At 33.2% G+C, this 144,179-nt stretch overlaps 1 protein-coding gene across 1 annotated transcript; it reads left to right on the top strand.

The window, feature by feature from the left end:
* Window positions 1-19,183: 19,183 nt before the first annotated feature.
* LOC129916479 (RAC serine/threonine-protein kinase) lies at window positions 19,184-120,548 on the top strand. Its single transcript, XM_055996469.1, has 8 exons — window positions 19,184-19,730; window positions 56,151-56,655; window positions 75,332-75,497; window positions 112,524-112,721; window positions 112,778-113,167; window positions 113,240-113,473; window positions 113,538-113,684; window positions 119,844-120,548. The coding sequence occupies exons 2-8, from the start codon at window positions 56,321-56,323 to the stop codon at window positions 119,922-119,924; spliced, it is 1,551 nt and encodes a 516-aa protein (XP_055852444.1). The 5' UTR covers window positions 19,184-19,730; window positions 56,151-56,320; the 3' UTR covers window positions 119,925-120,548.
* Window positions 120,549-144,179: the final 23,631 nt, after the last annotated feature.

The following is a 144,179-nucleotide window of genomic DNA, read 5'->3' on the forward strand; positions in this document are numbered from 1 at the left end:
ACTACAACACGTCTCAGATATCATATTGCGAAAGCTGGAAATTATACTAGGTTAGGGTAAGGTAGTAGTGGCTGTCATGCAAATTACCCGACACACTTAGACCCTTATGGATCCATTGTGATACCACAAAAGACTAGCAAGTTGGGACTCACTAGCCGAACCACTCGGTGCTTCTTATGAATGAAGATAGACTTTTAACGTCCGTTTTCACTATATCACTAGTGTAATCGTAGAAGAATTCTCCTAGATGGAGTTTTCTTCTATTAGAGAGAGCAGGGCAGGTGCACAGAAGATGTTGAACAGTTTCCTCTTCTTCTTCATCCATGCAACTTCTGCAGAAATCGTTAGAGAACACGCCCATTCTTTTTGCGTGTCTACCTATTAGACAGTGTCCTGTAAGGACACCTATGGTGGAGCTAATATGCATTCTGTTTAAATTTAACAAACCCTTTGAACGTTTCAAGTCTATACAAGGCCATATTTGTTTAGTAGCTAGGCAAGTATTACTCTGAGTCCATCTGAGGTTGGTTTTCTTTAAAGCGTCCTGCTTTAGCATAAGTTTGCATGTAGCGATAGGTGTTCCTATATTGTTCCTTTCTGGTTGAAGAGGAGTAATTGTTCCTAGTTTGGCAAGTTCGTCTGCCCTGCAGTTGCCTGGGATGTCTCTATGTCCCGGCACCCATACGAGGTGAATGTTAAACTGCTCAGACATCTCCCTTAGAGATGTTTGACAGTCGAGGACCGTGATTGAGTTTGTAGAGACAGAGGCAAGAGATTTAATGGCTGCTTGACTGTCCGAGAAGATCCGAATATCCGTGTTGGATATTACGTTTTCTCTGAGCCAAGAGAGAACCTCCTTAATCGCCAGAATTTCTGCTTGGAACACGCTACATTGGTCTGGTAAGCGGAAGAAAAGACTGAGATTCAGTTTTTCCGAAAATATGCCACTTCCTACACCTTCAGTGGTTTTTGAACCATCAGTATAGAAGTGTAAAGAGTCATTATCCAGACTACTAAGGTTCTCCCATTCAGTTCTGGAGGGAATGGAGTTCTGGAAATTATTATCGAACACCAGTTGAGGTGTGGTATAGTCTAGACGATCCGGAAGGAATCCGAAGTTGTTTAGAATGTTTGTGTGGCCAATATGATTACTGGTCCACTGAGAGGTTGCTTTTAGACGAGTAGCTGAGCTAGCTGCTACTTGTTTGCTGAAGATGTCTAGGGGTGTGAGATTTAGAAGTATGTCTAGGGCGTCAGAAGGGGTTGACCTTAGCGCACCGCTTATGCACATACTTGCTGACCTTTGGACTTTGATAAGCTTGTTTAAGTTTATCGTTTTGTCCAGTGCGGTCCACCAAACTACCATCCCATATGTAAGTATTGGTCTTATGACCGATGTGTACAGCCAGTGTGCAATGTTAGGAGAAAATCCCCATTTGCCACCAATGGCTTTTTTGCATGAAAAGAGTGCCACATTGGCTTTTTTAACTCTTTCTTCAATATTGAGCTTCCAGGTCAGTTTTTTATCAAAAATGAGTCCTAGGTATTTAGCTTGATCTGATAGAGTAAGTGTTACCTCTTTAATTGTAGGGAGTTTGAAGTCTGGAATCTTGTATTTCCTCGTGAAAAGGACAAGATCCGTTTTGTGGGGATTAATATCCAATCCACATCCTCTAGCCCAGTGAATTAGCTTGTTTAAAGCTGTTTGTAGAAGTTCTGCAAGTGTCTGTGGGTATTTGCCCGATACGGCAATTGCCACATCATCCGCGTAGGCGATAACCTTAAAACCTTCTCCCTCTAGGTCTAGCAGCAATTCGTTGACTACTAAGTTCCATAGGAGAGGCGATAAGACCCCTCCTTGAGGGGTCCCTCTGTTGGCTGCTCTACGGGTTTTGAAGTTTCCCAACTCTGAACTGATAATCCTGCTACTAAGCATGATTTCTATCATGTTCTTAAGCGGGTCTTCTATTTTGAGATTGTCAAGAGCATTCATGATTGCTGAGTTCCTGACATTATTGAAAGCACCCTCTATGTCTAAAAAGGCGACAAGAGTGTACTCTTTGTAGTGTAGAGAGTATTCAATGGTGCTAACCAGAGAATGGAGAGCAGTTTCCACCGATTTCCCTTTAGTGTAGGCATGTTGTGCCTTAGAGATCAGACATGGTTCAATTTCCTGTCTTAGATGGATATCTATCATTCTTTCTAGAGTTTTAAGCAGAAAGGATGATAGACTAATAGGTCTTAAATCTTTTGGAGTGACATGAGAGCATTTTCCCGCCTTTGGTATAAAAACCACCTTTGCTTCTCTCCAGGCCTTTGGAATATACGAGAAGCTTATGCAGCTTATCATTATAATTTCCAACTTTCGTAGTATGATATCTGAGACGTGTTGTAATTCAGCGGGTATGATACCATCTGGCCCAGGTGATTTGTATGGATGGAAGCTATTTATTGCCCATATTATTCTATCCTTGGAAATAAGATCTTTGCTAATTTGATAAAATTGGTTGGGTCGGTGACCAATGTCACTTATTGAGTTCGAGCTACCAGGGAAATGAGTGTCTAGTAGCAAGTTTAGCGATTCCTCATAGGAGCTAGTCCAATCGCCATTTGAGTCTTTTAGGGAGCTCGGCATGGTTGGATTAGTTGAAAGGATTTTTCTGAGTCTAGATGCCTCAGAAGAATCTTCAATTTTACTACAGAAGTTCCTCCAAGAGGATCTTTTACTTTTCCGTAGTTGTTTCTTGTAACTTTTTAGAGAAACTTTATACAGGTCCCAGTCTAATGGGTTCCTTGTTTGTTTAGCCCTATTGAAAGCCTTTCTACAGTCTTTCCTAAGCGGTTCTAGCTCTTTGTTCCACCAGTGCGGTTTTTTCTTTCCTCTTATTATGGTAAGGGGACAAGAGTTAGCCATGGAATTGTTTAGAGCTTTGGTGAGATCGTTGACTTTTAAGTCAAGATCATCTGTATTAGAAGGGAAAATATTGTCGTGATTATCGTAGCAGGTATTAAAAGTTTCCCTATATTTCACCCAATCCGTTTTCCTATAATTACGAAAACCGGTGGGTTTTGTGCATTCATCTTCGAGACTAAATTGGATATACCTATGATCTGAGAATGAGTGATCATTAGATACAGCCCAATTCCTTATCTTGTGGTGAATTGTTTGTGATACAAGGGTAATGTCCAATACCTCTTGTCGGTTCTTTGTAACAAAGGTAGGTTCATTACTAATATTACAAATAAGGAGACTAGTACTTAGAATAAAATCAAAAAGTGACTCACCTCTTTCATTTACGTCAGTTCTCCCCCACACTGTGTGATGAGCATTAGCATAATGCCAATGAGGAGATCTACTTTTGGCTCGGACGCTGGGTTTTGGTTCGTGTCATTTACTGACACTGGGGTTTGTTTTGTTCCCTCTTCGGGAACTTTCGAAGATGACCGCTGATCTGGAATGGAAGAGCTGCATGATGCATCCACTTCCATTGCTGAAAGTGCTTTACATATGCCCAATTCCTCCATTTCAGACTGCGCCGTATGGCCTGCAAGCCGTGCCATCTCCTCATCTTTTTTATAGATTTTTAGCACAAGGCTATCAAATCCATACTGGATAACTCCCCCGGTTGCAGCCAGAGGATCCAGTGATTCTTTGTTAATGATAACAAGAGCCGAACGATAGCGCCCCACCGGCTCTTTTTCGATGATTGGGACTTTCCAGTCGTGAGTGGGCATCGAAGGGTTACTGAATTGAATCAGTCGGAGAACCATCTCTGGTGACGTGTGTAAGGCCGGGACCAGAGTACGAGCTCTTGGCCTGCAGGGGATTTCTCCCTTGGCACAACCTCCAGCTTAGCACCTGGCCAGATCTCACCCAAATCACCCACAGCAAGCTTATAGAGATGTAACGATCTCTGATCATTCAATTAAAAAGTTAATAACTTTTTATTATTAAAAAGTTAAATTGACCTCAACTCCATATGCGTTTCGCCCCTAAAATATTAAAATTCACAGTCTATTCAGGTTGTGATTTTTATAAGTGTCTGTATTCATGGACCAAAATTTTGCGTCTTAGTAAGGGTATGACAGCATCTAACTGATGAGCCCACTGTCATACCTGGGCGAAACGCATATGGAGTTGAGGTCAATTTAACTTTTTAATAATAAAAAGTTATTAACTTTTTAATTGAATTATATTCAATCACTCCGCTTAAAAATAAAAATAATTTTTATTTTTATTATTTTTTTTCACTTTGTTTACTTATTAGCCTGACCACGGGCAATTGTTTTTAGGTGCAAGAATGTAACCATGTTCCCCTAAAATATTAAAATTCACAGTCTATTCAGGTTGTGATTTTTATAAGTGTCTGTATTCATGGAAAAAATTTTGCGTCTTAGTAAGGGTATGACAGCATCTAACTGATGAGCCCACTGTCATACCTGGGCGAAACGCATATGGAGTTGAGGTCAATTTAACTTTTTAATAATAAAAAGTTATTAACTATTTAATTGAATTATATTCAATCACTCCGCTTAAAAATAAAAATAATTTTTATTTTTATTATTTTTTTTCACTTTGTTTACTTATTAGCCTGACCACGGGCAATTGTTTTTAGGTGCAAGAATGTAACCATGTTCCCCTAAAATATTAAAATTCACAGTCTATTCAGGTTGTGATTTTTATAAGTGTCTGTATTCATGGACCAAAATTTTGCGTCTTAGTAAGGGTATGACAGCATCTAACTGATGAGCCCACTGTCATACCTGGGCGAAACGCATATGGAGTTGAGGTCAATTTAACTTTTTAATAATAAAAAGTTATTAACTTTTTAATTGAATTATATTCAATCACTCCGCTTAAAAATAAAAATAATTTTTATTTTTATTATTTTGATCTCTGATCATCGCAAACGATGAGTTTGAACCTATTTTGGTGCCATCCTCCGTCGCTTACCTTTGGAAGGGGGCCTGGGTTCGCCTCGAGAACAGGGATGAACCTGAACCCGAGGTGAGCCCTGACGTCCGCCCAATGATCAGGCGAGATGTTTCCATCTAAATTGCCTCTGTCGATGACCGCAACAGTAACCTTTTCTTTGACCACGTCACTAAAGGTATTCCAAATTCGAAGTGTCGGTGGCACCATCCAACACCCTTGCTTTTTTGGGTTGAGGATTTTCTTCCTCAAAGGACCTTTCTCGCTTAGACGTAGTGTCTTTGCTGATCCTCTCCATCACTTTCCTCGCCCACTTGAGCTTGCCGAGTTCAGAACGACTTCTCTCCCCCGGGGCTTTTTCAGCATCGAGTTCGGTGATCTTCATCGCTCGGCGACGCTCATTAGCGGGTCTGGATCTCGTTTTGCCCCCTTTCTTGGCCGAGCTGGAGTTCTTGTTCAGAACTGCAGCTCCACCAAGGGAAGGAGCAGCTGGATTCGAGGATGACTTATCGTGGCCAGCGGTTTTAGTATCACTAACCCCTCCCGCCACGATATTCTTCCCCGTCTCACTGGTATTACGGGCATTGGAGGTAGAGACAGAGTTGCTAATAGCATCCCTGCCTCCCCCCCCTTGGACATTGTTGTTTCCTGGTTTGGGTGCCCCGTCACCTTGGTCTGTGATACAGACCGGTGGCAGCAGTGACACCGTCCCCTTTCCACACATTTTCATACTTCCTTCCGGGAGAGACGTTCCGTCACCTTGGTTGGCGGTTTGGTCGTTCTTAACTACCTCGCCGCTAGCCGGTGGCAGCAGAGTTGGCAACTCCGGAAGTTTGTTTCTTTCCAGGAGAGACATTCCGCCACCTAGGTTTACGGTTTGGTTGTTTTTCACTTCCTCATCGCGAACCGGTGGCAGCAGAGGCGCCGTTCCCGGAAGATTGTTCGTACTACTAGCATTAGGATTTGACTCCGTCCTGCAAGTAGTAGACGTTGGCATGACTGCCGCATCACTCGCTTTTTTATAGCAAGTGGCCGGCAAGTCCTGCTTTCCGCCATGTTTTTTTGGTTTTGTTTGTTTGTTTGTTTGTTTGTTTTGTTTTTTTGTTTAAAGAGTTCATAGAAGGTCCCACGAGTAGAAACGGAAAGAAAAGGTCAGCCCCGGCAGAGCCGTGTACCGGGGTAAGGCTAGTCTATTTCGGACCTTGCCAGGCATCCGAAAGAGCTCGTAAGTGACTGGTTTACCCCCCAGTCTTGCATTCTTCGGCACGGTTTCTAAAAGCTCACACCACCACTGAAATTAGGGACCCCGAATCTATGGTGAAGTTGAATTTCTGAGGATTGTACTATTAAGAAGTAAGAACCACTCAGCGGTCCAACCTAACCTTGCTCTCATGTCACTCCAAAAGATTTAAGACCTATTAGTCTATCATCCTTTCTGCTTAAAACTCTAGAAAGAATGATAGATATCCATCTAAGACAGGAAATAGAACCATGTCTGATCTCTAAGGCACAACATGCCTACACTAAGGGGAAATCGGTGGAAACAGCTCTCCATTCTTTGGTCAGCACCATTGAATACTCCCTACACTACAAAGAGTACACTCTTGTCGCTTTTTTAGACATAGAGGGTGCGTTCAATAATGTCAGGAACTCAGCAATCATGAATGCTCAAACGAATCTCAAAATAGAAGACCCGCTTAATAACATGATAGACATCATGCTCAGCAGCAGGATTATCAGTTCAGAAATGGAGCCAACAGAGGGTCCCTCAGGGCCCTCCCTGAGTAACCTGGTAGTGAACGAACTGCTGCTAGACCTAGAAGGAGAAGATTTTAAGGTTATAGCCTACGCGGATGATGTGGCAATTGCCGTTTCGGGCAAATACCCACAGACACTTGCAGAACTGCTACAAACAGTTTTAAACAAGCTAATTCACTGGGCTAGAGGATGTGGATTGGATATTAATCCCCAAAAAACGGAACTTGCCCTCTTCACGAGGAAATACAAGATTCCAGACTTCAAACTCCCTACAATTAAAGATGAAACACTTACTCTATCCGATCAAGCTAAATATCTAGGACTCATTTTTGATAAAAAAAACTGACCTGGAAGCTCAATATTGAAGAAAAGGTGAAGAAAGCCAATGTCGCACTCTTTTTATGCAAAAAAGCCATTGGTGGTAAATGGGGCTTTTCTCCTAACATTGCACACTGGCTATACATATCGGTCATGTCATAAGACCAATACTTACATACGGGATGGTAGTTTGGTGGACTGCACTGGACAAAGCGATAAACTTAAACAAGCTTATCAAAGTCCAAAGGTCAGCTTCGGATTCATTCCGGATCGTTTAGACTATACCACACCTCAATTGGTGTTCGATAATAATTTCCAGAACTCTATTCCCTCCAGAACTGAATGGAAGGACCTTAGCACTCTGGACAATGACTCTTTACACTTCTATACTGATGGTTCAAAAACCAACGAAGGTGTAGGAAATGGTATATTCTCGGAAAAACTGAATCTCAGTCTTTTCTTCCGCCTACCAGACCAATGTAGCGTGTTCCAAGTAGAAATTCTGGCGATTAAGGAGGTTCTCTCTTGGCTCAGAGAAAACGTAATATCCAACACGGATATTCGGATCTGCTCGGACAGCCAAGCAGCTATTAAATCTCTTGCCTCTGTTACTACAAATTCAATCATGGTCCTCGACTGTCAAACATATCTAAGGGAGATGTCTGAACACTTTAACATTCACCTCGTATGGGTGCCGGGACATAGTGACATTCCAGGCAATTGCAGGGCAGACGAACTTGCCAAACAAGGAACAATCACTCCTCTACAACCAGAAAGGAACAATATAGGAACACCTATCGCTACATGTAAACTTATGCTAAAGCAGGACGCTTTAAAGAAAACCAAACTCAGATGGACTCAGAGTAATACTTGCCTAGCTAATAAACAAAGGGTTTGTTAAATTTAAACAGAATGCATATTAGCTCCACCATAGGTGTTCTTAAAGGACATTGTCTAATAGGTAGACACGCAAAAATAATAGGCGTATTCTCTAACGATTTCTGTAGAAGTTGCATGGACGAAGAAGAAGAGGAAACTGTTCAACATCTTCTGTGCACCTGCCCTGCTCTCTCCAGTAGAAGAAAACTTCAGCTAGGAGAATTCTTCTATGAATACACTAGCGATTTAGTGAAAATGGACGTTAAAAGTCTATCTTCATTCATAAGAAGCTCCGAGTGGTTCGGCTAGTGAGTTCCAACTTGCTAGTCTTTTGTGGTATCACAATGGATCCATAAGGGTCTAAGTGTGTCGGGTAACTTGCCTGACAACCACTGCTACCTAACCTAACCTAGTTAGTTGCTGCAAATATAGTTCTGTCTAACGCCCCATAATAACTGTAAGAAAATGAAATGATATGCTTTTAGAATTACTTACCTAGAAATTGAATTTAAAAAAAAAACTAACCTAAAAGCCGCTTTTTACTACTCAATCATTGGATGAGACATGAGATGCATTTAAAATTTGTTGGCACATTTCCACAGTATCTCCACTGATGACTGGTTCCCGCTCTATTTACAACGCACTTCGAGAAACTGTAAAACGATAATGCATGGTTGAAAATATTGCCAGATAAAAATGAAAAACAATTTTTTTTTTTTCAAGCGCATCCAACTTCGGGTAACTTGCCTGACAACCACTGCTACCTAAACTAACCTATTTAGTTGCTCCAAATATAGTTCTGTCGAACGCCCCATAATGCTTCAGGATGCAAAGTACCTGCCTCGGCATTAACTGAGATGGTATGTTATCAACTCCATGCAAATAGCTTCCACTGAAGATAGCCTCAAAGAATTGCATCATGAGCATGGGATTTATCCTGCATGGAGGTCAGCAAGAATTGAAACAACTTCTCCGCCCCATTGAAGAATCAACAATGGTGTCAATTTGACTTCCCATAATTGCATGAGTTTCTCCTTGTAGCGTTCGTTCGAGGAGAGTTCATCTGAGTCCACTACAGAAATTGGATTCACTGAGACATACGAATACATACTGGGATTGTCATTGGCTAATTTATCCTCGGAGTTGGAATCGCATCCGCCTCTTGCAAATAACACTGGTCAACAAGGTTTTTGCCACAAGAACCAAAATATACTTTTCTAGTAGTTTTTGGGGTGCTGAATCCGAATCTGAAGTCAGAAAAATTTGATTGGCCTTCGTTTTTGAAATATTACGGTTAGAAAATGTAAAAAAACGTAATTTTGGCTGTTTTCGAAGTTATGTTTTTATGTGGAGTAATAAATTGTGAATAAATTTGTAACGGTGCTAATAAGAGCTAGTTTTATTCATTCAAAAAATGTTTAAATCTTTCCGATATCTCTTTTATTGCCCGAGATATTTAAAATTTAAGTAGCGGTCTTTGAATCAGAAACAACACTGGCCAACCAAATTACACTTTTTTTGCCACAAGAATCAAAATATACTTTTCTGAAGGTTTTTGGGAATCCACAATCAGAAAAATTCTATTAGCCTTCGTTCTTAAAATATTACCGTTATAAAATGCAAAAAAGGGTTTTTTTTAAATTCCGTTGACCAGTGTAATTAAACAAGAAAAGAAAGACAAAATTGAATTTAATTTCATTTTGTTAGGCCGTGTGTGAATTGCTTTAAAATTTTGGTTAAAATTTGACGTTGGGTTAAGGCCATGTGCGCATTGCGTTAAAATGTTGGTTAAAATTTGACGTTTGGTTTTAATTTGACACTAGCGTGGTGAATAAAATGGGTTAAAATTTACCCAGCTGCGGAGCAGGGTAAAATTTGAAACTACTGGTTAAAATTGGACGTTTCTCAAGATAGAAAGATCAAGATAGATTTGAAATTATTATCGTTATAATGCGTTGATATGTTAAGAAATGTAAAAGTATTAATACAAAGTACTTCCTAAAATTATTTTCTATCTTGAAATATTGAAAATGTACGAATTTTTTGTTTGTTTTTTATTTATTACTAGCTGACCCGGTGGACTTCGTTACACCTCATCTGCTATTTACTTCCAATTTTGGAGTGTGTCAATCTTTAAAAAAAAAAAAAAAATCGGGTCACCACATCAAACATATGTAGGTCTTTATAAATAAAAGATCGCATCTACTGTTGTTGATGTTTGTAGACTTAAAGTTTCTGTATTTAGAATATGAAATATGTATTACGAATTTAGGCTATTCATATGAGTTTGAAAACTAGCTTTTTTGAACCCCTTGAAAACAATATACAGCCAGGACTTGAAAAAATCGTTCAAAAAAAATTGGAGTGGACCACCCTAACCATTTAGTGGTATGAAAATAGATGTTGGCAAATTCTTAGATTTACCCGATATACCCACAAAATTTCATAAAAATCGTTCCAAAAAATATAAAATTCGTTTTTTTTTCTTTTAAATAAAATACAATCTGAAATCAAATTGCCAAGTATGCAGTTTTGATTGATATATTAAGATGCATTTTTAGAAAAAAAAATTTCAAAATCGTTTGAGCCCTTTTTTTTAAACTAATTTTTTATAAATAATTTTTTTGCAAAAAAGTTTTAATAAAAAATAAAAAATAAAAAATAAAATTGGTATGCCATTTTGTAGAAATCAATAATCAACATCTAAAAACAAAATTTCAAAAAAATTCAATGTTCTATGGCAGATACCGTTAATAAATGATTTAAAAAAAAAAATTTCATTTAAAAGATAGACCTTAGCTTAAAACTAACATTTGAATTTTTTAAACAAAATCGTTTTTAAGTTTATTCGTTATATACTAACGTTATACATAGGTACATTTTCTTATAATTAAAATTACATATATAGGTATTATATTATTACAAAACTAAAAGAAAAACTTACATCTAATGTACATTATGGGTTATTTTGAATAAAGAATATTTTTTAAAGTTAAGTGATTTTATATTGTCAATGCTGGAGTTATTTATATTTGAATTTTTATTGTAAATATTAATTAAAAGATTTAAAGGGCTATTAGCACCGTAGTTCGATCTACTGTAAATGTTAGAAATTGGCAACTGCCTTCTCAAACTATACTGACTAGCAATGAAATTTAATCGACAGAGGATCGATGGAGCTGAAATCGATCCATTGATTATCCCGACAATAAAACAAAATTGTAGATACGCTCTGTGACTAGTTAGAAATGGAAGATTTATAAGTTTAATACGTTGAGCGTAAGGTGGCAAGTTAATTCGATTTGACCATGGTAGAAATCTTAAACAAAATCTCATAAATCTTCTTTGAACGGACTCCAATCTATTTATATGAACCGCATAATATGGCGTCCATATAACGCAACCATATTCTAAAATGGATCTTACGAATGAGACATAAAGAGTTTTTAAAACGTAAGGGTCACGAAATTCCCGAGCAAATCTTTTGATAAAACCAAGAGTCATGTTAGCTTTTTTAATAATGTAGTCAAAATGGTCAGTAAAAGTTAATTTTGAGTCCAATACTATCCCAAGGTCAGTGAAACTAGACAAATTAGTTAGTGGTGATAGATTAATCGCATAATTATACACAATCACATTTTTTTTGCGTGTAAAACACATTGTTTTACACTTGTCAATATTTAAAACTAAACCATTAATATTGCACCATTCCCAGAAACGTTGAAGATCTCTTTGTAAAAGATCACAGTCATTTGCAGAGTTGATTGTACGAAAAATTTTTACATCATCAGCATATATAAGAGACAAAGAATTTACTAGGACAGATGGAAGATCATTAATAAATAGTACAAATAATAACGGGCCAAGATGGCTACCCTGAGGTACACCAGAGTTAACAGTAAAACATTTAGAACGTTCACTTTTAAAAACAATACTATATAACCTATCTTTGAGATATGAAGATACCCATAAAACAAATCTGTCGTTAAGACCCATATTTTGCAGTTTTTTTTAAAGTATATTGTGGGTTAGTTTATCAACTGCTTTGCTGAAGTCAGTAAAAATACAGTCAACTTGTTGTTTTTTTTTTCAAACGCGTCAATACAGTATGTAGTAAACTGTAACAAATTTGTAATAGTGGATCTCTTTTTAACAAAGCCATGTTGGTTGTCACATAAAACGGAGGAACAGTCAAAAGACAAAACATCACAAATAATAGATTCAAACATTTTGGGTATAGCAGATAGTTTAGCTATTGGCCTATAATTTAGAATTAAATTTTTTTTGCCTTTCTTATGAGTTGGAATAAGGAATGCATTTTTCCAAAGAGTTGGGAGTTACAGTTAATTATAGATTGGTTAAAAAGTAAAAACAACGGATACGACATATATATTGCACATTTTTTTAACATAAAAGCGGGAAACCCATCAGGACCAGGATTTAAACAATCGTCCAATTTTTTAATATACTCTAATATAGTTGCCTCAGAAATAGAGAAGTTAATATTACTAAGATGTGAAAACTCATCAACAGTAGAGGTATTATAAGTATCACAAGAAGAAGATTTTTCAAAAACAGACTGGAAATATTCGGCAAACATATTTGCAATGTCCTCTGGGTAATGACTTTCGGCATTTTGGTAGCTCATATTAGTTGGGTAACCATCAGATTTTCTCTTACGATTTACATATTTCCAGAAATTTTGTTCTTCAGTTCTGAGTAGGCATGATTATCGTATTTATATCCCAGCAGCTTAAATGAAGAAAAGTTTTCGTAAAATAATAATTCGAATTAGCCTAGTGGACAAGGCAATTGCCTTTAACTCCACCGGCCTAGGTTCAAATCCGGATGTAGGTAGATAGGTAGAGATGGCGGCCAAAGCAAACCGTGCTTGATGACCCAATTAGCGCAGAATGCGCCGTTTTGATACCAAAAACTCATGAAACCTGTGAGTGATAAGTGGATTTATTTGAGATAATTTTTAACTTGGTTTTAAAAAGGGGAAAAACGAGTGTTAGGCAGTCTTAAATCCACCCTGTTGTGTTGAGGAACGAGATCAAGTCTTTGATCTTTGATTCTGAGATGTTATCTATGACATTAAAGAATTCTCTTCTTCTCTTCATTCCACCAAGGAGGAAATGTTTTGCGGTTATGTCTCACCGGACACGAGACTTTAAAGGCAATGATCATAGATCTTTCAAAGCTTCATCTTTAACCGTATCTGTACTCAGATTGGGTATATTGCGTAGTTTTGCACTAAGAACTTGACCGAAATTCTTCCAGTCAATTCTTTTGGGATTTCTATAAGAGGGTGGGGTTTTGGTTTCAAAATTGAGTTGGAAGAGAATCCAACTATGATCTGAAAAGGATTTTAAAGGGGATACTCTTCAGTTTTCTACTTGCAGATTGAAGTAGTTGCTTATAATGGTAATGTCTAGTACATCCTCCCATCCTTCATAAATTCCCGAACTCGGGAAAGTGAAGGTTGGAGTAGTACCTATATTGCAGAGAGAAAGGTTATTTTCAATGATATAATGAAATAAAGACTCACCTCGTCCATTGATCTCAGAACAACCCCACAGAGAATGACGTGCATTTGCGTCACACCCGATGAGTAGGCTTGTCTTCATGGTACTTGCTTGAGTTGTCAGCCTACGTACTTCCTCCGGCGGTGACTGCTGGTCGTGTGCCATGTACGCAGAGGCCAAGAGTAATCCCTCAGTATTTGAACCCTCCAATTTGACAACGGTCAAATCAGAGGTGCTAAGATTAGGACACAAAAAAGCTTTTAAGTGTTTTTTAGCTAAATTACAAGTTCTTGGCTTACCTTGGTTCGAACTGATGGGCTTGTAAAAAAGGTCGTATTGGCTCTCTTGGAGGCCCCTCACTCGGAGGCCAATAACCCAGGGCTCTTGAATAATGCCCACATCAAAGTTTTCCTCCCTCAGGAAAACTCTCCGGTTATCTGAAGCACATTTAGAGTGCTTCAGATTAACCTGAATGACGCGCAGCATGTTTTTAATTTGGAATAGATTCTACACAGTCAGTTACCAGCTCCTTGCCGGAGAACCCTGTCTCTTTGGGGACATCGTCATCCTCGACAGTATCCTCAACTAGGTTAGGGTCCGTTTCCTGACTCTGCAAATCTTTATCTTGTCATTCCTAATACTTGTCATTCCTAATAGCTTGAAATCGGCTTTTTCGAGAGCACCATGACTGACCTCGCAGATCCTCAGAAGGTAAGACGCGCTGTTCTTCTGCGGCTCTTCAGTCTTAATGACTACCCACACGGAGAAAAATGAATCTTGTATTTCATACTCCATATGACTAGTAAGGTAATTAAAGTAAAAAGCCCTAGATTTTAAGTAAAATTTACCTTAAGTATTGAACATTTCTTGGATCCGTAAAGAAATTTTTACAAGAAAATTATGGTGAACAAATTATAGTAGTATATACCTTACGAGTAGCAATATTTTCTTTACGGAGAGTCAAATATACCTTCAATCAAAAAAGTGCATGAATCTTTTCACTTTAAGATTCTAGTAAAACATATTTTACAAATTTAACTATTCTATGAACAAGTTTTACCTTACACTAAAGTAATAATAATACTGAATTCTAGGAATTTTCCCCAATAGAGATCAGTGCCCTCGAAAAAACTCTTAAAGCTGTCATTGAAAAGTGCGCCATTTGTTCTCCATTTGTGTTGGATTTTTATTTTTTGCCAAAGCTTTTAGGTGGCGAGTGCGGGATAATTACATTAATTCATAAAGAATTCGCAAACAATTGGATCAAATAAAGTCAATTTCATTTTTATTGATGATATTTGCCTAGATAAAATTGTATGCATTTATCTTACAAAAATTAATTAAAATAAAATAAAAAAAGGTGATTTTTGTAATTTATTGAAAAACATAACAGGGTCATACGTACTTACTCCTAAATGGCTTTGAGGATTAAGGCCGTGTGCGAATTGCGTTAAAATGTTGGTTAAAATTTCTACCACGATTAAAATTTGACGTTTGGTTAAAAAAGGGATCAAATTTATTTTTTTGCTGTGCGAATTGGGTTAAAATGTATTAAATGGGACTTTTTTCTTGGTACTACTTTGAATAAAATTCCCTCAAGATAAAACAAAATTACCCTCAAAAATGGTTTTTCTTATATTCAATTAACTATTTTTTTTAACAAAACCCAGTTGAAAATATATCAAGTTAAATATTCTAGTATAAAAATGTAAGAAATTCTTAATTTCATATACTTTTTTGTTTTATTTTATCGATAAATTCCCACTTCATTATGATCAAAAAGAAATTTATTAATTCAGTCTTCTAACACTAATTCGTAGTTCACCAGCTGCAAACAAAATAAAAATATAAAAAATAAAAAACAAACAAACAATTAGTAGATTTTCAATTTTTCAAGATGAATATTAATTTGAGGAAGTACTTTGTATTAATACTTTTAACATTTCTTAAAATATCAACGCATTATAACAAAAATAATTTCAAATCTATCTTGATCTTTCTATCTTGAGAAACGTCAAATTTAACCACTAGTGTCAAATTTTACCCTGCTCCGCAGCTGCGTAAATTTTAACCCATTTTATTCACCATGCTAGTGTCAAATTTTAACCAAACGTCATATTTGAACCAACATTTTAACGCAATTCGCACACGGCCTAAGTATGTTACCCAAATGTTTTTCAATAATTACAAACCTTTTTTTATTTTAATTAATTTTTGTAAGATAGATGTATACAATTTAGAAAAAATGTCATCAATAAAAATGAAATTGACTTTATTTGATCCAATCTGTAATTAAATTATATACCTTCCATAGAGAAGTTCAATTTACTTTAAAAACCAATGGTAAAATATGTACCTAACTTTCTAGTAATTTCTATTAGGAATGCATACAAAAAAGGCTTTACTGTAAAGTTAATCATAAGCTATAAATTTACTAGAAAAGTAAGGTAAATTTCATTTTATTGGGGAGTCATCCCTATTTTAACTTTACATTAAAGTTAAATGTACCAGAAATAAGGTGATTCACACCTTATTTTTTCTCCGTGTGCATTGTCATTTTTGTCCATTTTTAATTTGATTTTTTAAATTGAAGGCAGAGCCGATTACCGGGGCAAGGCAAAAATTATGACAGACCCTGCCAAGGCATCAAGAGCTCGTTCTCGACTGGCTTCCCAACTAACAATTTTGCTTCTATAAAGCTTTATAGAAGCAAAAGAAGCATGTATAAAGCTTTACAGAAGCAAAATTGTTAGTCGGATTATCCACCAGCCTTCCATTTTTTCGGCACGGATTATGACAGCGCTCCCCACCACTGAAAATTGGGAACCTTGTATCGATGGTAAAATTATTGCATTTCTGGTTGTTTAACTCATATCTCATAAACAAAAAATACCAAGACTGGAAACTTTCGTACGTCTTTCCCCCCAAAACCCTTTTGTGTACAGTGCTGTCTGTGAATATATGTGAAAGCCACCACGTTGGTAAATGACGTTAACACGCACACATTTATAGATTCACGAAATCACCACACATCGGACACGATCACAACGATAGGTTCACGACATTCACCACACCTTGCAGCTTGTAGCATAAACAAAAAATACCAAGACTGGAAACTCGGCGGTCAACTGACGTTTGCCTACAAGCTGCGAGGTGTGGTGAATGTCGTGAACTTATCGTTGTGTTCGTGTCCGATGTGTGGTGAATGTCGTGAATCTATAAATGTGTGCGTGTTAACGTCATTAACCAAAGTGGTGGCTTTCACATATATTCACAGACAGCACTGTACACAAAAGGGTTTTGGGGGGAAAGACGTACGAAAGTTTCCAGTCTTGGTATTTTTTGTTTATGGCTTGTAGGCAAACGTCAGTTGACCGCCGATTTTCCAGTCTTGGTATTTTTTGTTTATGGTTTCACTTTTCAGGTTTTGAGTGGTTTTATATAAAACTTGTGTTTTACAAATCTGCTGGGGCAAAAATGTATGGTAAAACCTGAGTTTTGGTGGTGGTTTTCGATTTTTTTTGCGAAAACCGCGTTTTAGCTCGGTGGGTACCTAAAAGCCACAGTCAGTGTTGCCAATAGTAGATAGTGCAGATATCTGCATTTTGCAGATTTTCAACACATTCCCAGACTTTTGAGAACCATAAATCTGAGGTGCAGATTTTATCTGCAACTGAAACTTAACGTTTCAATAACAAAAATAGATTTCATTTCAAAAAAATCCAGTAAAATGGTATTAACTTTAGTTTTCAAATCAGCTGGAATTTGTTCATAACGTTCTATATTTTTCCTTCTTGATTTCATTTTCTAAATTCAAATTGTAACAAAACTCAGTACGATTTTGATTTTATAGAGGAAAAAGCCTAACGATATAATTAGGTATTTATAAACAATTCCAGGGTTCCAGGGAATAAGCTATTAGCCGTTTTTTATTATCACTTGATCCATATAGATCATTAATTAAAATGTATTACAACAACTACATGAGATCTTGCTTTTCATCAGGATCACGAATCGTGATCTTGCTTTTCATCAGGATCACGAATCGTGATCTTGCAAGATCTCATGTAGTTGTTGTAATACATTTTAATCAATGATCTATATGGATCAAGTGATAATAAAAAACGGCTATTGATACAAATTTAACAATTTCAGCGAGAAAAATTATTCTCGAAATTAATTTTAGCTGACACCTGACTTGTTCGCAATTTTCTTCATTGCAGATTTTTTTTCATCGTTTTTGCAGATTTTTCAAAATATTTTAATGGCAACACTGGCAACAGTGTACCCTTCAAGCAAAAAAGTCCGACCTCGGTCCGGATCCGCTCCGCCTGCGGCGGAGCTGAGTCCGAATACGGATCAGAAACTGGTCCGAAGGCGGCTCAAATTAGTATGGAAATTATAATCACCGCGAAGTCGATTGCATATGTATTGGTGTGGTGAAAATCTCCATTCCGAGAAAACGGAGCCGAAGTCGGACCCGAGTCGGAGCAGCGAAAACCTACTAGAAAGAGGAACAAAAAAGGGATGACGTTTCGCATTTGCGACCAAAAAAGAACAAGATTTATTTTTTTTTTCACTGAAACTGTTTTTTTTTATTTAATTTTGGCAAACGAAATTTTCACAATATATACAATATAAAATACAATACATTTTTTTCATTTTATTTTATTTTTTGTTGCTGCTGTTGTTGGTGTTTCTTTAGATGCCCAATCGCATGTTTCACCTTCTGCCTTTTTCTTCATCATTAGAGATTACATCTACAACACAAACAGAAACACATCACTTTAATCCAAACACTTTGAGCGATATATACAACATACCTTTTTTTGTTTCTATATTGTTAATAGTTTGATATAATTGTTTATAATTATACTTATATTTTATTAACAACGACACGAGACACGACGCGACTAAACACTTCAACAAAAAATAACAAAATGACGCTTTTGCTCTTGTTGGCTATGTCTACTTTTTTTTCCTTTTCTCAGTTTTCACCACGATTCTCTTAGACTTTGTGTTCATACACAAAAAGTTGCAAGTGTGTGAGTGCAACCCCGCTTTTCTCGGTCAGAGGTCGGACTGTCTTTTCTGGACTCCGTTTTCTTGCTTGAAGGGACTGTGCCTAAAGGCTATAGGGAAGTTCGAACATTTGTCCTTGTCTTCTCTTTCTATTTACAGTTACCATTTTGACGTTTTAAACTCGGCGAAAATCAAAACAAACCAGCAAAAACAAACCAACAAAACAAAAAAGCAAAAAATACAACATAGAAATATATTTTAAATTCCGTAATTTTATCGATTTTTAGACACTAAATTAAGTTATAGTAGAACGTTACTACCAAAAAAACACTTGAAATCGATTTGTATGAGTTTTTTTTTACAAACAACAGTTCTTAAAAATTGCGCGCGTCCTTGAAAAATTTGGTTTGTTTTGATCTTCACCCAGTTTAGGAGATATTTTTTTCTATTTTCTTGTGTTCTTTTGGTACTGACAGATGAGCGAAATTCCGAATTAGAGAAAAATAATATCTCCTGTGGAGGCGGCCTGTAATGGAGACCGTTTCGAGGCCGAGTTTGGACTGACTTCGTAGCCGATTCGGATTCGGACTCGTTTGCTTGAAGGAAATGTTGGTCACAAATTTTATTTTCAGGTGGCAGCCGTGGCAGATCCAGAAATTTCCCTATATACTCAGTTCTACCAACATTACTAGCAACAGCAAAGAAAGAGATGTATAAAATGAAAATTCACCACATCACTCATTAAAAAATGGCGGATACATTCGTCTGCTATTCAAGATTTATTTTTGCATTATAAATTCTTAAAAAAAATCTATTTCAGTATATAGTATTTTCTAAAAAACATGTATTTTCATCTTTGTTGCTTTACGCGTTTTTAAAACTCGTTTTAAAACAATTGGATACATTCGTACGAAAAATAACTTCAAAGACGGACTGTTAATATAAAATTAATTAACCTACTGTTTATCTAAATATATTTCGTGAAATACTAAATGCGATATATCGTGAAATACTAAATTTTCATAGAAAAATTATGGTTTCTCTAATGGAAATTTGACCGTTTTGCAAAAATGGAAGAAAGTAAATTTCATATGGTTTTAAAGTGAACAAAAAAAAATATATGAAGTGATTGTGAATGTATGCTGTGTATAGTTTTTATTTTTACAATTTCATTTTCAAAATTTCATTAAAAAAAAAAAAACAAAGGAGGGTGGTGAGCTGCCAACGATCAAAAAAGACAACATAACAGCCGTCGGCCTGTCACAGCCCGGACAAAGAGGATAGGACGAAAGGTAAAATGTGGAACAAAATGAAAACTAGAATTTGCAAGTTATTAAAAATGCTTCAAAATATATATACACAGGCAGCTTGTGCCTCAATTTAATTATGCAACAAAATTAACATATGAAAATATCAATTTTCTATTAATTAAGATATAACATAATATCCGAAACAATAAATATGTTTTTGGTAGAACTTATCGCATTATGATTTTCCAAACATAAACATTCAGAAAATATAATGGTATTCCGAAAATCTAGATCAAAGAGGAAAGACACTAGACTTCGTCAAAATGCTGTCCACAGTTCCATTTAAGGTCTACTCTAATCGGCAGCATAATATTATGGTTTTTGTAGTATTCATGTAAGCTCCTACTGCATGTATTGTTATGCCAAACAACAACATTAATTAATTAATTTATTTTTTGACAGCAGCCGCAGCTCCAAGAATAGCATTAACCCCTGAAAACAATGGTGTAGCTGTAGCGGTAGCTTGTAGCGCAAGTTAAAGAATTATCAACCTTTACCTCAGCTGCAGCCTACTTTTGTAGGGTTTTCAAAGATTTTGACAATATTACAAGCTACAGCTACATTTTCACCATTATATTTAGCCAGTATCTATCAATGTTCAAAAGAAAGACGCAAATTAATGGAGTAGGTATTTCGAGAAAATTGAGCCAGGAACGTTTGGACCAAGATTTAAACTTATCTTGGCCATACTCGTATTTTGTCAAAAATTTCTTTGAAACCATTCGAGCATTTTTTGATTTTTTGTTCTCATTACTCACTCGAAATAAATTACTATGTTCAATAAATTTTGTTCAAAATACTTGAAAATTAATTTTACATCTGGATTTATAAAGTTAAACAGACCTCTAGAAAGCAGTTTGAATTTATTTAAATTCAACAAGATTGAATTTAAAGAAATTTATAAATCGGCAAGTCTGCTCAACTACGGTTCATAACTTTTCTGTTATTTTAGGGTTTCAAGAGAAACTTCTTCTTTTATATCCGCTTAAAAAATATAGAAAAGATTTAGGTCGGGGACTGACCAGGCCACTCCATGGACTCCAAACTTAATATTTTGAAACTATTGTGTGAGTGCTCTGTTTGAGTGTTTTAGGTTACTATCCCATTTAATTTGCATTTTGAAATCGGCGTATAGCAGAAAAATGTACGAATGCATTTTTATTTTAGTTCTTACCGACTTCCAAAAAGGAGGAGGTATTCAATTCGGCTTTGTTTTTTTGTTTGTTACCTCATAACTTTGGACTGAGTGAACCAATTTTGATAATTCTCTTTGTATTGGAACGCTGGTGCCTGTGGTCTGGTCCCATTTCAATTTCGTTGAGTTCTGGCTATATAAAATATGAGAAAAACCATAAAACATAGTTTTTGATCCATGGAAGTCGGTTTTGTTTTTTTGATAAAAATGATTATTATCCAATATTAATGGCCTCGCTCCATAGTAGGAGAAGTATCTTCATACTGTATCCGCTATATTCTCTGGATGAGATATAGAGTAAACTGGTTCAGTTCAAACTATGACCACCAATCACGATATAGGTACTTTAGTTTAGTTTCGTATAATTTACTAAGCATTCTTTTTATTTAAAACTTAAACATACATAGTGTATTAGTTATTTTCAACAAAATGTTTGATACAGCGCGCTTGAATCTTAACAAATGTTAATCTAATTTTAAATTATCAGGAAGATTATTAAAACATTTTAAACCCCTATAAAATAACATGTTTTGCGTTCTACAATTTCTGAAAAATGGTAAGTGTAAGTTGCTATTATTTCTTAGGCTATATGATCGTATTTCACTTCGTATAACAAGTCTCCTTTGCAAATAATTTGGCATTAAGTTATTTTTTACTTTAAATATAAATATTAAGGTATTCCAACAATTCTTTGTTTAACAGAAAGCTACTTGAAAGTAATGTAATGTAATGTAATACTTTATTTGGCTCTGATTATGCCATTTCATTTACATAATTAAACATTGTTAACATATTAATAATTAATACATTTCAAGATTAAAATAACACATAAATTAATACACAATACAGTTTAAAATAATTAAGTGATAAAAGAATTTTATATAACACACTCTCGAATATAGGATAATATAAGTCTTTTGAATTCGTTTATGTTGATTGAAGTTTTTATTTCATTCGGCAGGGCATTGAATGCTTGGTAACCATTATAGAACATGGATCGTTGCGCTCTTGATGTTCTCATTCGCTGAATCATCAGGTCTTCGTTACTTCGCAGATTATAAACAGGATTTGCGTTCATTGCTGCCTGGCTTGTCAGATACTCTGGACACATATTGTTTTTTATTTTAAAAATGAATGTCATTGTGAGCATGTATAACCGCTGGTTTATATTGAGCCAGTTTAATGCTTCATGCATTGTTCTTATGCTAGCATAGTGATCGCGCCTTAACAAGATATGCATTGCTTTATTCTGTAATATTTGCAATCGGCTTTTTTGAGACATATTACAAAAATATAGTATTGTAGGGCAATACTCAAAATGGGGTTTAATTATCACATTATATACTTTTATTGCATTGATCATTGTGAGGCTATTTCTACATTTTGCGCAATACACCTAGTTTTTTCGACACTTTATTACAAATTTAGTTTACGTGTTCATTCCATGAAAGTTTATTGTCTATTATAACACCGAGATATTTTATATGGGGTACAATTTCAAGGGGACGGTTTTCAACACATATAGAAATATGAGACGGTATTATTGGTACATTGAAGAGCATACATTTAGATTTTTCCATATTTAACAAAAGACGATTCATTTTCAACCAATCATTAATTGCACAAAGATCTTCATTAAGGTTGGAAACACAAGTTGTCAGATCACTTCCCGAGATACATAGCAGGCCATCATCAGCGAATAGTTTGAGCCACGATTGTTTCAGCACTTTTTCCATATCATCTATGTATATATATTAAAAACAATAGCACACCTAGTAGGGTCCCCTGTGGTATCCCTATGTTAACGGACACAGTGTCTGAAGTTTTTCCATTAACAATTGTTCTTTGAGTTCTACCTTCAATGTCTGTATGTCCCGGCACCCATACGAGGTGAATGTTAAACTGCTCAGACATCTCCCTTAGAGATTTTTGGCAGTCGAGAACCGTGGTTGAATTTGTAGTGACGGAGGCAAGAGATTTAATAGCTGCTTGGCTGTCCGAGAAGATCCGAATATCCGTATTGTATACAGGGTGTCCCAAAAGTAATGGATCAAACGAAGTTTGCTGATAGGGGATCTTAAGGGCTCTCAGAATTTGGTAAATTGTTTATCCCAAATCCTTACGGTTTTCGATTTAATGCAATTCTTGTGAAAAGTTTCCAAAGTTGCAGTTAGATCGCAAAATATTACAATTTGAGTTCAACAAAACATTGTTTATCAGAACAAAAAACAACCAAAAACAAACACATTTTCTCGAACTGTTATTTGTTTATTTTTCTTTGAACAAAAGTCTCTATTCTTGTTTGTAGTTTCTGAAAAACCCTGTTTTGTTGAAGTCAAATTGTAATATTTTGCGATCTAACTGCAACTTTGGAAACTTTTATACTTTTTTGAAAACTACAATCACAACAAAAACATTACTGTTAAAAAAAGAGCCAAGTTCACCTATGTTGAAATTATGCTGACACAAAAAGTACTGAGATGTAAAAGTGTACCAAGTTCTAAAGTTTGGGTTCAAATTCGTATCAATAAAATTTTGATTGTTTACTTGGCAATTTTTGAAATAACTTTAAAAATCGATAATTAAGAAAAATTGTCAAGAGAACAATCAAAATTTTATTGATACGAATTTGAACCCAAACTTTAGAACTTGGTACACTTTTAGGAATTAAAATTTAACGATTTTATGGTCTTTTTTTCAACGAATTTTTTTTTTGGAATGAAATAATTTTTTCAAACTAGTGCCATTTCTTTAAAAATTAATATTTCAAAAATTTTAATTTTAGTTCCGCCTTCACTGTTTTTTGCAGAAAATTAGCTCTAGCTTCCAAACAGAGGGGGTTATTTTTATATATTAAATTAAAGGTAGTGTTGTTACACATAACTCAGATGCTAAATTTGTTAAGTTTTACTAAAAAACAAAATATTGTCATCAATTTAAATTTTCAGTACTTGCTTCAAAAAGAGCTGAAGGGCAAACTCGATTTAAAATGAAACTTTTTTTTAACTGTTTTAACAAAAAAACGAAACATTTAACAGATTTATAAAAAAAAAAAAAAAATACTTAATATAGTCTTATGCCTATTTTCACGAGTCGATTTTAGCCGCACGATATGTCGTTCGACTAGGATTTTTCTATAGGGATTGTCACTTTAGTCGCTTGCGAATTACGTTCACACGAGTCGAAAAGCTTCGCCACACGGCAAAAATCGACTCGTGAAAAGTCCCCATTACATTTCTAATACATAACTAATGAAGTAATTACTAAAAGAAATGTGTCAAGAGATTTACTTAAAGTAGTTTTGGAAGCATCAGGATACAATTTTCGGCACTCACTGACTACTTGAAGTACATATTGTTGTTGTTCCTCGTCTTTAGTTAAAAGGTTATTAAAATTGGTTATTAATTTGACTCCTCTTTCTGCCATGTCATTAACGACTTTAAGTGATTGCACTTTTTTAAAGCAGTCTTTAAAATGCGGGTTTCCGGGCAAAAGATTTGGAGTTGCTTTGAGAAAACTTGTATTTTCAATCGGCTGAAAACACTTAAAATTGTTAAAACTTCTTTTAATATTAAAACAAAAACGCAACAGAATTAATACTCACATTTTATTTTAAGTTAATTTATTTTACAAAGTAAAATTAGCAAAAAGCGTGAGTTTATTTTAATAAAATTATTGAACTAACAACGAAACGACTCGTGAAGCTTAAACGTCATAAAAAAAACAAATAGGTATTTTACAACTGCATTTAATTTTTTTCTATAAAAAAAACATAGCAGGTTCACCCAATGGGTGCCCTTTTTGTTTTTTTTTTCAGTCAATTTTACTCTGTGCCTCTATTGTTGATAAAATTATTATACAGGGTGTCCCAAAAGTAATGGATCAAACGAAATATGCTGATAGGCCAACTTAAGGGCTCTCAGAATTTGGTAACTTGTTCATCCCAAATCCTTACGGTTTTCAATTTAATGCAGTTTTTGTGAAATTTCGAAAAATCTCGACTTTGCATCAGTATTTTGCTTCCTCCGGTCATAATTGATTTTTGTTTTTTACAATTCTTCCACTAAAACATTGCCTAATAATTGGAAATAATTAATTAATCAAAATATTTTTGATTTCATACGCCATTTTGCTGCAAATTAATTAACAGTTTCATGTTTTATAAAAACTCAATTTCTTACTTTTATTTCAGAGCAGCATCCCGTAAAAAATTTGTATGGTGTGATACTGGTTTATTATTTTAAAAACTTGCCGTGTTATTGCAGTTTTCAAAAATGTATAAAAATTTCCAAAGTTGAAATTAGAACGAAAGATATTACAATTTAAATGCAACGAAACAGGGCTTTTCAGAGAAAAATAACAAACAAAAATCGAGACTTTTATTCAGAAAGAAATAAACAAACAACAGTCGAGAAAATGTGTTTTTTTTTTCTTCCTAAAAGTGTACCAAGTTCTAAAGTTTGGGTTCAAATTCGTATCAATAAAATTTTGATTGTTCTCTTGACAATTTTTCTTAATTATCGATTTTTAAAGTTATTTCAAAAATTGCCAAGTAAACAATCAAAATTTTATTGATACGAATTTGAACCCAAACTTTAGAACTTGGTACACTTTTACATCTCAGTACTTTTTGTGCCAGCATAATTTCAACATAGGAGAACTTGGCTCTTTTTTAACAGTAATGTTTTTGTTGTGATTTCACTTCTTTTTGCAAGGTATGGCTGTAGAATTGAAAATCTCTATATTTGATGAAAATTCAGTGAAAATGGGCGGTTGCCACGCCCCTGGCTAAAATTCTCTTACTTTAATTTTTTTTCTATGTATTTACTACCTGCTCTACCATTCTACCAAATTTCAAGATTCTACGATAATCAGAAGAGTTGTAAAATAAATTATGTAAATTCAGCGGAAATGGGCGGTTGCCACGCCCCCCTGGCTAAAATTCTCAAATTTTAAATTTTTTTCTTTGTATAAACTACCAGCTCTACCATTCTACCAAATTTCAGGATTCTACGATAATCAGAAGTGCTCTATAATATTTAATGAAAATTCAGCGGAAATGGGCGGATGCCACGCCCCCTGAATTGAAAATCTCAAATTTTCGATTTTTCCCTTTGTATACACCACAAGTCCTATCACCGTGTAAAATTTCAAGCTTCTACGTTAACGGGAAGTTCTCCATAATTTTGATGATCTGTCAGTGAGTGAGTGAGTGAGTGAGTCAGTCAGTCAGTTACGGTTTTTGCGATTTTTGAAGCCCTATATCTCAGAAACTACTCATCGTAAGAGGCTGAAATTTTGTGAGGAGTTTGGTTTTGACCAGCTCAACAAATGTAGCGAGTTTGAAATTTCTAGCATCTTTGGTGTGGAAGTTAGAGGGGGGTCGAAAATGGCCTGAGTTGTTTCCTGTAAATAAGGGTGTAGTGCCAAAGTTGCTAGAGAACTTGGCTGGGCACTACCGTGCCCCTTGATTTGAGTGAAATTGGTTGAATGATTGAATGATGGAATTTGAACGAATGGAACATGAAACAGGTTGAATTGAATTGCAAAATGCAAGGTGCAAACACAATGCCCTTAAGTCGATTACACTTTGCATTTTCTTTTTCGATACTTTTTCTAAGTAGTTGAGCGTAGTTAAAATGTAGTTCAACAAGATCTAAATCAGGTTTAAAATATATCAAAAAGTAGGTATATTACATACTTATACTTATGTATTTTGTCTTCAAAAAGTGTAGTTAATCGCAAGAAAACAACAATAAATACTACAAAATATAAAGAAACTATTTTGGTATAATTGTGTTCAAAATTGTTGCAAATAAAAAAAAAATAAAGAAATTGGCACTCGAATTTCGAGGGCTGGGTCTGTTGAAAATAAAAGATAAATATATCCAATGTGAGTCTACTCACTATAATGTAAAACAATAGTCAGTCGTCTTAAACTACTGAAAGAGAACACAACTCATTTTAAATAAACTGAATTTACTTTATAGAAATATTAACCGAACTGTCTTTCATTTTGCTAATTCTCTTTTCATCAGGTTATGGGCCCAGTCCCAACAGTTACATGGTTAACAAAAAAGAATAGAGTAATTTTCGGTAAATTATATAAAGTGATTCACTAGGTATTCCACGCAACCACCATGAGTTCCATGTATGCGATCGAGAAGTTGGATGAAGGAAACTATGATTCCTGGAGCATCCAAATGCGCAGCGTGTTGGTGCATGCAGAGGTGTGGAAGGTGATAGATGGACAGGGACCAGAAAATGAGCCAGCGAGCTGGGATGCACTCGACCAAAAGGCCTTGGCAATGATTACATTGAGTGTGAAGCCATCACAGTTGTGTTATCTCAAGAACTGCCAGACTGCAGGGAGTGCTTGGCAAAAGCTCAAAGATGTACATCAGCCAAGTGGTCCGGTAAGAAAAGTGTCTCTCTATAAAAAGTTGCTTGGTTTGCGGATGGCTGAAGGTGATGTAATGTGCAATTATATCAATACGTTTTGCTCAACAGTTGACAAGCTTTCTGAGGTAGATATTAAGCTAGACGAGGAGCTGGCAGTGATAATACTACTATCGAGTTTACCTAAGCAATATGAGAATTTCGTCATCGCCACGGAAACTCGTGACGATTTACCGTCTCTAGAAATATTAAAGATTAAATTGTTAGAGGAGGGGGAGCGTAGAAGTAATGAAGTCAAACCGCTACATTGCAGTGAACAGCAAGCATTTCATGCACATGCGCATGCAAAACCAAATCGCAAGAGGAGAGAAGGTAAAAAAGACATTGAGTGTTACAAGTGCGGGCAAAAGGCACTATAAAAATCAGTGCAAAAGTAAAGGTAAAGAAGAAGCATCAAAAGCACAGCAAGAAAACCGCTCGTTTACTGTTCTGGCAGCAACAGATGTTTATGAACTTGACTCTTCGTGTTGGTGTCTGGATAGCGGGGCGACAATGCATATGTGCTGTGAGCGAAGTCTTTTTTCGAATTATGTTGAACAAGAAGAAGACGTTGTGTTAGCTGATAACAATGTCATAGGTGCAGTAGGTAGAGGTGACGTCATACTTCAAACTGATTTGGGCGAGTTGAAATTAGAGAGCGTTTTGTATATTCCTGGGATGAAAAGCAATTTCGTTTCAGTCAGTCGAGCCGTAGAACGTGGTTGCACAGTGCTTTTCAATAACAAGTGTGCGGTGGTAAGCCAGCAAGGTGCGCAGATATTTAAAGCACAGAAAATGAATAAGTTGTTTATTTTCAAAAGTAACAACAATGTGTGTTTCGCAGCGGCTGCGGGGCGGCGGCGGGCGTAGTGCAGAATTGTGGCACAACAGGTTTGGGCATTTAAATTATGCCAGTTTAATGAATATTGCAAAGAATGCATTGGTACTCGGTATTGAAAATGTAGATTTTTCCGATAAGGTTCAATGTAGAACGTGTATGAAAAAATCCACACACAACCTTTTCCAGTAGCATCGAAGAATAGAGCAGAACATCAGCTGGAGCTTGTACATACAGATGTATGTGGGCCGTTTGAGAAGCGATCACTTGGTGGCTCTACGTATTTTTTAACGTTCAACGATGATATGTCTCGGCGCATATTTACATATTTTTTAAAGTCCAAAGACGAGGTATTTGAAAAATTTGTGGGGTTTAAGAATATGACAGAGCGTCAGACTGGTCGTAAGATCAAAGCTATTCGCAGCGACAACGGTGGCGAGTATTTCAACAAGCGTTTCGACGATTTCCTGAAGCAGAATGTCATACAACGTCAACTAACGGTGCCATATAGCCCACAGCAGAACGGCGCACAGTGTGTAATTTTGCCAATCTAGCGGAACTTTAATCAAAAATAAATGTCTCTCAAATGCGACAAAATTGGTATCATATGAAAGGTAAAACCTCTGGCAATAGAGTGTTGAAAAAAAAAACAAGAAAACAACTGTATTTACCGTTCAACAGAATCACAAACATCAGCTTGGTTCAAGAGAAAAAAAAATTGAAGCTCATTGCTTTTCTTGTGTCAAGTTGATAACAGAGTGGTCACGTGGAAAATAAGTTGTGTAAATTAAATTTATTTTATTTATTTTTGGTAATATATTAGAACTTCTCAGGGTAAGTAATTTTTTTGTGCACTTACAAATAAAAAAAAAAAAGTCGTTTGTTTGAAGTCCTTAAAAGTGATGTTTTTTAATTGTGTTCTGTAACTTTGTGAAGCGTTTTAAAAATGTATCCTCTTGTATATTTCGTGTTATTGGGTTTAAAATCTCCGTTGGTATATTCTGTGTTAGAATTCGTTTACTTTCCATGCTTTAGACTGCTGACCCCATACAAATTTTTTTTTTTTGTTCAGGTACATAGGCCAAAAACCAATTTTTTGATCTTTTGAAAAATCGCACATCACATTTTTACAAATTGAAAATGACTTTTTTAGATTCTTGTTGGCAAAATAAGACAAAAAGATTAAATAAAATTTTTCGATATTTTGCTTCGTTTTCGAAATAGAGACAGTTTAAGAACCAACTCCCAAAATCGTTTGCTCGATGTCGGCTCTTCCCCACCCATTGTGGTACATTTTGTACTCGTATACCACATATTGGACATATAGTAAGATATATAATTTTGAAAATCAATAAAACCCTTGTAGAAATACAATACTAAACAAAATTAAGCTGGTTTGCATCAAAAAAATTAAGTTTACTTGGAATTAGAATTAAGTACTGCTAGATTGGCAAAATTGCACACTGTGCGGCGTAGCAGAGAGGGCAAACCGCACCCTGGTTGAGATGGCGAGGAGCTTGCTCGTGCACTCACATATGGCAGAGTTTCTATGGGCTGAGGCAGTACAGACAGCGTGCTATATACGTAACAGATCGCCAACTACAGCCTTGGTTGGCATGACACCGTTTGAAGCGTGGTGTGGCAAGAAACCCGATGTGCATAATATGCGTACGTTTAGATCAGTGGCTGTTGGCTTAGAAAAAACACGCCACAGTAAATTCCAAGCGAAAGGTAAGGACTATCGTTTAGTGGGATACTCATTGGTATCGAAAGCCTACAGACTGTACGATAAGGAAAAACAACAGGTTGTTGAAAAACGTGACGTTTTATTTGACGAGCCGTATGAAGCAGAACCAACGCACGACCAGATAACTTTTAATATACCAGCAGATAGTTCGTCAAAAAATTCATCAAGCAATGATGTCATCAAGCTTAGTCCATGCAGTGATGACGACGAGAAGAAAGATGGTGAGTTCAGTGACAGCAGTGTGGTGAGCGAATACTTTAAATGCTATGCATGCTGAGGAGCTATCGCTGCCGCAGTCTTTTAAGCAGGCGACTAGCAGGAAGGATTCTTCTTATTGGCAGGCAGCTATGAACACAGAGTATGAGGCGTTGGTGGCAAATGGTACGTGGACACTGGTGGATCTACCCAAAGGCCAACAGGCTATTGGTTGTTAGTGGGTATACACTATCAAGAGGGACAGCAATGGTAGCGTTGAGCGCTACAAGTCACGCTTGTTAGCCAAAGGTTGTTCGCAGAAGTTCGGCGTAAATTATTCCGAAACATTTTCGCCTGTGTGTCGCTTGATTTTAGCTTTGTCTGCTGAGCTGAAGCTATATCTACACCAAATGGACGTTTGTACAGCGTATCTTAACAGCGAGTTAAACGATGAAGTCTACATGAAGCAGCCAGAGGGGTACGAAGACAAGACGTGTAAGCAGAAGGTACTAAGGCTGAACAAAGCGATATACGGCCTCAAACAAGCAGGACGGGAGTGGAACTCTAAGCTGAGCGCTGCATTATGCGATATTGGGTTTACTCCGTGCCAGAACGAGCCATGCTTGTTTAAGCAAGACATAAAAGGTAATCTTTGTTTGATACTAATTTATGTAGACGATTTGCTTATAGCGTGCAAGAGAAAGACGGATCTGATGCAAATCAAATCAATGATAGCAACGAAGTTCGAGTGCGTCGATAAGGGTCCGTTGCAGACGTTTTTAGGCATGCAAATTGAGCGAGATGGTGACATAGGCGATGTGTTGATGAATCAGACGCTGTATATCAAAGACATGCTACAGAAGCATGACATGCAACAGTGCCGACGCCATTAGATGCTGGCTTTCAAGTGGCTTGCGATAAAAAGAGTTGTGCGTCTGAAGATCCAACGGCATATCAGTCCATCATTGGCGAGTTGATGTGGCTAGCGTTAACGTCGAGGCCTGATATTTATCATTCAGTTGTGAAACTGGCGCAAAAAACAACAACCCGCATAGTGAACATGTGGCAGGTGTGAAGCATGTATTGCGGTACCTTGCATCTACGATTGACAAGAAGCTAAATTATCGTGCGTGTGGTCAGGCACTTGAAGGCTACGTGGACGCTGACTGGGGTGGCGATTTAAGTAATCCCAGATCATACACCGGGTACGTGTTTTTCTTGGCTGGCGGACCGATCTCCTGGAAGTCAGAGAAGCAGAATTGTGTTGCCTTCAGTAGTACAGAGGCTGAGTACATGGATCTGTCGTCAGCTGCGAAAGAGGCCCTGTTCCTGAGACGTCTTATCATCGAAATCGGGTGTGGTGAAGTTGGTACACCGACAATCATGCATGGAGACAATCTCAGTGCTCAAAATTTGGCAAAGAATCCAGTCTACCATGCCAGGTCAAAACATATTGACATCAGACACCACTTCGTCCGTGAGGTTATCCAGAGCGGTGACATCGAGTTAAAATTTGTTTCAACTGATAATATGATAGCAGATGTGCTAACGAAAAATTTATCAAAACAAAAACATTGTCGTTTTGTGAAACTAATGAATTTAAATTAATCAACTTTTTTGATAGCAATGTATGCAGATTCACATTGAGGAAGGGTGTTGAAAATAAAAGATAAATATATCCAATGTGAGTCTACATTCATCCCTTCATCCGTACTTCTTTCATTCTAGTTTTCTTTGTGCTAATGTAAAACAATAGTCAGTCGTCTTAAACTACTGAAAGAGAACACAACTCATTTTAAATAAACTGAATTTACTTTATAGAAATATTAACCGAACTGTCTTTCATTTTGCTAATTCTCTTTTCATCAGGGTCGGGTAGTTCTAATTATTTTAAAATAACGACCACCCTATTGTCCACCTTGCAATACACATCATGATTTACCAATTTTTTTTTAGTTACGAAAAAGTAGCATAGATTCCGAAGTTTTGGTCACATTCAAAAAAAAAAAATAATACACCAATTTGTGGCTAAACATATATTCTTTCAGAATATAACCTAACTTTATTTTTTTGTTTGTTTTATTGTGCAATAAGAAATGAGTAAAGTTGAAAAAATTGAGGAAAAAATCTTTTTTTCAAGATTTATGTGATAAAAACATACACTTAATTAAATTGTTTAAACAATAGACTTCTATACATCATTAAAAAGGTCTGAGAACCCTCTTTCCAAAAACATATAACACATTGAGAATTGTTAAAACAATGACTGAGATATTGATAGATTACTTCGTAAAGTCAGTAAAAACGGTTTTTTGTAAATAAAAAAAAAATAATGGAGAGTTCCAAAAATATAACAAAAATATTTTTATGCATTATTCGACCATACGAACAGCCTACACTATATAATTTGTCGGGTGTATTTTCAGTGTCGCACCGTGTAATTTAATGTCAACTGGTGTTTTCCCTGAGCGGTGGAAATAAGAATAACGTTGAAAACTATCGAGGAATTTCGAAACTTTCATGCTTACCAAAATTATTTGAGAAAATAATCTGCAAACATATACAATTTTACTGCCAAGGATTAATTTCTCCCGGGTATAAATGTTCTGCTTGCAGAAGTCAACTTCAACAAACCTATTGGAGTTTGCTAACAACGTTAATCTGCAAAATGGTCTCCAAACTGATGTTTTCTACGCTGAGTATGCCACTCCATACTATTTATTAAATTGGCGAAATACAGTTTTCATAAGTGAATTCTTGACTGGATTAAATCTTATTTACAAGTACAATTTGTCATTTTTAAGAAAAGTATATATGTCTTATCTGGAGTTCCACAAGGTAGCCATATTGAACCACTTTTATTTATCCTTTTTCTCAATGATATTTCTAATAGAGCGGGGGCCACTGCAGAAACGCTCAACTCATCGAGCTAAAGAAAATTTCAAATGGGAAGTGAAAGAGGGCTATTAGTAGTTACGATATAAAAGACAATAGTGGTGTCAAATTAAATGTGATATTGTCAGCTATCAAAATTCAGAGGTCTTCCGGGTGAAAGTCTGGCAGTTTTGTCATGCAGCCCGTTTTAAGGTTAGAAGCGATGAAAGTGAGTTTTTTCATAAAGTCTTGTTTTTTTGGTATTTTGGTCGATGAGTTAAGGAGTTTTTTCACTATAAAATAAAAATAAGAGTTATTAGCATTTAAATATAAAACGATATTTTGGAAAAAGCTTGATAGATTATTAACAATGACCCAAAGTATATGCAAAACTACGAATAATTCAGGAAAAAGTCTCAAATAATACGCTGCGTCCCTTACAACTTACCGAATTAAAAGGCGAATTTAATTTCAAATTAAAGCTAATAATGTCTTTTTTTGAAAACCAGAGATCTTCCAAGCCACATCTTTATATTTCACCCCCCAGCCTGGGGGAACGTTATAAGTGAAAAACGCTCCTAACCTTAAAACAAGCTGCGTGATCTAACTTCCAATTTTTGGCTTGGAAGACCTCTGGTTTTCAAAATAATGTCCTATTCCAGGAGCAGGAAGCCCTTCTTTTTTTAATACTTTGTAGAAGAATACGTGGTCGAAATAGTTTAACATTTCAATGACTTAGGAGTCTTATTTGATACAAAGCTGTCGTTCATCAATCATATTGATACCATCACAAGCAAGGCAAGAAGTCGCCTCGGTTTTATAATGAGGTTCTCAAAAGAATTCAATGATCCTCATATTCTAAAGGTTCTTTATTGTGTTCTCGTCCGTCCCATCGTTGAATATTATTGCAGCGTGCAGTATCATAGCTACGATGTAGCCATAACTAGAATTGAAAGTGTTCAAAAACGATTTTTACTATTTGCTCTTCGACATCTCCCTTGGGACTCGAATCTAAATCTTCCGGCTTTTGGAAATCACTTGAAGCTTCTTGGACTATCGACACTCAAGAAACGGAGAGAAGTCACCAATGTTCTTTTTATCTACCAACTTACATCCGGATCAATCAATTCACCTTCTATCCTCAGTATGCTGAACATCAACAGTCGCCCAAGACTTACTCGCAACCCTTCTTTTTTTATACGGCTTCAACTCTATAACTATGGAACTAACTTTGGAATCAATGAGCCTCTTATTATTATGTGTATGGACTTTAATCAATACTATCAAAGCACTGATTTTAATTTATCAAAAAATATTTTAAAGACAAAACTATTGAATTGTTAATTACACAGGTCTACAAGGTTTTTTGTGCCGAAACTAAGATATATTTTCTATAGGTTTTCGGTGTGCTGAATCGAATCTGAAGTCAGAAATATTTTATCAGCTCCCGTTTTTGAAATATTACCGTTAGAAGATGTAAAAAAAACTACTTTTGAGCTTATGCTTTTATCTGAAGACATTTTTTTTTTTGAATAAAAATTATAACGGTTTCTATAAGAAATATTTTTCTTCTTTCAAGATCTTTTCGATATCTTTTTTATTGTTTTTTTGGCTTATTGTAATGTATCATCTTATTTTATATAAAAACACACTTACTTCATTTTAAGATATCTCGGGTAGTAAAAAAGATATTGCAAAGATTTAAACAGGTCTTGAAAGAAGGAAAATAGTTCTTATAAAAACCGTTATGATTTCGTCACGAGAGTTCTTATTTGTCCTACAGACCATTTTTAACGAAAATGAGTTATAGATGCCATCTTATATTTTCGACCACGCTCTTTCGATTGCTGCAATCAGAATCGTCCTATCTCTTCTAGTTTTCGAGATAAAAAAAATGATTTTGTCCTATAGCCCAAATTTTTTCGATGAATTTTATGCTTATTTGTCCTATATACGTTTTTGTATGCAGTAGGACAAATACTGGCTTTAAAATTATGCAAAATTTGTGCTTAAATGTCCTATATCCAATGAAGTTATATTTTTCCCACAAAATGACTTACGTCCCCATAATAGCTCCTCCTAGGAAGAGGCGAAATACTAAAATTTTGAAGTCATTGCATTGCCAATAGTATAGTTGCTTAATGCGAAGGTAACCATCTCTAATGAAAAAAAGAAGGACATCATCCTTATCGTCTCGTTTCTGCGTGAACCACGTATTTAAACAACAAATTTTGTTCATTTCTTAAAAGAAATATACATTTTTCTTGAAATTACAAATATGAATTGAACAAAAGGAAATCAAGTTATGTTTAGGACATATTGATTGAGTTGTCTCAAAACTAAAACCCTTGTATAATATTTTCGTTTAATTTTTTAAACTCAAATAAAGAATGTATTGAATTTCGATTTCAATAAAATTATTTGATTTCCTAATTTTTTTGTTTTTGTGTCCTATATCCAATACAAATTCCCCTGGAGAAAATTTGTTTAGCTTTTGTTTTTCTTGTGTCTGTAACTCTATGGACCTGTGTCCTATGTCCATTTTACTACTTTTTTTTTAAACTCAGTTAAATCAATATTGAAAAACCAAAACATGCAGATTGCTTTATGTATGGTTGGGAAAATATCTAATCTTTCAAAAAACATACAAATCACTGCGATTAGGCTCGAAAAAATAAGTAAACCACCGCTTTGAAGTTTAAAAACGCTCTGCGAAAAAGTTAAGTTTTTGGTTTATAGGACAAATAAGAACTCACGTGACGATTTGTATTTAAAACAATTTCTTCAAATTAAGGCATAACATCAAAAGTGGTGAAAAACGTTTTTTTGCATTTTCTATCGTTAATATTTCCAAAGCGGAAGCTGATAGGATATTTCTGACTTCAGATTCGAGTTCAGCACATCAAAAACCTGTAGAAAAGTATATTTAAGTGTCTGCACCAAAAAAAAAATTAAATTTTGTAGACCAGTGTTATGATTTCTTAAATTTTGTAAAATAACTACACTGTTTTTCGATTTATCAAAATTCGCACAAAATTTTTTTCGGAAGTTTTTTCAATAATTTTAAGCATTTTGCCCGGTTTAAAGTAATTTTTCTTGTTTATATTGCTTTTTTTCTGCTAAAACGTTATTTACTACCAGCATAAAAATAAATAAACAATTGTATGCAATTTATTTAACAATTTAGCAAGTTTTTGTTGAAAAAATTCAAGAAATTTTGATTTTTTTTAATTATGTTTTAGTGGAGTAACTAACGCAAATTACAGATCCAATTTTAATAATTTCTGTTCTTAACGTCGGCAATGAAAAATACTTTGATATCTAAATTGCCGGTGTTGCCGTTTAAAAAAAAAAATTGTTTTTTTAATAAAATGATGTATAAGGATTATTTAGATTTACAGAAAAAAATTGTATGGGAGTGATGGATAAGATTAAATCGTTTAGGCGGTAGAAGCAATTTTCTCACAAATCGGCTTCAAATGTAAAAAATATATATTAAAACAACGGCAACACATTCGATACTAATATATACATTTTCACAAAGCCAGTAGTTTATGCTGGTAGTAAATAACGTTTGAGCAGAAAAAATAGCAATATAAACAAGAAAAATTACCTTAAACCGGGCAAAATGCTTAAAATTATTGAAAAAACTTCCGAAAAAAATTTTGTTCGAAGTCATACCGATAAATCGAAAAACTAATGATGCCAGGTCCGAAATAGGGGGAAACAGTCAACAGCGCAGTTGTCAAAGATGCAAAGTGCAACAACTTAGACACTTAGTCTGTAGTTGAATAAATAAATAAATAAAAAAATTAATATTTCTCAGCTCGGATACAAAATCTGTACATCTGCAGTGTGATTTTTTTACTCAAGAAAGAAATTTCATTTTATTGGGACAAGGAAAGAAATGAAAAATTAATTTCTCTGTTCATAATAAAAGTAGAAATAAATTTTTATAAAAAATGTTATTCGTAGTAACTATGTTTGAAAAATTTTGATATCGTTTTTGGTTGCTCAGATATAAATTTTAATAAAAGAACAATAAAACTGTTTACAAAAAATATTTTCAAAACACAAAATATAGCTTAAAACGGTCTCCGAACTCTAAATAACGGTGAAAAAATGTTGTACTTTGAGATTCAGCCCATAAAATGTACACCCAATTTGGTGCTTCAGCATAATAAAAAAATATTTTCAAAAAGAACAAGTACTCCTCTGTTTAGAACTGTAAAAAAATCTGAAATTGACCGAAAAATGACTGAGTAAAATCTGAAAACATAGAAAAACGGTTTTTTGACGATAACTTGAAACTTTGAGGGTCTACGAAAAATTTCAAGTGCCGAAATATGATGTACTCAGTAATACCTACAACCTCTGATATGTCACTTCCAAAGTAATTGACATGATTTTTATTTTATAACACAGTCAGCCCTATGATGGTAGCCGATCGGAAGAGATTTGTATCCGATTTGTACGATTTTTTCAGTTTTCATATGATTTTAACCCTTCCGACTGTAAAATCGGACAGATTTACGAAAAAAATCTTAGGTGCGTTGAAAATTCAAAATACATGCGATGCTACGCAGTGAACTGTCAAAATATTTGCGACGGGTAGTGCTTTGTGCTTTTTTTCTTTCCGATTCCTTCCGATAGAAAATCAAACGTGAAATACTATCCGAAAAATATAAAAACCAAAAAAATTGGAATAATAAACAAATAAATTGTTCAAAAACACACAAATGAGTGCACAAAACAGTAATGAGCAAGTAATTTCTATTTTTGTATGTTTTTGTGTTTCTAGTGTTTTGTTAAATGTTATTTTCACGATAAAAAACTGGTAGATGTCAAGTGAGTGCGTTGTTTGACGTCAATTTTTCTCCTCAAATTCGGGTACCGTGAATACAAAAATCTTCCGATCGTAACTTTTCTCCGATCGGATATTTTTCCGATCGGCTACCATCATAGGGCTGAGTGTAACTAATGAAATTCTTGATGCTCCATTTTCTTTATCCGAAGTCAAATCAGCTATACAGAACTCTAAAGATGGCAAAGCTCCTGGGGAGGACAGAATACCTTTTAAGCATCTTACCCCAGAATTTCTACAACTTCTTACTGTATAATTCAACTGAATTTTTGAGACGGCTGATGCTCCCTTCAGTTTTCGATCAACAATCATCTTTCCCTTACATAAATTCTGACTGATTTTCAAGATGGTTTCAGAAAAAATCCCCCAACAGTTGATCAAATATTTTCCTTAGTAAATATAGCTGAAATCTACAAGGAGAATGGTAAAAAGCTTTATGCTTTCTTCGTCGACTTTCGCGCAGCTTTAGACTCCATTCCTCTTTAAGCTCTACAATTATGGAATCTCTACGAAAATAATAGCAGTCATTAGAGCAATGTATAAACAAAACGTGGCACTAGTGTCGTGGGATGGAAAACAACTTTCCGATGATTTTCAGACATCAATGGGAGTAAAGCAAGGTTGCGTTTTAAGTGCTCTACTCTTCAGTCTATCTCTTTACATAAACGACATTACTAACGCAGTGAAAGGTGGTATAGAGCTTAATGTGAAATCCATTCCATGTCTCATGTATGCTGACGATATAGTCTTCCTGGCCGAATCTATATCGATATCTAGACGGAATGCAGTAATGATGAATAGACTGTAGCGCTATTGCAATGTCTGGAACCTATCAGTTAACCTCTCTAAGTCTAAAATAATGATATTTAGAAGCGGTGGAGGGAGATACTCCAGAATGGAAAAATGGACATTTCAAGAGGAAACAGTCGATATAGTCAAGGAGCGCAAGAATCTGGGTGTCGTGATTACCTCTAATTTGAATCTCGAAAGACACCTCCGAGGAAAAGTAGGGGAAGCTAAGCGTGCAATGTGCACCGTGTGGAGAAGCTGCTTTTGTAGAAATAACGTTTCTCACATTGCTAAATATAAAGTTTTTTCGAGCAACCGCAACTGAAATTCTTTTTTATGGAGCGGAAGTCTGGGAATACATTCCGGTCGATGCAGTGGAAAAGCTCCTCCGTTTTTTCATCAAAAGCACTTTTAAACTGTCAAGTATGACCCCCAACTATATGCTACACATAGAAACAGGAACAGGCCCGCTTTTCTTGGATACTCTCAGACTACACTTTAATTATGTAAAAAGAGTTATGGTGAGAGGAGAAAACAGGATCCCGAGGCTTGTGCTAAGTCATATCATTAGTTGTAGAGGAGCATGCGTAGGTGAGTGGTATAAGCTGGCAAATGATTGCTCAATAACCTTTTCAATATCAGCTGAAGATAACCCTTATTCGCTTATAACGAAATTTGATGAGTTATTGATGTAATTAGGTAAGAAGATGTACGACAATTTTATTGAGAAAGCGGATTCATCACTAGGTCTGTTTGGGTTCTTTTTGTACAAAAATATGAAACCTGTCAAATTTTAAGGAGTGGGGATGAAATCCTCTCAGAGAAAGAAAAATTGTGTAAAAGTACCCAAACGCTTTTAGACAAAGATTTCTGCTTCTTTTTTCAACGTCAAAAAAAAAAAAGTAAACAAAGAAAAAAATAAACAAACGAAAAATATAAAAACATGCTGCATGTGTATTTATTTTCACAAAAAAAGTTTCAAATATTTTTTGTATAACAATAAATTGTCTGCAGAATATTTTAATAACATTTACTAAATTAACAAATATGTATTTAAACAACAAATGAATGGATGAAGGATGAATGGAATGATCATGGCGAAAGAATTGTTCTCAAATTTCCATTTGCATTCATGTTTTTCTTTTTTTTATTTTTCTTTTTCAGGCACTTTTTTCACTTATTTTTTTCATTAAATATTTATTTATTTCTAAAGTTTGATTTCTTAAGTTGATTTTTCACTATGAAAAACTCAATCACAACCAATAAAACTGAAAACACAAACATAAGACACCGACGCCATTAAAATAACACTGCGGTGTGACAAGAACAAACAACGAAAAACAGAGAAAGCACTACCTTTTGACAGATTTCAGATTTTTGTCCGAAGAAATTTTTTGGCCAGAAAATCGCAAGAAGGGGAAATTTTTTTTCTCTCTCGCGGCCATCTTTTTTGTGAAAAAATGCACAATTTCAGAGTACCCAAACAGGAATTGGGTTAAAAAAGTTGAAAAAAGTAGAAATATTTCTGTTTTAGGCAGTACCCAAAAAGACCTACTATATAGAGCTTACTACAGTAAAGTTAACCATTTTTTAGAGCAACAGACCTACTTCTTGACGGATAACACCATACACAAAATCAGTATGATCCTTAAAGTTAGAGGTTAACTCCTCAACTTAAATTTCATCCCTCACCGCCCCGATCTTCCTATATTGTGTGATTTATGCTATCGAAGAGAACGTGAAGACGTGTTCCATTTTCTGGGAGTTCGTCCAATTCTTAAAGAATTGCGCAAGAGATACTGATAAATGGAGAACGCGGTTGGAATCTGTTATACCATTATTGTCTGAATGCTTTGTGATACAGAACATGTATATGGGTGGCAACCCTGGGACAAAGGTACAAACTACCACTGAGGCAGCCAAAAGTAGACACGAGAGACACACACAGTTGAGTTAAGCAACGACCGGCACTGTGCACTAACCGATTTCTTTTCTTTCTTTTAATTAATTATTGTTATTCATTTACTTTTTTTTTCATTAAAATTGAATTATACCTATTAAAGGAATATCTTTTATTTAATTTTCTGGGAATAATATTCTACATGGTGTCAGAAGTTCCCTCACTTACATATTATTTTTATATAATCAGCCTGCACAGTGCCTTTAAACGATAAGCCATAAGTTTTTTTTGTCATTGTTTTTTTCTTCATGCTGATCGGACGTGATTTAAAAAGTCTTACGGTAAAAGAATTACAAGCAATTTTGAGATAAAACCGCTTATCGATCCGCTATAATAAAAAAACGGAATTAGTAGCGCGTGTCCGAAATCTTTTGGAACGGAGAACTAGACAAGACGAAGAAACGAGCGAAGAGCAAAGCGAGGTGGAGTTTGAAGGCGAAACAAACTCAACCACAAGCAAAGGACAAGACGAAAGCGAAGATAGTGAAGCACTTTTTTTTTTCAAGAAAACGTCAAAGAATTGCCTTCTAACCACGAAAACAAATAACTGAGCAAAAACCTGAGGTCCATAATTCCTTTCAATTTAAAGACGTTGAAGAGGCTCTAGGAAAATATAGTGGTGAAAATGGAAAAAGCATCGAATCATGGATCTCTGACTTTGAGAGTGTGTCTTTGGTTTGCGCATGGGGAGACGTACAAAAATTCTTGTACTGCAGGCGATTGTTATTCGGTGCGGCCAAACTTGCTTTGGAGTCAGAGAAGACGATTAGCAGTTGGAACAGTAACTCCGACTTCGCTAGTCCCATTGTATTAGCACGCAAAAAAGATGGTTCGCGGCGACTGTGTGTTGATTTTCGACAGCTAAATCGGCATGTTTTGAAAGATCGTTACCCTTCACCAATTATAGAGGAGGTGCTGGAGCAATTATACAATGCGAAAGTTTTTTCTATTCTGGACTTGAAGAATGGGTTCTTGCACGTCGACATAGAAGAAAGCAGCAAGAAATACACGGCCTTTGTGACACCGGACGATCATTTTGAACTTAATAAGGTCCCTTTTGGTTTGTGCAAATCTACTGCTGTGTTCCAGAGGTATGTAAACGTCGTTCTTCAAGATCTGAAACGCCGAGGAGTAGTGTTGGCCTACATTGACGATTTGATTATCCCTGCCAGATCCAAAGAAGAAGGCATACAAAAATTAAAAGAAGTTTTGGAGGTATCTGAAGAAAATGGTCTTATAATTAACTGGGGTAAATGTGCCTTTCTCCAAATGGAAGTAAAATTCCTTGGCCATATTATCAGGAACGGCAGCATAAGACCATCGGAAGAGAAAACATTTGCTGTTAAGCATTTTCCTGTGCTAAAAAACATCAAGTCAGTAATGCAGTTTCTCGGGCTCACGGGATACTTCAGAAAATTAATCCCAGGGTACGCTACAATCGCAAAGCCATTAACCGACCTAACAAAACAAGATGCCACGTTTATATGGGGACCCTCCAAAGAAAATGCCTACATAAAATTGAAGGAGTTGCTTTGCCAAGAGCCGGTGTTGAAACTTTTCAATCCTGATTTACAAAGTCAGCTGCATACAGACGCCTCTAAGGAAGGACTCGGGGCTGTACTCGTCCAAAAACACGATAACGGTCAGTACCATCCAGTCTTTTTTTTAGCTTTAAAACAACTGACTCGGAGAAAAAATTTACAAGCTATGAACTAGAGGTTCTCGCGATAGTCAAAGCTCTTAAACGATTGAGAATCTACTTGCTGGGTTTAAGATTTGATATTTTCACCGACTGCAAAGCGTTTAAAGACACTATGGCGAAAAAGAATCTAAACAGTCGCATTGCAAATTGGGCGCTTCAGTTAGAGGAGTTTTATTGCCAAGTTCATCACCGATCCGGGACAGCTATGCGCCACGTGGACGCCCTAAGCCGTCATCCATCAAATATTTTCGCAATAGAGGACGGGTCTGTGAAAGCAGTCAAGAATGCTCAACTGAAGGATGAATTTTGCCGTGCTATTAAAGAAATTCTTGCCAAGTTTGGTACCTACGAAGACTACGATCTTAGAAAAGATGTGCTGTATAAATTCGTGAATGGTGTTTACGTTTTGGTAGTTCCAAAGAGTCTGCAGAAGCAAATCATTAAAATGTTTCACGAAAGGGTACATTTTGGTCTCGGTAAGGTTTCTAAACTTATTAGAAATGATTTTTTTATTCCACAGGTGGACCGCAAGATTGCTGAAGTCATCAGTAATTGCATCCCCTGTATACTCTGCCAAAAAGAATGGTAAGAAGGAGTCGTTTTTTCATCCCATTGCCAAGATGGACCAGCCATTACACACTTTCCATCTTGATCATCTCGGGCCGCTTCCATCCACAGCAAAAAATTATCGTTACATCTTGGTCATCGAAGTAATCAACCGTTATCTCACAAGTTTTTGGTCACCCTCGACGAATTGTTTCTGATAAAGGAGCTGCATTCACGTCTAACGACTTTGAAGCATTTTGCTTGGAGAAAAATATCGAGCATCATCTAGTGACAACTGGTGTCCCTAGAGGCAATGGACAAGCAGAAAGGATGAACAAAACCATCATTCAAGTATTAACGCGGCTTTCCATTGAAAACCCACTGAAATGGTACCAATTCATTCCCAAAGTACAGTGCGTTATAAATTCAACTGTTTCACGAAGCACGGGTAGAACCCCTTTCGAGTTGATGTTTGGTGTACAAATGACTTTGGATGACGACGTAGATTTCAGACAGCTTCTTGAAAATGAGATCATGGTTGCGTTCGAGGAGGACCGTCAGCAGTTAAGAGCGAAAATACAAATACACAAAATACAAGAAGAAAACAGAAAAACATACAATCAAAAAAGAAAAAAAGCACCTTCATATGATTTAGGCGAGCTAGTTGCAACTCAAAAGACGCAGTTTGCGACAGGACAAAAGCTCTTTCCTAAGTATCTTGGGCCCTATGAAATAATTAAGGTCGGTCGTAACGATCGCTACGTGGTTAAAAAAGTCGGAGAACATGAGGGACCCAACCAAACTTCGACGGCAGCAGATTACATGAAACGATGGCGCATGTTTGATTCCGATTCTGAGGAAGATGATGATCAATACGCTGAAGATGTTATTCCTTCGAATCTCAGGATGGCCGTATGGGTGGCAACCCTGGCACAAAGGTACAAACTACCACTGAGGCAGCCAAAAGTAGACACGAGAGAGACACACAGTTGAGTTAAGCAACGACCGGCACTGTGCACTAACCGATTTCTTTTCTTTCTTTTAATTAATAATTGTTATTCATTTACTTTTTTTTAATTAAAATTGAATTATACCTATTAAAGGAATATCTTTTATTTAATTTTCTGGGAATAATATTCTACATGTATAATTAATGAAAGTTTTTAACGTATACAAAATTGTTTAAATAATTGTAAAATTATATTTTTGAAACCATTATATTAGTTTTTTTTTTTTTTCTTTAGTAAGATATTTCTGTAAAAATTAAAATGTAAATGTCAGTCTGGTAGACGGCCATCGGCCAAACCAATTTAAGACTTAAGATAAACTTAAAAATGAAATTGTGAATAGAATTAAAATTTTGAAGTCAATAAAACTAAAACTAAACTAAAACTATTCGCTACTGTATGCTCTGTTCTGATTCCTGTTTGCACAATTAACTTTATGAAATCTTGTCCACAATACTCCAGGCCCTTGTCAGTTCGTAATGTATTTATATTAAGGTCGGTTTGGTTTTCGATTAAATTTTTATACTTTAAAAAAAAGTCTTTAACATCTCTTTTTGCTTTCAAAAAATATACATCCACATATCTGAATTTGTCATCAATAAATGTTGCGAAGAAAGAAGCGCCGCCAATATTTTTCGTTCTCATTGGCCACAAACTTCGGAATGGACTATCTCCAGTAAATTTGTTGTTTTTGTCAACGACTCTTTGGGAAATGGTTCCGCACTCTGCTTACCTCGTATGCACACTTCGCATATTAATAAATGCTGAGAAGCCAAAGTCGGGATTCCATTAACCATTCTTTCTGAGACAACCTTCTTGTGATCATTTTCGTTGAGATGTCCATAACGCTGATGCGATTCTTGCAATTGATTTAGTTTATCGCTTGCAGCTGATGTTGATTCTGTACTGGCTTGGAGAAAGTAAAGGTCTCCTTTCCTTGATGCGATTAAACTCAGTTCGTTTTTATTATTTTTAAAAATCATTGTTTATATTAAATTCGAGACTGCTTTTGGACCGGGCGCTAGAGGTAGTTGAGTATGCAAAATATGAGGACCGAGTTTCACCAATGGATGAGAGTTCAGTGATAAATAATTTTTTTTTTTTTTTTTTTTTTTTTTATCCGTGGGTAGGTGTTGAAATCTTCAAAAGATTCTATGAGGACCGGAAAACGCGTGCTCATAGATATGTGGGACTCTTAACCACTAAAACCACCTCCTCCTCCCGATTGCAACTAAGTTCAGATGGAACTTATCTAGCAATTTATCTTTCTCGAAGTTAATTTACGTGTTGTAGGTAACTTTCCGATGAAAGTTCCTACTGATGATATTTAAAAATAAATAAATAACATTTGTTTTAAATTAAATCATTTGAGAAATGGTTTAAATTTTGTTATCGGGAAAATATTTTAAAGGAAGTTAAACAAATAAAATCTCTAAAACATTTAAATTAATATTAATCAATGCCGATATTTCGTAATAAAGGAATTAAATTGAAAAATTTCACTGTACCAAATCGGAAGGTTTAGTCCTTCGCAAACGTCGTACTAAGTTTGTCTCGTCGAGAATTTCTAGTATTGTTCTATTAGTATGTTCGACTAACCGTTTTCGATGTTTTTGGGCAAACGTTTTTATTTCTTCGCGAACCGTGGGGATTCCAAGATCCCTGTGAAGATCTTCGTTTCTTATATACCACGGCGCATTTACAAATGATCTTAATAATTTATTTTCAAAAGTTTGTAATCTATTTAAATTTGTATCGCGGGTACAACCCCAGAGTTGAATACCGTATGTCCAGACAGGCTTAAGTACCTGCTTGTAAACTAATAATTTGTTTTCGATACTTAGTCTAGAATGTTGTCCTAGCAACCAGTACATTTCTCTCAATTTCATATTTAATTGATCACATTTATTTTTAACATGCGGTTTCCATTTCAATTTCGCGTCGAGAGTCATCCCGAGATATTTTGCCTCATTTGCAAATGGGACTTGAGTAGTATTAATAAAAACAGGTAGTCTATTTGTTTTCTTATATGTAAAGTCCACGTGAACTGACTTAAATTCATTAAGCGCTATTCGCCATGTTTGTGTCCATTCATTGACATTGTTAAGAGCATTTTGCAATTTACTTGTCGATTCGTTAATTGTTTTGCCTACTGCAAGTATTGCGGTATCATCAGCAAAAGTAGCTACAATTGTGTTTTCTGTTTGAGGTATATCGCGTGTGAATAGAAGGTAGAGAATGGGACCTAAAACACTACCTTGTGGTACCCCAGCCACTATTTCCCTAAAGTCTGAGTAATCATTTCCGTGCCTAACGCGGAAAATTCTGTTCTCTAGATATTCTCTAAGAATGGTAAAGAGTCCTTCAGGTAGGACTTGTCTTAACTTGAATTTGAGGCCCTCGTGCCATACTTTGTCAAAAGCTTGAGACACATCTAAAAAGACCGCTGAACAAATTTTCTTTTCTTCTAGAGCTCTCTCAATGACATCGCTGATTCTATGCACTTGATCAATCGTCGAGTGCTTGTTTCTAAAACCGAACTGGTGTTCAGGTATAAGACCTTTTTCTTCTATTATTGGCTGAAGTCGCTGCAAAAATATTCTCTCAAAAACCTTCGATACTACAGGAAGCAGTGAAATGGGTCTGTATGATTTCTTTTCGTGTGATGGTTTGCCAGGTTTCAAGACCATTATTACTTCTGCGACTTTCCATTGATTTGGAATGTATTCTAATCTTAAAGTGGCATTCATTATATAGAGGAGGTTTATTAAACCTTTCCGTGGGAGCATTTTAAGAATTTCCGCTGTAATTAAGTCGTACCCTGGGGCTTTTTTTGACTTTAGCTTCTTAATTTCTTTGTTTAATTCGGCGAGTGTAACATTTCTTGTGATAAAGCTTTCACTTGATGTTAAATTCATATTAATACTATCATTCAATGCTTGCCCATTGAATGGTTTGAATGTGTCCTCTAGGTAATCAGCGAAAACGTTTGCTTTTTCTTTGTCGCTTCTTGCCCATTCATTTTGGTTTTTCATAATCGGAGGTGCTGGAAGCTTAGGTTTTTTCGTGGCTTTTATAGCTTTCCATAGAGAGTAGTTAGATTCTTTACCTGCCGTCAAATTTTCAAGGTAATTTTTAGCTTCGCGGTTCTTGAAATCTGATATCATCTTTTTAAGCAAATTACTTAAGCGATTTAAATTAGATTTGTGTTGAGGAGCACGAGTTTGTTGCCATTTTTTGCGCGCTTTTCGCTTTTCTTTAAGTACGTCTTTTATCTCTTGGGGATATTTAGCATCTTTGTACCCAGAAATTTCTCTTTGGCAAGGGGTATTGTTCCATGCGGCTTTTTGGATAATATTCACAAAATTATCTACCGCTGCTTCAAGCTCAAGAGGTGTTTGTAGTGATAATCTTAATTCAACATTATCCTCAATATCTTTCTTAAAGCCTTCCCAGTTAGTTTTACCGTTTGTTAGTCTAGGTGGCATTTCAACTTTAACGAGACTTTCGTTGATTGTGAGAATAACGGGCGAGTGGTCTGAAGAAAGATCAAAGCATTCCGTTACTTTAATTCGATTTGACGGTATTCCTCTGACTATAAAGTAATCAATCAGGTCAGGTATTTTCGAGGTATCTGCCGGCCAATAAGTTGGTTTCCCAGTAGAATGAAAGTCGCAATTATTCTCCATACCGGCTTCGTATAACGCTCGGCCTTTTTGAGATATACATCTAGAACCCCAAAACGTATGCTTTGCATTAAAGTCGCCGCCGATAATTAAAGTTGGTCTAAGTAATTTTAACAAGTTTGAAAATTCATTTTTATCAATTTTGTACCGCGGAGGGCAGTATATAGATGAGATATTAAGTACATCGTGCTTAGTTTCAACTTGCACACTTATAAGTTGCATCGATTCAAGCTCAAGCTTAAGACCTGTCGAGTGTTTAACACAATCTTTTATATATAATGATGCTCCGCCTCTTGCTTTGTTCGACGGATGAATTGCGTGGTAATCAAGAAAACCGTTGATATTGAAGTTTGATTCTTTTTTTGCATGGGTTTCTGATATCAGACAAATGTCAATATCTTTTTCCCGCATAACCATTTCTAGTTCTCCAAGTCTTTGCCATAATCCGTTGGCGTTCCATGTTATAATTTTAAGCTTTTCCATCATTTATATTTTGTATAGTGTTGGATAAAATAAAATCTTCGAGCTTAGAAAGCCTTTCAGACATAAATTTGTTAAGTTTTAACTGATCCTCAAATTTTGACAAAATTATAGCCAAGCATTGAGAAAACGCGACAGGTTCGGAACTATTTTTGATTTCGGGTGAAGCCGCCATTTCAGCGTATGATTTTCCATTACGTTTCTTTGGAGACGTGTTTGATGTTGTTGGCGTTTGATTTTCTTTACCAGTGGCGGGTTTTGTTGTATTTACCCTTTTAGGGGTCTTAGAAGTTTCGTTCTTTTAGGCTATTGATTATGTAGTTTTGAAAGGAACTAAGACGTTCACGAGTTTTTATTGCAGGAATCGTTCAATGGGTTATAAAAGAAGATAAAACCGCGGAGTGCTATTAAATGAGAGGGTGGAAACTGAAGATAGGGGTGCAAAAGCCCCCTTTTTGGTTTTTTTCAATATACCTCGTAAACCAAGCAAAATTTTGATATATTGTCTATACAACTTTTTGTAGAGAATTAAATTTCCAATTGGAATAATGTTTTTTAAAAATTGAATAAAAAAATTTCCATACCAAAATAGTCGAAACAATCATAAAAAAAATATCAAAAAAATCGATTTTTTGAGTTTTTTTGCTCTTTTAGTTGTACATTTTTTTTTGGGTTGAGATAGACATAAACATTGTTCTAAAGAAAAAAATAAGATTAAATTTCCTTCAAAATGCTGTACTCACTAAATTTTTTCATTGAAAATTGACCGAAGTATGGCCATTTTAATCTATCTTTTTTTCGAATTTTTAGTTTTACTTAAGTAAAACAGAAACATTTGAGGGGAAAGTACGATTACTTAAGCACTAAGAACTGATAATGAGATTTTGTAGAGGGGTTAAATACAATCATTGTTTACTATGGGAGGGAGGGTCAATGTCCCACCGTTTTGGAGGGAGGGGCAATTTTCTAAAAAAAATACTTAAAATTAAAAAAAATTATTAAAAAACAACGGCAACATTTACAGTTTTGATTAATACTTTCTTCAAAAGCTAGAATTATAAACTTAATATTAATTTTAAAATGAAGTTATTTTAATCAATTCTTTTTGAAATACCCGATTTCAAAGTCAAAACTTGTAAAAAAAATGTTTAAAAAGCACATTGAGTACAATTTTCACAAAGACTGTGGACTTCAATACGACAAAGTAAACTGCCTTAATTGATTTCTTATCAAATCATGAAAATCATAATGTTCCTATGCCTTCTACTTTCTGAGAAAATTGAAAAATAGACAAAATACTTTCTTTATCGGAATCACTCGTTTATTTCAAAAAGAATTGATTAAAATAACTTAATTTTAAAATTAATATTAAGATTATAATTCTAGCTTTTGAAAAAAGTATCAATCAAAACTGTAAGTGTTGCCGTTGTTTTTTAATAATTTTTTTTAATTTTAAGTATTTTTTTTAGAAAATTGCCCCTCCCTCCAAAACGGGGGGACATTGACCCTCCCTCCCATAGTAAACAATGATAGTATTTAACCCCTCTACAAAGTCTCATTATCAGTTCTTGGTGCTTAAGTAATCGTACTTTCCCCTCAAATGTTTCTGTTTTACTTAAGTAAAACTAAAAATGCGAAAAAAGATATATTAAAATGGCCATACTTCGGTCAATTTCAATGAAAAAATTTAGTAAGTACAGCATTTTGAAGGAAATTTAATCTTCTTTTTTTCTTTGGAGCAATGTTTATGTCTATCTCAACCCAAAAAAAATGTACAACTAAAAAAGCAAAAAAACTCAAAAAAGCGATTTTTTTGATATTTTTTTTATGATTGTTTCGACTATTTTGGTATGGAATTTTTTTTTTTTTCAATTTTTAAAAAACATTATTCCAATTTGAAATTTAATTCTCTACTAAAAGTTGTATAGACAATATATCAAAATTTTGCTCGGTTTACGAGGTATATTGAAAAAACCAAAAAGGGGGCTTTTGCACCCCTATCTTCAATTTCCACCCTCTCATTTAATAGCACTCCACGGTTTTATCTTCTTTTATAACCCATTGAACGATTCCTGCAATAAAAACCCGTGAACGTCTTAGTTCCTTATTACCCTGTTTTTTTCGACATAATCAATAGCCTATTTGTGGGTTTTCTTTGGGCAAAAATTTTTTCTCGGCGTTTTTGTAGCTCTTTAGCTACTTCACAGCCTCTATAACTTGCCGGGTGACTTCCGTTGCAATTTATGCACTTTGCTGGACTCTTGTTATTTCCGGTGCAATCTGCGGTTAAGTGTTTTCCCGCGCATTTCACACACCTAGGTTCTTTTTTACAATAGGTTTGTGTGTGGTTGAACCCTTGACAGCGCCTACACTGAGGGACTTGTTTTGTATGTTTTTTTAGGGGTTCGATCTTAACTACGAGGCTAAGTATTCTCTTGATTTTGTAGATTTCCTCTAGTTTTTCTGTTTTATCGAACGTGAGTATAAATAGTGGGAGACTACGTTGTACCACGACTGTTTCTTTATCTTTTTGTTGTCTTTCTTTCTTTATTATATTTTCCGCATCTAAGATCTTGTAATTCTTTTCTTTAAGATCATTAATGATGTCGTTTTTTTGACATGAAGAGTGTAAGCCCCTTACCACGACGCGTAGGGGTCTTTCCGACTTGTTTTCGTATGTGTACCACTCTACTTTTTCTTCATTTAGTCTTCGCGAAAGGAGCCGATAATTATCGGAGTCTTTTACACAAACTTTCCACTTGTTGTTATTAAGCGAGATAACTTTGAAATTCGTTGGCGGTAACGCCTTTAAAATGATTTGTAATTTATTGAACTCCGCAACTCCGACAACATTAATCGGTGGCGGTGGCCTTATTTTAACCGGTTTTTCTTTGATATTGGTATCTTTTGGTGCATTTACTTCTTTTACTTCTTCTGTCTCGGAAGAAGAAGCACCCTCTGGTGAAGAGAAAACTTTACGTTTTTTGGTACGTCTCTTTGAATTTTTGGAGGATCTTTCCGTTTCATGTTCTAGCTCTTCTTCGTCTGTTTTATATTCGTGAATAACCACTTGCTGTGGAGTTGTTTTTGTTTCTTTAAGTGTTTGAGCTTTTTTTAACATATCATTTTCCTTGCGGAGAAGATCGATTTCTTGATGGGCTTTCTTTAAGGCCTCATTTTCAATTCTTAGAAAATTGATTTCTTCTTTCAACTCTTGATAAAGTTTCAGTGTTTCGTCGAGTCTTTGACGAAGATCGTTATTGTCTTTTTCAAGACTATCTTTTTTCTCTGAGTCTTCTTTTGCACGCTCTGGCAGTTTAGGCAGACTCTTTTGCCCGGTTGCACTCGATGTTGGTGGTGGTGATCGCGTTATCATGGGTTTTTTTGAAAACGGATTTATCAAGTGTTCGAATTGGAATAATTGGCTCTCCCCAGAATCCTTAGAGCCGACCTCCGAAGAGGGTGGATTTTCCAGAAAATCTGAATTGCCACCTGGGGTACTATATCTTTCTGTTTTACTCATTCCATATTTTTGTATACGTCATTCTCAGTATACGGAGGGTGGATTTTAGTCGCCTCTTACGACAGGCATGCCTACCTCGGGTATATTCTTCTTTTCCCCTACCCGAAGGGGGCAATGATAAATAATGTGGATCTTGCCGGTCAATTTTGTGGTCCATTTTTTTTACGCCCCTACTCTTATTTGTATGGGAAATATGCCGTTTATTATGTTTTAAAAATCATAGCAATAAGGAATAATTAAGACTTTCAGGAGGAATCGTTTAATGGGTTATAAAAGAAGATAAAACCGTGGAGTGCTATTTAATGAGAGGGTGTAAACGAAGCAAAATTGGGATACCCCTCCAAATTGTTACTTGGGTTGCCGTATGGGTGAAGAGGGGTGTCTAGGGAGTGGGAAGGGACCATCAAACTTAACGGCAAGATGTGTTTTGTAATTATTCGGTCATTTTTGCCGGTCCTCACATTCTGTACACTCAACTGCCTCTATTAAATAGCACTAACGTGTTTTTAAATTTTTTTTTGCAAATTTTGAGTTTGAAATCATTTATTTCGAAAAGAATTAATTGAAATATCTTGATTTATGAATTTGAAATTAAGTGTACAATTCTAGCTTTTGAAATAAGTAACATTCATAATTGTAAGTTTTTTTTTTATCGTTTTTAGGCATTGTAGACTGCACGGTGGACAGGAAGCATCGATAGGTTGCACAAAAATGTCGACAAAAACTGCAAGTTGGGTTGTATTTGTTGATGATTATACGTGCAAAATCCGTTGGAATTGAAATCCTAGCTGCTCCTTTTCAAAAGTTATTCATATTTTTGTATTTCTAATCGGGACAATTTAGAATAAAAATCAAAAGTTCTTGGGGAGAGTACGATAACTTAAGCGACAAGAATTGATAACGGTATTTTGTAGAGGAGTTTAATACAATAATTTTTTACTATGGGAGGGGGGGGGGGGGTCCATCTCCCCCCGTTTAGGCGGGAGGGGCAATTTTCTAAAATATCACGTTAAATACAAAAAAAATATTTAAAAAACAACGGCAACACTTACAGTTATAAATGATACCTTTTTCAAAAGCCAGAACTGTAAACTTGATTTAAATTTTTAAATCAAATTATTACAATTAATTGTTCTCGAAATAATCAACCTCAAAGTCAAAATTTGGGAAAAAAGTTGAAATAAAAAAACACATTAAATACCTACTATTTTAACCAATAATGTGAATTTAAATACGAAATAAATCAGTAAAATAAACTGCCTCAATTATTTTATAATCAAATTCTGAAAATTATATGCTTCCATGCCTTCTAGTTTTTGAGAAAATTGAAAATTAAAAAACTACCTTTTTATCAGATTTGTATTTTTTAGCTGTTTTCGTTTTTACATAAACATTATGCTTGCAAGCAGTATGCCCCCTTGCAACCCCCTGCTTGGGCTCACTTTTATAGGATTTGGGGTGGGTGCGAGTTTGGGTGAAGGCAAATTTTCTTCAGAATTTATAGTCCAGTAATTTTAGGTTTTATCTGCGGAAAAATTCCTACTGGGATGAATTTTGGTATACAGCTTAATGACGGCTTTGTTATGAAGATGTGAAAAATCGACATTGATATCGTGTCCGCGTTAAGAGTTATATAGGTCAAAAGGTCACAAAAACTGGTTTTTCACGATTTTCAGCAAAACGGTAAGTCTTATCAAAAAATTTTCAATGCAAGAATTGTAGACCAGATTATTATATATAAAAAGTGTCATGACACTTTTTTTCCTAAGATCCACCGTTTCTTAGGTATAACGATTCAAAAAGTTGAAGTTTAGTTGTAATCGTCATAATCCTATTCCTGAAAAAAAAACTCCTAACTGAAAAGTTCCTAAATTTTCATTATTTTTTTAGCTTGAATTTCGTTCCTCAACTGTTAAGAATACGAGGAAACCAAAAAAAAATGGAAATTTTCGCCATTTTTCCGATTGGGGCCCTTCTCCCGAAACCATTTCCCTGGGAATTTTTGTTTAGAATATGTCTGAAAATATACAGGGTGTGCAATAGAGAATGGACAACCCTAAAACGGCTTAAAGCTACACTTATGATTGTTCTAAAAACAGATAGAAAAAAGTTCTATCGCAACTAGTTCATAAAATATGGACTTTTTTTCGTTCAGTGTATTTTAAATTTTATCATCTTATGTTTTCGTTCACTACAACCACGAATTAATGAATTTTATTCATTTCTTTTTTTTTATAATTTTCTACAATAATTGGATGAGTACATAAACACTTTAAAAATTTCATAGCTATTGCACATTTTCGTAAAAAAAATTTTGAAATCTGTTTTTTGATGCAAAATGTAAAAAAAGTATTTTATGAAAAATTTTAAACACCTGTGGTATAAAATAAATCTACAGAAACCTAGGTGGCCAACTTTCTTAAAAATATTCTGGTATAAGGAGAATATTTTTAAGAAAGATGGCCACCTAGGTTTCTATAGATTTATTTTATACCACAGGTGTTTAAAATTTTTCATAAAATACTTTTTTTACATTTTGCATCAAAAAACAGATTTCAAAATTTTTTTTACGAAAATGTGCAATAGCTATGAAATTTTTAAAGTGTTTATGTACTCATCCAATTATTGTAGAAAATTATAAAAAAAAAGAAATAAATAAAATTCATTCATTCGTGGTTGTAGTGAACGAAAACATAAGATGATAAAATTTAAAATACACTGAACGAAAAAAAGTTCATATTTTATGAACTAGTTGCGATAGAACTTTTTTCTATCTGTTTTTAGAACAATCATAAGTGTAGCTTTAAGCCGTTTTAGGGTTGTCCATACTCTATTGCACACCCTGTATATTTTCAGACATATTCTAAACAAAAATTCCCAGGGAAATGGTTTCGGGAGAAGGGCCCCAATCGGAAAAATGGCGAAAATTTCCATTTTTTTTGGTTTCCTCGTATTCTTAACAGTTGAGGAACGAAATTCAAGCTAAAAAAATAATGAAAATTTAGGAACTTTTCAGTTAGGAGTTTTTTTTCAGGAATAGGATTATGACGATTACAACTAAACTTCAACTTTTTGAATCGTTATACCTAAGAAACGGTGGATCTTAGGAAAAAAAGTGTCATGACACTTTTTATATATAATAATCTGGTCTACAATTCTTGCATTGAAAATTTTTTGATAAGACTTACCGTTTTGCTGAAAATCGTGAAAAACCAGTTTGTGTGACCTTTTGACCTATATAACTCTTAACGCGGACACGATATCAATGTCGATTTTTCACATCTTCATAACAAAGCCGTCATTAAGCTGTATACCAAAATTCAGCCCAGTAGGAATTTTTCCGCAGATTGGGCTTAAAAATGACTAAAATGACTGGGCTATTAAAAGTTTTTTTCGAATTCAAAAGAAACTTTGCAGTTTGTACATACCTAACCTTGACCCCACCCCAAATCCTATAGTGTGCCCAAGCGGGGGGTTACATAGCCATCTCACTTTGATATGCCTTGAACTTCATATCTTTACCATTTTTATAAAAAAAAAATCGCGAGATTCTTTGGACCATTTTCAAATGGCCTAAGCGAAGCAACGAAGTTGTCTGAGCGGGACAGAGGACCCAAAAAGAGAATTTAAATCCGTAGAACCCGCGAAGCGCGAAGCGGGCCAGGCATGATACTTTTAAGTTAAAAAACTGTTCATATTGGCGAAAATAGTTAAGAAAACGAAAATCTGATAAAAAAGGTAATTTCCTTATTTTACATTTTCTCGGAAACTATAAGGCATAGAAGCATAATATGCTTTTCAGTCTTGATTGAGGCAGTTTATTTCATAATTAAATTTACAGTCTTGGTAAAAATAGTATTTGATGCGTTTTTTTCCCAAATTTTGACTTTGAAGTTTGGAAAATGTTAAAAAGCGCTCGCTTTTTAACATTTTCCAATCCCTTTTTTAATTTTTTGCAGAATTTTGAAAAACAGAATTATGAAAAGCAGAATTTTGAAAAATAGAATTTTGAAAAGCAGAATTTTGAAAGCAGAATTTTGTAAAGCAGAATTTTGAAAGCAGAATTTTGATCCCGGCAGAATTTTGACCCCAACCCGTAAAAATGTTTTAATACTTATGCTATGATTATGCAATAAAGCAAGTGCAACTCAGAAAAACTCTTGTATCTATCCTTCCGGATGGAATACAAGGTGGCCCAATATCTCAAAATAACTCTTATATTAAGTACTACCAATGATGTACATTTCATGCTTTTATCACAGAGTGCACGATTTTGTTTCTAAGCCGCCCTACAGTATTTATTTACATCATTCTCAAAAACTTGAATTTAATAAAAAAAACATTACCTAATACAGTAAAATTTTGCAAAATTTTGTGTTTGAATTTTTTTTTCCAAAAACCATTCATTAAAAAAGATGAAGTTAAAAATCAGATAGTTGTATAAATCTTTAGCTATAAATAAAGCAAATACCTTCAACTTATGGTCGCTGGCTCTCAGTCCATAACAATATGCTCATTTTTTATAAATTATATTTATTCTTTATATATTTCATTTTAGCAACATACAAATTGTAAAAAACGAAAACAACCAAAACAAAAATATCGCTGAGCAACTACGATCCATGAATTTGAAGTTTCAATAATTCTGCCCGAATGCTCAATTTATCATAACCGCTTTCTGCACTGCCTGTAAACATCAACAGTACTAACTTAATTATTGTAGTGACAATGTCTTCGACTTTTGAGACTTATGGTTCAGCACAAGCCGCCATTGTGAAAGAAGGTTGGCTATATAAACGCGGTGAACACATTAAAACATGGCGCGCCCGATACTTTGTCCTACGAGATGATGGCACTTTAATGGGTTATCGGAACAAACCGGAAAACACAACACCGTCAGAAAGATTGAATAACTTCACAGTAAAAGGATGCCAAATAATGACAGTTGATAGACCAAAGCCATACACGTTCATTATACGTGGTCTGCAATGGACCACTGTGATTGAGAGAACTTTCCATGTGGAAAAAGAGAGTGACCGCCAGGAGTGGACGGATGCAATCAGGTGAGTTGTAGTTTTTTCTTCAACCTTGTTTCTGTGTGGTTCGACAGAAGTTTTCAAATCACATGAAAGTCTTTTTTTGAATAAATCGGAAATAAAAAAGTTATACCTGCATATATGTACATATTATGTATGTACCATAGGGTGGGTAAAAAAAATTTAAATTCGTTTCTTCGATTTTGTACTCCGAAAAATCGATTGCTAGACACCTCTAGAATATACACACCAAATATGTGCTCTTTATATTAATGGGAAGGTCCTCCGCTTCGCAATTTTCCATTTTTACATCAAGCTTCTTCTAAAAAAAATCAGTTTTTTATTAATTGACTTGTTAGCTAATTTTTTTACATATTCTTGTAGAAAATTGAACGCTCTACAAAAAAGGCCTTATATACTTTTTCAATTATCTAACCGTTTAGTAGATATTGGAGGTCCAAAAATCGAGAAAATCTTTAAAAATTCGTTTTTTTGTTGTTAATTTTGTAACAAATTGAAAAATTATAATAATCAAACGCGCAGGACATATTCTTGTAGGAAACAGATTGCTCCACAAAAAAGGTCGTGTTAACTTTTTTCATTAATCTAACCATTCTAAAGATATTCGAGGTCAAAGTTAAAAAAAAATTTTAAAACAATTTTTACTTTTAAAAATTTTCCAATTCACTGAAACCTCATTTTTTTCAAATAATTGAAATGTTACATTAACCTTGCATTTTGAGTAGGACAAGATTTTTTTGTTTTGATGTGTAGGGGAGGTTAATGTAAGTATACAATCCAGATTTCGGGGTTAAGGTTGTTAAGGTTGTTCTTCTTCTTCCTTTTTCTCGGCGCTGTTATGATCTCGATGTCGAGGGGATCATAACTATCCCACGTATCTGCTTCACACTAGTGATCTGCCTGTGGGGTTCGTCGGGTTGACCTCAGAAATCTGCGGCAAGCGTCCCGGTTTTGTATTGTTCCATTTCTAAGGCCAACTGAATGCTGGTGTTTTTGCATTTGCTTGTACCAGGAGTTTTTAGGCCTACCTTTCTTCTTATTTCGTGTTGGAACGTTGTATGATTATGCTTTTTTGACGGGGTTCTCAGGATCTCTCCTTTCAACATGGCAATACCAACTGCGTTAAGGTTGTTACATGCTCAAAAGACACGGATACAACACAGTGCCTCTCTTAGTTTAGAATTGTAAAATCAACTGAATTTTTTCGTCCATTTACTAACTGAAACTTATATGGTCGAAGAGTTAAAATTTTGACTGCACAAAGCTGCATAATTTGTTTTCTTCTTTATACACAAAAAAATACCTTAAATCAAAAAACTTAAATACATACAAAATTTGCTTGGATTTCTCCTAAACGTAGCCTAGGGTAGACAAATGACGATTTTTGGTGTATATAAAAACCTCGAAGTGGAAAAACTATAGAAAAGAAATTTATTGGAATAACCAATATTTATACTTAAAAATGAAAACAAATTTTGATTTTTAAGAGGTTGATAATTAAAAAAAAGTTGTTTGTAATAATTTTTGAACTAAGGGTGGGCTAACAAGAAAAAGTAATGGAATTTGTTGGAATTACCATGGTTAGTTGACAAATGGTTTAAAAAGTACTATTAGTGTACTAAAAAAAAAAAATCATCTTACATACCATTTTATATTTGTCGCTACTCGGGGAAAAAAATGTCACCTTGAAATAAAATGATGCGCACATTAAATTTCATCACCGTAAAATAAAGTGATATCCGCTTAAAATAATGTCTCTCAAGTTAGTAGAGCAAGGTCAGCAGAACATATGTTTTGTTATTGGATCTTTTAGTTTATATTAAGTGCTAATTAAGTGCCCCAAAATTAAATTAAGTGCTCCACAACTTTTGGAGAAAATTAATGTTCTGCTAACTTGATTTAAAGATAGTGGAGCAATTACCAGAAAATGCCATAAACTGCTCGTAGAAAAATTTTTTGAAAAAAAATTATTTTTTTCTGTGATTTTCGAAAAAAATGTTTTTTTTTTCAAACTGTCTCAAATAATTAAGTGCTTAACTAATATAAGTTAAGTACTCCATTTTCCGAGATTTTCCATTAAAAAAAATATTTTCATTTTCCATACAAATTCATTTTCTGCTAACTTGAATTTGGATTTTTTCAAAAAACTCCACTTTTTTCGACAAAATTCGAATTGAATAATTAAGTGCTCGACTAATTTGAATTAAGTACCCCATTTTCCGAAGAATTTTCCGAGATTAAAAAAAAAAAATGTCATATTCCATACAAATTCGTGTTCTGCTACCTTGAATTTTGATTTTCTCAAAAAATAAATTTTGTTTTGACAAAATTCAAATGGAGTAATTAAGTGCTCGACTAATTTGAATTAAGCACCCCATTTTCCGAGATTTTCCATTAAAAAAAAATATTTTCATTTTCCATTTTTCGACAAAATTCGAATTGAATAATTAAGAGTGGGTGTCCCCGAATGACGAACTCAGACTTCATGTAAATGAGTTTGTGTGTATTAGTGACCTTTCTTCACCATACATCTCTCACGTTCAACGTCATCTCAACTCAGTTCTCTCTCGGTATCTTTATTTGCATTCTCTTTCCCTTTCTAGAGAACCAAAGTCATAAAATTAAAGTCTATTTAGGTAGAAAAAACAAATCAGCATCAAGGAAATAACAAAAAAAAGGGTTGCAAGCCTTGCAAGTGTATATTGCGGTTTTGCTTTGCGCAACCGAATTCACTTGTGTTTTCGTTTTCCGTTGGTTTTACTCTATGTGCAAGAGTCATGGTAGGTATATTTATGAAGAAAAAAGTGGTATGATATTCATTTTCATTTGTTGAATTTTTCTATCTTTCTGCGCATCTATGTACCTACATCACTTGGTATTCTATATAACTTTTGCAAGTATTCGTAGGCGCAGGAATCTGATCGACTTTTTTTTTTCTTTGTTATAGTATTCAGTGATGATATTTATTTTAGTAGTTTAAAAACAAATTTTTTCAACATTTTTTTTTGGCAAATAAAACGTTTATTTTTTAAAACTATTAGGTACATATGTATTTGTTTATTTATTGGAATGTTTTTAACTTCTTCTTTCGAATTTGTACATAGATTTATATATTATATTATTAATTGATATTATTGTTATTCATATATATATGTATATTTTTCTCTTCAATTAAGTTAGATAAAATAAATAAATAAATATTTTTTGTTTTTACATATGTACGAAATTATAATAATAGTTTTTTGGATTTTAATTAGTTTTGGTATAAAAACAATACATTTTATTTCATTATTAAAAGTTGGTACAAGATACTCAATAGTTTAGGTATTTAGAAAGGTGATAAACATAACAAATTCCTTATAACTAAAAAAACAAAAAACAATTTAAATGTTAGACTGCTTAAGATATAATATTACTGAATATTGAAAATTAATTTGAAGGTTTGCACAGTGGGTCCCGCCATAGGTCAAAAATAAAAAAACTAAATGTCAATTTTTTAAAATCCAATGATTAAACAACGTTCTTTAATCTCCCATCGAACCAAAACCAAAAAAAAATTTGACGGTTACCCTTTTTTTCATTTCTTAATAGCCATTCAAAGTCGGTATATAAAAAAAGGTACAGTTTTTTAATCGCTGCAGTTATAAGGTGTGAACTTGCGATAGTGATAGCGGGTGTTTAAAATTGTGAACAGTATTAAATTGTTATGGATATTAAACGAAAAGGTTAATACTTTCTAAAAACATAAATTATATTGTTAAATAACATTAAGGCTAATTGTAATGGGGCTCGTTAGCGAAGCAATTTTAACCATTTTTATTTAGCTCAATTTTCATTAAATTAGAGATTTAGTTTGTTTGCCTTCGAGTGCCCTCTACAATTTAAGTTCTCAAATGAAGAATACCGTCGTTTTTTCCCCTTTTCGAGTAATACGAGTTTAAATGACGATACACGGAGAAAAAAAAATTACAACGTAAAACTAAAAAAAATCCTTTTTGGCACTATTATTTTTATAAAAGACTGAACTAGAGGGTAAGGGTAAAGTGCTCGACTGACAGGCAGGTCCATTTCCGGCATTAACCATTTTTTTTTATATTTTCAAAAAAAAAATTTTTTTACCTATTTTTATTTTTCTTGAAAATAACCAAAATTTTAAAAAACTGACTTGATGCATTTTTTTGCAATAATAAATCATATAAAATGATAATACAGGTGTATGGTCATTGGTCATTATATTTTTGACCGCACTTTGTATGGGAGGTGACCCATTGTGGTATGGAACGAAAAAAGAAAATAGTGTTACAGATTTAGAAAAATACGCATAGTTTTGAAAAGTAATAATATTCTAATAGAAAGTAGATCGTAAATTTATGAAAGAGATAAATAAACCAGTTTAAAAAAAAAACAAGAATACAAAAAAAAACTCGTTTATCCTATTCCATATATGTACCTACCACGCAACACCAGATACCATACATTGCGAACGTGCGAGAGATCCATTTCCTGTATCCTCTCATTTTCGCGAAAAAAATACAACAACACTTTGCATGCGCGATGAGCTTGCCTGGCGTTGTAACTTTGAAAAAATCTAGTAATTCCTAAAGAAAAAAACTAGTTTTTATGCATACGGAATAAAGTATTTACTGAAAAGGTTCATCCAAAAAAGTAGTTACTATGACTGATAGTAAATACTTAATTTTCAGCATTTACTTGATTTTTATGCATATCAAAAATAGTAAATACTTGAAAATTCTCTAGTAAAAGCATTTACTATTTTTTATGCATATCACCCAATGTCTTGATTTTTAGAAGAAATGCTATTTTTTGTAATTGCATTTAAAAAATGTTAATATCTTTTTTATTGCTCAGATATTAATTTTCAAACGGAATTATTTTTTTCTTACCCATGATAATTTTTGATTTTGGGGTCGATTTTCTTCGATGAATGTGTGATAAACATGGTGTTTTATAAATTTATTCTTACGAAGAAAACAATAATGAACAAAAAAGTCATTTACAAGTTTGCCAGAAAACTCATAGATTTTATGATATTTAGGAAAACTTGCACCAGGCAAAATCTTTAAAAAATGTGTTTTTTTTTTTGCTTTAGTCAAAAATGGGTAAGAATTAGAAATTTATTTTTGTAGTTTTAGTTTATTTCTGTTTAAGATCTAGTTACAACTATTATTTAAAAAGTTCTTCTTGATTTTGTGTGCTTGATAGAGCCCGTTTTTTTTTTTTTGATTTTATTGCTAATATTAACTGATGGAGGTCTAATATGATCCAATCCAGGATATTTCACTGATTCAACTATCATATTACGAACAATATGACGCTCCAGACCACTAAGAACACGAATTTTAAAACTGGCTGATGAAGAGTACGGTAATCATTGGATGGGAAGAAATGGAACTGCTCAATAAGTTGCAAGATCTCAAAAATGCAAAATATTGGCTTCTTTTATAAATAGGAGTGAAAAACGTTACATATTTGACATCAATAGCATTTTTGTAGAACAAGAAGAATGTATTCTCTGCAGTGCCTAGGGGCCCCACTTCAGCTAGGGGCCCCTCGCCCTGACTACGAAACAACAAAAAGTTGGACCTTCAATAAAAAACAGCATTACATTTGTATTTGTAAAAATAAGAAAAAAGAAGAATAAAAAAGTTTGCAAATCATTAAACATTAGACCCGTTCCATTGGAGGTGGTGTCATGAGTAGATCTAGTACTATATTTACCACATGATCTTCTACTCGAGGAGATAGGAATGTGTAGTTGTGTACTAGATTTCTACTCACGAGTAAACTATCACCTTCAATATAACAGGGCTATTGTACCTATATATGTGTTTATAATGAATTATGACTCCCATCCCATCCTGCAGGGCCCAACCCAGCGATGCCAGATTGAGGGATTTTTTCCTGTTTTTTTTTCGGTATTTTTAATTAGGGAAAAATGGAAAATCAACCCCAGAAAAACAGTTAACTCAAAATATATCACGTTTAAATACCAAAAGTTCTTTTTACAACATTTAAAACCAAATTCATCATATTTATATAACAAATTAAAAAAACTACTTCTTCCCATGTGCTTCAACCTTAATATTTAAACTGTAAATCTCTTCTTAAAAAAAAAAACATTATTATTACCTACTGATCTATTCGAATATTATTCCAACGACATCGAACCAGAGTTTAGGAGTTTAGCAACGAGATGGTGCCATTCAAGCTCTTCATGTTGCAATCAGAGGATATGTCAGAAAAATCTGAGATTGTTCATGCAGAGAAGTTACTCAAAATAATATCAGATAAAATTGTCCAATAAACGTTCCCAACTTGTATTGTAGCTTAAGAATCTACAGAAGTTTGATGATTTCTAACGTCTGCTTCTACACGAAGATTTTGGAAAAGAAATTGGTATCGTTTCTATTGAATAGCTCTATTGTTGTTAATTTTAACAAAAAATGACAAAGCTAAGATTTATTAACAGTAAAATTATCTAAAAAATAATATAAAAACCAATTCCGTGAGTTAATTAAATAAAATTTTATAGTTGGTCAAAGTGCGGGTTTGTCTCGCAAGGTAGGAGCAAAATGGAATATTTTCATATATCTGACGAAGTTTGTTGGGGTAGTATGAAAATTATAAAATTTTATTTAATCAACTCACGTAATTGGTTTGTATATCATTTTTTAGGATATTTTATATTTAATAAATCTTACATTTGTCATTTTTTGTTTATTTGAACAACAATGGAGCTCCTATCAGCCATACAAATTAATTTTTATGATAAGGACAACCAGCGAAACACATTCCATGAAAAAAAATTTGAAAAATGTGATTTCATGCCCATATTTTGAGTAATTTTCCTTGGCTATAATAATAAAATCAAAATTGAAACTTTTTTGATTGATGATTTCTCTTTCCAGTTTTATAATGAAACCGTAATGCCGACTTATAACGAGTCGATTTTCGCCGTGCGGCGAAGCTTTTCGGCGTCAGTCGAGTCGTGTGAACGTAAGCCGTACGCGACTAAAGTGAAAATTCCCATACTAGAGTCCGAGTCGACTTTAGCCGTGAGGCATATCGACTCGTGAAAAGTCGGCATAGGTATACCTACTTAAAGTAAAAAAAAAACGGATTTCTTAAGAAAAAAAAATGTATCTCGGTTATTTATGGAATATTCTCAACAATGTTATACCAGAGAATTGAACACACAAACTTTTTAGGTAACTTGCACAAACATCGAAGTGCATTTTTTTTACACTACGGTTCATTGAATTAGAGTCATGTAAAAAATTTCAGTACTTAGTTGGGCAAAAAAGTAATATTTGCTTTAAAACAGATGCAGCTGAGTTAAAATTTTTGAATGCATTTGGTAGCAGGGTTATTCAATGTTCCGTATCAAAAGAAAAAAATGAGAAAAATTAAGATTTATAGTCACGGCACATGAAAAACCGTCACAGATGGACCATTTTTTCAATTTTTTTCTTATGCCCATAACTCACAAAATATATGGCTGCGATTTGTTTTTATTATTTTTCTGATAACTGTCATCACCTACCCTATCCACCGTTTTCGTTTCGACGTTAACTTTTGGATACCCTGTATAAAGGCTGTGATTGTTCGTACCTACTTACATTGTAGGTAAATTAGGTTTATAGAAAAATAAACTAAAAAGTATGAAGCAACTTCTAGTGGAGTAACTAAAGCAAATTATTAGGGAACCCGGCCGAACAGCTCTGATTTTGACGATTTTTTTTTTCAACCGTAGGTAATTAAAAATACTTTAAAGTCTACAGATTAAAAATTGCCGATGTTGCCGTATTGTTTTTTAAAACTAAAATTAAATTTTTTTTTAACAAAACAATTTTTTTGCTTAAATTTCATAAAACAAATGATGCCAAAAGATTCTCTAGGTAATTTAAGGAAAAAAATATATGGGATAAAGGGCCAATATTCCATCGTTTAAGGGATAAATGCAATTTTCTCACAAACTGACTTCTACATCAATTTCATACATGATTCTCCATAAAATAGTGAGACCGAAACAAGTTCTAGCGCCATGAAAAAGTATAAACCAAAAGAGGTATGATTCTCCATAAAATAGTGAGACCGAAAAAAGTTCTAGCGCCATGAAAAAGTATAAACCAAATTCGAAAAAAAGAGGTGTGCCTACAGAGGGTTAAGCATCAAGAAGTTATTTTTTAGTTATTTTCATTCAAAATCTGTTAAAAAAGTTCTGAGCGCTAAAGAAAAAGGGAAAAATGACGCGTTGGATTCCAAAGGTTTTCCAAGAAGCACCATTAAAAAATAACTTCTTGATGCAAATTTAATCAAATCAGCGCAATAGATCTCGCCAAAACAGACGTAGATTACTTCCGTTATTTAGAAAATTGCCCACAAATAACATTTAATAATATGAATTCAAATTGATACTTGTAAAGTATCCCATTTTCTTTCATTACTACATGAAGATTATTCTGTCGGACCAGACGGTATTCCTGCAGCAGTTTTGAAAAACTGAAGGTCAATTTTATCTCTTCCACTTAAACTTATTTTTGAATTATCTCTCAAGTTAGGTAAATTTCCTAGCATTTTGAAACAAGCGTTTATTACTCCTGTTTTTAAAAAAGGAGATAAATCCAATATAGTCACTTACAGACCAGAGATTCAAATGAGTATGTTCGAACCTGTTCGAACAATTTAAATTTTTTAAAATGATCTTTCGTGCTCGATCGTTTTCTCTCTATACTCGTAAATCATCTTACTCATAAACAAAAATACTCACAAACAAAGCCATACAAATTGTTTGAACTCATGAGTATACTCGATCCTCAATACCCACGAAAAAAATTACTCGTAAACAGATCGACTGTTAATAAACACTAGGCTTTACTCGAAATGATCGAAAGTGATTGAAGTGTTCGAACGTGATCGAAAAATCATGAACAGTTTGAACAATGAAAACAAGCACTTCCAATTTCTACGTCCTATAGGTACCTGTTACATATTTTTTTTTTTATTTAGGTTTTGAGGGTTGGTTGTTTGCGGTACAACTGCAATTAAAGCAGGTTATTTTAATTTTACAATTGTGGTTTTAGAAAGGGATTTTCAGTGACTGAGTAAATAAAAAAGTAATTAGTCGTTAGGTAACAATACAAATAGTGGGGAATGCCCAGTTAATTTGTGCAGGTAGGTGCGTAGTAGAAACATATCCCTAAAAAATATGCAATAATGTGATTTGGGATGAATGTTTTTAAAACAAATTACTATTTTTTCGGGTAGGTATATTGGGGAAATTACAAATCAGCATGAAAGGGTTAAAGGGAAAGTTATGAATGAAATGTTTTAGTTCAAAAGCTGATTTCTTGCGAGAACAATATTTAAGTAGTAATCTTCTGAGTTCATTTAAAAAAGTAATAGTTTTATAAAAAACAATGGAAGAACAAAGTATTAGCTTAAATCTTAAAAATAATATATTTTCTATTTGCGACAAAAGAAACTGCCGAAGTAAGGTATGGGGGACTTTTGGCGAAACAAAAAATCAAAATGGTGATACTATACAAAATTTTGTGGCATGCAGATCTTGCAAAAAAGTGATGAAAAATTAACGACGAACCTTTCGAGGCACAGATGTTTTAAAGAAACCTTGCCAAATATAAACAAAGAAGTGATTGTGTCGATGGCCGATAAGAAAGCAGTTTTGATGTGTCCGTGAAGCTGTGTACTGAAGATATTAGACCGTTTTCTACTGTAGAAGGCTCTGGAATGCAGGCATTTGTTAAAGAGTGTATAAAAATCGGTGCTAAATATAGAGAACATGTTAACGTGAAAGACATGCTTCCCACTGGAACAACCATAAGCAACAATGTAAAAAAATATTAAAGACAAATTAGTGGAAATAGTCAAAACAGAACTCGGTTTTATTAAAAACTTTTCGGAAACAACAGATTTGTGGACTGAAATTTTGGAAAATTCAGATAATTTAAGTGATTTAAAATATAAATTAAAACATTATTTAGTGAATTTGTTTTATCCCGAAATTAAAATGTCATTCAAAAGTACGACATTTTTATATCCCCCGTGCAATAAAATGCAATTATTGTCCCCAACTGAAAAGACTGAAATATATTATTACATAAAGTCAATAGTTCCTGCTACTGCTGCGGCATCTGAAGATATTTTGGACGAACAACCAACAACTAGTTCCAGGGCCAGTTATATTTTCTCGGATTTTATGAATGAAAATACAACAACGAGCGCGAACTCTATTGATATTGAAATCGAAAGATACATTCAGTTTAATTCGAAAGGCCCCGTGGATATTCTTCAATGGTGGTGTGAAAATGCATTTTCACAGGCTGGAAATATAATTACAGAAAAACGATCGAGGTTGAACCCAGAAACTGTAAATAATTTGATGATTGCGAATTCAAACTTAAAGATAAATCCAATTTAAATATTTTTTTTTTATAATCAATAAATATAAATTTTTGTATCTAGCAATTAAGTTTAATTTAATTTTTCTTTTTTTTCTGTATATAATTTAATTTTATTCTAATATGTTTTTCTTCATTTCATTATCTTGTCAAATTAATTAATTTAAATAAAACAAATGTAACTTGCTTTTGTGTACCAAACTGATTCTCTTTTATTAATGCTAAAAGAAAAACCACCCTCGAACACTATGAACATTTCCTTTCCAGTTCGAGTAATTTCGATCACATTGATCATAAACATTTTGTTCACGATCATTTTACTCGATTTTACTCGAACAGAAAAATGATCGTTTGAACTCGTTTGAAATGTAGGATTACTTACGAGTCATCATACTCCTAAACAGGAAAGCTCGAACATATTTGAGTTGTGTTGATTCTGTTTGTTCGAGATCGTTTTTTTCGAGTAAGTACTCGATGTTCGTAAACAATACTCGACTCGTTTGGTTCTCTGTTACAGACCCATATCTAAGCTGTCTTGTATTCCAAAGCTTTTGACATTATCAAATTTAAATTAAAAACTCTAGGTTTCCCTTTAGACTTCGTTAATTGGATTTCTTCTTATCTTGAAAATAGATCTTATCAAGTGAAGTTCAGAGACGCTCTCTCAAAATCGTTCATCGCGAAATCAGGTGTTCCGCAAGGAAGTATTTAGGACCTCTTCTTTTTATTCTAGCTATAAATGATACCCCATTATGTATTCACCATAGCGAAATTCTCATTTTTGCAGATGACATGAAAATTTATAAAAGTATCAAATCGGTTAATGATCGGAGGCTTCTGCAAGAGGACATTAATCATTTTTCTATATGGTGTAGTAAGAATAGCTTAGTTTTAAATCCAATAAAATGTCAGACAATGACTTTTTCAAAAAAACGTGCTCCTAGTTTGTATGAATATAAAATATCCCAACACACATTACAGCGTGTTCAGAGCTTTAAAGACCTAGGGGTTAATTTTAGTTATAATCTTGATTTTTCCGACCATATCAACGTCATCGTGAATAAGGCCTTCTCTATGCAAGGTATTGTGAAGCGTTGGTCAAAAAAATTTCAAGATCCTTATGTGACTCTTTCCCTCTACAATTGTTTAGTACGCCCCCACCTTGAGTACGCATCGCAAGTCCATCTCCTTTTTACGAGACCCATAATATAAGGCTGGAATCAGTACAAAATAATTTCATTCGTTTCGCCTTAAAAGGACTGCCATGGTCTGATCCTTATAATCTTCCTCCTTATGAACATCGGATTAATCTCCTTCAGATTCAAACTTTGGCTCAAAGGAGGGTTAACAATGACATATCTTCATTCACCAGTTAATCACAGGCGTAATTGATGCACCAAATTTACTCAATTCTGTTGGTTTTAACTATCGAGGGGGTACTTATAGCCTCCGATTTAATGAATATTCCACCACACCGAACAAATTATGGCTTGCATGAACCTTTAACGCGCATGTGCAAACTTTTAAATTTAAATTTAAACCTTTTTGATTTAAACTTTAGTAAAAATAAATTAAAAACTGTCTTAAAAACCAGTGTCACACGCTCATAAATGTTTGTGTTTATTTTTATGTCTTTTTTGTGCTCAAGTAATTATTTTGTTTGTATTTCTTTAATGTTTTTAATATTGAATTCAATGTTTTTTTCTTAGTTGTCGTTTTTTGTAGCTATTATTTGCTTACTTACTAACTACTAACACTGCACTAAGTGATGAGCCGGATAACCCTTTTTTGTGTTGGCAAATGGTCGCAAGACGGTGCTTGCTATAAGCGCTATTCGGCTATGAACTGACAAAAAGGTGCGCGTCTAATCATGTGAACCTAAAAAAACCGCTTTTTCTTACATCAGTGACAAGAATGAGTAAAAATTACCGTTAACTTCCACACACCCACTATTTCTTTTTGTTTTTCTATTAAGAACTAAATAACCATTCTAAAAAATACAATTTTTTGGTTGTTTTTGCACACAACTACAAAAAAACGAAATTGGTGTAAACGAAAATTGGGTGCGTCTAACCAAATAAGAACTTTAAACTTTTGCTATTTAACTTTCAACAATAAGGGCTATTGAATGAATAAAAAATAACTTTATATTTAAATGTTGAACTTTAAAAAAAAAATAAGTTACATTTTTTTCAAACTTCTATTAAAAAAAGTTCTTCGAAAATGAAATACTATTTAATTTTTTTCATTAACCGTAATACATATTGACATTTCCCTTTATAATTTCAAATCATAATAAATGTGGCCAACAAAATTTAAAAAATAAATGTATTGTATATTACGAAAAAGTTTTAAAAACGATATGTTAAACTTCTTTCAATAATTTTTTTTTTTAAATCTGAGTTCAATTACCATTCTTTCACAAGCCCTTTATTCAATTTAATTAATTTTAATTTTACAAATAAGAATAAGCTTCTAGCTTTTTAAAAATGTATGTTTTAATATTGTGTTCAAATATTTTTTTTTGTGTTTGAATAAGAAAATTGCATCTATCGCTTAAACGATGGAAGATTGTCCCTCACTCCCGTATATTTGTTTTTCTTAAATTTCTTAGACAATCTTTTGGCATCAATTAATTTATGAAAGGAGAATGAGCATTTGGGATGTTGAGCGGCCATTAATAAAATTGGTTTCAAATGAAAGAACTATAACCTAGTAAAATTACACTGGTCAACAAGGTTTTTGCCACAAGAACCAAAATATACTTTTCTAGTAGTTTTCGGGGTGCTGAATCCGAATCTGAAGTCAGAAAAATTTGATTGGCCTTCGTTTTTGAAATATTACCGTTAGAAAATGTCAAAAAACGTAATTTTGGCTGTTTTCGAGGTTATGTTTTTATGTGGAGTAATTAATTGTGAATAAATTTGTAACGGTGCCAATAAGAGCTAGTTTTATTCATTCAAAAAATGTTTAAATCTTTCCGATATCTCTTTTATTGCCCGAGATATTTAAAATTTAATTAGCGGTCTTTGATTCAGAAACAACACTGGCCAACCAAATTACACTTTTTTTGCCACAAGAATCAAAATATACTTTTCTGAAGGTTTTTGGGTTGCCGAACTCGAATCCACAATCAGAAAAATTCTATTAGCCTTCGTTCTTAAAATATTACCGTTATAAAGTGCAAAAAAAGGGTTTTTTTATAACGGTTATATTTCAAGAACGGAGGCTAATAGAATTTTTCCGATTGCGGATTTGAGTTCAGCAACTCAAAAGCCTTCAGAAAAGTATATTTTGGTTCTTGTGGCAAAAATTCTGTGACCAGTGACTTAAACTTTAGATTAAGTTTAGTTTCTCTTTGACTTATTAAATGAAGCTAAAGATATCTCGAGCAATAAAAGAGATATGGGGAAAATTTAAACAGTTTTTGAAAGAAGAATATCTGTTCTTATAATAACCATTACAAATTTGTTTATAATGAATTACCCCACATAAAAACAGAACCTCGAAAACAGCCAAAATTACGTTTTTTGACATTTTTAACGGTAATATTTCAAAAACGAAGGCCAATCAAATTTTTCTGACTTCAGATTCGGATTCAGCACCCCAAAAACTACTAGAAAAGTATATTTGGGTTCTTGTGGCAAAAAAAAAGTTAAATTTTGTTGACCAGTGTTATTTATATATATATATATATATATATATATATATATATATATATATATATATTTTTTTTTTTTATTTCGAATACAAACAATGATACTCTGTCATTTTCCCTGATCCTGAAGACGTTAATCTTGAAAATCCGACCAATAGAAACCATAATATTGGATTTTCAAGTCAACCACTTCAAGATTTTGTTCGAGAGTTTTCAAAAAATTCAAACAAACAAAAAATTGAACAATAAAATTCTTGAAATTGTTGTTTTACAAAGCTTATAGTTTGGGTTCTAGTGGTTGAATATTCAAGTTAAAGGTCTTCATACTCAGGGAAAATGACGGAGTATCATATTTTGCACTTTAAATACGCATTAAAGTTACAACATTGAGACAATTTATAAAAAGTGTTAAATGAAAAAATTCCATTTTAAACCTTTGTGAAGTACATCATAGGGATACAACTTTTGCTGGCCGCGTAACGTCCACGTTCCATACAAATTTGCCCATTCTCCTTTAAGCAAAATTTTTGAAAATTTCAATTAAATTTAAAAAATCAAAACGGCAACACCGGCAATTTTTAATCTATGGACTTTAAAGTATTTTTAATAACTGACGTTTAAAAAAAAGAGCTTGTCTGTAAAGCCGGTTTACGGACGATGATTTTACGTGATAACGTCGTCAGAAAACAGGTTGTGTGCTTTTGTTTAAAATGAGTCAATTGAAACATTTACTTTTTTCAAACAATTATAATTTACAAGAAAAAGCTAAAAAAAATTACATTTTTTATTTTCTCATTATATTAAATTTTGTATTTTAAAAGCTTACAAAAAAAATATGCATTTTAAAAGCCAAGTATTTCTTCTTAAGAATTAAACCATTTTTCAATTTTTACAATGCGCAAAAAGTATAAAAATAATTTATTGAAAACAATCATTTTCATCAAAAAAAGCAAAGAAAACATGAATTTTTATCTTCTCACGTCATTAATTCCATTTTTTTCCCTAACAACCTATACAAAATTTTATACCATCTGAAAGCTTATTGTCTAAGCTCATATATATATATCGATCACGTCTATGAGACATCTACAAAAAGAGCTATACTCTGTCCGATAAAAATTGGCAGTACAGGCCTTATGGGAGAGCTTTTTCAAAATCAGTGGGACCTAACGACTGCCAAAAAGCAATTCACGAAAAATATGCCCCTGAAACACACAAGAAAACCACAGACGCGCCATGGCATTGTTGTTGTAATTTCTTTACTAAGCGAAGTACACCCTCCTATGACCGATCTGCCACACGATCTGTGGCAGAATGAAACTCAATGATAAAACTTTTTTATTAAAAGTATTTACAACACATAAAAGTTACCATTGGTAAACTTCCTTCATAAACTACTCCTTTTTCTATTATTTTTCTGAAAGAGCTTTCAGGATTAATGCTTTTTCAAGCTTTTAAAATGAAAAAAAAGCATTATGTGTTGTCGTGGTGTTGGTGGCTGTTTGTTTTTTATTTTATGTATGAAGGAAAACAGTTAATGTCAACATTTTGACATGCATTTTAACATTTCAACAGGAAAAATAGTTTACCCTTGCTTGGGGTCGGGCTGTGTTTTAAATGAGTGAATTTTTTGTTTTGTTATTTTGGTTTTAAACGAAAAATTAATTTTTTTTTTCGTTTTTGTGAAATTTTACCGATAAAATGGTAACGCTGGTACCTTTTCGAAACATTTTTTTCGAATAATACGGCATCGCTGTGAGAGCTTTTTTATGTGATAGACATATCCAGAAGGCGTGAAGCAGAGTGAGATGCAAATGCCCTATCTTCCCTGTACTGCCAATTTTTATCGGACAGAGTATAGAATGTTTTTAACTCGATCAAATTTCATTAAAAAAAGTAAAAAAAACATTTATTTTTATGTTCTCACGCTATGGAATCAATTTTTTTGTTTGACAACCTATAAAAAGTATATACCAAGCTTATTATTTCACCTTTCATATGACGTATCAATCTCATTTCAAAGATGCCTACAAGAGAAGTTAGAATTTTTTAAAGTCAACCATGTCGAATTTCCAGACTAAGATTACGGTACTTCCCACGCTGGTGGCTGTTAGGGGGGCAACAGATCTCCACTGGTGTTTTGAGGTTTTTCGCAAGTTTCTTGATTTAACATTGTGTAGCTTGTAGTTAGTCTACCGTTATGTGTGATATACCAAATGAAAGGTAATTGTATCAGGATGCTCATAAAAGTTTTATACAATTTCTATCTGCTCTTGGTCAAAAGTTATAACCTGTTGAATTCTAAAATTTTATTTTACCGTTATCTCAAAATTGTGTTTACGAAAATGATTGCAACTTCGCACACATATAGTCGTAGTCATGGTCTATCATTACTCCATAACTTTATTCCTGTATCTTTTAAAGATAAAAATAAAAAACGATGAAAATCGGTTAAAAACGGTCAAAAAACGTGTTTTTTAAAAACTTGTTTCTTCCGTTATTCAGTCAAAACTCACTAAATGATTCCAAGTTTTTGCACATGTATGCATAAGTTTGTTTTATAAGTTTGAGATTTTTTGAACGCTCAAAAAAAAGGTAAAAATCAAAAATTACCCAAAAATACCCCTAAAAAACAAGGTGTTTTTCAAAAATTCATATTTCGAAACGCAGAGTGTTGGAAAAAAATCCGTATCAGACACCTTAGTTATTTTTCCCTCATCTTTCACCTCGCATCTTTAGAATTGTCAAAAAAAAAATTCCTTTAACCAAAATCATCATTTTGTCATAGCCCCTACACGTGTACAACGTTCAAACAAAACGTTATAGCTTAGTTTAAATTTTTTTTTAGAATTTTTCCTTAAATGCAGTTATTCTTATATTATTCTCATCTATCTATAGCAAAACAAATCAATTCTCTACAACTTCGCGCTTAGATTTTAGTCCAAATTTCATCTTTCCGTTTTACCCCTGTTTACCCTATTAAATGACGGAATTTTTAAAAATCCTTCATTTGGATTAAGCATTAGGTTAATATCTTTCAAATAAGATATAGAAGATTTTTGTATCTCTAATAAGTTATTTTTAATTTTGAATTGAAATTTTTTGCCGCACTGCGAAAGTGCGAGAGTGTAACGTTAGAAAATGGCGTCACTTTTTTGTGGTGGCTGCCATGGTTCATCGATTTATAAGACGTTATCACGTCAAAAGATCATCAAAATCTAAGCTGTTCGGCCGGGTTCCCTAATATTGCCATTTTTTGAGCTTTAGTTACTCTACTGTTCTCCAGAATTAGTTTATATAAACCTAGCGAAACGAATCAAATTGCAAAAATAATAGAGCAACAAATTTTAAAATTTCGCACCTAATTTGCAACAAAATAGTAACAAAAAATATAAACCTAGATTGAATTCGCTAAGTTGACATAACTAAGCGAAACAATAAAAATACAAAAACAAAAACAAAAACTATCGGAGCAACAAAATCTAAATTGACGTTACTATCCAGGAACAAAATAGCAACAAAATATAAACTAATTTTAGATTCGCTAAGTTCATTTAAACTGAGAGAAATAACCAAAACACAAAAACTACTGGAGCAAAAAAATCAAAATTGCCGTAACTAATTAGCAATAGCATATAGAAGACCTAGTTTGGATTCGATCGATGAGCGAAGAGAGTAGGCTTTATGAGTTTGTATTTGTTTCTTTTTCTGGTGAAGGCGACTATGGTACTTTAGGGTTGACGTTAAGTCCAACTTTTAAGCACCATTTTGCGACTAGATTGAGTGCTCTTTGTAGAAGATTCGAGATCGTGTCTTCGAATTTTCCTTTAATAAGAATCACAATGTCGTCAGCATAGCCCTGGGCATTGCTAAGGATGACAATCAGTTCATTAACTACAATGCACCACAGAAGTGGGGAGAGAACCCCGCCTTAAGCTGTGATTCTGATCGTCATTGCCCAGTATGGCATTAATTTTCCTGTGACTAAGCATATGTTGAATCCATCTGCATGTGGTAGGATCTACCCCTGTGCTGAGAATGCAGCGTTGTATTTGTGCATAATCAGTGTTATCGAAAGCACCCTCAATGTCCAGAAAGCAACCTATCGCAGTCTCTTTGTTGTTAATGGATTTATCAATCAGCATTGTTAATTCCTGAAGATCAATCGTGGTTGATTTCCCTGGCTGGTAGAAACAAAATATGGACTTAGTTTGGACTCGATCCAGGGGGAAGCTTCGCTTAGTTCACACCAACTGAGCGAAAAATTTCAATAACTCCAAAACTAACATAGAAACAAAATTAAAATTGCCGTAACTAATTAGCAACAAAATATCCATTCGATCCAGGGGGTGTGCTTCGCTAAGTTCATATGAAGGAGTTTTATTAACAGATGTTTTTGTTTTTCTTTTTTTTTTTTGTTGTCTTATGAAATTTTTTGAAAGGCATTTCAAATTTATACCACTATGAACGGCAGGCTTTTTGACGAAAAACTTTATTTTCTTGATTCTTGTAACTCTATTATAAACCTTTACACATAAAGAAACAAAATATTTACTCACTATTAAAAGTTTTTTTTTTACAGAACGGTGGCTAGTCGCTTGAGTGAAATGGGTGAAACTGCGATGTCTCCATCTACTTCTGAAGATATGACAGATGTTGATATGGCTTCCATAGCCGAAGTAGAATTGTCAGAGAAATTTTCTGTTCAAGGCACATCTACAGGAAAAATAAGTGGGAAAAAAAAAGTTGTAAGTGTTTTTTTTTGTGCTCTGCTTGAAATCAAGGAATATTTGGAGCAGCGATTAATTATATATCTCTCTGTACCTCTTTCATTTTTAACATTCCCTCCTTCCCACCCTCAGATTTTATACTAGATACATTCACAATAGGGGTTTTTCTTTTTTAGTTTTGAACAAAGTCTGAACTGTCAAAAAACAAAATCGTGTGTCGAGGGTTCGCAAGCGCAAGTTATACATATAGGCAGTACTCACACGACTAGCTGTTCTTGTATAGTATGTCAATGGTTCAGAGCCTCAAAATTCGTGTATCTTTTTTGTTCAGAAATCGTTCAGAGCTTGTTCAGAGCCCGAACTACGAGCTTTAGGTCAATGAAAAAAATAAATGCACAGTCGAAATTAAAATGGCAGCTGAAGCTGTCGGTCCGGCGCAGTTAGTAAGTTTTAATAATAAATTAATTGAAACTATAGCCCTGTTCCATTGGAGGTGGTAGTCTACTAATAGTAGATGATTTGGTTAAAGTAGAACTATCATCTACTCATGTTCTTCTTCCCGAGTAAATACGATTTGTTGAAAGTGCGTTCCATTGAAAATCGCTAGTAAACTACTAGTAGCAGTTTACCACCTCCCAAAGGAACAGGGCTTATGTATGTTATTTTTAATGATTAAAACATATTTTCTTTTTCCTTTGTTGGGTTTCATACCTATGAATTGACAAATGTCATTTGGTGACAGTTGGTTCTTAAATCTGTTTCAATAATAATTCAGAGCGCTCAGAACACGTTCAGTTCAGAGAATGTTCAGAGCTTGCTGAGAATGTTCAAACATTGTTCAGAGCTTTCTTCTGAACTAAAAAAGAAAAACGCCTAATCAAGAAAAGTGCGCGTTCGTACAAGTTTGACTTAATTTTCCCTCACTGCGTGCAAAAAAGGTGTACACTGTATACTAGGGTGGGTCAAAAAAATGGAAATTCATTTTTTTGATTTGGTACTTCGAAAACTCGATTGCTAGAGACCTCTAGAATATACTCACCAAATATGAGCTCTTTATCTTAATGGGAAGGTCCTCCGCTTTTCAATTTTCCATTTTTACATCAAGCTTCTACTAAAAAAAATATTTTTTTTTATTAATTGAATTTTTAGCCAACTTTTTTACATATTCTTGTAGAAAATTGAACGCTCTACAAAAAAGGTTAAATACACTTTTTTGAATTATCTAACCGTTTAGTAGATATTTGAGGTCCAAAAATCGAGAAAATCTTTAAAAATTCGTTTTTTGTTCTTAATTTTGTAACAAATTGAAAAATTATAATAATCAAACGCGCATGACATATTCTTGTAGAAAACAGATTGCTCCACAAAAAAGGTCTTATTACCTTTTTTTATTTATCTAACCATTTGAAAGATATTCGAGGTCAAAGTTTTTTTTACTTTTCAAAATTTTCTAATTCACTGAAAAGTCATTATTATTAAATTAGTAAGATGGATTATTGTAAGGGCTTAAATGTTCTACAAAAAAGTCCTTGGCCTCAAATTGGTTGCTTTAACCGTTTAGAAGATATTCGCATCCAAGTCGCAATGCATAGAAACCATAAGAAAACTATTGAAATCAGTGGGCATAGTTTGGATGCGAATTTCTGATAGAAGATAAATATACCTTTTCAACGATGTATAAAACATGTAACTCGGTTAAACCACTTATAAGCTGTCAAAGTTCAAAAATTCCATTTTTTTCGTCATTTGCCCAACTTCGGCATCAATTTAAAGTACATATATGTTTTCAAAACAACATGCTATTTAAAAAATATATTCTGAAACTATATCTATTTCTCAATCAATCGAGGTATTTTTTATGAAAATCACTTCAAAACTGGCTCAGAAAAAAAATTTTTTCGATTTCAACCCAGATACAGAAATTCGTACTTTTAGGTATAGAACAAAAATGTTGTTTCGGCACGTAGTAGGATAACTTGGGCGAAAGGATTTGATAACGGGTTTTTGTAGAGGAGCTCAATACAAACATTTTTTTCTTTGGGAGGGGGTCTATCTCCCCCAGTTTAGGTGGGAGGGGAATTTTTCTAAAAAAAAATTATCAAAATAAAAAAAAAATTATTAAAAAACAACGGCAACACTTACAGTAATTAATTATACCATTTCCGGAAGGAAAAATTGTACATTTGATTCTAATTTTTAAATCAATATACAGTCAAACTTCTTTATAACGAACCTTCAAGGGAACAAAAAATTGCTTCGTTATAAAGAAGTTTTATAAAAAATTCGTTATATAGAAAATTTATTTTTTAATACTGCATGTGTTCTTTTAAAATAATATGGTACAAAAAAGAACTCATCTTAAGGAAATTTATTCATTTATATTTTTTAGTTAAAACATATCAACTTTGAAATTGAACATGCACATGAATCATAACTTTAAAATTTTTAGTTAATTCTTTAACATTGTTGATAGTGTACTAAACGACACATCAAATTTTTCAGCCACATACTTTTCTTTTCTCCACTTTTAATTTATCTCAATATTCTCTCATAGCCTTGTGATTGGCTAACTTAAAATGTAAACTCAAACGAACGATTCACCTGTCTATATGCGTACAATTTCTAAAACACATGTACCCTTTTTCATGCATCCAAACATACATACATACAATAACTTTAAGAAAATTCTTGCCAAAACGGGGAGTTCCCTTTTAAAACTCGGTATACAAATCTAGTGAGCTTTTTTTCAAATTTGAAAATTAACATTTCGTTATAAAGAAACGAATTTGCTCTTGGGTCAAAAAAAATTAGTTCTTTATAAAGAGAATTTCGTTATAGGGAACTTCGTTATAAAGAAACTAATTCGTATGGAATGTTTTTTAAGGGGAAGGGGAAGGGGAACGAAATGAAATTCGCTATAGAGAAAATTACGTTATAAAGAATTTCGTTATAAAGAAGTTTGACTGTAGTTCTAAAACAGAATAACCTATTTACTCTATCACTTTAAACTATCTTATTGGTTGAAAACGCCCATCAACTAGGTTCTTATCTTCTTTTTTTGATTAAAGTAGCCCATTTACTGGGTTAGAGTAGCCTATCTACTCGGTTAGACTAACCCGTTGCTCGGTTAGAGTAACCAATCTAGTCGGTTCAATTAGCCAACCTACTCGGTTAGTGTAGCCTATCTACTCGGTTGGAGTAGCCAATCTATTCGGTTAAATAGCCAATAATCTTTTTCGGATTTACATACTTACTCGGTTGAAGAAGCCAATTTTGTTCGGTTAGAGTAACCCACTACTCGGTTGTAATAACGAATCTTTGCGTCCAAAATATTCTCAATAAATGATCAAATAAATGAATTATTTTCAATCATATATATGCTTAGAATAAATATATTTCATTGATAGTTAAATGGTTCATTTACTTTAATTAAAACAAACTAATTATTCAAAATTATCTTTAAAATAAAGTGACTTAACAAAAATTTTTTTTTGTTGTTTGTACCTACATAATAACCTTAATAAATGCTTAATGACTCACCGGTCGCGATTATTAGAAGCTGCAAGGTGAGATAAAAATCTTCTAGTTTTTTTAAAACTTGATGAGATCGTCACAATAACATCTGCGTCCGTTAGAAGATCAAATATGAATGCTTCACGAACTTCCACCTTTGATGGTCTCCAACATTTTTGTTGGACCCTCAGTCGAAGTGTTGTTACGGTGAGAAGTGAAGGAATCAAAAGTAGAGCGGCAAGGTTGCTATCATCCTATGAATCTGGAAGGGAAATAAATATTTTAATAAAGATGAAAAATATCTTTTTCCTTAGGTGCCGAAATGCATTAATGATTATAAAAATATTTTTTTTTGTCATAACTAATTTATAAAATGTAAAAACTATGATTAAAACAAAATCATGTTATTTTACTTACATTTTTCCAAAGACAGCAAGTTTTCCATAAATTTTTCCTTTCCATAATGGTTAGCAGCTGATTTTTAGATGTGTTAAACCAATTTTTAAGTCCATTGGTGTTGTCAGGAAAGAGAGAAAATTAAAAAAGATTGAAAAAATACAATATAAATATAGGAGTAAAACAATTCCGTTAATTGAAAAGTAAAAAAATATCTTACCAAGAGATAGCCGGTTTATTGTTTGAAAGCTGGGAATTCTTGTAAGTAGTCGTCAATGGTAACTTCTTTGAACTGCAGCAAACGAACTCTTTTTTTTTTGTTCAAAACAATTACACTGTACTACAAAATAAAAAAAAAAAAATACACCCGAGAAATAACATAGTGTTGGCTGTTCGTATGGTCGAATAATGCATAAAAATATTTTTGTTATATTTTTGGAACCCTCCATTTTTTTTTATTTACAAAAAACCATTTTTACAGACTTTACGATGTAATCTATCAATATTTCAGTCATTTTTCTAACAACTCTCAATATGTTATATGTTTTTGGAAAGAGGATTTGTGCAAAAAATTAAAAAACATACATTTTTAAATTTTTAAAGTTTTAAATTTTTTGAACGAATGGTTTGGCTGGAATTTAAAATTGATGGAACAAGGTCCAAGAAACCTCATGTTATTCCCATAAGAAACTTAGAGACTTGAAACTTGGGGAATATTTTTTTTAGTTTATTTCCAACCATATAAGATCATAGGAGCATAGAAATTGTTATTATTTTAAAATAACGAACACCCTATTGTGCACCTTGCAATTCACATCATGAAAAACCACATTTTCTATTTACGAAAATATAGCATAGATTCCGCAGTTTTGGTCAAATTCAATAAAAAAAATACGCCAATTTGTGCCTAAATGTATATTCTTTCAGAATATAACCTTACTTTATTTTTTTGTTTGTTTTATTTTGCAAAAAAAATTGGGTAAAGTTGAAAAAATTGTGAAAAAAATCACTTTTTCAAGATTTGTGGGATAAAAACCTACACTTAATTTGTTTAAACAATAGACTTCTATACATCATTCAAAAGGTCTGGAAATCCTCTTTCCAAAAACATATAACATATTGAGAGTTATTAAAAAATGACTGAAATATTGATAGATTACATCGTAAAGTCTGTAAAAATGGTTTTTTGTAAATAAAAAAAAAATGGAGGGTTCCAAAAATATAACAAAAATATTTTTATGCATTATTCGACCATACGAACAGCCTACACTATGTTATTTCTCGGGTGTATTTTCATTATTGAACTAACTATAACTTTTATATTATTATTCATTTTACTTTGACTAATATATGAAAATATATTGACAAAAAAAGAGACCACGACACGACCGAACACTTGAAATAACATTCACAGACTGAGCTCTGAACTGAAAAATGAATAAAGCTTAGCTCCTTAAATTGATGTTAAAAGCAAACAAAAAAAAAATCATCAAAAACATGTCCTACCGTGGCAAATATAATTGAGAAAGAAATTTTCACTAACTAATATCCTAAACAGGATAATTCATACTTGAGCACAACTGCAGAACAATGTTCGGTGCTATAAATAGCGGTAACTGGCAGCAGCGCGTGGAAATTGTTTCTCATTGACCACCAGCTGCACCTCGAACCGAGACGAGAACAGCAATAAAACCTAAACACCACACTCTTGTCTCGTATTTAACTTATAAACACCAAATTCAAAAAAATGTGGGTAACCCTTTTTCTATCTTCGTTCTTGACGCCATAGTTGCGACAAGGAAAACAAAACAACAACAAACACATCAGCAACCTTTTTTCGTCTACTCAATGCAATCCATCCAAATGTGCAGCATAAAAACCGCAGAGCAAATTCAGGGAAAAGTAGCGGTTGTTGCGACCGAGAAATAGAAGACACTGTAAGTCTGTTCAGCGAGGATTTTTCTAGATCAGAACAGGACAGGACAGCACAGTTTCGTGAGAAACGTCAGATCAAGTTAGAACAGCCATTTAAACGTCAGTTGTCAAAATAAAAAATAAAAAAACAAATTGTAAATTATATGAGTTTTTTGCTTATCGGTTCTCGTTATAGTTTTATCTATTTTTTGAGTTTTTACTGCGGAAAATATAATTAAAAATTGTTTTTAGTTAGAAGAACCACGAGCACCCGAGAAATATTCGCACAATTAAATCAAAACAAAAACAAAAAATGACAGCTTTACTTTTGACACTTCTCACGCATCTGTTCTAACCTGATCTGACTCAAAAGCAAGAACAGAAAATCCTGTTCTAAACTGTTCTAGTTTTGTCAATGAACAGGAAACTAGAACAGTTCAGCACAGAAAAAATCTCAATGAACAGCAAAAAGCTGTACTTTTCTGCCTAGAACAGTCCAGCACAGCGTCAGTGAACAGACTTTGTATCATCATTTTTTATGACAATTTGTTGCGTTATTTTATTACGAGTTTGTTTTTTTTTTAATCCTGGTGAGCAACTGAAGTGAAAAGAATATTTTTTATGTATGCAAATCGACAACAATATACTTTCAAAAGCACGAACGAAGAATGAAATTTGTAGTATGGAAATAAAAAAAATAATAAATAAATGAAATCGCAGGATAAAAACTTCGCTTACCAAGAAGGAATGGTGGGAGACTTCTCCGATTAATTTCTAGCCTGAACAGCATCTTACAGGTTACATCTTGCTTGATGCAATGAACATAACTTAAAAAAGAAATGAGACATTTTCTAAAAATTGCAAAATCATTATTTTAACCTCAATACTCGGTAAATTTAAACAAGTTTTAAAACTTCAAAATTCAAACGAGAAGGTTGTTTAATATTAAATAACTGATTAGGCCTGTCATTATGTCGGAAAAAACGGCTTAGAAATGCAAAATGACCGAGAAAGGAGCTTTTTTGTAGCTTTTAACGAGTTCTACAATTCATGCATATAATACAGTAAAATAAGGAGAAAAAAGGGGTAAATCTCGGAATGAATGTTAGTAGAAATTTTTTTTGCTCAATATCTTCCTTTTGCCATTCTATAACATATCTCAAAAGTCTAGAAAAATCTCATGTCCGCTTTTCGCGATTTCAAGGTCAAATCGCGAAATGGAGATTTTCAAAATTAGCAAAAATAGGCTATGGTATTATATACACATATGATACATGATTTCAAGGTATTTTTTAATGCTGATTTCAAAAAATCTAAAATCAAGACAATCTGACGTCTCTGAAAAAAGTTATACCTGTTTTTCATCTGTCAACCCATATTATTTTAACATATTATTATAACAGTTGCTAACTTACTACCGAAAAACCCTTAAAAGTTATGGTAGCGGAACCAAATTTTGCATGAAGGTTTTAAGATACATTATCATTCAGAATCAAAACAATGCAATGCAAAAAACATTCATATCTATGACAAAATGGTATTTTTTGAGAAAAGGGGAACCATCCCTGAAAAGTAATGTATCTTATTCATGTTGATCTGACACAAATATCTGAAGAGTAGTTTTTCAATTTTTTCAAATCTGCACCTTATCTTCAAACCAAGAAAATTAGGACTTGCGGACATGAGATTTTTTTAGATTTTTGAGGGTAGTTAAAGAATATCCAAACAAAGATTAAAATGCAAAAATTAGCCTATTAGCACTTATTCCTAAGATGAACAAGAATCTTCTTTAGTGCATATCCTAAAATTTGCCGCTCCATCAAATACCATTATTTCGTGGGTATATATATTTTTTGTAATGGATTGTTTTGATTTTTAATAATGATGGATTCTAAAATCTTCATGCAAAATTTGGTTCATCTACCATAACTTTTAAGGGTTTTTCGGCAGTAAGTTTGCAACTGTTATAATAATATGAGTTGACAAATGAACAACAGGTATAACTTTTTCCAGAGACGTCAGATTGTCTTGGTTTTAGATTTTTTGGAATCAGCATTAAAAAATACCTTGAAATCATGTATCACATGTGTATATAATACCATAGCCTATTTTTGCTAATTTTGAAAATCTCCATTTCGCGATTTGACCTTGAAATCGCGACAAGCGGACATGAGATTTTTCTAGACTTTTGAAATATGTTATAGAATGGCTAAAGGAAGATATTGAGCAAAAAAAAATTCTACTAACATTCATTCCGAGGTTAAACCCTTATTTGACTGGATTAATACACATTTTTTGTGTATCATGAAACGTTTTCGAGATCAATTTCAAAAATCAATCAGTCAAAAATTTAGGACATGCGATTTGTTTGTTGACATAATCTATTTTTGGGTGATGAATATCGAAAAAATTATTAAAATAAAATTTGTAGACCAAATTCAGACCTACAATATCGTATTTTTATATTTTTTTTTGGACAAAAATTACGACTTCCAGCCGGCCGCAAAGTCGTTTAGTCCGCGCCCACTGCCCAGCAAGCCGTCCGTTCGGTTGTAAAAAAAAACAATCATTCATGTTTTTTTTAATGTTTATATTATTATATCAGTAACACATACATACAAATGTATGTACTTATTTAATAAATAATGAGAAGAAGATGGTAATGGTTTTTTTGTTACCCCAATTTTATTAACCCAAATTTTGTAAATACAGTATACCGGCTTTTTGTGTTGATAGTGCATTTTGTAATTTGCTTCAATCTCTATAGTTCATCAAAATTGCAATTAGAGCAGTGCCAATAATTTTTAAAAATAAAAAAAAATTTAGCAGCATATGGGCTTTGTATATAAAAACTATAGTACTCTCATCGATTGACATTTTGTGTTTGTTTTCCAAACCGGCGGCGTCGCTGCGTTCGCCTAGATTTCGTGTGGATTTGCAGAAAAAAAAGGGGAAAACAAAAATTTGTCTACTTTTTTTCTTGCTTTTTTTTAGGGGAGCGGGAAAAATTTGTTTACTTTTTTATTGCTTCATTTTTTTTTAGTTTTCTTTTTATTCTTCGTTTGATTACTTTTTTTGTTATCTGTTAATGATAACGCATGTGTGCTTATGACCTTGTGTCTTTATAGAGTTTTGGGTGTAGGTGTGTGTTTCCTTAAAATTTAATTTTGAAACTTTTTAGTATTTTTTGATATTGAGGAAAATCGTTCAAGTAGGTACTTCTTTTTCAATATGTGGAAGTTTTAAGGACATTTTATATAAGTATAAAAAAATGATAGACCTCTCATTTGAAAGGTACAATCCTAAAAATGAAAACAAGGAAAGTGATTTTTAAAAATTCGACCATTTGATAGGGTAAATAGGGTAAAACGACATGCTACAAAAAAATGCATTTCTTAAACGGAAAGTCCTAGTCGATAGACAAATTTGTTGCAAGAATGGCACAAGTTTTGAAAAAATTCTAAAAAATTTCAATACAGAGTTATAAACGGTTTTTTAAAACCTAAGCATGAGGTAGACCTTTGAAAAAGTGGTTATTATGGGTTAGGAAAATTTTTTATAGAAATTTTAGCTATACCATTGGAAAGTTTAAGAAAAAAAAATTAGGCGTCTTAAAGGAATTTTTTTCTTAAGCCCTAATTTTCAAGATATGAATTTTCGAAAAACACCTGTTTAAGGGTATTTTTGAGTGGTTTTATATTTTTTTAAATTTTCTAAAGCTTTCCAAAAATCTCAAACTTAAAGGACTTCTAGGTATTACTAATGTGCATGCATGTAAAAAAAATTGGATTTCTAAAATGATTTTTGAGTGAATTACGGGAAAAACAATTTTTTTATCTGAACATTTTTGATAGTTTTTAGCCCTTTTTTAATGCAAATCTTTTTTATTTTCATACATAGATGGATGAAATCCCTGAATTTCAATTTTAATCATTTTCATAGTCAAAATTCAGAGATAACCGTAAAAAGATATCGTAATCTCAGTTTTACATTTCGACATGGTTCGCTTTAAAAATAGCGAATACAGATATGATTGGGACATACAATTAAAGCTGATGATAACCTTTACAATGGTATAAAATTTATTGTAGGTATAGTTATGAAAAAAATTAAAAAAAGTGTTGACCTTGTTTTCGCAAAAAAAAAATGATTATTACTTTTCCACGATGCACGCTACAGATAATGATAACACCGGCACACAAAAAAAAAAAGTGTCATGTACCAGGAACCAGACCTATCTTCCTATATGTTTTTGGACCCGCTGAATCCGAATTTCTAAAATGATTTTTGAGTGAATTACGGGAAAAACAATTTTTTTATCTGAACATTTTTGATAGTTTTTAGCCCTTTTTTAATGCAAATCTTTTTTATTTTCATACATAGATGGATGAAATCCCTGAATTTCAATTTTAATCATTTTCATAGTCAAAATTCAGAGATAACCGTAAAAAGATATCGTAATCTCAGTTTTACATTTCGACATGGTTCGCTTTAAAAATAGCGAATACAGATATGATTGGGACATACAATTAAAGCTGAAATGATAACCTTTACAATGGTATAAAATTTATTGTAGGTATAGTTATGAAAAAAATTAAAAAAAGTGTTCACCTTGTTTTCGCAAAAAAAAAATGATTATTACTTTTCCACGATGCACGCTACAGATAATGATAACACCGGCACACAAAAAAAAAAGTGTCATGTACCAGGAACCAGACCTATCTTCCTATATGTTTTTGGACCCGCTGAATCCGAATTTCAAGTCCGTGTCACCCTCCGGTTTTGAGTAATATGCAAAAAACTAAAAAAAAAAGAATTTTTTTTGGGGTCTTTTTTACACTTTTCTCAAAACTGGAGGGTGACCGGGCAAAACGGACTTAAAATTCGGATTCAGCGGTCCCAAAAACATATAGAAAGATAGGTCTGGTTCCTGGTTCATACAACTTTTTTTTTTGTGTGCTAGCGCTGTCGCGACATGTCGCTGTCATCCCCGGCACACAAAAAAAAAAGTTTCATGTACCAGGAAGCAGACCTATCTTTCTATATGTTTTTGGGATCGCTGAATTCGAATTTCGAGTCCGTTTTGCCCGGTCACCCTTCAGTTTTGAGAAAAATGCAAAAAACTCCAAAAAAGTCATAAAAATTCAAACAAAATGCACTCACAGCTCAAAACTGGAGGGTGATGGGGCCAAACGGACTTCAAATTCGGATTTAGCGTGCCCAAAAACATATAGAAAGATAGGTCTGGTTCTTGGTACATGACACTTTTTTTTTTGTGTGCCGGTGTAATTAAAGTCTTAATCTTAAGCTTAAATATCATACAATGAGATGGTTTTATCATTTCCACAGAAAAAAACCGTTACAAAGTGCGCTTTTTGATATATAATTACCACATTGGAAATTTGTTTAAGGTTTGATAATTAAATAGTTTGGTAACAATTTTTAATATATGATAAATTCGGTTTTTTTAAACGAAGAATATACATAATAAAGCTGTACAGATAAACTTTTAAAAAGTTATAAACTTTGAACGTTCTTATGCACAATAATTCATAATTTATTAATCATTTTCCTCTGAAAATTGAAAATAAAATAGAATAAAACCATTTATTACAATTAAAATAGAACCATGTCCTTTAATTTTTTAAATGAAGACAATAACAACATGAATTTGAAAATTTTATTTCATACATCAATATACAAAACTTTATTTTTACATCAGCGGCAATCATGGCGTTAGATTTTTATTTTTCAATCCCTTGCTACATTTGTTGCTTCAAAAGGCATAAAATTTAAAAATTCGCACACATTTACAAAACCAAAATTTTTTATATTCATTTATTATTTTATATTTTTTTTATAAATCAGCTGGTAATGTCAAACCAGTTTTTTTTTCTTTCATTATTTTGTATCCCCCCTACTTTTGAATTTTGTTCTATTCCTTCATTGCCTCCGTACCCTCCCCTTTTTTGTGGAATCCATTCTGCTAAATGAGCACTTGTGTCTAAACCGTACTGCGGCGCTAGTGTATTTTTTCCCCGTGAGAGTACTATAGTTTTTATATACAAAGATATGGGTGGTTGGAAAATTAATGATAAATGGTGTATGAAAGCGGAAAAATAAATTGCCCACAAAGTAAATTTTTCTAATGATTTTTTGTATGCTGAGCTCGAATCTTTAATCAGAAAAATTCTTTCACATCATATATGTAGCATATCTCAATATTACCATGCCAATACATCACAAAAATAGTGTTTTGAACGTTCAAAATTCAATATCTCAAAAACTTTGCACGTTAGAGCTATTCTAATGCTAGATTGAAATTAAGAAGGTCAAAGGCCATTAGAAAAGTATAGTTTAGTTTCTATGGAAAATTATTTCTCGCCAATATTACTGTCATTTACGGAAAATCGATCATAAAATCGTTTTTTTGTTTTTTTTTTCAATTTTTCTCAATATTTTCTAAATCAAAAGTATAGTTTTTCCATACAATCTTAAATAAAAGGTTTTAATCTAATATCTGCATTCCAAGCTTTTCAAAAATCAAAAACTTTTTGGATTGAAAAATAAGCTATTTTTTCAAATTAAATTCATCAAAAACCAAACATTAACTTTTTGCTCAAAAAATATTTAAAATACATAGATAGAAAACATAACAAAGTAATTTTTAACCAAGATTTGTTAAAATCAAACCATTTTGGTAAAACATAAAAATATCGTATTTTTTTTCATTTTTTCAATATTTTTGAGATTACCTATATAAAAAAAAATGATTTGAGTAAAAGTTATTATGACACTTTTATTACCTATCCACAACTTTTGCATTTAACTTTTTACGATAGGAGGTCTACTTATGACACAAATTGTAAAAAACCACGATTATTGACACCAACCCCACTTTTTCGCCCATCCACCCTTTTCCACCAATTACTTTGTGGGCAATTTATTTTTCCCCTTTCATATACCATTTATCCTTAATTTTCCAACCACCCATATGCTGCTTATATTTATTTTTATTTTAAAAAATTATTGGCACTGATGTAATTGCAATTTTGATGAACTAAATAATATAGAGATTGAAGCAAATTACAAAATGCACAATCAACACAAAAAGCCGGTATACTGTATTTACAAAATTTGGGTTAATAAAATTGGGGTAACAAAAAAACCATTACCATCTTCTTCTCATTATTTATTAAATAAGTACATACATTTGTATGTATGTGTTACTGATATAATAATATAAACATTAAAAAAACATGAATGATTGTTTTTTTTTACAACCGAACGGGCGGCTTGCTTGGCGTTGGGCGCGGACTAAACGACTTTGCGGCCGGATCTCAAAAATTTCGAACTATAACCGAGTTTCTCGATCAGTATAAACAAGTTGATGGGTTATAATAACCTTCTTAGAAGGTAATTTTAAACAATTAGATTTAACCGAGGCAACTACGTTGATTTTAGCAACAACAACTACGTAGTTTTTAATCAAGACTACGTTATTTTTAACACATTTTTTTTAACCCACCGAAAAAAGTGAGTCTTAACTAATAATTTTTTTTAAACCTTCATAAAAAAATTAATAATTTTATTATTATACATTTCAAAGAGCTTATATTGATATAAGTTTTCGTATATTGAAAAGTCGTATTAGTCTAGAAAACAAGGACGTTGCCTTTTACTCCTACTGGGTTAGGTTCGAATACCGGTAAAGATTGAAATTTGTTTTCTTTTATTTTTGCGGAGATTCTTTTTGACAAATTTAATTAATTTTTATTCTAGTAATGTAAAAAAAGAAAAACAATCTCAATTTCCCCTCAGATTCGAACCTAGGCAGGTAAACTTACCAGACATTCACCTTATCCTCTAGGCTAACTCCACTTTTTGAAATAGGTAAACTTTTATCTATATGTATAATTGGTTTAGGATTTGATTTTGGGTTGCTGGATTTGCTTTTGGATTGTTGGATTTTCTTTTGGATTGTTGGATTTGCTTTTTTAATTCAACTCACGATACTAGCGCCGACAATTTTACAGCGGAAGTTTCCCTGGGTGTCCACTTCTATTTGTAATTATTCAATGGTATTACATTAAATTTCTACTAAGCCCAGTCAAATAATGGTTTAACATCGGAATGAATGCTAATAGAATTTTTTTTTTGCTCAAAATCTTCGTTTTGGCATTCTATAACTTCCTCAAAAGTCTAGAAAAATCTCATGTCTGCAAGTCGCGATTTTCAAGGTCAACTTATATGTCAAAAATCTCATGTCCGCAAGTCCTAATTTTTGTGGTTTGAAGATAAGGTGCAGATTTAAAAAAAATTGAAAAACAACAGTTCAGATTTTTGTGTCAGATCAAGATGCTTGCCTAAAAGCACGTAAATATTCCTATTATGGCTTTTGTCTTTTTTTTTTAATTTTAATTTTATCTAAAGCACATATACTGTTTTTTGAGTTGGTTAAAAAGTTTTGTTCTTAATTGTAAGTATTTATTTATTAATTGTTATTGACGAAGAGGATATATACAGGGTGTCCGGTAGAAAATGGATAAGCCGGAAATGGCAGATATGTGCACTTTTTACTGTTCTGAAACCGAAAAGAAAAAGTCTATCGCAACCAGTTTAGCTTTTTTTTCGTTCAGTGTACTTTAAATTTCATCAACTTACGTTTTTTTTAACCACTACCACGAATTAATGAATTTTATAAATTTCTTAGTTTTATAATTTTCTACAAAAAATGGCTCACTACATAAGAAGTTAAAAGTTTTTATAACTGTTACATCTTTTCTTTAAAAAAAAATTTGAAATTGGTTTTTCGATGCAAAATGTGAAAAAAAAAAAATTTTATGAAAATTTTCAAACACATGTGGTATAAAAAAATCCATAGGAACGTAGGTGGCCAACTTTTTTAAAAAGATTGCAGAATGGTAAAAGTTTTTATAAAATCTAGAGTTACTAGGAAGATATTGGTACCAAAGTGCAAAAAAAGCCTATTAATTTAATAAACTATTTTAACTGTGAAATTTTAAGTTTTTCACATTGCTGCCACAAATGCATGGATTCCATCAGTTTTTTTAATCAGTCATATTTTACAATAATTAAACAATGGCTATACAAAAAATAAATTAACTTTTTTTTAATGGAAAGTAGAAGAAAATATATAAAACGTTCCTATGGATTTTTTTATACCACAGGTGTTCGAAAATTTTCATTAAATATTTTTTTTTACATTTTGCATCGAAAAACAAATTTCAAAATTTTTTTAGAAAAGATGGCAACAGTTATAAAAACTGAGAATTTTCATAAAATATTTTTTTTTACATTTTGCATCGAAAAACAAATTTCAAAATTTTTTTAAGAAAAAGATGCAACAGTTATAAAAACTTTTAACTTCTTATGCAGTGAGCATAAAAATAAGAAATTTATAAAATTCATTCATTCGTGGTTGTGGTTATAGTCCAAGATCCCAGGGCCGCCAGACATTACTTATTTTCTCAAGAAAAAAATGTATGGAATTACGTAGTGCTAGGACATACTATTAGTGAATGGATACTGGCTATCTTGTGCCGACGGCCATTTTACCACTAACAGGTGCTAAAGGTACGAAAAATACGTAGTTAGATTTCTTATTTTCTCAAGGCTGATTTTTATATATGATACTCAGGGAACTAATACATTAATTTTTGTAAGCTGCCAGACCCGTCGGATGGGCCTAACACCTTGCCAGACACGCATAATAGGAATCAGGAAAGTTAGATTTTATTATATGGGGGTCTGGGAAAAAATTTATAAAATATTTTGACTTCAGGACTCGAAAGAGTATCAAGACACGCGTCGAAGACCACATTTTGCACAATCGCATCCAGAGTCATTTGGCCGCCATTTTGTTTTTTTAATAAAAATTGCAATTTTTCACATAACTCACGTATTTTTGAATCTACAGAAAAAAAATGTATTGCAAACTTGAAGATAATTTAATTTACTACAATATATGTTAAATTACTTTTTTCGATTATACCTTCGGTTTAAGAGTTAGGGTGGTTTTTTTTTGAAACCATATTTTCGTCATATCACATTTATTTGAGCTTTTTTGAAAATTAACTTGAAGTAAAAGTTGTAGATCTTTTTATTACCTTCAATTATTACATTAACGGTTTTTCGATTTGACAGTCCGTTTTTGATCTGCAGGAAAAAAACTTCAAAAAGCTTCCAATTTTTTAATATAGGAAAAATGTTCTAGTACAGGGTAATTTGCATTAGATATAACAACAACCTAGGCGTGTAGGTTGCACTCAGACAAGAAAAAATCGTATAACTAACACTGCCAGACCCATTCCGACAGCCATTTTTTTTGCCAGACACCTTAAAGCTTTAAAAAAAAAATTTTTTACTTTACTTATTTTCTCAAGCTTCATTTTTATACATGATACCCATGGAACTAATTCGTTATGAGTTTAAAGGTAGGTATATATTTTTAATAATGTAGTAATTATTGGTATTATTAAGCGTAAACATTTTACTTCAATACTACGGAAGACCCATTAGATTTTATTAATAACAAATCTACCAGTGCGTGTCTGGTAAGGTGTCAGGCCTATCCCATGGTCTGGCAGCTAACAAAATAATTTTATTGAATCAGTTCCCTGAGTATCATGTATAAAAATGAAGCTTGAGAAAATAAGTAAAGTTAAACTATTTTTTTCAAAGCTTTAAGGTGTCTGGCAAAAAAAATGGCTGTCGGAATGGGTCTGGCAGTGTTAGTTATACGATTTTTTCTTGTCTGAGTGCAACCTACACGCCTAGGTTGTTGTTATATCTAATGCAAATTACCCTGTACTAGAACATTTTTCCTATATTAAAAAATTGGAAGCTTTTTGAAGTTTTTTTCCTGCAGATCAAAAACGGACTGTCAAATCGAAAAACCGTTAATGTAATAATTGAAGGTAATAAAAAGATCTACAACTTTTACTTCAAGTTAATTTTCAAAAAAGCTCAAATAAATGTGATATGACGAAAATATGGTTTCAAAAAAAAACCACCCTAACTCTTAAACCGAAGGTATAATCGAAAAAAGTAATTTAACATATATTGTAGTAAATTAAATTATCTTCAAGTTTGCAATACATTTTTTTTCTGTAGATTCAAAAATACGTGAGTTATGTGAAAAATTGCAATTTTTATTAAAAAAACAAAATGGCGGCCAAATGACTCTGGATGCGATTGTGCAAAATGTGGTCTTCGACGCGTGTCTTGATACTCTTTCGAGTCCTGAAGTCAAAATATTTTATAAATTTTTTCCCAGACCCCCATATAATAAAATCTAACTTTCCTGATTCCTATTATGCGTGTCTGGCAAGGTGTTAGGCCCATCCGACGGGTCTGGCAGCTTACAAAAATTAATGTATTAGTTCCCTGAGTATCATATATAAAAATCAGCCTTGAGAAAATAAGAAATCTAACTACGTATTTTTCGTACCTTTAGCACCTGTTAGTGGTAAAATGGCCGTCGGCACAAGATAGCCAGTATCCATTCACTAATAGTATGTCCTAGCACTACGTAATTCCATACATTTTTTTCTTGAGAAAATAAGTAATGTCTGGCGGCCCTGGGATCTTGCTCTATTAAAGAAAATGTAAGATGATGAAATTTAAAGTACACTGAACGAAAAAAAGCTAATATTTTGGTTGCGATAGAAACTTTTTCTATTCGGTTTCAGAACAGTCAAAAGGCACCTATCAGCCATTTCAGGCTTATCCATTTTCTACCGGACACCCTGTATATATTTCTATTCCTTCTAACCAGAGCCGTACAGTATGCATTTAAAAGACCTCAAGTCTTACAGGAATATAGTTATATATATTATTTATTATATATTATATATTATATATTATATATTATATATTATATATTATATATTATATATTATATATTATATATTATATATTATATATTATATATTATATATTATATATTATGTATTATATATTATATATTATATATTATATATTATATATTATATATTATATATTATATATTATATATTATATATTATATATTATATATTATATATTATATATTATATATTATATATTATATATTATATATTATATATTATATATTATATATTATATATTATATATTATATATTATATATTATATATTATATATTATATATTATTTATTATTTATTATTTATTATTTATTATTTATTATTTATTATTTATTATTTATTATTTATTATTTATTATTTATTATTATTATTTATTATTTACTATTTACTATTTACTATTTATTATTTATTATTTGAGTAATTCCATGTGAAAAGAATATAGGAAAAATACCTATTTCATAAAATCTTTTTGTGTCATTTTTTACTGGTTCCTTAGCTCAAAATATTAACTTCTCCATATAAATAATAAACGGCGAACGTGGTTTTTGTGGTACAAAATACCGGGCCCACAAAACCCGAAGGGCCATAAATTATACACCGAACTAAAGCGAATGACTTCTTGACGTGCACAATCAATTTTTTTTTTACTTTTTTTCAACCGAAATACTGAAATTTGTTTAATTAAAAATTCGATATAAAAAAAAACAAACAAAAACAACTGGAATATCTCTCTTTTGAAAGAACATAAGAATTTGACAGTTTCTCTACCATTTTACTAAGTTTTCAATTTTAGACGTTTACATTTTTGCATAAAAGGCACTAATATTTTATCATCGCATGGCAAAGCGTTTTTCTTATGAGGGAAAACTAACAAAAACGTCTTTTTTTTCCTTATCTACAATAACCTAAAAAGTGATAAAAAGGGAAATTTACAAAATTAAATTTTTTTTATTTCTTTCAAGCGCTATTTGTTTTTGTTTATTAAAGCAAAAATTAAGCTTTCTGCATCATTATTTTTGATTTTAAGGTAAGAAAAACTGTCAAAAAATGAGTTTGAAAATGTTCACTTTTTTTTCTCGCTAGCGTAATTTTTTTGTAAAAAAGAGTTAACAAATTGTTTTTATACAAAAAAAAAATATGCTTTCCGCATTTTATGTTTTAATTTTCTAGCCCGAAAAACCATACAAAACTGCGTTTGAAAATTTTCACTTTTGTACTTTTTCACATTTTGAGCCAATAAGTTAAAGGTATATAACTACAACGGCCACTTTTTGCAAAAAGTCAAAAAGTGAAAATTTTCAAACTCATTTTGTGATAGTTTTTTCGACCAAAAAATTAAAAATAATGATGCAGAATGCTTATTTTTTGGTTTGAAAAACAATTTTTGTAAATTTTTCCAAAAACAAATATAGCTCAGTAATACAGTAAAATAAGGAGAAAAAAGGGGTAAATCTCGGAATGAATGTTAGTAGAAATTTTTTTTGCTCAATATCTTCCTTTTGCCATTCTATAACATATCTCAAAAGTCTAGAAAAAACTCATGTCCGCTTGTCGCGATTTCAAGGTCAAATCGCGAAATGGAGATTTTCAAAATTAGCAAAAATAGGCTATGGTATTATATGCACATATGATACATGATTTCAAGGTATTTTTTAATGCTGATTCCAAAAAATCTAAAATCAAGACAATCTGACGTCTCTGGAAAAAGTTATACCTGTTTTTCATCTGTCAACTCATATTATTATAACAGTTGCAAACTTACTGCCGAAAAACCCTTAAAAGTTATGGTAGATGAACCAAATTTTGCATGAAGATTTTAGAATCCATCATTATTAAAAATCAAAACAATCCATTACAAAAAATATATATACCTACGAAATAATGGTATTTTTTGATGGAGGGGCAAATTTTAGGATATGCACTACAGAAGATTCTTGTTCATCATAGGAATAAGTGCTAATAGGCTAATTTTTGCATTTTAATCTTTGTTTGGATGTTCTTTAACTACCCTAAAAAATCTAAAAAAATCTCATGTCCGCAAGTCCTAATTTTCTTGGTTTGAAAATAAGGTGCAGATTTTAAAAAAATGAAAAACTACACTTCAGATATTTGTGTCAGATCAACATGAATAAGGTGCATTACTTTTCAGGGATGGTCAGGTTGACTTGTTTGTGAGTTTTGTTGGAATAAGTGTTAAAAAATACCTTGAAATCATGTCGCCTATGTTGTTATACATATAAAAATTTAAACTTTTCTTATTAATTTTTTAAAATCTGCACCTTATTTTCAAACCAAGAAAATTAGGACTTGCGGACATGAGATTTTTTTAGATTTTTTAGGGTAGTTAAAGAACGTCCAAACAAAGATTAAAATGCAAAAATTAGCCTATTAGCACTTATTCCTATGATGAACAAGAATCTTCTTTAGTGCATATCCTAAAATTTGCCCCTCCATCAAAAAATACCATTATTTCGTAGGTATATATATTTTTTGTAATGGATTGTTTTGATTTTTAATAATGATGGATTCTAAAATCTTCATGCAAAATTTGGTTCATCTACCATAACTTTTAAGGGTTTTTCGGCAGTAAGTTTGCAACTGTTATAATAATATGAGTTGACAGATGAAAAACAGGTATAACTTTTTCCAGAGACGTTAGATTGTCTTGATTTTAGATTTTTTGGAATCAGCATTAAAAAATACCTTGAAATCATGTATCATATGTGTATATAATACCATAGCCTATTTTTGCTAATTTTGAAAATCTCCATTTCGCGATTTGACCTTGAAATCGCGACAAGCGGACATGAGATTTTTCTAGACTTTTGAGATATGTTATAGAATGGCAAAAGGAAGATATTGAGCAAAAAAAATTTCTACTAACATTCATTCCGAGGTTAAACCCTTATTTGACTGGATTACAGGGAAATTAGTCAAAATATAGGCATGAAATCGCATTTTTCGCGGGACAAAATTTTTTTCATGGAATGTGTTCGGGTGGTTGTCCTTATCATAAAAGTCAATTTGTTGGGATAATTGGAGGTTGGGAACAGCCGCCATCTTGGAAAAGAGATTGGTATCGTTTTTATTGAATAGCTCCATTGTTATTCATTTAAACAAAAATTGACAAAGGTAAGACTTATTAACAATATAATTATCTAAAAAATGATATACAAAACAATTCCGTGAGTTGATTAAATAAAATTTTATAGTTGTTCAAAGTGCGGGTTTGTATCGCAAGGTTGGGGCAAAATGATATTTGTTCATATATCTGGCAAACTTTTGATTTGTTTGGGATAATTCTTCAAGAATGAATTACAGTACTTATAATTATCTATAAAATGAGCCCACAATCGTTATTGTAACCATCGTATTGTAGAAGTAATCTAACTCCGAAACTCTCCATGTACTAGTCAAAAGTAAGAAAAAAGCTAGTTTTTTTGCTAATAGGCCGAGCAAATTTTGGGAGTAGAGGTATAACAAAAATATAAGTACGCAGTTTTGCAACCATACGCGTCTTAATATCGATTTCAAAGGTCTGACAACTCCAATTTTGTGCTTTGTACGGTTTTCGGGGGGGGTTAAATAACGTAAGTTTTCCAGTTAATGTGAATGGGCTAAATTTATACTATTTGAAATTTTAAATATAAAAGCTGATGCTCTTTCATTTTTCCTAAATCTAGACCAATAGAACTCATGATATAAGCCAGTTATAAGATAATGTTTTACAGACTTTTTTGTTTAGATTTTTGTTTGTTTATTTGAATTGAAAAACCTGATATGGTAAGTTAAAAAAGCTTATATCGTGAGTTTTATTAACCCCATCGCCGAGATTGAGGTGTCTAGATTTAGGGAAAATGATAGAGCATCAGCTTTTTTATTTATAATTTCAAATAGTATAAATTTAGCCCATTCACATTAACTGGAAAACGTACGTTATTTAACCCCCCGAAAACCGTACAAAGCACAAAATTGGAGTTGTCAGACCTTTGAAATCGATATTAAGACGCGTATGGTTGCAAAACTGCGTACTTATATTTTTGTTATACCTCTACTCCTAAAATTTGCTCGGCCTATTAGCAAAAAAACTAGCTTTTTTTCTTACTTTTGACTAGTACATGGAGAGTTTCGGAGTTAGATTACTTCTACAATACGATGGTTACAATAACGATTGTGGGCTCATTTTATAGATAATTATAAGTACTATAATTCATTCTTGAAGAATTATCCAAACAAATCAAAAGTTTGCCAGATATATGAACAAATATCATTTTGCCCCAACCTTGCGATACAAACCCGCACTTTGAACAACTATAAAATTTTATTTAATCAACTCACGGAATTGTTTTGTATATCATTTTTTAGATAATTTTATTGTTAATAAGTCTTACATTTGTCAATTTTTGTTTAAATGAATAACAATGGAGCTATTCAATAAAAACGATACCAATCTCTTTTCCAAGATGGCGGCTGTTCCCAACCTCCAATTATCCCAACAAATTGACTTTTATGATAAGGACAACCACCCGAACACATTCCATGAAAAAAAATTTGTCTCGCGAAAAATGCGATCAAGGGGCACGGTAATGACCAGCCAAGTTCTCTAGCTACTTTGGCACTAAACCCTTATTTACAGGAAACAACTCAGGCCATTTTCGACCCCACTCTAACTTCCACACCAAATATGCAAATATTTGTTGAGCTGGCCGAACCCAAATTCCTCACAAAATTTCAGCTTCTTACGATGAGTAGTTTCTGAGATATAGGACTTCAAAAATCGCGAAAACCGTAACTGACTCACTGACTCATTGACTCACTGACTCACTGACAGATCATCAAAATTATGGAGAACTTCCCGCTATCGTAGAAACTTGAAATTTTACATGGTGATAGGACTTGTGATGTATACAAAGAAAAAAATCGAAAATTTGAGATTTTCAATTCAGGGGACGTGGTATCCGCCCATTTTCGCCGAATTTTCATCAATTATTATAGAGCACTTCTGACTATCGTAGAATCTTGAAATTTGGTAGAATGGTAGAGCTGGTAGGTTATACAAAGAAAAAAATTTTAAATTTGAGAATTTTCGTCAGGGGGCGTGGTAACCGCCCATTTTCTCTTAATTTACATCAAATGTTTTAGAGCACTTCTGATTATCGTAGAATCTTGAAATTTAGTAGAATGGTAGAGCTGGTAGGTTATACAAAGGAAAAAATTTAAAATTTGAGAATTTTCGCCAGGGGGCGAGCTAACCGCCCATTTTCGCTTAATTTACATCAAATATTTTAGAGCACTTCTGATTATCATAGAATCTTGAAACTTGGTAAAATAATAGATCTGGTAGTTATTACAAAAGAAAAAATTTAAAATTTGAGAATTTTAGACAAGGGGCGTGGTAACCGCCCATTTTCTCTGAATTTTCATCAATTATAGAGATTTTAATTTCTACAGCAAAACCTTGCAAAAAGAAGTGAAATCACAACAAAAACATTACTGTTAAAAAAAGAGCCAAGTTCTCCTATGTTGAAATTATGCTAGCACAAAAAGTACTGAAATGTAAAAGTGTACCAAGTTCTAAAGCTTGGCTTTAAATTTGTATAAATAAAATTTTGGTTGTTTACTTGGATATTTTTCAAATAGCTTTAAAAATCGGTAATTTAAAGTAAAATTGCCAAGGGAACAACCAAAATTTTATTTATACAAATTTAAAGCCAAGCTTTAGAACTTGGTACACTTTTACATTTCAGTACTTTTTGTGCTAGCATAATTTCAACATAGGAGAACTTGGCTCTTTTTTTAACAGTAATGTTTTTGTTGTGATTTAATTTAGGTACTAATTTCCCTGGGCTAATAGAGCTTGAAAGAAATAAATTTTTTGTACTTTTGTAAAATTCCCACTTTTTCACTTTTTAGGTCATTGTAGTTAAGGCTTTAAAAGTATAACAACAGCGGCAACTTTTTGCAAAAAGCAAAAAAGTGATAGATTTCAAACTCATTTTATGACAGTTTTAACGACGACAAAATAAAAAATAATGATGCAAAAGCATATTTTTTGGTTTAAAAAAAAATGTTTTGTAGTTTTTTTTCCAAAAACAAATATAGCTTGAAAGAAATAAAAAAAATAATTTTGTAAATTTCCCACTTTTTCACTTTTTAGGTCACTTTAATGTACAATAGCGAGCAAAAAAAATGCAAACGAAAGAGGTTTAAAGAGTTTTGAACACGAACTAAGTTACCAAACTTGGCATATTGAAACTGTTTTAATTTTATTAAACAGAGTCAATTTGTGGAATATTTTAATCCAAAACCATTATTTGGTCAAAAGTCTACCTAAATATGCGTTTTAGACGAGCAAAAAAAAGCAAATGTTTTTATTGCTTGCATGTTTTTTGCTCGCTACTGTACTTATGTATAAAAACAATGGCCAATGAAAATTTTCAAACTCATTTTGTGACAGTCGGAGAGACCACAAAATTAAAAATAATTATGCAGAAAGCCTATTTTTTGGTTTCAAAAACAATTTTTGTAGTTTTTTCCAAAAATTTTTACAAAAACAAATAGCGCTAGAAAGAAATAAAAAAATTAATTTTGTAAATTTCCCACTTTTTCACTTTTTAGGTCATTGTAGTTATAGTTATGGCTTTAACATGAAGAAGACGTTGTCGTGCGTCGCAGTTGGTGTGGTAAAACCTTAAGAATTGATTTGTTGATTAAAAAATGTCGATTCTCACTTTCAAAGGGATGTTTTGCTTAAAATTTCACTGCCACATAGTACCACGGATTACCTTTTTACTACTGTATACTGTGAAGATCTACACCTGAACGCACCTTTAATAAATGTGAACATATCTTTAATCATTAATAAGTATCTGAACGCATTCATTAAAATTTTCCTGGAGAAATTTACACGGATTTGCACACACACTTGGAAGATTTGACATTTCTCAAACGTCAAGCTGAAAGATTTCTTCATATTGTTAATTTAAGAACACCAACTTCAAATAAAGAGTAAATTCTAATTGAATATCGTTTTTTTTATTGCGGAAAAAATAGAAAATAAATTAAAAAAAAAAACAATTTGCGATCAAAATATATTTTTTCCTGGCATAGTTATTGTGAAAAAGTCAAATTACTGTGACTTTTCTTCCCGTGATTGTCTTCAGGATATTTTTTCTCTGTAAAACGACAGCATACGGCCAAAATAATTAACCTTCCACTTCATCTTCACTCAGATCTTAATAATATCTGCAATTTCCTATTGATATTGATTTAATTGAATTTATATTACCGAAGAAAATAAAAATTATTGATCAAAGGAATCTCTGGTTTTATTTTGCAGAAGTTGTTTTGATTTCAGATTGACGTACGTGTAAAAATTGTTGTCAAAGAACACACACACAATCGCAAAAAGAACTCGGTCTGTTTTCATGTTCCTTTTTAACACCAAAAATTCGATTTTATTGAGGTCATTCTAAAAATTGAAAGGAATTCGACATTAAACTTCTACAAGCTAAATGAAAAAAAAAAATGAAGTGTGAATGACAAATTTGAGTGAAGTTGGTGGAGGTTGAATGATTGACGGATCCCTTCAAGCAAACAGGTCCGACCTCGGTCCGAATCCGCTCCGCCTGAGGCGGAGCTGAGTCCGACTTCGGATCAGAAACTGGTCCGAAGGCGGCTCAAATTAGTATGAAAATTATAATCACCGCGAAGTCGATTGCATATGTATTGGTGTGGTGAAAATCTCCATTCCGAGAAAACGGAGCCGAAGGCGGACCTGAGCCGGAGCAGCGAAAACCTACCAGAAAGAGGAATAAGAAAGGGATGACATTTCGCATTTGCGACCAAAAAAAGAACAAGATTTATTTTTTTTTTTCACTGAAACTGTTTTATTTTTTATTTTATTTTGGCAAACGAAATTTTCACAATAAATACAATATAAAATACAATACATTTTTTTTCATTTTATTTCATTTGATGCTGCTGCTGTTGTTGGTTTTTTTTTTAGATACCCAATCGCATGTTTCACCTTCTAGATTTTTCTTCATCATTAGAGATTACATCTACAACACAAGAAGAAACAACATTTTAACCCAAACACTTTGAGCGATATATAAAACATACCTTTTTTGTTTTCCATATTGTTTATAATTTAATAAAATTGTTTATAATTAATAAACTAACATTATACAAACAACGACACGAGACACGACGCGACCAAACACTTCAACAAAAAAATAACAAAATGACGCTTTGGCTCTTGTTGGCCTTGTCTTTCTTTTCCTTTTCTCATTTTTCACCACGATTCTCGTTCGACTTTGTGTTCATACACAAAAAGTTGCAAGTGTGTGAGTGCAAGCCCGATTTTCGCGGTCTGAGGTCGGAGTTTCTTTGTTGAACTCAGTTTTCTTGCTTGAAGGGATGGAATTTAAACGAATGGAACATGAAACAGGTTGAATTGAATTAAAATGCAAGGTGCAAACACAATGCCCTTAAGGCGATTACACTTTTCTTTTTCGATACTTTTTTTTACGTAGTTGAGCGTAGTTAAAACGTAGTTAAAACGTAGTTCAACAATATCTAAATCAGGTCTAAAATATATCAAAAAGTAGGTATATATTCCTGTGTAAAAAGTGTAGTTAATCGCAAGAAAACAACAACAAATACTATAAAAAATAAAGAAACTATTTAGGTATAATTGTGTTAAAAATTGTTGCAAATAAAAAAAAATAAAGAAATTGGCACTCGAATTTCGAGGGCTGGGTCGGCTTGTATGAATTAATTCTTTAAGTCACTCAATTTTTGAGAGGAAAAATACCATGATCTCAAATTTCTTTTTTGCGTATTTTGTGCGACTTTGTACATAATTGAATATTGATATTTAGGCCTTTCCAAAACCGTTATTAAAAATGAAATTGATTCATTTTAAGCTGACCTATAATAGAAAAGGTGAAAAACACGTATTATTTTTAATCTAAAAAACCCATTTCTTAAATTTTTTTTTAAATTTATTTTATTTTATTTTATTTCTTTAAATAAAAAATTTAAAAAAAAATTTGAAATCGGTTTTTAGATGCAAAATGTAAAAAAAGTATTTCATGAAAAATTTTAAACACCTTTGGTATAAGATAAATCTATAGAAACCTAGGTGGTCAACTTTCTTAAAAATATTCTCGTCTAAGGGGAATATTTTTATGAAAGTTGGCCTTCTAGGTTTCTATAGATTTATCTTATACCAAAGGTGTTTAAATTTTTTCATAAAATACTTTTTTTACATTTTGTATCTAAAAACCGATTTCAAATTTTCTTCTTCTGTGAGTTTCCGGTTCTCAGATCTGATTTATTTCCATGGTCCATGTTATAAGCTATAAGGCAAAAAATAAACCATTCATCAATACTTCCCAACCTATTATTTTGCTACAGACTTCTTTCTATACCAACATATACTGAAAGTTTAAGTCCTCAAAATTAAAAGGAAGAGAGCGCTCATTAGCTTTCAAATAATAGACTTTGTTACCCTTAATATCTGATTATATTGCAATAGGACTTGGCCTGGAGTTAGATTTTGACTTAAACATGATAAGCATGCACGGTGGGCAGGAAGCATCGAGAAGTTGCAAAAAAATGTCGACAAAAACTGAAAGCTGGGTTGTATTTGTTGATGATTATAGGGGAAAAATCCGCTGGAATTGAAATCTTAACTGCTCCTTTTCAAAAGTTATTCAAATTTTTATATTTCAGATTTGGACAGTTTCGAATAAATATCAAAAGTAATTTTATAAAAAGATATTTAAAAGTTTTTTATGCTCAATAAATGGTATTTTATACATACATAATTAATAGTCCAGTCATTTGAGGTTTTATCTGCGGAAAAATTCCTAGTGAGTTTTCCATTTCCAAAATATTGGCAATAAAATAGAAAAATCTGGCTCTAACATGCCTATAAAACCTAGAAAGGCGGTTCAAATATTTGCTTTAAATGTGTTTTAAATGAATATTTACTTAAGTAACAAAAACAATTTGTTTATTCTTAGCCTCTTAATACTTAATCAAAAAAACGCATTTTTTTAAAAGATTTCATCTGGTCCATGTTTTCCCAAATATCATAAAATGTATGAGTTTTCCTGTAAATGACTTTTTTATTTTTGTTTTCTTCATAAGAATAATAAACGCTATGTTTATCTCACAATTCTCAAAGAAAATTAGCTTCAAATTCAAAAACTATTATGGGCAAGAAAAACTGAACAGATTTATAAATTAATATCTGAGGAACCAAAAAAGATATAAAAAATGTTTAAACATAATTACAAAGAATATAATTTCTTATAAAAATAAAAAAATTTAACACGTTTCTACCTCTATTATTAACAGAGAAATTATCCTTAATATGAATAATACTCCAGTCAAAGCGTCATTTGACCTTGCGCACAGAGGCACAGTCAGATTTTATTTCATGGATCGATAGGGGTATTGGGCTTAAACCCAATTTCTCACCACCTGATCATTCTTTTTAGCGGATGCATTTTTTGGGATATTTTACTTCCAAGCTTATATCTTTGCTCCAGGATGTCGTAGTTCAAAAAATGAACATTCATTCTACAATATTTTATTTTGTTAGCCAATACTTGCACCGTGTTCAAAATAATAAGGTAAGAGTTTGCTAAACAAAAAAACGTCTTTGACTTAATATTACTTATTTTTTATTTGTTTCAACAAAAATAATGTGCACCAAATCAATAGAAAATGTTGTAACGAACAATTAATAGCTTTATTTTTTGTCATAGGACATTCTGAAGCTGAGTTATTCCCAAAAAAAGATATTTTTGAGTGGTTTCGCACCCGTTTTTCGTGCGTTCATTTATCAATTGCTCGGTCATCTTTGGTGATAAAGAATTGATTTTTTCTTTAAAATGCAGGAAATTAAGAGGGCTACAAAATAAGTTAAAAATGTTGACCATAATATAAGCTTTTTTTCGAAATAAAAACGAAAATGTGTTGTTTAATAACTAGATACAAACAACGGTAGAACATAGTATAAGGAAGAGAATGAATGTTCATTTTTTGGCCTAGGACATACTGGAGCAAAGATATAAGCTTGGAAGTAAAATATCCCAAAAAATGCATTTTTGTGAATAACTCCGCTAAAAAGAATGATCAGGTGGTGAGAAATTGGGTTTAAGCCTTTTAAATATACCTCTATCGATCCATGAAATAAAAACTGACAGTGCATCTGTGCGTAAGGTTAGGCCCTTTTTTCCGACGCTTAGACTGGAGTATAAAGGCATACCAAAGTAAGGGTTTTTCTTTCATCATCGTTAAATAATATCATATTTGCAGATAGTGTTACTGTATAAAATTTTTTTTCTAAAAATATAACCAAAAACACCCCTTAAATTTTCCTATTCTTGTTCCGGGATTCCCTTCATAATATAGCTATATAATGTTGATACAACTACACAATATTTCCAACTTAAAGTTTTCAAATAAACCAACTTACGATATTATATCACCCGACTATTCAGCTGACTATGCATTATACTGCGTTCTCTTCTGATATATTATCAGTGAGATTTCTTATACTAGAAAATATAAATAAATTGGCCAGACAAAATTAAAATAATTGTTTAAACTTTACCAGCTATATTTATAAAAGAATCTTAAAGATTGTTTATCCTTAAACAACCTCTAAATAGCTTTTAAGTACAAAATGTGTATTTATAAAAAATTTACACATTTAAGCAACCTTGCTTAACGATTGTTTAATTTAAACGCCAATTACCGCGTTAGAGCTTGCTTATAGCCATTTTAACCCTCTACTGCACGAATTAATATAAGCGGACGAAAAAACTTAAAAATTCTTTACATGGGTTCTTTGGGTTGTTTCAAAACGGTTTTCATTAAAAAATTTGTTTAAATTAATTTGTTTAAAAAATTTGTTTATAAGCCAAATTTGGCTTCGTATGCATTAAGGGGTAAGAAATTTTACTAATTTAATTAATTCAGACTATGTAAAGAAAACAATTAAAAATATCAAAAGATAAATATTTATCATTTAAAAACAAAATAAAGTAAAATAAATACATTGCATTACAAAAGGTTAAGAATTAATTCAAATTTGGCTCATTTTAAGACATGGAACCGAGAAAAGCAATTTGTTTTTGTCCGTTATATGTATTTTTTCTGGTTCACATTCTTTCCACTGTCGAAGTAAGTCTTGCTCCAATATTTTCACCCACTCCCAGATCTTACAAAAACTAAAAAGTAATACAATTATTGAAAAATATTATAGGTGAGCCCCCTCCCCCTAAAATTTTTGTGGTTACGCCGCTGGAAATGGGGTTAACATGAGAAAAATGTCTCTAAAAGCGAAGAGGCTCCATTTCTGAAATTAAACATAGCTTCCAAGCAAAATAACAATTTAAAGAAACAAAATTTTCCAACAAAAAAAATTAACAAATTGTGTAGATTTACAACCTCTTAACGCATACGAGGCCAAATATGGCTTCCGTACTTTTTGCTTTCCCAAGACGAAGACAATAATTTTTTTCAATAAAAATTGGTTCATAGCATACACAATAACACAATCGATCAAAAAAATTTTTTAATTCCACTTTACTTTCCAAACAAACGCAGTAATTAACACTTAAAGTATGAATTCTACACTTTCGATTTCATTGCACACGACTGATCGACTCACCTGTGATCATAAAATACACTTTTATTTTGTGTCGGACACAAGAAAAAACTATCTCTATGGGTTCATAGAAACAGAAAGTAGAGGATTGTAGTTAATGTTTACCATTATTTTGTGATAGAGAAGAGAAAAGTGCATACAAACAGACAAAACCATATTTGGCTTCGTTGCAGTAGAGGGATAATTAAGAATTATTTGACCACTTATGAATTATTACTAAGATCGTGAACTCAGTATCATGGTAATTATTTATCTAGGGTGTGGGGTGAAGGCGTCATTTTGGTTTATGAAATTATTATGTTGAATTTTGAATTAAAATTAAAGAATGTTAAAAAAAAATTAAAATGGTTAGTACAAATAAAAAAATCAATGCTCTCTGACTTTGCTCTGTGCATTTTATAAAGAAACCGACGAAACCAAAATCATCGTCAACGACCTAATGTGTTTTTTTTTTTTGCAGTCAAGGATAAGAATTTTTGAGGGTTTACGTACCCTCAAGCTCTAAAAAACCACGGGATGTTTCTTAAATGTAATAGTATTTTGTACTAGATTAGTCAATTCCCCTTCATTTTTTGACACAACTATCGATTAGTTAATCATCTGTGGAAATTCGATTATAAATACAAATTTAAGCAACGTTGCTTAAAGACGAATTAAGTAAGCTTAACTAAACAACCTTTGAGAACCAATTTATGCAAATCTAATAAATACGGCTGTACTTCTTTATTTTGGGAAACACTTGACTGCCCTTCCGCCACCTAGTGGCCAGTGGCGTATTGAGGGGGGGGCTCAGGGGGCTCAAGCCCCCCCCAAGCCTGCAAAATCATGTCATTATTTGGCTGATTTCATCATAATCTACATGATTAACTGAGACTTGTTCGTAAATCTTGGAGATCTAGAGGCAGCTCAGATGATCGAGCCCCCTCCAAGTTCTGAAATGGCTGTTTGTGTTTGTTTGAGTAAGAGCCTTAGCTGACGTTGAGGGTTGGGATAATTTTTTCGGATTTTAGTCCAATTCAGAATTCTTCAAATATTTTTTTAGTATTTTGACGTCGAACTACCTACATCACCGTTAAATTTTGCAAAACTTCTTTTGCAATCTCAAAAAGCCGTATTTTATCGTCTTTAGTATATTTACTTTTCTTCAAAAATAATATTTTTCTCAAAGATATTGGAAATAGACATTTTTGATATCTCAAAATCTTAGTGGTCAACATAGCTAATGGTTTTTTTAAGCAAATTCCGGTTTGTGCTTCTGATTTGGATTAAAAAAGGAACATATTATGAAAAAGTATATAATTTCGGACTAGACATCAAAAAGAATTTCATTGAAAACACTGGCACACAAAATAATAAAAGTGTCATGTACCAGGAACCAGACCTATCTTTCTATATGTTTTTGGGCCCGCTGAATCCGAATTTCAAGTCCGTTTTGCCCGTTTACCCTCCAGTTTTGAGAAAAATGTAAAAAAAGGCACAAAACTTCTTTTTTTTGAGTTTTTTGCATTTTACTCAAAACTGGAGGGTGACAGGGGCAAACGGACTTGAAATTCGATTCAGCGTGCCCAAAAACTTTAAGAAAGATAGGTCTGGTTCCTGGTACATGACACTTTTTTTATTTTGTGTGCCGGTGAAATTAGTTTATGAGACTTTCACGTTCTGCATTGGACTTTTTGAGCATTCACTTGTCCATAGGGCAATGATTTGTTCGGCATTTTTTCATTCATTTAGATTTTCTGATCCAATTCAGTTCACTTTGTTTTTGTTCTTGAATTTGATGCCTTTTTCAGTGAATCTGCAAATTTTGGACACAATATTATCGAAACTTATATTTTGATTGTTTTGTAATGTTTATTTGGTGTTAAATTAATACAAAAAGCATAAAACACATGAGTAATGAAATATCATAATTCATCACTGCCTCTGTGTTTGCAACCTCATTGCTTTAAACTCTACCCAACAAATTTTTCTTTGAAAATTTGCAATAATATCGCCCATGTTCTGCATTTCACTTACATACATATTTAATATGTCTCCCATAATGTGACTTCTTCTTATATTTTCTTTTAAATTCTGCTTTTTTTCCATTAAAGTTGCCAATAAAATTGCATCCATGTTCAAAGTAGCAGTAATTTTACTTTAGAAACAAAATAAAATTGGATGATCCTTTAGTTTTGACAGTTCGAAGCATTTTCGAAGTTTTCGAAATCGACCAAAGGTCAATTTCACGTGAAATTGAAAAGTGATTTCAATTCACTCTCGGTCGAATTGCGGAACATGGGCGTTTATATCGAAAAAAGTGATGAGTATAGATCAAAAACTAGACGTCATAGGAATAAAAGTGTTTTTTTTTTAAGATGACTGAACACCTCGCTGTTTGTGTAAAAGGTTTGCGATACAAGATTTAAAAAAAAAACACTATTTTGAATGTAAAAAAAAAGACAGTAGTACGAAATTGTCGAAAGCAGTAAAATGCTACAATACCACTTTCAGTACCGCAGCACAGCGCTTTTCTCTTGATCAAAGAAGAATAAAAATGAGAGAAAAAAAAAATTAAAAAATTTTTTCAGCCCCCCCCAAATTTTTTTCTGGATACGCCACTGCTAGTGGCATGTATTGTTATTATTATATACATATATATAATATAGCTATATAATGTTATATAAGTTACATATAATATAGGTACCATGCATTGAGTATAAAACACTATTAAATATCTTCTTAGAAAAGAACTTTTGATTTTTATTCCAAATTGTCCCGATTAGAAATTCAAAAATATGAATAACTTTTGAAAAGGAGCAGCTAGGATTTCAATTCCAACGGATTTTGCACGTATAATCATCAACAAATACAACCCAACTTGCATTTTTTGTCGACACTTTGTGCAACCTGCGTGCGTGCAAGTTCCCGATAACCAAGTAAATGATTAAGATATTTCTTTGACTTTGAGCCACTCATATTTCATTTATTAATGAAAATATCACATACTATTTATTTATTTATTTTGATTGTATTATGACATAATTCTCGTAACAGACTATACAGATACAATAATATATAAATGTTTTTACTGGTAATTTTTAAAATAATCGAAGTAAAATTCAAGTTTTGGCAAATAAGTACAACAAAAAGTAATTAAAAAATTGAAAAAAAAAATAATAAAGATAAAATAATGAAAATTAAGAACAATTGATAAAAAGATAAAAGATTAAAGAAGCTAGGAAATGCAAAATTGCGCTATGAAACATTACATTGCAATTAAATTGAAAATTTACTTTGCAATAAGATTTTGATTTGACATTTAAACTTAACGTTATTAAGTTGTTTAATTTCATTTGGAAATTTATTATAGATTTATATATACTGGTATAAAATTGAGATTATTCTGAATTTAGTTGTATTTGATTTAGTAAGGTGTATATTGTTGCGATTTCTCAAGTGATGATCATGAAAAGTACTTCTAGTTGTAAGTTCTATGTTTGTGTGGGTTTCTGATTGTGTTATTTTGTGTATATGGGAAACGTTAGGGCCTAAATATTTAGGTAATTTCTCGGCCTCTGATTGGTCAACTGTCAAAAAAAATCCTTCTAATTTAGGTAATTTTATTGGAAAGCTGACTGGAAAGTTAGGCAAGAAATTTTTCCCTAAAAAATTAGGAAAGTTTTTTTTTGCAACATGACAGCTGATTGTTTATAATTACAGAATAACGATAGCAGAATTAAATTTATTTGTGTGAAAAACGTTTAAAAAGTGCATTATCGGTTATAATTAATATTATTTATTTATTAAAGTGAAGTGAAATTTGGTGTCTGCCCCACGCGATCTCTAAAATTCTCAAGTAAATTTCAAAATTTGACAATAATGGAATAATGAAATGACGTAACCTAATTATCTAGTCCTAAATATTTCCTGAACGTGCCCTTTGTATTGCCATATTCATTTCGATTTCATGATCGACCATTAATATTTGAAAATGATTTTCAATTTCAATTTTGTTTTTATTGAACTTGTTATTTACAATTGACTTAAAATTAACTTATGTCTAAGATTCATTGATAGATACAAAATTTTGTTGGCACAGAGGGGGCCTAACCTTATACAATGACTAAGTTATAAAATATAAATAAATATTATACATGGATAAACTTAATTTAAAGTCTGCTGACTAGGTTGTCCTCGGGTTGTTCAGACCCGGATGTCCAGTTGTGGGGTTGGTTGAGTTGGGTTGGTTTGGTTGGCGTTAGCCACGGTAGTAAGCCGACTGGGTGTCGGCGTAAAAGTTAACTTCTTCGTTGTCCATTGAAATTATGTTCTCAGCCAGTATATCCAAAGAGCAAAGGTACTTAGGTTCCGGATGTCGTTGTTGGGCTGTCATTCTTCTCATCAGTTGATTGGGATGGTTGGCGATATTTCCTACCAGTACCTTCGCCGATTGCAGTAGATACTTGTCCAGTGGTATGATTTTTGCTTCCTCGTAGAGTCGCTTGTTGCTATAGTATTTCTGCCGCTGTCGGTCAAAGATGAGTCCAGTGCAAATCCTCAGTATTTTTCTCTCGAACATTTGTAGTTCCTTCATGGCTGTCTTGGAGATGGTGTACCATACTGGAAAGCTGTAGGCAATGACTGGTCGCAGAAGCTGCTTGTAGATCAAGAGTTTCGTTGGTTGACTCAATCCTGTTCTCCTTTTCATCAGAGGGTGAAGGCGATGGAAAGCAAAGTTGGCTTTTTTGAGGACCAAACGGGAGTGATTGTTGAATCTGAGGAGCTCGTTAAAGTTGATTCCTAAGTACTTGGCGTTGCGTTTGGCTGGCAACCTAGTTCCATCTGGAAGTGTCAATGTGATGCTTCTACAGCTTCCAGCCGATCGACTGCCTCTTCCTCCTGATCGTCTAAGGCACAGTAGTTCCGACTTGGATGAGTTTATTCGGATACCCCATTTACTGTAGAACTCATACAGTTTCCGAATGTGAGCTTCGACTTTCCTGGCAGCTATTGTTGGCGAGATGGACTTGCAGTAAGTGAGTGAATCGTCCGCGTAAAGCAGGTTCTCGCACTCACTTGCAGGTGGTTGGTCTGACGTCAGGATGCTGTAAAGGAAGGGGCCAAGTTTGGATCCTTGAGCAACTCCAGCTCTAATGACTTTCATTGGTGATTTCCGATCCTCCACTTGCACAAAAAAGTTTCTGGAAGAGAGAAAAGAAAAAATAATTTTAATTAGTGCCAAAGGAAAGCCTAGTAAATGAAGTTTATGAATAAGAGCATCTATCCATACGCTGTCAAAGGCTTTTTCGACATCCAAAAAGCATGCGACAGTAACTTGATTGTTGTTTAAAGCTGAGGTGATGTCTTGGTGGAACTTCATGAGCGGATGCAGTGTGGAGTGCTTCTCCCGAAAACCAAACTGCATGTCTGGGATGATGTTGTTATCGCTGCAGAACTTCTTCAGCTTCCTTAGTGTTAGCTCTTCCAAGAGCTTACTAAGATTGTTGAGAAGAGAGATTGGCCTGTAATTGGAGATGATGTTCCTAGCACCTTTCTTAGGAATCGCCACAATTCTTGCAGTTTTCCATTTCTGTGGGAAGTAGCAGTTGTTTATGCAGTTGTTGAGGATGATAGCTAAGAAGATTATCACTGTTTGCGGGAGCCTCTTTATGATGAAGTTTTGGAAACATTTATACATTTTTGAAAACTGCAATTACACGACAAGTTTTCAAAATAATAAACCAGTGCCACACCATACAAATTTTTTTCAGGGTGTTGCTCTGAAATATAAGAAAGAAATTGAGTTTTTATAAAACATGGAACTGTAAATTAATTTGCAGCGAAATGGCGTATGATATAAAAAATATTTTGATTAATTAATTATTTCTTATTATTAGGCAATATTTTAGTGAAAGAATTGTAAAAAACAAAAATCAATTATGAGCGGAGGAAGAAAAATACTGTTGCAAAGTCGGCATTTTTCGGAATTTCACAAAAACTGCATTAAATCGAAAACTGTAAGGATTTGGGATGAACAAGTTACCAAATTCTGAGAGCCCTAAAGTTGGCCTATCAGCATATTTCGTTTGATCCATTACTTTTGGGACACCCTGTATACTACGTCTGATTTGTCTTTTTTTTTGGTCTTTTAGTTTTGTAAAGACAGAACAGTGTATTGGAAGACATAAATGCTATTTTATTTCTTCCCTTATCTCTTGTTAGCGCAAATTCTAATCGTTTTGAAAAATGTGGAACATTGTATTTAGAACTTCTATACATTGGGTCGTAGAATCGATTTCTTTAGTGACTTTTTTTGAGAACTTAAAAAAAAATTCTGACCGAGTTAGATCTCAGGTAGTCAGTTCAATCTCAGAGGGATGAGTTCGATCTCACAAAAGAGGATTTGTCGTTTTTCTAAGCTTTCTAAATTTCCACATTGATATAAACCATTAGCAGGAAAATTTCATACTATTTCAACCTTTTTATGTGTTTTGCTATTACTGGCCCCTAACACTAAAGTAATGGACCAAAAAGAAATGAAAAACTTCCTTCATTTTTCTCACCTTTTATTATTTCCAAAAAGAAACGAAAAACTTTTTTAATTTTTCACACCCTATATTAACACATCGTTTACTTAATTTTTTGTACTTTCCTCAGACACTGGAAAATTTCGAGTTCTTGAAAGTACTTGGCAAAGGTACATTCGGAAAAGTAATTCTATGTCGTGAAAAGTCTACAGCAAAACTATATGCTATTAAAATTCTCAAAAAAGAAGTCATTATACAAAAAGATGAAGTGGCACACACTCTTACCGAAAGCAGAGTCCTTCAAACAACAAATCATCCATTTTTAATTGCAAGTAGAGACAACCAATCGCTAAATTAAAAACTAACAGCCTTTATTTTGTTTAGTCACTAAAATATTCGTTTCAAACCAATGATCGCCTCTGCTTCGTAATGCAGTACGTTAACGGTGGTGAACTCTTCTTTCATCTAAGTCGTGAGCGTGTATTTACGGAAGAACGAACTCGATTCTATGGAGCCGAGATTATTTCTGCCTTGGGGTACCTGCATTCTCAAGGAATTATCTATCGCGACTTGAAGCTAGAAAATCTTCTATTGGATAAAGATGGCCACATTAAAATAGCGGACTTTGGTTTGTGTAAAGAAGACATCACATATGGACGCACGACCAAAACCTTCTGTGGTACTCCAGAATACTTGGCACCCGAAGTCCTAGAAGACAACGATTATGGGCATGCAGTGGATTGGTGGGGTACCGGTGTTGTTATGTATGAAATGGTGAGATTACAATATTTAATGATTTAAAGAAAAATCAGTAAAATCTATTATTTAATACTTAATATACTTTAGATATGTGGTCGTCTTCCATTTTACAATCGTGATCATGATGTTTTGTTTACATTGATTTTGTTAGAGGATGTTCGATTCCCCAGAACGATATCCGAAGAGGCGAAAAGCCTTCTGAGTGGCTTGTTGGCCAAGGATCCAAATAGAAGACTTGGAGGTGGCCAAGATGATGTGAGAGAGATACAAGCGCACGCTTTCTTTTCTAGTATTAATTGGACTGATTTAGTACAGAAAAAGGTAACCTTTTATTAAGTATATTTTGTTGCACTTTGAACAGGCAGGATTATTCAATTTTTATTAGATTCCACCACCGTTCAAGCCTCAAGTCACTTCAGATACAGATACAAGATATTTTGATTCCGAGTTCACTGGCGAAAGTGTTGAACTAACGCCACCAGATCCAACTGGTCCGTTGGGAGCTATTCAAGAAGAACCTCTTTTCCCACAAGTAAGTTAATGTTATATCATTGAATAATTACAAATAGAAGTGACACCGCAGATTACTCTGCAACTATAAGAATACCGGAGATAGATGAACTACATGTTTGCGCCTCAACTATCATGTATTTTCGAGTTGAGTCTTAACTAATAATTTTTTTTAAACCTTCATAAAAAAATTAATAATTATTATTATACATTTCAAAGAGCTTATATTGATATAAGTTTTCGTATATTGAAAAGTCATATTAGTCTAGAGAACAAGGACGATGCCTTTTACTCCTACTGGCCTAGGTTCGAATACCGGTAAAAATTGAAATAGTTTTTTTTCGGAGATTTTTTTGTTTGACAAATTTAATTAATTTTTATTCTAGTAATGTAAAAAAAAAAAAAAACAATCTCAATTTCCCGTGAGACTCGAACCTAGGCAGGTAAACTTAACAGACATTCACCTTATCCTCTAGGCTATCTCCACTTTTTGAAATAGAAAAACTTTTATCTATAGGTATAAGCTGTTTAGGATTTGATTTTGGGTTGCTGGATTTGATTTTGGATTGTTGGATTTGCTTCTTTAATTCAACGCACGATACTAGAGACAGCAACTACAGCGGAATTTTCCCTGGGTGTCCACTTCTATTTGTAATTATTCAATGGTTATATTCTATGTGAATGGTATTCGTAAAAAGGTAAGGTTAGGTAGGCTTATTCAAGAGTGAGTCTTAATGTAATGTTAAAGGGTTTTGTAACATATGGATTATTGAACTTCTTAGACCAACGTTTAATAATATCAAGGGACCGGTTGGCTTTGTTAATTATAATTTAGGGAGCGGGTCGTGTTGCTGTATTTCAAAATTTTATATGATCAAAAATCTGTATAATGCTGTTCAATACTATCTGATCATATTACTGTATGATTACAATCCTGAAACTGGATTTCAAAACTATGCATTTCAAAATTCTGTGTCTTGAAATAGGGAGGTCTCACAGCTGAAACGAACCAAGTCAAAAAAGACAAACATCCAAATCTAATACTAAAATCTGCTCAAGGTTTGACTCAACTAAGGTCTGTCATTAGTTGGATCCAAAAGTTTTTCGATTCAAACTGTCATTTGTTCGAAAAAAATATTCACAATAAGATTCAATGGTAGCGTCTTTACTTAAACTCGTTATATCTCCGAATTGACTTTTTGTGACGGGTTCACTTCAGCTCTTAGCCCTTCATATAGATTTTTAGATTAGATTGGTTTTTATTTGTTAACGTTAATTTTTTTTTTACGAAGGGCCTTACCAATAATGAATCGCTAAACACACGTTTAAGTATCGTCGGGTTAAATTTTATCGTCGCGTTAAATTGGGTGTATACTAATAATTAATCAAAATAAACACGCGTTTAACTAATTGTGCTTCTATTACCAGATCTATTACATTTGTTGTCAAAATGACAACATTGAAGTGACATTTTTTGCATGTAATGTAATAATGAACAAAAACATAACTACAAAATACCTACATACCTTCATATATTTTTATTTAGGTTGTAAAAGTTAAAAAATGGAGCCCAAGCAAGGAGCCCAAAAGTGCATAAAAAAAAGTTCATCTATCGGGAAGTACGACGATGAAAATTTGCAGATCTATTTCTTTTTAAGTTTTCTTTTCAGCCTTTTCTGAAAGTAATGAATATTAAAAGAAAAGAAAAATATTTAGGTATAAACAAATAAATTTTTCCATTTAATAATTTGCCGCCAATATTATTAATTTTTCTCAACAACTTGTTGACTTGAAAATTTTTTTTTTGCTGTCAAATGACAGTGCAAATCGTGCATTTTAATTTAACCGTGCGTTTATAGTTCAGTTTCCCAACTATAAAATTAACGTGGCGTTAACCGTTAACCTGACTAATATTTTAATTGGTTATTGGTATGGAGAAATATTTAAACCTCAGTTAAGTACTTAACTGAGCTTTAAATTTGATTATTAGTAAGGCCCAAAGCATAGAGGAAGGAATACCTAGAGAGCCGACTCGTACCCCCCTTGCCTAAAACACCCGCAAATTTAATTTCAGATAATCTCTCTTATTTTTCTCTTTTTTTCGTATCTGTGAATACGTGTGAAAGGTACAATTCGTTTAATACCTTCCTTTCACCAGTAGATGTCCTCACAAATTTTGAATTTAAACATGATTTTGGTTTGTACATGAACTTGAATAGCTCAAATAGCTCACTCCAGACACATAAATATGTACAGAAATAAAAAAAAGGTTCGTGTTTTGAATTTATTATATTATTTTTTTATGAATTTATTTCCTACTGAGCACTTAAATTGTTTTTAAGTGTTTTGAGCTCAACTCCACAGTTGAATGTGTTGGTGCCATTCAAAATGCACGGGAAAATTACCACATATAAGCACTGTGGAGTTTTTCCTCTCATTGCAGCTTGTAGGGTGGAAGAGAAAAACCAACCGAAGTCGCGTCTCTAGGTATTCCTTCCTCTATGGCCCAAAGTGTACAAAAAACAAAAAAGCATGGCTTTACTGCCGTGCCTAGTTGACAAAACATAAACAAAATTCTATAACATTAAAATTGGATTTTTATCAATCGATTTCTAACAATAATTAATTTCATATTTAAAAACTGTCATTTATTATTCCATAAAGAAGAGCTAGTCTGCAGAATTGAAATAAGTTAAGCAAGAGTATAATTTGACTTTGCTTTAATGTATCGCTACCAAAAGCATTCCTCCTTATTTACTTAAGCATTGGACACCTTCCAATAAAATGCACATCTTCCCTTTATTTAGATTGCACAACGAGCATATAATAGGTAGGTCTTCTATATGAGGTATAAAATTCAGCTGCATAATTTCACCTCTCAACATCATTGGTATTTCGACAATGCTATTATCGTCCCTAAAATAACACGGTGTTACAAAAATGAGGTTTCAAAATATACGCGGGCGGAGACCTATCAGGTTTTGTAGAGCTAGTCGCACTAATTACGAAACGGTATTTGAAAATCCCCAAACACCCCCAAAATCTGGAGTTACGGGCAAAAAACGGTTTTTTGGACCTTCACCCATTGAAAAAATTCTAGCTTCGACAATTTTTTACCCATTTTCGATTTTTTTACAGTTTCTGATAGAAGATAAATATACCTTTTTAACAATGTATAAAACATGTAACTCGGTTAAACCACTTAGAATTTATAAGATGTCAAAATTCAAAAATTCCATTTTTTTCGTCATTTTCCCAACTTCGGCATCAATTTAAAGTATATGTTTTCAAAACAACATGCTATTTAAAAAATATATTCTCAAACTGTATCTATTTCTTAATCAATCGAGGCATTTTTTATGAAAATCACTTCAAAATTGGCCTAGAAAAAAAAAATTTTCGGTTTCAACCCAGATACAGAAATTCGAACTTTTAGGTATAGAACAAAAATGTTGTTTCGGCACGTAGTAGGATAACTTGGGCGCCAGGATTTGATAACGGTTTTTTTTAGAGGAGCTCAATACAAACATTTTTTTCTTTGGGAGGGGGGTCTATCTCCCCTCGTTAAGGTGGGAGGGGCATTTTTCTAAAAAAAAAATTATCAAAATAAAAAAAAATTATAAAAAAACAACGGCAACACTTACAGTAATAAATGATACCATTTCCGAAAGGCAAAATTGTACATTTGATTCTTATTTTTAAATCAATATAATACAACCAATAGTTTTTGAAATAATCAATTTCAAAGTTAAAAATAGGCGAAACATTTTTTTTTTAAACTCATTTTATACTATTTTTGTCCAGACTGTGAATTTAATTTAAAAAATTACTCACACACAAAACTGCCTCAATTGATTCCTTAAAGAACAGTGAAAACTATATGTTTCTATGTCTTCCAGTTTTTGAGAAAATTGACACGCTGGGAAACGATGTCCTTGCAAACAGTTGGTACAAAGTTGAAGCTTCTGCACCTGCTGATTGCGATCCTCAACTGAAAGATTAATAAATTTTTTACAATTAAAGATCTTATGATGATTTTCACATGCGGTGGTTACCGCTTTCTTCCTTTCATCGGGTTTCACCGTCTCCAGGTCTTGGAGCCTGCATTCGACCAATTCCAGTAACTGGGTTAGAGTTTGGGTTATTCTTGGTGCTTGTAGGGATTCCTCGAAAACCATTTGGGTGTCTTTGTCCTTTGTTGTATCACGCAGTCTCTTGAGACTTCTGACAGTGTCTACGATGGTATTTGATTGAAACAATCGGCTTAACTGCTTGTTGTTGAACCTGTAAAATAGAGTGTTCCAAGCCAATTCATAATTGTCATCAGTGGCATGGAAATGTTGAATCAGGTTTTGGGCATCTCCAGTAAGATTTGTCTTCAAGAAGTACAATTTTTGAGCCGGTGCAATGGTTTGGTTGTGCACCATTTGTTTGTATAGATCGAAGAACTGCGGCCAATTGAGATAGCTTCCATCGGATTGGTATATCTCAATTTTTGGTAGCTTAATTGATGTTGCTTTTCCTTGATTCATTTGAGTTGATGTTTCGGCTGGCAATGTTTTTGTCGGTAGCCAGGTGATCCTCAAATCTAATTCATCCTGGAGTTCAAAGTAAAGCTGTATATCTTCTATAGCTGCATCGCCTCCAAGTCGTCTATACGCCGCCGTTGTTACTTCATCCCAATTGGTCATAACAGTTTTGGTTTTTTGGTTAAATTGATGCGGTAAAGTTTCTCGCAATTTCAATGGGCACTTATTAAGACCTTCTTGAAATATTGTGCAGAGTAATCGGAATTTGCTATCCGTAGTCATCCTGTTGACTCTTACACTGGTGTCATCTTTTAAAGTGGGCTTTATTGTCAGCCCTTGTGGTATGTTAAATCTGGAAACTTCTGCGGTAAATCCTTCTCAATGCCCCGCTGGGGGCTTAACGGCTGCTAGTCCTACGAGGGCTCCTTTTAGCTGCTCCGGTTGAGGATGGACTGCTACGGTCTCCTCTATAACCTCATCAGATTTTTCTTCTTCCGCTACTGCAAACCGCTTGATGATGTCATCATTCATTTCATCATGGACTTTTTTGACCCCATCATAAAAACCTTGAGTATTCGTGTTCGCTATCAACATTGTCGAATACTTCCCATAATTCATTTAATCTTGCCCACCGTGCATTTAAATACTCCAGGGTTTTCCTTCCTGGGCGATCCTTTCCATAATTGCGGACGAGTGTACAGATTTCCTTTCCTACAGCTTCTTGCTGATTGGTAAGTTCCTCAATTGTAGCCAACATTTTAACTATTTTTTGTATTGGTTTTATAAACTGATTTAGATAAATAAAAGATAAAGATTTAGAATTGAAATGAACTTCTTTTCTTTTACTTTTTTAGTCTCCTTATTATGACTCACTTCACTGTTTCTTTTACTGTTTTAATCAATTTTTTTACTAGTTTGATGTTTTGTTTTTATCAGAACAGGGGTGTGTGAAGGGATCACACTAGCGATCACATAATTTATTAATATACATTCCAGTCATTGACACAGTAGATCACTGCGAAATAAATAATACACTTTGGTCATTGACTTTAAAATCACACTTCACTTTACAATAATAAATATATTGCTCAAATGCACTCGCATTTCATTCATGGTCAACCTAATGCACCCCGTAGTATTTTAAATGCACTGACGTTTCAGATTATCTTTACTCTGGTCAGTGTATCTACCTAATAAGGTGTAGTGCATTGGATATATTTTATGCTGCCGAATGTCTTTGTTCAAATTGAACATTAAATATTATGTGTATATTTGAGTTGATGTGTGAATAGATTTAAGTTCTTAGTGTGGAAGGAAGTATTTAATATAAATAGGCTGAGTTTTATTCAATTAACTCACTTATGAATCTGAAGCATAGCCGTTCATTCTGGCTCTTGTTGTTATTTCAGTAAAGATCGGCTCTCTCTAGCCATCATCCATATTCGGCTTGGGGAAGCCTATATCCCCCCTAGATTTATAGAGGAGGTAGGACACGCATTAGGATGCATAACTTTGCAGGTGATAGCTTTTCAATTCAACATTGCGAAATTCTTTTTTATTTTCTGTAATTTAACTACGTATTTTACCTTTTTTATAGTTCAATTTTAAAATAAAAATAATTTTTATTACTTTTTCTTCGTTATTCTTTATAGTTCAGTTATCAAGATATGGCATCAACTTTGGGTACATCGGCTCATATCAGCAGTTCAACTGGGCTAACGTCGATGCAATAAACTCTGGAAAACTATAAATCAAACACACAACCCAAAAGCAAATAATGGTAAAAAAGAAAATAAGAGTTATAAATAAAATTAAATTAAAAATTACTAAAAGCTATATACATATATTTTATATTCTATATTTAATTTAAAATAAAGAAAGGGTTAAGTCACGCATTACACTAAGTAAAAGTCGATCATAAATTATTGTAAAATTAATACAATTTGTGACCAAACAATAACCTGCTATTATTATACTAATATTTTTAAAGTCACATTGGTCGAGACGCATCGTTTAAATAAAAAATTGTTTTGTTCGTGCAACACGTGCTTTCTGTCATATTTTATAAACTAAACTAAATATGTATGTTTTTTTCTGATTTCAGTTGAAAAAGTGTTGTCTTTTCTTAGAATTATAGAAGATAAAAAACATTATATTTAAATAAAGAACACGATACACCAACAAACAAAAATAGCACACCTAGACTCCATAGTTCCGATAAAAACATTTTTTGATATTTTTTATATTTACATAAATACAGTTATACATATAATAACAATAATTATTAAGAAAATTAAGTTATAAAAACATATAAAATAAGCATGTAATAAATATTAAAGTAAACCATTTACAATACATATTTGCATTTCCGATTGTAATCTCATGAAAGTTATTAGCTCAGACAAATTAGTAAATCTAATCCCATTTTTTACAGGCCAACATTTTTTTCATGGAATGTGTTTGGGTGAAGGTCCTTATCATAAAAGTCAATTAGTTGGGATGATAGGATGTCGGGAGTATCCGCCATCTTGGAAATAGGTTAGGTTGATCTTGTAACCTAGATCAATGTAGATCCCTTGTGATACCCTGAACTTCCTCAAAAAGTGTATACCTATGAATCCTATGGTTGGCCAAGCCACTTGGAGGACTTGACAAAGTCTAGTAGGCTGTTGCTAGGGAATCTCTCTAAGGATAGTCTCCAAGTAATAAAAGAAGCAGTTCCCTAAAAAATTTTTCCTAGTGCGGCAGAGTGCTGGACAGTGACAGAGGAAGTGAGCAGTGTTTTCTTGCTCGTCTTCATTACCGCAGCCTCTACATAAACCATCGGTACTAAGCCCCATCCTCTTCTTGTGTTAGCCAAGTTAGTACATTAAAGATATACTTTTTCGTGGAACGACATACAGGAAGAAAAGCTTAAGTCCTGGTTTTCGGGACGCCACACAGTGGATCGAAACTATGAAAAAGTGGTCATGGGGCTGTTACTTCTGATCTAATGAACGGATCCTTAAACAGTTTTCGCTATATTGCGTCTTGAAAATCACAGAGAATTCAACCCAATAAAAAAATCACAAAAACTTTTTAGTTCTTTAATTTTTTCTTTACTTAAAATAGCAGTTAACACACAAAAATTACCAAATCCTTATTTTATTTACTACGCATAAAATTAATATTTTACGTTGTTGTCTTATTTATTAAGTAAAAAAAGCGTTTACATATTTTGTAGAAGTAGATATGCATACGCGCAGAGCTCGCACAACCAGTTTTTTTTTTGTTCGTTTGCAAGATTTACTTTTGTGAAGAAGAAAAAGCGGTACACACACCAAAGTTTGCCGTTGTTATTGTTACACCTCATTTTGTCTGGGTATAGGAAATCAAGTTAATGTATTCGAGGAGCTTGAGGGGTTGAAGACAACAATAATGTATGCTACTTCTTCTGAGCCAAAACACAAAACACTTTCTGGATTAACATTTTTTATATCTTTTTTTCAAAATTATGACCATATATAAAAAAAATTTGTTTGCAAAAGAAAAAAAATTGAATTTCAGTCCCTTTTTCGATAAAAAAAAATTAAAAGTATGATATTTGACTAACTTTTTGTACTAATCCAGTAACTAGGCATTATTATCTTTCAATTAAGCCATGGAATATTTTTTACGAATTTTTGAAGATATGTTAGGTACCTATTTATTTTCAACTTTATGAGCCTATGGAATTTAGGCACGATAATGATTTGAAATGATCGTTTACGTATTTTATTTACTAAAGGTATCCTATTTAAGAAATATTGAGAAAAAAAAACATATTTTTTAATCCTAGTTTTTTTTTAACTTTGTTTTACCATTATACTAAGACTTTGCTTTGAATGTCTAAAAAATGGTTCTCTGAAAATTATATACTATTAATAAATGGCTAATAAAATAGTGAACAGTAGATTCTAAATTTTCCAAAAATTTCAAGAGTATCAAAGACGAGCAAGAAATTTGGCTCACTTAACACACTCAATACCTCAAGAACTCGGAAATCACAAAAATTACGATGAATACGTTTTCGAGATTGTTGCGGGTTAGGTTTCACAAAAGGATTTAAGGATTCTGGTTAGGAAGGGAGCAGGGAATAGGATAGGTAGAATGGCCGGTGCGACCACGACAAAATTTTTCTTTAGGTAAGTGTGTAGGGTAGCATAGGATAAAAAAAGGAAATAGGAGATTCGACACTCAGGACTGGCACGCTGGCGACGCACGGCTTAGCTCGCCGGATATGGGGGGGATCTTGTCCTGGGATTCGAAGAAAACCACAACAAAAAAACATAAATCGTGCCATTTACTTGAAAAAGGAAAAACAAAAAAATACACTTACTTTACTTCTCTTACCATTCCAACCGTGACCAATCTACCGTCGAGCTGCAGATGTTTTGCAGCATTGCCCCCTCCCAGCCTGGAGCCCATAAAGTTACCATTGGGACTCCCCTCAATAGGCATCTCCTTACGCCATCACTTCATCCTATATGAAGATCATTTATCCGCCCCTTTCCACCCCCTGAAAAATCCTTAACAGGCCATATCAAACCCTCTTAAGTTTGAAGAAAAAAATTCGCATTGGCGTGATTCACAATCATTTATTCTTAAAGTTTTAAAGCAAAATAATTCGAAATTTAACAAACGAAATCATAAGCATGTCAATTTTTGGTCGCATTTTCGATTTGAAAAAAAACTTGAATTTCATACAAGTTACAAAAAAAATAAATAACAGAAAAGAAAACTACGTTAAACTTATGACGGCACAAATCAATGAGCAAAAAAAAATCAAAATTATTGGCAGACTAAAAATGTGAAAACACCAAAAATATAAATATAATTTAAGAAACTTAAAAATTTGGCATATGGCATTAACCCTTATAGCAAACTCTTAGCCCCTTTTTATTCAAAAAAAGATGACCTTATCTTTCCCGGCCTTTTTAAACGCCCGCGTTCACGCCAATTTCCCTACCTATATAGAGCTCTGTATAGTAGTCTATAGCGGTTTTTATATACTAAAAAAGAAGTACCAATTTCGCTCACGAAAGAGGAAAAGGCAATCCGTGGTTTTAATGCCCTATGACACCACTTCAAAACTTTTACTTTTTTTTTTTACTTTTTAATATCACTCAATATCAAACCTAGTTGCCACTAATTTTTAACAAAAAAAAAAAACAAAAAAAACCATTAAACTAAGGGAATGGAAAATTTAAGGAATAATTTTTAAATATAAGTATATAGGTATATAAATAAAGAAAAATATATAAAAAAAACACAGTATCACGCCAAAAAAAGAAGATTAACATACATTCGTTTCAGCTTTTTCTACTTCACTTTCCAAAAGAGGTCATCCAATACCACATGGCTTCGCAAAAGTAGCATCTATAATTAAAACGTGGGCCGTTGGATTGACTTTTTTTCCAAATTTTAGCTCCACTCTTGAGCTATATTGTTGTTTGCGTATATGCCTTGGATTTGGATGAATCGCTTAGCTCTCGACCAGCCTTATTGCAGCGATATGGTTTTTTTTTTTTTGTGCAAAAAGAATTTCGGAAGTTCGTTACCTCCTTCTGATTGCATATAAGAATCTTATGTCGTGAAGATTGCCAAAAAAAATCCTTCAAAAAGGATAAAACCTCGGCGGCCACGACCTTGTCTGTGACCGCCAATTCCCTATTAAATGGACTTGGGGTCAGGTCATGTTTCTAATAAAACTAAAGATATCACTTACCCTCTTTTTGAAAAAAAAAAATCTCGTTATTTGGTTTGTTTAAATTTCCTGTTCAACGTTTTTTTCTTTATTCTGCTCCTTAGAGTATGTATTTTAAATTATTTCCGGCGGATACCACTATTTCAAAAAAAAAGGTATAAACATTTGACGCACTGCACTTTCTCTAACTTTATCTCGTAAGAAAAAAACTTACCACTTTCAAATTTTCAAGGAAATATGCACTACTCTACACTTGGAGGTTGAAACAGAAAATGACCATCAAGCAATGGTATACTCAACCCATGACCATCATGCTCTATTAGCTGTTTTATTACCATACATAATCCCCACTTAGCTTACCTATGTGCAATTGACATCATCCGATTCAATGCAGCATTGAATCGAATGACGTCATATTATCTTTCTTTTTCTCATGCAAGAATCTATTTCGCCCTCTATCATCTATTAATTCTATTATTGAAATAGGTTCTAGGCTTAAATTATCGAATCCACAAACCTTATTCTTGAATTCACCCCGGTAGTCGGTATGGTAGCTGGTCTACGATCTCATAAGATCGTAGACAGATTTATACCTACTGGGCTTCACTTTTGAACGCATTCATTATTATTTTTGCATTTTATTTTGGTTCTGCTCCGCGTGGAAAGTTTCGTTCTTGTAAATTTCTAAAAAAAAATCATTTTTGTGTCATCATTTCATCAACAATAAAAATTAATCAAACTGGTAAGTAAAATTAAATTTATCATTTTTTCGTTGATTATTTAACTTCCCTTAAGGAGCTTGGAAATAGCAACTGGAGGAAGATTATTTTCCCAACTACATCGAAGGATTTGGCTGAAGCTTAAGGAGCCACCAATGCGAACCCCAAAGCCACGGATTCCTCTAATCCACAACAAGAAGTGTAAACAGAAACAAAATGCAGGAAATATACGAAAAAAAAAATGAAATTGATGTTTTTGCCATAGTGGGTGTTGATACCGGCCAGCCTCGGGATGTTTCCCCAAAATTTCTTTGCGAATCCATCAGATATGGTATGGAGTACTTTTGCCATAAATTGTCGTAGTGATGTCGCACCCGGAGACAAGAACTTTGTTTCTGTTGTTGCAGATTTTTTTGTTCTTGTATCCATAGATACATACGACATCTAAGGCTAACCGTAATGAAGGTTTAAGGTAGGGATGGCGGTTGTTAGTACAAAAACCGGTTTTCGGTTTTTCCGGTTTTTTTTCTTTCATTTAAACCGACCGGTTTTAAACCGGGCCAATAAACCGGTTTTTGGAAAAACCGGTTTTCGATTTTTTTTTGCTTGATTTATAAAAAAACAAAATTAAACCTAATTTGTCAACCAAAAAAAAAAAAACTTTTCGAAGAAAATCCCTGAGCAAAGCTTTTTTTAGTTTGATTTTGTTATAAGGGCCAATTTATTGACTCTCCATTAAACTTAAATCGCCATTAAAAAAGGGAATTTCAAAATTTAAAACCAAATTCGTTTAATTCAGTCTCTTTTAAGGATTTTTTGAAGTTTGGCATCATTAACTAATTGAGCATTAAATTTAAAATTCGTTTTAGTTAAAACACCAAATTCGACCTTTAGGATTTTTAGAGCAAACGAAGGTTTTAAACAGGATTTCTATTTATTCACCCTCCATTAGCGTCAAATGTCATTTCATTTATTATTTTATTAAATAAAGTTTCAGTGTAAGTTAACAATTAAAAATGAATAAAACATGCATGAATATGGAAAAATGGGATGGTGAAAATGTGTTCAATCATTCAATTTTCAATTTCATAATTGGTAATTGGTAATTTTGGTTTACAGTCAAAGTCGTTTTTGTGTTTTTTAAGTTCAACGACATGTACGTTATAGGAATGAATTGCTTCAGGTTTTGGTGACTACTGGCATTTCTCTCTCGCCAGACAAGAATATATTTATAGTCTTGCCAGAAATTTTTGAATCTATGGGTATGAGGGTTAATGGACAACACGTTATTTGAGATTTTTAATAGACACAAAATTCAAAGAAATTAATTCATTTCTTATCCACTTCACATAGCGCAGAATAGCATAGAGAATATCTTCACGACTAGTGACACTATTCAGGGTTGAGATGCTGCGTAATCCTAATTGTAACACCTTCTGTTACGGGTCATCATTTTTGTGTTTTTATATTGTTTATCCTTCAAATCTTCAAATTTAAATATATTTTATTTGACAAAAATGTAGCTTTTGACAGTTTAATTTTTCAAAAAATAACCCTGCCATATTTTTAATGGAGTTTTAAATTTAAAGTTTCCTTTAAAAGTAAAGACTTTAACTAAAGCAGAGTGAATTAAATGAATTTTTAATGATGGAAACTTAAAGACGTCAATAGATTAACAAAGCTTTTAACTAAAACGACAAATTTCAAAATTTAATGGAGGCTCAATAAATTGGCCCTAAGAGTTCTTAACTCACTCTTAATAGGAGTTTTGAGGAATTTGTTAAGCCGAATATGAATGAAAATTTATAATTATATGGTAAGTTGAGAGAGGGAATGAATGTTTTGAGGGTTTTCACTTTTTTGTCTCGTCGGATCTTTTTTTTTGTTGGACGTTTTTTTTCAGCCGGTTTTTTTTCGGTTTTTTTTTTTGTAAAAACCGGTTTAAACCGCGAGGACAAAAAAACCGAAACCGGTTTAAACCGGCCGGTTTTTCCCATCCCTAGTTTAAGGTGTCCGCAACAAACCAACTGACTCGGAAGTCTGTTCCACAGCAACGAGGACGTTGGCAGGAGCACCGGTAACTTAATTTTTTAATGAAGAACGTGTGGAAGTTAACCCACCCCAAATAAGTCGGGCAATTAACTTGAGTTGCAATTTTTTATCTGTTGGTGAGTTTTTTATTGCAATATCTATTATTCTTATGGAATGTTTTCAACGTGATAAGAGGTCATTGACCTTAGTAGCTTTGTCTATATTGGAATTATTTTGCGTGAGTTCACAACGTTTGATAATTTGTCTTCACTATACCCTGTACTTTGGGACATTTTCGTTCTTGTGAATTTCTTTTTGAGTTTCTGTTATATCTATAGAAATAGATTTTCAAGGACAAGAACTTTTAAGTTTGTTTTGGCTATTATGGTTATTAGGGGAAACCGACGAAGTTACGAATTCGGTTATTAGCAAGGCTATATAAATAAAATATTTTCTTCTAATCTACTATCACAGGTCGTTAATACAAGTACGGGTTTTAAAATAAATGTGAATAAATAAATAAATAAATAAATAAATAATAAATAGTTTCTCTACGCAAAATATCACAGTTTGGAAGCATACTAGGTATAAATAATTAAACTAAAATATCACAGATCTACAAATTCTTTGTTTGTTTGTTTTTAAATATCACAGAGGATCTTTTGGTTTCTTAAACTATCAGGTACTTGGCTTTAATTTGTGTTCAGGCAAATATGTTGGGGTTTGTATTGTACTATATTTTAAGCTTGGATGGACGGACACTGACATGGATATTGCACAGGGTTAAGATTTGATCTTTTTATCACAGGGTTTTACTTATTTCTACTGTTTTAGGTCTTTTGCGTAGAATACACCTAATTTCTTTCCGGACAAGTTTTCAATTTCGTACATTGAGTTACCTATCGGTCTTATTATTCTGCATTTTATAAATTTTGGACAGAGTTTGGAATTTAAGTTTTTAGATGAATCGCTGAGGATGAAGTTACGTTTGTATACTTCTTGACCGGGTATAAAGCGTACATTGCGGGATAGAAGATTGTATGTTTTCGCACTGTTTTCATTACTTTGATTAGACTTTTTTTAATTTTGTCTCTCACGCATTGCAACCGTAATTTTCTGGCCAAGATAAACAACTCATTATCTTCTATCATATTTAACTTTTTGGCGAGTTCATAACAGCTCCCATGCGTCATCATGTTTGTCCCAAAAAGGGCGAAGTAGGGAGATACGCCGATAGATGAATGTATGGAACTTCTTAATGCCCCAGCGATGTCACTTATGTGCACATCCCAATCTCGCTGATCCTGTTTCAAATAGGAGCGAATGGCAGCTAATAAAGTTCTATTCACTCTCTCGGATGCATTTGATTGCGGCGAATAGTTGGCAGTTCTCAAATGCCGTATGCCATACTTCTCTAAAAGATTTTGAAAGTCTTTCGACACAAATTGCTTGCCGTTGTCAGAGTGAATGACCTGTGGAACGCCAAACGCGTTAAATATTTCATCGCGCATGAATTTGATTACATTTTTTGTATTTGCTGATCTTAAAGGCTTAAGAAAAACAAATTTTGAGAAATGATCGGGTACGGTCCTAAAAAATCAATATACAATTTTTCAAAAGGCCTACCAGGAACATAACTCGTAGTAATCGGGGGACGAAGTATTTGGTTGTTGGCCTTACTTTCCTTGCACACGGAACAATTTGACACAAAATTTCTCACCTGGACCGTCATGTTTTGCCAGTAAAAATACTGCGTAAGCCGGTGAAGGGTTTTTGCAACGCCACCATGGGCGGTTTGCGGAGGATCATGGGCCTTGGAAATTAAATCTTCGGTCATTTCGGCTGGGATCCATAGTCTCCAGCTATGTTCAAAATAATCTCCCTCGTAACTGATTGGTAGGAACCGTTTATATACATAACCGTCTTCTATTTTCAAATCAGGTAGTTTCGTTGACAGGAATTCAGTTTTTGGGAGAAATATGAGATCGGGTGTTCGTCACCAACATCCGTTCTTTGAAACAATACAGCGCCTATCCCTGAGTCAGATGCATCGCATTGGATATAAAACTTTTTTGAAAAATCGGGTCGCACAAGTAGGTACTGGTGAACTGGCTAATGATTTTTTTAATTCTTCGAAAGCTACTATTGCTTCTTCAGTCATTCGAAACTTTGCATTTTTCCCTTTAAGAGTATCGGTTAGGGGAGCGGTTAGAGTTGAAAAATTCTTAATGAATCGTCTATACCATCCGGCAAGACCTAATAGACGGCGAACTTGCCGTGAGTTTTTGGGTAGCGGAAAGTCTACTACGGCTTCTACTTTAGCCGGATCAGTCTTCACCATCCCACCACCAACTATAAAGTCTATATATATTAATTCCTTAAAACAAAATTTCGACTTCTTTAAGTTGATGGTGAGATTCGCCTTTCTCAGACATTCAGCTACTTCACCTAAAAGTGCTATATGGGTATCGAAATCGGGACTAACTATGAGCAAGTCATCTAAATACACAAAGACGCGTTCCCGGAGTCGTGCAGGAATCACCTTGTCCATTAAACGGCATAACCTTTGGGCAGCATTACACAGTCCAAAGGGCATGACCGTAAACTGGTACAAGGATCTTCCCGGTACCGCAAACGCAGTTTTCTCACTACTCTCCTTCTCAAGCGGTATTTGCCAGAATGCTTCTTTCAAATCTACACTACTGATGTAGTAGGTATCAGATAGACGACTGAGAAGCCCTTCGATGTGAGGAAGAGGATTAGCATCTTTTTTGTGTTAACGCATTTACTTTACGCGAATCCAGGCAAAAACGGTGTTTTATGCTCCCGTCCTCCGCTGTTTTTTTGATAAGTACAACGGGTGGGCACCAAGGGCTCTCACTTTCCTCAATCACGCCGAGCTCCAACATTCTGTCTATCTCTTGATACAAAACGGTTTGTACCGCAGGAGAAACAGGGTAGTGACGCTGCTTGACCGGAACCGTATCTCCGGTATCGATCACATGCTCCATCAGTGATGTTTTCCCTAGACCATGGCGGTCATAATCCAAAAATTTATATTTTACTGCTTTTAACTTTTTTTCTTGCTCCGTATTTAGTTGATGTGCGTTCTTTACTTCGCCGGGTTCCTCAGGAACGGAAATTGAACTTACTACTGATAGGGCTATCTGAAACGCTCTCCAAAAGTCGACACCTAAATACAACTCCTGGTCTAAATTGGGGACTAAATAAAAGGTGATTTCTTGTGTATTGTTTTTGTAAATAACTTCTGTTTTGACTTTTCCTACTATTGTCTGACCTTTACCGTCAGCTGTTTTAACCTCTGATTTATAAGGGGTTATTTTCAATTTTAATAGATCAACTAATGAGATGCAATTTTTTCCTAAAATACTAACACTGGCCCCACTATCCAGTAATCCTAAAATTTCCTTTCCCATTATAGATATTTTAGCGTAAGGTCTGGGGTCATTGGTTGTATCTACTACAGTAGACAAAATCTTATTTTTAATTTCTTTTCTTAGTTTGTAACGTTCGCGCGTTCTTAAAATTCTTTTTGAAACATTTTCATCCTGGTTATAATTAAAAATCCTATCTCTAGCTAAATTGTATTCTTTAACCCTAATGTGAAAAGGCTTCAAACGCGTGAGCTTTTCATCGTTTTTAACATCTTTTATTACTTTTTCATTTTCACTTCTTTTTAAAATTTTATTAATATTTTCACCTAGTTCTTCTCCAGGTCCTCTTGGGTTGTCTGTGTTGAACACGACACCCCCACTGATGTCGTGTTCCTCAGACGGTTTTCCGGATGACAGTTAGGGCATTTCGGTGCGATAACTCCTTCTTGACCACAACCATAACAGACAATGTTTTTAGTTGAAGATTTGTAATCTTTCGACGGCGCTCTCGCCTCGCCGAAATCTCTATTATTTTTCGGTTTAAACCCGGTATATTGATATGCCGCCAAGACCTCTGGCGGACCATCTAAATTTTCCTCAAAATAGGATATTTCGTTTGCATTATATCGGCCTGGTGGTCGATTATGTTTTTGAGCATCTCGTCCTCTAAAATTGATAACTCCTTCAGCATCTTTACAAACGAACCTCAAATGATCGATCGAGTAAATGGCTTGTGGGTACACAAGACCACTTGTTCGATCGTTTAAATTTCTTTTTAGTACTCGTACTAAATCAAGCTCCGAAATTGGTACTCTGAGTTGGGATTTGAGCTTATCAATAGCATTGAAGTAATCTTCGCTGTTTTCCCAAGTACCTTGCCTCCTGTCCATTATGTCCTTCATGACATCCATATCAGTTTTTGGGTTTCGGAACTGACGCAATAATGCTTCACGCAACATGGGCCAATCCAAGTGGAAATTTGCTTTTTGAAAGCGCCAGTACCAATCCTCGGCACTACTCTTGGGTACGAGAAGAAGAGGAAAGTCTCGAATAATTTCAGCCCATGAGCAGTTGTACTGACGTTGCTTAGTCTCTACTCGAAATATGAAATCCTCCACCGTGAGTGAATCAGGTTTGCCATCAAACTTTATTACCCATTTATCCACCTTGATAGGTACCCTATAAGGAGGATAATTAGGCTGTCTATACAACTCATCGGGAGGATTTCCGGCTTGCTGGTATAAGTTAGCAAACGACTGTTGGGGTGCGCTATACGCTTGCGTATTGCCGTTCATCGGCTGATAGAAATCATTTCCAAAATTATGGCTTTGATTTACCAATGGTTCTTGCCTAGTTGGTACGTTTGTAATAAGTTGGTTATTTTGGATTGGTTTTGGCTTAGCTTTATTAGAGCTAAGCTTTGGCATTTGTTGTTCGGTGGGAGGTGTTTCTCGAACCGCATGATTAATATAGGCGAGAAACTCAACGAAATGTTTCTTAACCTCTACTTTCAATGACTCTGAAATTTCACTTATCATAGAACTGGTATATGAATCATAGGCTTTAACTACTGCCAGATTTATAACGGTTCTTAATTCAGCTGGTATATTTAGATTTTCCGTTACCAACTCATCTTCACGGTGGACTCTATTTGTATTGTATTCTTTATCAAAATCTGGTCTCTGTTCATGTTGTTCATTTCTAGGATCATTTAGGGTTCTGTTAGGTGGAACCCACGAGTTGGATCTCATATCTACAGTTCGTGGTACTGGTTTGCGTACAGCACCAGTTCCTAACATAAAATTTTCACCTAAAGGGGGTGCTGGTCTTGGCTCGTTCGCTTGGGACCTATCGGACGTTTGGAACGGTGTATTAACTGGAACCGGTTCAGTAACAGGTTGCAACCCTGCACTTTCGAAACCCACAAGGTTTCCCAGGTTTGGATCGCTTGGGGGCTCTGTGTTTCTAGCGCACAAATTGTCTATCAGGCTTCGGGTTCGCCTTGACTCCATGACCCAATCCATAGTTCCGAGCTCTCGATTACCTACGGATTCGCGATTACCTACAGCTTCTAAATTTCGAACTCTATTATTCCCTAAACTTGGCCTCCAGTCGTTTGAAATGGACGGTCGATTTGATTGGGAATCGTCATTTCTTGGCACCAAGGTATCTGACCCGTCGGGTTGTCCAGCCACCGATGAAGCTAACCCAGTCAAGCTGCTATACGATGGTGCTGAAAGAGATTCGGTGTTCCTGGCCTCACTAGGAGGTCTTGGCAAGGGTGGAGGAGGGAAGTTAAACAAATTTGCTCCAGCTGTTGGAGGCGCTGGAGTGTTTTTCGGAGAATGTCTCACGGGTGCCATGCTACTAATATTGTTCAAAATTCTTTTCGCTACCGATCGTGTGACGATTCTATCTCTAGTTGTATTTATGTTTTTAATTGAAGTATTTGATTTTTTCTCAGGTCTCATACCCAATTATTGGCAACGCAAAAAAAACTCGTTATCAAAAAAAAACAAAATTTGAAACCAACCACGCAGAGCAGAGTGACCTTGTTGAAATGCTTGACTTTATCAAAAAAAATTTGTTGAAACAAAATAAGAACAATTTCTCACAATTAAATTCAGGCTAAGGCTTAAACTTAATATGTAAATTTTCCCTTGCTAAATGCAACGGCAAAAAATCAAAAAAAATAACGAAAAACGTAAATAAACAAATGAAATATATAAATGGAATAAATAATTGAAATAAATAAATGGAATAATTAAATGAAATATGTAAATAAATAAATTAAGACAACAAAAAAAAAATATTGAACTTTTTCAATCTTATTTCAATAGAAAATTTTTCCCAAAACCAAAAAAAATAAAAACCGTTTCAAGAATATGATTGATTTGAAAACAAAAACAAAAATAATGTTTTGAATCAAAACCTACCATTTAATTAAGTAATGTAAATAAGTCTATATAAGTAATTAATATTAGGTACTTATGAAAAAAAACTAAACTAATGTTTTTTTTTTCATATAAAGAAAACCCAACACCAAAAAAAAACAAAAAACTTTGAAACTAAACTAACAAAACTTAACTGCTTACAATTCGCAGGCGGATACTTAAATCTTAGACGAATTCAGAATATTGATTATTACCTTCACCCTCTTATCCTATATCTTATTACTATTTTATAAAAACTATCTATTATCTAAAATAGATATACTTTGGGTTGGTGATGAATGACCAAAACCCATAATCCCAAAGAGAAAATCCCCAAAGCCAAAATCCCCAAGACAAACCTGGGTATAGACAAAATCTCCAGGAAAAAATCTCAAAAAAAAAAAATCTCCGAGCGAAAATCCCAAAATTTCAGATGCGCATCTTCATTTTGGAAAAACCTATTTTTACTCATATTTAATTGTATGCTGTGATAACTTGCCTCAAAAGATTATGCTTAGTTCAACTCGCTGTATCCTTCCAGTATATTAGAATCAACAAGGCACACGAATGGTAGGTCAAACAAGGAAGGTTCAAGTCACGGTTGTTTACACAATTTATTTTTTCTATTCCGTTTTAAAAGAAGAACCTTTATGATTTTAAAAATATCGTGTTTAGTTCTGATTTTACTTTGACTAACAGTGTTTTTTTATCATTTTATTACGTTTTTGTTTTTGCATATTGGAGATTTTTGGGGATTTGGAGAAAATGGGAGAAAAAATTATTTATTGGAGATTTTGTCCATTGGATGCCTTTCCCCATGGAGATTTTGTCCATTGGGTCAAAAATTTTCTGGAGATTTTATCCGATTGAGATTTTATTTTTTGGAGATAGTGTAGGTTTCCCAGGGACGAAAAACTTGCACTTAACGTTGGGCGCCATTTTTGTTGCGGGTTAGGTTTCACAAAAAAATTTAAGGATTCGGGTTAGGAAGGGAGCAGGGAATAGGATAGGTAGAATGGCCGGTGCGACCACGACAAAATTTTTCTTTAGGTAAGTGTGTAGGGTAGCATAGGATAAAAAAAGGAAATAGGAGATTCGACACTCAGGACTGGCACGCTGGCGACGCACGGCTTAGCTCGCCGGATATGGGGGGGATCTTGTCCTGGGATTCGAAGAAAACCACAACAAAAAAACATAAATCGTGCCATTTACTTAAAAAAGGAACAACAAAAAAATACACTTACTTTACTTCTCTTACCATTCCAACCGTGACCAATCTACCGTCGAGCTGCAGATGTTTTGCAGCATTGCCCCCTCCCAGCCTGGAGCCCATAAAGTTACCATTGGGACTCCCCTCAATAGGCATCTCCTTACGCCATCACTTCATCCTATATGAAGATCATTTATCCGCCCCTTTCCACCCCCTGAAAAATCCTTAACAGGCCATATCAAACCCTCTTAAGTTTGAAGAAAAAAATTCGCATTGGCGTGATTCACAATCATTTATTCTTAAAGTTTTAAAGCAAAATAATTCGAAATTTAACAAACGAAATCATAAGCATGTCAATTTTTGGTCGCATTTTCGATTTGAAAAAAAAAAACTTGAATTTCATACAAGTTACAAAAAAAATAAATAACAGAAAAGAAAATTACATTAAACTTATGACGGCACAAATTAATGAGCAAAAAAAAATCAAAATTATTGGCAGACTAAAAATGTGAAAACACCAAAAATATAATTATAATTTAAGAAATTTAAAAATTTGGCATATGGCATTAACCCTTAGGTATAGCAAACCTTTAGCCCCTTTTTATTCAAAAAAAGATGACCTTATCTTTCCCGGCCTTTTTAAACGCCCGCGTTCACGCCAATTTCCCTACCTATATAGAGCTCTGTATAGTAGTCTATAGCGGTTTTTATATACTAAAAAAGAAGTACCAATTTCGCTCACGAAAGAGGAAAAGGCAATCCGTGGTTTTAATGCCCTATGACACCACTTCAAAACTTTTACTTTTTTTTTTTTACTTTTTAATATCACTCAATATCAAACCTAGTTGCCACTAATTTTTAACAAAAAAAAAAACAAAAAAAACCATTAAACTAAGGGAATGGAAAATTTAAGGAATAATTTTTAAATATAAGTATATAGGTATATAAATAAAGAAAAATATATAAAAAAAAAAACAGTATCACGCCAAAAAAAGAAGATTAACATACATTCGTTTCAGCTTTTTCTACTTCACTTTCCAAAAGAGGTCATCTCAATACCACATGGCTTCGCAAAAGTAGCATCTATAATTAAAACGTGGGCCGTTGGATTGACTTTTTTTCCAAATTTTAGCTCCACTCTTGAGCTATATTGTTGTTTGCGTATATATATGCCTTGGATTTGGATGAATCGCTTAGCTCTCGACCAGCCTTATTGCAGCGATATGGTTTTTTTTTGTGCAAAAAGAATTTCGGAAGTTCGTTACCTCCTTCTGATTGCATATAAGAATCTTATGTCTTGAAGATTGCCAAAAAAAAATCCTTCAAAAAGGAGAAAACCTCGGCGGCCACGACCTTGTCTGTGACCGCCAATTCCCTATTAAATGGACTTGGGGTCAGGTCATGTTTCTAATAAAACTAAAGATATCACTTACCCTCTTTTTGAAAAAAAAATCTCGTTATTTGGTTTGTTTAAATTTCCTGTTCAACGTTTTTTTCTTTATTCTGCTCCTTAGAGTATGTATTTTAAATTATTTCCGGCGGATACCACTATTTCAAAAAAAAAAGGTATACAAATTTGACGCACTGCACTTTCTCTAACTTTATCTCGTAAGAAAAAAACTTACCACTTTCAAATTTTCAAGGAAATATGCACTACTCTACACTTGGAGGTTGAAACAGAAAGTGACCATCAAGCAATGGTATACTCAACCCATGACCATCATGCTCTATTAGCTGTTTTATTACCATACATAATCCCCACTTAGCTTACCTATGTGCAATTGACATCATCCGATTCAATGCAGCATTGAATCGAATGACGTCATATTATCTTTCTTTTTCTCATGCAAGAATCTATTTCGCCCTCTATCATCTATTAATTCTATTATTGAAATAGGTTCTAGGCTTAAATTATCGAATCCACAAACCTTATTCTTGAATTCACCCCGGTAGTCGGTATGGTAGCTGGTCTACGATCTCATAAGATCGTAGACAGATTTATACCTACTGGGCTTCACTTTTGAACGCATTCATTATTATTTTTGCATTTTATTTTGGTTCTGCTCCGCGTGGAAAGTTTCGTTCTTGTAAATTTCTAAAAAAAAATCATTTTTGTGTCATCATCAACAATAAAAATTAATCAAACTGGTAAGTAAAATTAAATTTATCATTTTTTCGTTGATTATTTAACTTCCCTTAAGGAGCTTGGAAATAGCAACTGGAGGAAGATTATTTTCCCAACTACATCGAAGGATTTGGCTGAAGCTTAAGGAGCCACCAATGCGAACCCCAAAGCCACGGATTCCTCTAATCCACAACAAGAAGTGTAAACAGAAACAAAATGCAGGAACTTTGTTTCTGTTGTTGCAGATTTTTTTGTTCTTGTATCCATAGATACATACGACATCTAAGGCTAACCGTAATGAAGGTTTAAGGTGTCCGCAACAAGATATAATTTTTCAAAGTTTCTTGTCTTTTTTTCAGCATACTTAGTATTCGGGCTATATCTTCAGTAATAAACAACTAATATGAACAGAAAAACCTAGAGATGCGCAAAACAGTTCCATGGCCGTTTAAAGCGATCAAGAAAACTTATGTCAATTGACACAAACTTAATCTACCTACTACTACTAGTTCCTGGAACTAGTTCCGCGGAACTATCAAGAATTTGAGTTTTTTTCAGGCAAATGCATCAAAAAAAGAAATAGTATGAAATTGAATATTTTTTCCTGATGGAAGTCATGGCACTGGAACTATTAATGTAGTTCCATGTCGGTAAGCATGATTCATATGAGTGTAGTTGTGGTTTTGGTTTGTGAATTTTTGGAGCTCAACTCGTTCGCATCCATGTGTGTTGGCTTTGGATGAGAATTCTATGACATGCGTGTGTGTATTGTGTATTTCAAACAGAGACATGTTCGCGTTCGTTTTGTTTCTTGTTCCTCGTCTTCTTTCTTTTGTGTGCGGCTCTGTCGGAACGATGGAACTGTTTAAATTAATTTTGTGGAACTAGTTCCGAGTGAGGAACTACCCATCTCTAGAAAAACCGGTTCCTGAAAATAAGCAACAAACACTGGAATAACTTTTTTGGGTCACTCCAAAAGTTTAGGTGCATTGTATCAATACACTTTAAAAAATCGATTTTTTTGCAAATTTTGCAAAAACGATCAATATTTTCGACTTTTTTGTTATTTTTTGTTTTTTCGTCTATAACTTGAAAAGGAAGCCGAATATGAAAATTTGTATTGAGTAATTTTTTGTAGATAATTAAATTTCCTATCGATATGTGTTCTTGTAAAAAACTACCTAATGAAAAACTATTCGAAAAAAAAAGAAAAACATGACATTTTTGGTGTTTTTACTAAATAGTCTATTTTTATCCCTTAAGCATTTATAGATATTGAACATGTAACGGAAAAAAGTAAATACTTTATTTTTGAACATAATGGTCACACAAATTGAATACGGAAGAGCAAGATCTCATGTCGTTGTTGTAATACGTGATAATTAACTAAGAATAAGAAGTACAGGAATGGGTGTATATCACATTTATAGTGTAGAGGAGGGTGGCATAAAAACTGTCAAAAATAAAGCCAATGTTGTCATTCGAGCCATTCTGGTGTATGATAGAATTAAAACCAAAGTGTAATTCAAATTCAAAAACCCTTTAAAATCATTCTTTACACAATTGCAAAAACTTTTATAAAATTAAAAAATGAGAAAATAAGTCTTAGTTATAGCCCAGTCATTTTAGTCATTTTTAAGCCCAATCTGCGGAAAAATTCCTACTGGGCTGAATTTTGGTATACAGCTTAATGACGGCTTTGTTATGAAGATGTGAAAAATCGACATTAGGTGTGTTTTTTATTACCACCGGTCTTAACTGGACAAAAAAAAACGCCTCGGGGCTTAACCTGAAATCTTGGCAGCACTGTATATTGAATGTTCCGAAAGCAGCAGACACAACAAAATTTTAGAGTTGTCATATTTTTCGCTTTCGTCCTTTTCTTGTATTTTTCGTGTATGTTTTACAAAGAGATACAAAAATGTATGCTAGCAAAACTATTTTAATACATTTTGTCCTTCCAAACGTCAGTTTTCACGTTTTTAAAGAAATTCTAAACAATTTATGAAAAAATTAGTTTGGTAGCACAGATTTAAAACTCTTCAAAAAGTTAAGCCCAGAGAAATCTCCCGGCTAAACAACTAAGCCCAAGGGGCTAAGGTGTTGTTGTATTTAACATGTAAATTGCTTAGCCCAGACTGCGGTTTTTTGTCTAGTTAAGACCGGTTGTAATAAAAAACACACCTACTGATATCGTGTCCGCGTTAAGAGTTATAGGGGTCAAAAGGTCACAAAAACTGGTTTTTCACGAATTTCAGCAAAACGGTAAGTCTTATCAAAAAATTTTCAATGCAAGAATTGTAGACCAGATTATTATATATAAAAAGTGTCGTGACACTTTTTTTCCTAAGACCCACCGTTTCTTAGGTATAACGATTCAAAAAGTTGAAGTTTAGTTGTAATCGTCATAATCCTATTCCTGAAAAAAAAACTCCTAACTGAAAAGTTCCTGAAATTTCTTAATTTTTTTAGCTTGAATTTCGTTCCTCAACTGTTAAGAATATGGGGAAACATAAAAAAAAGGAAATTTTCGCCATTTTTCCGATTGGGGCCCTTCTCCCGAAACCATTTCCCTGGGAATTTTTGTTTAGAATATGTCTGAAAATATACAGGGTGTGCAATAGAGAATGGACAACCCTAAAACGGCTTATAGCTACAGCTAGAGTGACCGCAACTCCCATAGAAAAAAATTTTTGTCGAATTTTTTTCGGGGGAACCCCATAAAATGTTCCGCCTTTGCAGATTTTTAGATAGCCAAAATTTCAGCTCGATTGGATAAGTCTAAATGGTGCCGACACTCGCTCAAAGTATCAAAAATCTCTGTTTTTTCACTGTTTTTCGAAGAAAATTAGCTCTAGCTCCCAAACAGATGAGGTTATTTTCACTTTTTATATATTAAATGAAAGGTAGTGTTATTACACATAATTCAGATTCAAAATTTGTTTAGTTTTACAAAAAAAAAAAATATTGTCATCAATTTAAATTTTCAGTACTTACCTCAAAAAGAGCTGAAGTGCAAACTCGACTTAAAATAAAACTTTCTATGTTATAGATTGATGTTACCTATCTAATTGAAATGCTTCTCATATTATATATAATAATATATAATAATTTTATCAATTATAGAAGCACAGAGTAACATTGACTGAAAAAAAAAAACAAAACAAAAAGGGCACCCAGTGGGGGTTGAACCTGCTATGCCTGGATTGATAGGCGAGCGCTTTAACATCGGGCTAACTCAATGTTGACAATTGTCGTGACAAACTAAAACAAATCTTAAGATATTCAACGAAGTGTTATGGAATTTTCAGGATTTAAGCTTTTAATAGAAAAAAAATTAAATTTTAGAGAAATAATTTTTCTGTTTACTTACGTTTTTTTTATAGAAAAAAAATAAAATGCAGTTGTAAAATACATATTTGTTGTTTTTTTTTTTATGAAGTTTAAGCTTCACGAGTCGTTTCGTTGGTAGTTCAATAATTTTATTAAGATAAACTCTCGCTTTTTGCTAATTTTCCATTGTATATAAAATAAATTAACTTTAAATAAAATGTGAGTATTAATTCTGTTGCGTTTTTGTTTTAAGATTAAAAGAAGTTTTAAGAATTGTTAGTGTTTTCCAGATATATTTTGTGTTCGTTGATATGGCATTGGCAGCAAACACCCGAGAAAAAATTTTTCTTGTAGGCTATCCGTCTCATCAAATTACAGGGTGTAAGTTACCCTCAAATCGTCAAGTTTTGTCAACACTATTTTTTAATTTGCGAATTGTAAAATTAAATTTAAAGGAATCTGCAAGACTTGTCATTCGAGAGGTACTTATTTTTTGGGAAAAAGCCAGAATTCAAACAAAATATGAAAAAGATGCCATTGTTAAATTAGAAAAACTTTACAATGAGTGGAGAAATCACCAACGAAATAAAAACAAAACGCTTGAAAGCACCAAAAATAAAATAAAAGAATTTGCGTTGAAAATGGACGATCTCTTTGATATAGCCCATCGAGATGCCTTGACCATTACTGAAAAAAAACGCAGAATTGAAGAATTCAGATTTGATATTGGTAAGCTTTAGTATTATTATCATTTTAATTAGATCTTTGCTAATGTTGACTGATTTTAAAAGATACTGAAGATGACGCGGAAACACAGGGGACGGAGGAGGAAGCTCAAGAAGAAGTATATAGCCAGAATTCTGCGGATTGGGATAGAATGGATGTTTCTCTATCTTAGGCAACCTCTGGGCCATCGGGTAGCAGGAAAATGAGGTATAGTCGTGAGGTGAAAGAGCTGTTAACAATGAAACTTTCTATGTTATTAGATCGATGTAAGGTATCTGATAGAAATGCTTCTCGCATAATTATTGCTACGATAGAAGCACTAGGGCAAAATCCAATTGACTTTGTAGTTTCAAAATCAGCCTTACATTCAAGAAGAAAAAACTTTAGGAAGAAATACACTGCGGAAATCCGAAACCGAATACAAATATCAGAAAATGAGACATTGGTTGTTCATTGGGATGGGAAATTGTTGCCAGGTGTTCTTAAGAGAGAGCAGAATGAACGCATTGCTATAGCTATATCTTATGGAGAAAAAGAACAACTTCTAGGAGTGCCAGTTATAGAAAATAGTACTGGTGAAGAGCAGGCAGCAGCTGTGTATGAAATGCTGGAACAATGGGGAGTTTCGAATGCTGTAAAAGCAATGTGTTTTGACACCACTGCTTCAAACACTGGAAGACTTAAAGGATCTTGCAAAATTTTGCAGCAAATGTTGGATAAAGAGTTGCTGTACCTGGCCTGTCGTCACCATATTCTCGAAGTTTTGCTAAGAGGTATTTTTGATTGTAAGTTGGGTTCAACCACTGGACCTCAACCAGATATTTTTAAAAGGTTCCAAAATGAATGGTCAAAAATAGATTCAAAAATATATCACACGGGTATCAGTGATAAAAATGTAAATAAACACCTAACCCCTGAAGTTATAACCCAGATATCAGGTGAATTAAAAGAAAAACTACAAGAATGTCAGCCTAGAAATGACTATAAGGAATTTCTTCAGTTGGTTTTGATTTTTGTTGGAGTTCTAGATGGAAGCGTAGTTGGATTCAGAACACCAGGAGCCACTCATCATGCTAGGTGGATGGCCAAAGCTATTTATAGCTTAAAAATATTCATGTTTCGAAGCCAGTTTAAAATGAGTAACGAGGAACGTAACGCTCTCGGTGATATCTGCGTTTTCATCGTAAAAATTTACTGCAAGGCTTGGTTTAATGCCCCAAGAGCTTATCTGGCTCCTAAACAAGATCATGATCTTTTGCGTGATTTCATTGAATACCGCAAGATAGACAAAGACATTTCAGAGAAGGCTCTTGCTAAATTCTGGTAGGTCTGGCGTTCTTTGACCCAACTTTACCAGATGGCGAAAAATCAGAAATGGCCAACATAATTTTAAAAAACAGCGAAACAGAAACCAACAGAATAGTAAATCCTAAGCTACATCCACATGAAATTGAACAATTTGTCACAGCAGGGTTAAAAAATATTGTGAACAAAGAAACATTGAACTTTTTCGGCCGATTGAAAATAGACACAAGTTTTCTCAAAGAACCTCCAAATCTTTGGCCCGAAAACCCCCATTTTAAAGAAGGCTTTAAGAAAATGAAAACACTTAAAGTCGTAAATGACATGGCAGAAAGAGGAGTCAAGTTAATAACCGATTTTAATAATCTTTTAACTAAAGATGAGGAACAAAAACAATATGTACTTCAGGTAGTCAGTGAGTGCCGAAAATTATATCCTGATGCTTCCAAAACTACTTTAAGTAAGTCACTTGATTAAATTTTTTAGTATTTACTTCAATAATTATGTATAAGAAATTTAACACGATGTTAAGTATTTTGTTTTTTAGAAATCTGTTAAATGTTTCGATTTTTTTTAAATAAAACAGTAAAAAAAAAGTTTCATTTTAAATCGAGTTTGCACTTCAGCTCTTTTTGAGGTAAGTACTGAAAATTTAAATTGATGACAATATTTTTTTTTTGTAAAACTAAACAAATTTTGAATCTGAATTATGTGTAATAACACTACCTTTCATTTAATATATAAAAAGTGAAAATAACCCCATCTGTTTGGGAGCTAGAGCTAATTTCTTCGAAAAACAGTGAAAAAACAGAGATTTTTGATACTTTGAGCGAGTGTCGGCACCATTTAGACTTATCCAATCGAGCTGAAATTTTGGCTATCTAAAAATCTGCAAAGGCGGAACATTTTATGGGGTTCCCCCGATTAAATTTCGAAAATCGATTTCTTGCGGACACTCTAAGCTACACTTATGATTGTTCTAAAAACAGATAGAAAAAAGTTCTATCGCAACCAGTTCATAAAATATGGACTTTTTTTCGTTCAGTGTATTTTAAATTATATCATCTTATGTTTTCGTTCACTACAACCACGAATGAATGAATTTTATTTATTTCTTTTTTTTATAATTTTCTAAAATAATTGGATGAGTACATAAACACTTTAAAAATTTCATAGATATTGCACATTTTCGTAAAAAAATTTTGAAATCTGTTTTTTGATGCAATATGTAAAAAAGTATTTTATGAAAAATTTTAAACACCTGTGACCTGTGGTATAAAATAAATCTATAGAAACCTAGGTGGCCAACTTTCTTAAAAATATTCTGGTATAAGGAGAATATTTTTAAGAAAGATGGCCACCTAGGTTTCTATAGATTTATTTTATACCACAGGTGTTTAAAATTTTTCATAAAATACTTTTTTTACATATTGCATCAAAAAACAGATTTCAAAATTTTTTTTACGAAAATGTGCAATAGCTATGAAATTTTTAAAGTGTTTATGTACTCATCCAATTATTTTAGAAAATTATAAAAAAAAAGAAATAAATAAAATTCATTCATTCGTGCACAGTGAGCCTGAACAAGTTTAAGGTTGACCTAAAATGACGACAAAAACTAAAACTGAGGCTTTGTTCCTGAAGGCCTCAGCAATAATTATCCGTTTTTACCAAAATCGGATTAGCTTCCTTTTTCGAGATACCACCCGTAAACGATTTTTTTTCGAAAAAAATTCATATCAACGCAAGGCTCGAGTACGATAACTTAGGCGCCGAGAATTGAAAACGGTTTTTTGTAGAGGTATTCAATACGTTCATTTTTTGTTATGGGTGGGAGGGTCTATGCCCCCCCTTTTAGGAGGGAGGGGCAATTTTATAAAAAACTACTACAAAAATTATTAAAAAACAACGGCAACACTTGCAGTTATCAGTGACACCTTTTTCAAAAGCTAGAATTGTACACTTAATTTAAGTTTTTAAATCAAGATATTTTAATCAGTAGTTTTCGAAATAATCGATTTCAAAGTCAACATTTGTGAAAAATAAGTATAAAAAAATACATTGAATACTATTTTTGTCAAGACTATGGATTGCAATACGGGATAAATCGATAAAATAAATTACCTCAATGAATTCCTTATCAAATACTGAAAACCACATCTTTCTATGCCTTCTAGTTTTTGAGAAAATTGAAAAATAAGAAAACTACTACTTAATCGGGCTCATTAATGAGCGTTCTGGTACCACACTCACACTGGTACAAGAAATTTTATTTTTAAGATCCAATTTTAAATGGAAATAAAGCCCAATCATGGAGTCGAAGTAGATTAAGCACAATACTTTTTAATTTTTGATTTTTGATAACGGTTAAGCCAAATAGCCAAGAAAATAAAAATCTGATAAAGAAAGTAGTTTTCCTATTTTTCAATTTTCTCAAAAACTAGAAGGCATAGAAAAATGTGGTTTTCAGTATTTGATAAGGAATTCAA

This window comes from Episyrphus balteatus, chromosome 3, assembly GCF_945859705.1.
Source record: "Episyrphus balteatus chromosome 3, idEpiBalt1.1, whole genome shotgun sequence".
Classification (NCBI taxonomy): domain Eukaryota; kingdom Metazoa; phylum Arthropoda; class Insecta; order Diptera; family Syrphidae; genus Episyrphus; species Episyrphus balteatus.

Coding starts and splice junctions, on each gene's coding strand:
- LOC129916479 (XM_055996469.1), top strand. CDS start 56,321: ATGTCTTCGACTTTTGAGACTTATGGTTCAGCACAAGCCGCCATTGTG. Junction 56,656..75,331: donor GAGTGGACGGATGCAATCAG/GTGAGTTGTAGT, acceptor TTTTTTTTACAG/AACGGTGGCTAGTCGCTTGA. Junction 113,474..113,537: donor CTGATTTAGTACAGAAAAAG/GTAACCTTTTAT, acceptor AATTTTTATTAG/ATTCCACCACCGTTCAAGCC.